The sequence below is a fragment of the Neomonachus schauinslandi genome, chromosome 2 (genome assembly GCF_002201575.2).
Source record: "Neomonachus schauinslandi chromosome 2, ASM220157v2, whole genome shotgun sequence".
Lineage (NCBI taxonomy): Eukaryota > Metazoa > Chordata > Mammalia > Carnivora > Phocidae > Neomonachus > Neomonachus schauinslandi.
In genome coordinates, this window is record NC_058404.1 from 34,669,107 (window position 1) to 34,791,002 (window position 121,896).

Here is a 121,896-nt window from a genome sequence, read left to right on the forward strand (position 1 = left end):
GCGTCTGCCTTCGGTTCAAGTCATGATCCCAGAGTCCTGGGATCCAGCCCCACATCGGGCTCCCCGCTCAGTGGGAAGCCTGCTTCTCCCTCTCCCACTCCCCCTGCTTGTGTTTCCTCTCTCACTGTGTCTCTTTCTGTCAAATAAATAAAATCTTAAAAAAAAGTTTTGCATCAGCTTGACAGAAAGCTCGTCTCAGCGGATTAAGGAAGTTGTGCAGAGTGGAAGTTGAAATAGGTCTTCATCCAAACAGCTGTTAGTCTGAACCAGGGCATGTAGTTGCCTTAGGTAGAGTTATGTCGGTTTCCCCACTGTTAAAGAGTACCTTTTTAAAATGATTGAGGGAAATAAAAAGGGAAATGAAGTTGGAGAGGGACCGAGCTGTTTTATGTTCGTGGCATTGGGTTTTCGGCAGAGCCACCTCCGGCTGTATTCAGAGCCCTCCCTGGGCTCCTGGCGCCGTGGCTGTGCAGCACAGGAGGGATGGGGTGGGGACCTCTGAAGCTGGACGTGGGGACAGGGCCCACGCGGCTTCCCAGCCGTGGATCAGCAAGAGGGGTAAGCGCGGGGAGCCAGGAAGTGTCTCCTGGACAGCGCTCTTCTCGAGCCTCCTGTCAGAGATGTAGCTGGGCACAGCCGCAGACGTGCTCCTTGTTAGTCCCCACCACAGGGAGATGCCGCCCGAGCACCTCTTTGTCATGGTTCATTTTCACCATGATTTGTGAAATAGGGGAAATGCCTCCTTCCACATTTTGCAGAAGAGGAAACCAAAGCACAGCGGAGAAAGAGCAGTCTCCCCGAGGTCGCAGAGGCGGTGGGGGAAGGGGTCCAGGGCCCGGTGTTCTGGTGGCTTTGGCACCGCGTTCACTGCCTTCTTGCCCCCAGATGCTGCGTTTCTGGCCCGGGAGAAGGCAAAGGCTGATGCAGAGTGCTACACCGCTATGAAGCTCGCCGAAGCCAACAAGGTAAAGCCCAGGGCCGCCTGGGGAAGAGAAGGTATATCTGGCTTTGGGCTAATGTTTCAGAGTTCCCGGTGTCGGATGGCCACCACCACCTAAGTCCCTCCTGGCCAGAAGGGGTGGCCGCTGTGCCATGGGGGACAGGTGCTGCCCTTCCCCTTAGCCGAGCCTCGGCAGAAGTTTAATCGTTGTGTGAAACACGGAAACTCCTAAAACTTGCAGCTCTGACCTCGCACATCCATTAGTACCCTGTCACTAATAGAACAGTGAGGCCAGGAAGAGTCGAGAGGGCACACTGCTTTGACAGAGACCGTCTCCTTGTGAAAAGTGAAGGATGCCACCCAGAGTCTTCCCGACCCTGGCTCCACCTAGTCTGCTCTCGTTTGTTTCTTACAGCTGAAGCTGACGCCTGAGTATCTGCAGCTGATGAAGTACAAAGCCATTGCTTCCAACAGCAAGATTTACTTTGGCAAAGACATCCCGAACATGTTCGTGGACTCTGTAGGCAATCTGGGCAAGCAGTTCGAGGGGCTAGCTGACAAGCTGAGTTTCGATGATGAGCCCTTGGACGTAGACCCTGAGGAGAATTGAAAGTTTTTTGTATACAACCTCGGATGACACTTAAAAGAGATCTTTATTTTTGAATGATGAACTGGGATGCTCCTCCCTCCCACACTACCTGCTTTGACTCTCTTCCACATTATGTGGTGAAAAAAGAAGAAATGGATTTAAATCTATTCCCCTTCCTGGGAAGGGAGGGCAGGGATTGCTGATTTGGGGTCTTATTCAGGTAAGCAGTTTAGATGACTTCTGTTAAGATGGGCAAACCATGGGTTTGACCTTTGACCTCCAGACACTAATTTTAGCCCTTTGAAGCTGGCTTAAGTAGGGATTCAATCATTACAGAGTGGGAGAAATAGAGGGTGTTGCCTCCAGGTGATTTGCTTTCCCCGATTTGGGAAATTCAATTTTCTCCCCTCTGCCTCCAAGGCGGGAGATGCCTGTGGGTGAGGCTCAGCAACTGAGCGACTGTGTGCTTGTGAGTCTGCCCGCAGAGCTGCGGGGGAACAGCTGCAGAGAACGTTTGGCTTTGCTGGTATTTTTGTCGGCATATGTGAGTCATTTTAGAGGCACGCTTTCTCGAGCCCTCACAAGGAAGGACTGGTGCTAGGTTTTGCAAGCTCTTCTCTCCTACCCTCTTTGCCCCAGGGCTTAAAGAGAATTGGTTTCTGACTAAATTCCAGAGTCAGGGTTTGGGCACCACCCCACAATTCTTTTTAAAATTTTTCACCTGTTCTGTGATTTGTTTTTGTTTTTTTTTCCTCTCTCAAATCTGTTCGTTGATAATCACACTCAGCATTAGGAAGATAGGAACAAACAACCCTAGTGTCTTACTAGCTGCTGAAGGGGGATCATTCCGTCTCTCAGCCACCATGGTACCTGCTTGGCAAACAACGTATGTTCTCACTGTGGAGGTTCTGTGTTGAAGAGCTCTTCCAGGGGCTGAGGTCACCTGAAGTATCTCCTAGTCTTAAGCTTATAGCTTGTGCTGGCAGTCTGACAGTGATAAAAAGGGAGCCCACTAAGTAGCACATGTTTTGAAATCTAGGGCGCCGACAGCCACACGGGGGTCAGACTGAATGCTCTATCTCCGGAGACAGCTGTGGGGTCCATGTCAAGAGTTCGTGCCCAGGTCCCTGGATTGGAAGGGCTGCATCAAAATGTTCAGATGTTTTGGGTTTTTTGGGTGGGTTTTTTTTTTCCATTTCTAATTAGGAAAATTTTGTGTCATTCTGGGAGATTTGGGATGGAGGAGAACAAACATGAAAGATTTTCTTATATCCTGAAATTGGAGTTGGGGGGGGTGGTATCCAGCTTATGTAGGCCATGAGTTGTGTACCAAATTGTTAGCTTATCTCCATCTAACTTGCAGGCATGTCGGTATTCTCCATGACAAACTCTGGCTTAGGATCTGCTTTGTTCTTAGCTGCCCTCCCCCCCACCACCACCAAAGAAACTACCACTGTACCCCTTTTCCCTCAGTGATACTATGAATGATACTTTCTGGCACAGATCCCCACCTCATTTTTGGTCCCATGCCCAGACTTCTGCTTTATTGAATGGCCCAGAATTCGGGCCAGCTTGCTCCCAAGTAGCACCAGGCTTGTCTTGAGAGTTTGGGGAGCATTCAGCGCACTTAGGTAGAAACAACATGTTAACTCCTCTTAATTCAAATGTTGCCCTTCCCTGTTCTAATTTCTGGGGCTTAGAATTCTCAAACCACTGGTCCTGGTCACACTTTGTGCAAGCAGCCAACCGTTCGTGGGAATGATGGATTTTAATGTGCTCAGAAGTGCTTGCAAAAGACAGTCTCCCAAGGCCAACATAGGGTATCCATTATTAAGATATACTTACCCTCCTCCCATTTCAGTGCCATTAATCACTTGTTAGGAGCAACATGACACATGACCTCCAGCTTCCCCAATTTACATATTTGTCTGCTCCCTCTACTCTGAGATTTGCTGACTAGGCCTCAGAAAACACTACTTCAATAGAATAAAAAGCAAGAATATCTCCACCTCTGTATAGCACGTTTGCTCAGGTTCCTCACTTGAAAGCCCAATACTAACATCCTGTGACAGCTTGTCCCTTGCACTAGATACACTTTAACCACAAAAGAGCCTCAATAAAGTAAAATCCTGCTGCCCCTGCCTCCCTCAATGCTAATGTTGCTTCCTCTTTGAACTAAAAATATCAATGTCATAGTGCCCCTCAGTTTAAATTCAGTGGTTGTCTGCACCTGCCTGAAGAGTAAAATCATGGACGTCAGCAGTTTCCTCAGCATGGGACCACTAACCAATCTGTGTGACTCTGTGTCTTCAACACTCACTAGAAAATCTGATCTTAAAACATTTGAATTCTAAATGTGTAAAATGTGACAGCCTACACTTTTGTAGGCAGTAAAGTCATGGCTGCTATTTGTAAATGGAACTTCTATCAAAATAAGTAACCGTTTATAAAATTCAGTTTTTTGTAGGATTTTTCCAAGGAAAAGTCACCTTGGTTGAATGTTTCTCATTAAACTTTACAGAAGTGGTTCATATTCAGTACTGTTTTTAATCACTTTTTTAAATATAAGGACAGAATATTTGCAAGGAAGCCAAAGTTTGTTAATAATTTTTATAAGACTAATATAAATTTGAAGGGATCTGTGGTCATATTAACTTGAAGGAGGAAAAAAAGATAATTGAAAGAATTTTGGCAATATATTGATCAAAAAAAGTTGTTTTCTAAATGATCTGTTGTGATTTCTATGGGTCTATGTATCTTTCTGCACTGATGACTTTGCCATTTACAGAGTAAGTAGTGAAAGTAAGATCGTCGTCTTTACTGACATCAATTTAAGTTTGAAGATAAACCTCAGTCCTCAGTTGAGAATAAACCTGTGTATTGGCTAGTGACTGCTGTGTGTCTCAACTTAACGGGCTACTTCATTAGTTCTACTCAGTAGGGTTCGAGCCACTGTTTCTATTGCTTCCTTAGAAAAGAAATAATAGCCAATCAGTTTGTGTTTGGATTTCCATTTCTTTTTATTTCTGCTTTTGTGTAAGCTGGTGATTGAATAGTCAAAACTAATTCTACTTTCAAAGAGCCCCAACAGTTTAATGACCCCCTTTGTAAACAAGAAATGATTCTTGTTATATTAATCACTCTATAAATAATATGCTGGAGTAATCACCTTGGGTTGATAGCTGGAGAAATTGTTTTAGACCACACTAAAGATGTGAATTTATATCTCAGTTTTATTTTCAGTCTTGCTAAATAAAATCATCATTCTTTGTATTTTTTTTAAAGTGAAATTTAGCAATAGCTAATATTAGGATAGGTGATATAAAGAAATAAAACGTCCCTCCCTAGTGAGTGGAGTGCAAGATCACCCTAAAAATACATTCAGATGACTATCCCCATTATCAGTGTAGAAACAAATAATTTGTAAACATGGCATGATTCTTGGTAGGTGCTATGGAAATTGATCATTTTAAAGAATCCATTCACTGCTGCAATTCTGGCCCAAAAGGTAGAGATACTTTCAGTTGACTCAAAACTCATTTTGATATCAATTCAGTGAGAAAGTCCCAGTCTCTACTCTGGAAAGCTGCCCAGCCTAAAGCTGCGAAATAAAATACACAATGCTTGTTTCAATTTGAATTTCGTTTAAACAACTAATAACTTTTAGTATAAGTATGTCTAAAATACTGCAGGAGACATACTAAAAAATTATTTGTTATTTATATGACACGCACATTTAACAGAATATCCTGTATTTTTATTTGCCAAACGTGGCAACCCAGGCTTCCTCGGGTTTTTTTAATGGTGCTCTCAAACTTTCTCTATTGGTCTGAGATCCCCTACACAAATAACATGAACTTACAATTGAATAGGTAAGTTAAGAACATAGTCCCTGCGGTTAGACTGCCATGATTCAGATCCCTGCTCCACCACTTTCTATATATACGGTCTTAAATAAATTCTTTAACCTCTCTGAACTTCAGTTTCTTCATCTATAAAATGGGTTGAGTGGTTTAAATGAAATCCTGCATGTGAAGGGGTTAGCACTGGGCCTGCCGTGTATAACGTTTTCAGTCATCTCGGAAAACAGGCTAGAAAGCACACACCTATTAAGTGGGTACCACTAAGTGGAAAATCAAAGAAATGTGATAGAATAAGATCATAGCACAGAGAGGAAAAAGGGAACAATATTGGAATGCAGCAAACGGTATTGAGAATACGTACATCTACAGAAATGTCATATGAACAAAATAAGCGGGTTTGGCCCTCTTGAGAGGAATTCCCAGTTCAGGGCTCCAGTTTGGAAAAAATGACTTTTTTTTTTTTTTTAAAGATTTTTATTTATTTATTTATTTGAGACAGAACGAGAGAGAGAGAGCACATGAGAGGGGGGAGGGTCAGAGGCAGAAGCAGGCTCCCCACTGAGCAGGGAGCCCGATGCGGGACTCGATCCCGGGACTCCAGGATCATGACCTGAGCCGAAGGCAGTCGCTTAACCAACTGAGCCACCCAGGCGCCCGGAAAAAATGACTTTTAAGAGGAGGCTAGCAAAACAAAATGTTAAAACCAAAATTTAAAAAGTAAAAAAATAAAGCCAGGGGTGCCTGGGTGGCTCAGTTGGTTAAGTGTCTGCCTTCGGCTCAGGTCATGATCCCGGAGTCCTGGGATCGGGATTGGGATCAAGTCCTGGGATCGAGCCCCTATTGGGCCCAGCTCCCTGCTCAGCAGAGATTCTGCTTCTCCCTCTCCCTCTGCTCCCCAGCCCCCTGCTCGTGTGCGCTCTTGCTCTCGCTCTCACTCTCTCTCAAATAAACTCTTATAAAAAAATTAAAAATAAAGCCCATGGGTTGACCCCATAAAAGGCAGAAGGGGAATTTAACGATTTCACTTTATAAAAGTTGCATAAGGGTTGGCTAGGTATTCTCTAGCTCCTCTGAGACCAATGAAGAGGAAGTTAGCTTGCAAAATATTTTAGAAGATTTCACTTAAGATTGGCTAAAATTTGAAATCAGAAGAAGTAGTTGCATGCAAATAGAAAATAAATCCAGGGATTAATATAAATAACATTTTCTTCTCCGATGGTCTTCAGAAATTGGGGAGAGTCTATGCTGTTTGGGATGGTTTAAATGTCATTCTATATAAAAGAGCAAATGATCTCTAAAGGTCCTCCCCAGGTCTGTGGTTCTAGAATCTATATTCACATTTCAAAAGCCAAATGTGACCATATGGGTGCTGAGGGATTGTTGCAGTGGCTTCTCCACCTCAATTCATTTAAACTGGGACATGGGCATTATTTCTCCATTTCTCTTTAGAGCCAAGTAACCGGGCAACTGTAATTTTCTATTATCTTTTTTTATCCCCCAAAAGAATCACAGTAAGCCCAGAAGGAAACCGTTTTAAAATCCATGAATGTTTTTCTCATAATTAAGGGCCTCAGACGAGAGAGGTGAATGTTTTAAATGCTTGATGGCATTTATGGTGAATAAGTATACTACATTTTTATAAAATTATTTATAAAATCTGTTCCTCTGGGTATTTGGCTTTTTAGTCTTTCTCACTTCCTCTTTGTCCTTGTAAACTGTTGGAGCAATTTGAAGACAGTTACGGGTGATGACGTGATTGTGGACCTCCATTTTTCAAGGATTAGGGAAGAATGAAGTGTTAAATTAGATGGTTGATGTCTGAGGAAGTGGAAGAGAAGAAACTAAAAAAGAAAATAAGGAAAAAAGTGGACTAAAATTCATTCAAAAGCATAGCTGAGAAGTAAAGACATTGGAAAATGTGAAATGATGAGACTGGGGTCACCTTGATCTTTACTTCGATTTTCATAAGGTTATAGAATGTTAGAGGTGAAAAGCATCTTAGAAATGAATTCACAGGGCGCCTGGGTGGCTCAGTTGGTTAAGCGACTGCCTTCGGCTCAGGCATGATCCTGGAGTCCCGGGATCGAGTCCCGCATCGGGCTCCCTGTTCGGCAGGGAGTCTGCTTCTCCCTCTGACCCTCCCGACCCTCCCCCCTCTCATGTGCTCTCTCTCTCAGTCTCTCTCTCTCAAATAAATAAATAAAATCTTTTAAAAAAAAAATGAAATGAATCCACAGTAAAGCCTGTCTTACTCATCCTGGTCTACCCCCAAGTTATCATTACAGAGAAATGCCCCTATATATGTTGACTGAATAGATAAGCAGGGTGGAGAAACTAACATTTATTGAACATTTGCACTTGCTATGGGGGAGCACTCTGCTAAGTGTCTTACACATGTTATCTTGATCCCCACTGCACCTCTGAAGGAGATACTGACTCCATTTTATAAATAAAAAATTGAGAACTTCAGTAACTTATCCAAGATCACAGTTTAGTGAGGAAACCAAGATTCAATGTGTGGCAGTCCTATGCCACCACTACCCAATCTTGGCACCACTGTCCTTATTAACTTGAAATCTTAAGTCACTCTTCTGATGCCTTTTTGGCATCAATATGGGGAATGGGAGTGGGGGAGGTTGGCCTTAAAATTCAAAGAGGGGCGCCTGGGTGGCTCAGATGGTTAGGCATCTGCCTTCGGCTCAGGTCATGATCCCAGGGTCCTGGGATCGAGCCCCGCATCGGGCTCCCTGCTCAGCGGGGAGCCTGCTTCTCCCCCTCCCTCTGCTTCTCCCCCTGCTCATGTTCTCTCTCTCTCTATCTCTGTGTCTCGAATGAATAAATAAAAAAATATTTTAAAAAAAAATTCAAAGAAGACATCTGACCTATTAAATGAAATCTATTAAATGAAGACTCTTGCTAGTTGTCGTAATAACCTATCCCCTGGATTCTGTGTACATCCTTTAGATCTGATGAGGTATTTATGGTTTTTAAAATGTTTTCCAGGGGCACCTGTGCAGCTCAGTTAAGCATCCGACTCTTGATTTTGGCTCAGGTCATGATCTAAGGGTTGTGGGACGGAGCCCTGAGTCAGGCTGTGTGCTGGGCATGGAGCCTGCTTAAGATTCTCTCTCTCCCTTTGCCCCTCTCTGCTTGTGTGCGCTCTTCCTCTAAAAAAGAAAATAAATGTGGTCGAAGTAGCCTGTCACTTTCTTATGTTCACCCAGTCCTTCTCTATTACATCTCTTTACCGCGGTCCTGGTCGCTGTGATCCCCTTTGTTCCTCCCACCACTGACTGCTCCCGTTCAACTCGCTATCTCTACAGCAAATTATTCACACCATGAAAGCCTGTTCTAATCATTTGTTGTTATCATTTTGTCAGGGGTAAAAATTATCAAGTCCAGAGCCATTTTATTTCAACACAATTACTACTAATGTGTTTGGCAACCCTAATTTACAGATAACCCAGTTACCTGTACCTGGTAAAGAGAAACTGCCCAAAAAGTAGTCCTTGATGGCAAGCACCCTAGGTTCTGTTCAAAAGTGATTTTCCCAGAGCACAACATAGGAAATTTCATCATTCTTGGGGTCTGGGAAGATGGTGAGAGAAGAAAGAATATTGCCCTTTATTTCCTAAAGATTCAAAGTAAGCCAAGTGGCCCCAAGACAACCTGAGGAACAAACTTTAGCCTTTTCTCCAACATAATAGCATCCCACTTCATTAAGTTGAAATGCTTGAGAATCTTTAAACGGTACAAAAGCGCTTTCCTTAACACAATTGATCTCTTTCTACCTACCCACAGCACCTACTATTTCACCATCTGACTATCAAACTTTGTATTTTACTGTATTAGTAAAATTTATTGTTTGGCTCCTCCTTATGTTTATGACCCTCATGTGGCCCAGAGCTGGACACATAGGACACTCAAGAATTGGACTGAATGTGTGCCGAGGTCATGCTAGACGTCTAAAGCTGCCTGTGCTCTCCTCCGATAAGGTAGCGCCAGCCGCAGGTGGCTACTGACCTCGTGAAATATGGATAGCCCGAATTGAGGCATGCTGTAAATCAAAACTACACAGCGAGTTTTGTAAGTTAAGTACAATAAAACAGAAAATCTCATGGCGCCTGGCTGACTCAATGGGTAGAGCATGCGATATTTGATCCGAATTCGGGTTGTTAAATTCAAGCCGCACTTGGGTGTAGAGATTACTTAAATAAAATCTTTTTTTTTTTTAAGATTTTATTTATTTATTTGAGAGAGAGAGAATGAGAGACAGCACAAGAGGGAAGAGGGCAGAGGGAGAAGCAGACCCCCCGCCAAGCAGGGAGCCTGACGCGGGACTCAATCCTGGGACTCCAGGATCATGACCTGAGCCGAAGGCAGTCGCCCAACCAACTGAGCCACCCAGGCGCCCTTAAATAAAATCTTAAAAAAAAAAAAAATCTCAGAGGCGCCTGGGTGGCTCGGTCGGTTAAGCGTCTGCCTTTGGCTCAGGTCATGATCCCAGGGTGCTGGGATCGAGCCCCGCATCAGGCTCCCTGCTCAGCTGGGAGTCTGCTTCTCCTCTGCCTGCCTCTCTGCCTACTTGTGCTCTTTCTCTGCCAAATTAAGAAAAAAAAAAAAATCTCATTACGTTTTCCTATTGGATGCATAGTGAAACTTTACTTTGGAGATACTGGGTTAAATGTATTCATTAAAATGTTTTACTTTTTATGCGCCAATTGGAAATTAATTACTTGTGTGGATCGCATATTTCAACTGGACAGCACTGGTTTCAAGGATGACAAGAATAACCGTACATTTGAATCAGGACGTGTTCTTTAGAAACAGTTTTCTTTTATATCTCTTAACGGTTCCTCACAAGACTCATCTGAGACACTAAAAGCCATGTCTCCCGCTCCAGCAGCTTCAAATCCTGGTCCCCACGCAGCTCTTTGAACGCCAGGGACGGGCAGATCTGTGGGGCATTTGGAAAAGGACAAGGACCCAGGAACAGGCCCTCTTTTTTTTTTTTCGTCAGAAAGCTCCCACAAGGTCGGGGGCGGCGGCTCAGGCAGCTGGACGTGGAAGGCTCGCCAGGGCGGGGGGGGAGGGCACCGGAACCACTCCAGAGGCGGCCTCCACACCCCAGCGCCCCGTCCAGAGGCCCGCCAGCATTGTCCCCAGCAAGGCCCCGGGCGCCCTCCCCAAGATGGCCGCCGCTGCGAGGCGGGGCCGCCCGCCATCCCGCCCCCGCCCCGCCCCCGCCCCAGTGTCGATTGGATGAGACTATTCGGTGGTGAGCGGCGATTGGACCACACGAGACGCGAGCTGGGCGGGACCGGAAAGTGGTCTCAGCCTGGGGGTGCGAGGGGCCTGGGCTCGGCGTTGGTCCCTGGGGATGTGGAGAGCAGGCAGCATGTCGGCGGAGCTGGGAGTCGGGTTCGCACTGCGGGCAGTGAACGAGCGCGTGCAGCAGGCGGTGGCACGGCGGCCGCGGGTGAGGAAGGAGACAGCGTGGGGACGGTGGGCCGCTGCTTTGAGGAGGGGACACCTGCGTGGGAATGGGTCGTCACGGTGACGCAGAGGGGGTCTCCCGGCGGCGAGCCGTCCTGCCGCCTTGGCGTCGGCGCGGGTTGCAGAGCCCCCACAAGGCTAGCGAAGGGTTTCCTCCGTGACCTCGCGACGAGTCTGCCAGGTTTTCTGGAGGTTGGTTCAGTTGGAGCAGAAGGTGTCCACCACCCGAGAAAATGACCATTTCCCCGACATCGCGGCCATTGCCCACCCCGCCTTGTGTAGGGGTCGAAAGCCTTAGCGGACGGGAGAGCGCCAGTCCTGTGCCCAGACGCTGCAAAACGTCTACTACAAGAGCACCCAAAAGAGGCCAGGTCTCCTGAGATCACCACTCGTAGGTGAAAGAGAAGATGGATTGGCCCGACTCTACTGGGACGTTTGGGGCAGGAGGGAGCTGACATCCAATCCCAAGCAGTTTAAAGGGAGACTTTTTCCCCCCTTTTATTGTCTCTTCTTGGAATTTAATTAGATCCAGGGTCGATATTTGCTTCCCTCCTTGTAAGTTTAAGCTGAATGGTGTGGAATGAGACACAACTGAACAGAAAGGTCAAAGTTTCTCTGATCAAGCATTTATGGTGTCAGAATTCAGAATGCTGTCCTGGAGACAGAAGACCTAGATTAGTATAGTCTTTTCTTGGCTACTAAATAGATGTTACCTTAAACTAAGTCACTTAACTACTCTGGCCCTGAGTTTCCTCGTCTGCCATAGGCAATGGAATAAGCTCTGATTGCTTTAAGCTCACTGCTGGCATTGATGTTCTATGATTCTCAGTGATTCTCCCTAATAAATGTCACTCTGGGAGGTTCTCCCAGCATAACTTCTCAGGCAGATGGGCTGCCTGTTCACTTTTCTCTCTGGAAATTATCAATTCATCATAATAACCATAGGAGCTATGACATAGTCTCATAAAAGGCTGGTAATGCATCCCTCAGAAGGAAGAGGAAACTTCTTGCTAATAGATCTGAGTCTTTAGGGCCTTTGAAAATACAGTGAGTCTCATAAAATTAGCCATCACAATCATATTAGAAAAAAGCATTCAAGGTTTCTTCCATGTCATGTTCAGAGACATGAGGTTATGCCTGTTTTAAGCCTGTTCAGTTATGGGTCTTTCTAAGCAGCAAAGTAATCCACATGAATGGAGGATCCACTGTGCCTGACATGACATGTCCCTCATTCATTTCTACTGAATCACTGAGTGTATCATTGCTGCCCTCAGAAAAATGAGTCTCTGCTTGGTTTTACACACAGACAATAAAAGAGATCTTTGAAAAAAAAGAAAATACAGTGATTCTGTAAAAATTGCAGAGGGTGATGGAGTATATGAAAACTGAGATATATGAGGATAGATGGATCTCTTGTTGCCTCTGTATAGATTTGGTTGCAGTAGAATGCAGGGAAGCTCTGCTTTTTATGTGATGGCCGTAACAGGGGGGTCATATGGGCCTAATCCTGAGTCCAGAGTTTTTGGTGTCCCTACCTGTGTTCTGCTACTGGTTCTTGATAGATTGCACAGTAAATTACAAAGCTACCCCACACAGGCCACTTTGGAAAGTGGGGGGCAATGTTAATGAATATACCAGGCCCAGGATGAGTTTCCAAAACTTAACTTGGAGTTTCAGAAGCCAGCAGTGGCATCCCCTCTAGTCAGAGGGTAATGCCGTCCCTTAATGAAGTAATTCTTAAACCTCCAACCTTGGTAGACAAGAGCATCATCTGGAGAGTTTGTTTAAATAGCAGATTCTCAGACTCCAGCTCCAGAGATTCAGATTCAGTAGGTCTGGAGTGGTACCCAGATGATGCTGATGCACTTGGTCAAAGACCACATTTTAAGGAAATACTGCTTTTACTTACCTTCCCAGTTCTTCTGAGAGAGACTAGATGTTAAAGTAGCTAACAATCTAGATTTGGATGCACTACATTTGAAAGACCTTGGATCAACATTATTTGATGCTAGTCTCCCTCCAGTATTAGAATAATGGAGCTTACCCGATGTCAAGTTAAGACCTATGCCGATTGATTCTATGGGATCCATCTTACAGAACTTATTAGGATAATATTCCTAAACATTCACTCATTTGGCTCTTTCCCTCTTGGCAGGATCTCCCAGCCATCCAGCCCCGGCTAGTAGCAGTCAGCAAAACCAAACCTGCAGACATGGTGATTGAAGCCTACAGTCATGGCCAGCGTACTTTCGGGGAGAACTACGTAAGAGTCCTTTTCCAGTCTGCCTTTGGAAGAGTTGTGATTGCCAGGCTTCTGACTCGTTCTGTTTTTATCCTTTAGGTTCAAGAACTGCTAGAAAAAGCTTCAAATCCTAAAGTAAGTGGATACCTCAATCCTTCAGTTTGTATCTAATCTTGGCCCTTCAGTTGAAAGTTAGACCCATTTTGGTGGTTGAGTTTTACAGGAGGGTCAACTGGTGGTAGAAATGTCTACATTCACCTTGAGCTCCAAATACTTCTCAGCTAGATTTTCTTTCTTTATTAACACTAGGACTATAGTTTTCTCCTTTGCAGCTTTTTGGATGTGGTGATTTAGGAGCTTGCTATAATCCTGGGTCCTTTTGAGATTTGAAAGCTTTAATCAGTTCATCCTTTTTTTTTTTTTTTTTTTTTAAGTAGGCTCCACACCCAGTGTGTGGCTTGAACTCACCACCCTGATCAAGAGTCATGTGCTCTACGTACTGAACCAGCCAGGTGCTCCATAATCAGTTCATTTTTCATGGATGATATGTAAAAGATAGAGGGAGCTGATGGGAACAAGGAAGAGAAACAGAGTAGAAGCCTTAGGTTTTTCTATAAGTATCCTTAGGAGCCTGCCTGGCTGAAGATGGTGATAGTGGTTTGTTGCATAGACATGAAAAGACAGAAGGGAGTGTGTAAGGTATTTGAGCCAGCAAGGCCTTCATAAATTCTAAGTCAAACATGGTTACCTTTTTCTCTTCAGATTCTGTCTTCATGTCCTGAGATCAAATGGCACTTCATTGGCCACCTACAGAAACAAAATGTCAACAAATTGATGGGTAAGATAAAATTCTAAATATGAAGACAAAATTTCTATCATTATGTTACTTACACTACTTTCTGTGGAAAAGGGAACAGCTTTTAGAATAGTCCTAATTCACCATTTGTGTTTTGGAGTTCTGTGGGAAAAAAAATCTTAATTCTTAGTATAAGGAAAAAGCCTCATACCAAGAACAGAATGAATTCACCATTGACTGGGTTGTTTATACTTGGAAACCTACCCTACTTGGAAGTGTTAGGTATCATTTGGTGGTCTTTCAAATAAAATATAAGGAATTGTAGCCCATAAAATTTCTCACTTGACAAGGGAGATATTTTTGTCCTTTTCCCTTTAAATGTAAGGCTATAGGGGTGCTTAGGTGGCTCAGTCGGTTAAGCGTCTGCCTTGAGCTCAGGTCGTGATCCCCAGGGTCCTGGATCGAGCCCCACATCAGGCTCCTTGCTCAGTGGGGAACCTGCTTCTCCCTCTCCCTCTGCCTGCCACTCCCCCTGCTTGTGCTCTCTGTCAAAAAAATGAATGAAATCTTAAAAAAAAAAAAGCTATAGTAAATAAAATATAATAATATACAATAAAACACAGTACATAATAATAAAATATAATATACAGTGAAATACAGTAAAGGACAGTAAAGTAAATTAAGAATTAACTACAGAAGGATTTAACCATATGCTAATGACATGTGGAGATCTGTTTGAGGAACTGAATACTTATTTCTCTCAATGTATCAAAATTAAAATAACCTTTATTTTTTTAGGCAGCTTTATTGAAGTATAACTGACCTACAGTAAATTGTATATATTTAAAGTGCACAATTTGATTAGTTTCAACATATGATTGTACCTGTGAAACTATTACAGCAGTCAAGATAGTAAACACATCCATCACCCCAAAAAGTTTCCTCATGCCCCTTGTAACCCCTTCTTCCCGCTTCTTCCCCCAATCCCTCCTTCAGCACTACTTTTTTTTTTTTTTAAGATTTTGTTATTTATTTATTTATTTAGAGAGAGCGAGCATGAGCCGAGGGGAGGGGCAGAGGGAGAAGCAGAGTCCCCGCTGAGCAGGGAGCCCGATGCGGGGCTCGATGCCAGGACCCTGGGATCATGACTTGAGCCAAAGGCAGACGCTTAACCAACTGAGCCACCCAGGTGCCCCCCTCCTTCAGCACTACTTACCTGCTTTCAGTCACTGTAGATTAATTTACCTTGTTAAGAGTTTTATGTAAATGGGAATCATAAATAGAATGTACTTTTTTTGGTCTGACTTTTTCCACTCAGCATAATTATTTTAAGGTTAATCATGTTGATTTGTGTATCAGTAGTTCACTCCTTTTAGTTTAACCATTCACCTATTGATGGCCATTTGGGTTTCTTCTAATTTGGGTCTATGACAAATAAAATTATTATAGAGGTAAGGGGGAAAAATTGTTGTGAACATCTTCGTAAGAATGTTTTCTTTAAGATCTTTATTTGAGAGAGAAAGAGCATGTGAGCGGTGGGGGTTGGGGGGAGGGACAAGCAGACTCCACGCTGAGCCTGATGTGGGGCTCGATCTCACGACCCTGAGATCATGACCTGAGCCGAAATCAAGAGGCAGACGCTTAACAGACTGAACCACCCAGGCACCCCTGGACTTTTTCTTCTTGGAATAAATACCTAGGAGTAGAATGGCTGAATCACATGATAAATATATGTTTAACTTTTTTTTTAATTCTGGTAAAATACACATAACATAAAATTTATCATCTTAACTATTTTTAAGTATACAGTTCAATGGCATCAAGTACATTCACATTGTTTGCAACCGTCACTACTATCTATCCTCTAGAATTCTTTTCCTCTCTCAGAACTGAAACCCTCTACCCATCATGTATGTTTAACTTTTGAAGAAACTGCCAAGCTGTCTTCCAAAGTGGTTGTGCCGTTGTACATTCCCACCAGCAGTGGTTCAAGTTCCTCCACATCCTTGCCCACACTTAACATAGTCAGTCTTTTAATTTTAGCCATTTTAGTAGGTATGTGGTGGTGTCCTTGCATTTCCCTAATGGCTAATGATATGGAACACCTTTTCACATGTTTGCATCCATTTATCTTCTTTGGTGAAGTGTCTATCAAAATCTTTTACCTGTTTTCTAATTGGATTTTTCTACTTTTCAGACAGGAGAATTCTTTATATATTCTAGATAATAGTCCTTTATCAGATACATGCTTTGCAAATTTTTTCTCCCACTCTATTGCTTGTCTTTTCATTCTCTTAACAGCGTCTTTTAAAGAACAGAAGTTTTTAATTTGATGAAGTCCATTTTATCAATTTATATTTTCATAGACTGTGCTTTAGGTGTTGTGTCTAAAAAATATTTCCCTATGGTTCGAATCATACAGATTTTCTCCTAGCAGTTTTATACTGTTCAGTCTTATATTAAGCGTCATTATTCACTTTGAGTTAATTATTGTAAATGGTGCAAGGTGTGATTCCAAGATAGGGGTTTTTTTGCATATAAATATCTAATCGTTCCAACACTACTTGTTGGAAAGTCTGTCCTTTCTCCATTTCATTCCTTTGCACCTTTATCAAAAATCAGCTATCCATGGGTTTATTTCTAGACCATTTACTCTGTTCCACTGATCTACTTACCTACTTTTACACTGACAGCATGCTACTTTGATTTACTGGAGCTTTATAATAATTCTTTTTTTAAAGATTTTATTTATTGGGGCTCCTGAGTGGCTCAGTCATTAAGCGTCTGCCTTCGGCTCAGGTCGTGATCCCACGGTCTTGGGATCGAGCCCTACATCGGGCTCCCTGCTCAGCGGGAAGCCTGCTTCTCCCTCTCCCGCTCCCCCTGCTTCTGTTCCCTCTCTCTGGGGGATGTGGGGCTCGATCCCAGGACCCTGTGATCATGACCTGAGCCGAAGGCAGACGCTTAACAACTGAGCCACCCAGGTGCCCTACTTTATAATAATTCTTGAAATTGAGTATTGTTAGTCCCCAGCTTTGTTCTTTTTCAAAGTCATTTTGGCTATTCTAGATCCTTTGCATTTCCATATAAACCAATTTGTCAGTTTCTACCAAAATAAAACAAAACAAACATCCCGCCAGGTATTTGATTAGGATTATATTGAATCTCTAGATCAGTTTGGAGAACATTGACATAGTAAAAATACTGAGTCTCCCAACACATTAATGGGGGTATAGCTCAGTATTTATTTAGGTCTTCTTTAACTTCTCTCAGTAATATTTTGTAGTTTTCATTGTGCAGGATTTCCTCATCTTTTGTCTGATTTATATCTAAGTTTTTCTTATATTTTGATGCTGTCTATTGATACTGTTATTGATGCTGTTACTTCAATTTCTGATTTTTTGCTAATATATAATACAATTGATTTTGTATATTCATTTTCTATCCTGCAACTTTATTAGTGCTTTTTTTTTTTTTTTTTTAAAGATTTTATTTATTTGAGAGAGAGAGAATGAGAGAGAAAGAACACATGAGAGGGGATAGGGTCAGAGGGTGAAGCAGACTCCCTGCCGAGCAGGGAGCCCGATGCGGGACTCGATCCAGGGACTCCAGGATCATGACCTGAGCCGAAGTCAGTCGCTTAACCAACTGAGCCACCCAGGCGCCCCTATCCTGCAACTTTATTAAACTCATGCTAGTAGTTCTACTTATTCTAGTAGTTTCTTAGTAGTTTTTTAAGTTCTACTTACTCTAGTGGGGGTTGGGGGGTTTTTTTGTTTTGTTTTTGCAGATTCCATATAATTTTCTAGGTAGACAATTATGTTACTTATAAACAAAGACAATTGCCAATCTGGATGCCTTTTATTTCTTTTTCTTGCCTTATTATACTAGCTAATACCTCCAATACAGTATTGAATAGAAATGCTACAAGTGTACATGCATGTTTTTCTTGATGTTTTTTATCAGAAGGAGGAATTACTCTTCTAATCCTAGTTTGCTGAGAGGCTTTATCAAGAATCAGTGTTAGATTTTGTCAAATGCCTTATTGCATCCATTGAAATGATCCTACGGGTTTTTCTTTTTCAGTTTATTAACATGTTGAATTATATTTACTGATTTTCAAATGTTAAACCACCCCTATATTCTTAGGAATAAGCTCACTTGGTCAGGCAGTATTATCCTTTTACTGTAATGTTGCATTTGATTTGTTAAGTTTTGCTTAGAATGTTTGCACCTACATTCATAAGAGACATGCGCTGTTGTTTTCTTGTAATATCTTCTTTTAGGTTTGATAACAGAATAATGCTGGCCTCATAGAATGAACTGAAAAGTATTTCCACCTCTTCAGTCTTGAATGAAAGAGTTTGTGTGGAATTGGTATGGTCCCTTCCTTAACTGCTTGGTAGAATTCACCAGTGAGGCCTGGAGTTTCTTTGTAGGAAGGTTTTTAAGTTTAGTTTCAATTTTTTTAATAGACTATTCACATAATCTGTTTTTTCTTAGGTGAGCTTTGTTACTTTATGTTTTTTGAGGAGTTTGCCCATTTCATCTAAAGTAATAAATTTATGAGCATCAAGTTGTTTGTAATATCTCTTTATTATCCTTTTTTTAATATCTGTAGAATCTGTAGTGATGTCAACTCATTCCTGATGTTGGTAATTTGTGTCTTCTCTTTTTTTTCCTAATCCATCTGGCTGGAGGTTTATCAAGTTTATCAATCTCCTCAGAGAACTACTTTTAGTTTCATTAATTTTTCTCTGCTGTTCTATTAGTATAACATGTTATATAAACAAAAATAATGATGTATTGTGGGATTTATAACATGGAAAAGTAAAGTGCATTGAAACAGTAACATACAAAAAGGAAAGTAAGAAACAGAAGTACACTATTATTAGGTTCTTAAACTTTATATGAAGTGGTATGACACCATTTTAAGGTAGACTGTGTATAAGTTCAACTTTAAAAGCAACCAGTAAGGGTGCCTGACTGGCTCAGTTGGTAGAGCATTGCAACTTGATCTCAGGGTCATGAGTTCAAGCCCCACATTGGGCATAAAGCTTACTTTAAAGAATAAAATAAAGCAACCAATAAAATAACACAATAGAGAGTTATAGCTAATAAGTCAGCAAAGGAGATAAAGTGGTGTAATAAAAAATATGTGAAATGGTATCTCATTGTGGTTTGATTTGCATTTCCCTAATGACAAATGAAGTTGAGCATTTTTTCATGTGTTTATTGGCCATTGTACATCTTCTTTGGAGAAATGTCTGTTCAAATCCTTTGTGTGTTTTTTAATTGGGTCTTTTTATTATTGAGTTGTAAAAGTTCTTTATATATCCTATGTACCAGTCCTTTATGCTATATATGATTTGCAAATATTTCTCCCATTCGATGGGTTGTCTTTTCATTTTCTTTATGGTATCATTTGTAGCCCAGAAATCTTTCTTTTTAATGTACAATAGTTTATCTCTTTTTTCTTTTGTGGCATGTGCTTTTGGTACTGTAACTAAGAAATCCAAGGTCACAAAGATTTTTTTTTTTTTTTTAAGTAGTCTCTGTGCCCAGTGTGGGGCTTGAACTCACAACCCTCAGATCGAGAGTAGCCAGCCAGATGCCCCCAAGGTCACAAAGATTTACTCCTGTTTTCTTCTAAGAGTTTTATAGTGTTAACTCTCACCTTTGGGTCTTTTTGAGTTAATTTTTATGTACAGCCTAAGGAAGAGGGAGATGTAACTTCATTCTTTTCCATTGAACTTTTTTGCACCTTCACCTTTATTTTTGAGAGGTAATTTTGCGGACTATAGAACTGTAGCTTGACAGTTTTTTCGTTCAGTACTTTAAAGATGTTGCTCCACTGTCTTTACTTACATTGTTTCCAATGAGAAATATAATGTCATCCTTATCTTTGTTCCTCTGTGTGTAACATGTTTTTTTTTTCCTTTAACTACTTTTAAGATTTTCTCATTATCACTGGCTTTGAGCAATTTGATTATGATATGCCTTGGTGTAATTTTTTTTTTTTTTTCCACATTTCTTGTGCTTGGGATTCATTGAGCTTCTTGGATCTGGGGTTCTAATCAAGTTTAGAAATTTTTCAACTATTGTTTCTTCACATATATTTTCTGCCTCCCCCTTTCTCTTCTTCTTTGGGGACTCCAGTTACCTATCAGTCTGCTTGAGGTGATTCCACAGCCCACTGATGCTCTTTTAATTTTTATGATTTTTTTTTTTCCCCTCTGTGTTTCATTTTAGATCATTTCTTCAAGGTAACTAAGCCTTTCTTTAGCATTGTCTAACTTGCCATTAATCCCGTCAGTGGATTTTTCATCTCCTACATGGTAGTTTTCACGCTAGAAGTTCAATTTGAGTCGTTTTTTGCATCTTCCATGGCTCTCTATATTTTTTATATATGGCACATGGTTATAGAAACTGTTTTAATGTGCTATCTACTGATTCTATCATCTTTGACAGTCTGGAGCAGTTTCAACAGATTGATTTAACCCCTCATTATGTATCATATTTCCTGCTTCTTTGAGTGTCTGATTTTTTTTTTTTTTTTTTTTTTTGGACAGCCAAACATTGTGAATTTTCTTGTTGGGAGCTGGTCATTTTTGTATTCTTATAAATATTTTTGAGCTTTGTTTGGAACACAGTTAAGTTACTTGAGAACAGTTTGATCTTTTTAGGTCTTGCTTTTAAGATTAGTTGGTGTGACTGGAGCAGAGCTCAGTCTAGGACTAATTATTCCCCATTACTCCATGTACTCTATACCCAGTGCCCCATGAATCCTGAGCCTGTCTGGTAGGAATAGGCACTGTTCCATGCCTATTTCTAATTTCTTCTAATCCTTTCAAACAGTTCTGTCCTCAGCCAGGGCTGATTTCCTCACATGCACATGCTGATCTGTACCCAGCTGAGTTCTGGAAGGGAGCCCTTCACAACTCACCAGTGATCTCTCTGTGTGCAGCTCTGTCCTCTCCCGAACTCTGCCCTGTGCACTCTAGCTACTTAGTCTTTCCAGATTCTCAGTTCATGTCCTCAACTTGGGTCCACACTCTGCCCGTGTTCCCCCTTCCTGTGCCACATTCTAGAAACTCTCCAGGCAACAAGCTGGGGCAGTTGTAGGGCTCACTTCATTCGTTTCTCATCCCTCAGAGATCACTGTCTTTCATTGCATGATACCCAGTTCTTGTAAACCATTGTGTTATATACTTTGTCCATTTGGACGTTCAGGTGGGAGGGTGAATCTGACCCCTGTATTTCATCTTGTTGGAAAGCAGAAGTCTATTATATTATTTTTAAAAGCTATTTCATATTAGGTGTGGGGGAAGTAGGGAGCCTATTTATACTTAACAAGTGGCAGCAAGACAATCAGCTTTTTATTGGAGAAATAATTAAATTAGATTCCCTTCCTCACAGTGTAAATAAATTCCAGCGAGACTAAAGAATCTTAACTTGAAAATCAAAACTATGAAGTATTAGAAGAAAAATAGGAAAATATTTTTATTTTTTCAGGCTGGTGAAAGGCCTTTCTAAATAAAACAAAGTTTGGAAGCCATAAAAGAAACAATTAGCACATTTGCTCACATAAAAATTAAAGCTTTCTATATGTCAAAGCAAAAGGGAAACACAGATTGGTAGTAAAATAATATTTTTTAAAAGGGGAAGAGATTAATGTCCATAATGTATAAAGAACCATATGTATATTTGTTAATGCATAAGAAAAAACATAGGGAAAAACTAAGAACAGGCCATTTATAAGGATAAAATACACAAAAGACCAGTAATCAAATGAAAAATGCTTACCCTCAATAAGAGAAATGCAAAATATCATAATAAATTCTACTTTTCACTGATCAGGTTTGCAAAAAATAAAAAGTCTGCTAATATCCAGTGTTTTGAGAGCATGAATAAATGAGCATTCCGCATTTTGCCAGGAAGATTCTAAAATGGTAGGGCTTTTTTGGATTTCTAGTATCTAACACAGTTTTAATTGTACTTCCTCCTTAACTAGTAATTTCAATTCTTAGAACTCATGTATCCTATAGCAACTTGTATATGTGCCCAAAGATCTGTTTCAAAGCTTTGGTTTTGTAGTAAAAAAGAAACAATGTCTATTAATAAGAACAATGTTAAGTAAATTGTGATCATCTGTTCTGTGGAATATTGCAGTTGTTAAAAATACCAGTAGATTTATGGTACTAATGTAAAAAAAATCATGTAACTGGAAAAAAAAATCATGCTAACTGGAAGCAAGCAACCCATAAAACATTTACTATGATCCAGGGCGCCTGTCTGGCTCAGTCAGTGGAGTGTGTGACTCTTGATCTCAGGGTTATAAGTTATAAGTTCAAGTCCCACAATGGGTGTAGAGATTACTTAAAAATAAAATCTTTAGGGAAAAAAAAAACCAGTATGATCCAATCTGTATGTTATTTCAAAAAATAATAGGAAATTATACATCTGGGGGGGGTGTGATTGGATGGAAATACACTAAAATAGATGTGGAAGAATCCTCAGCCCAGTGGTAATAGTGGTAGTTTCTAGGATGAGAGGCTTTGAGTTTTTACTGCATATACTTCTATATTGCATTTTTTTTTTTTTTTTACTTCAAGCATGTCTACTTTTGGTCTCTTTTTTAAATACATTTTTTTTTTAAGATTTTATTTCTTTATTTGACAGAGAGAGACACAGCGAGAGAGGGAACACAAGCAGGGGGAGAGGGAGAGGGAGAAGCAGGCTTCCCACCAAGCAGGGAGCTCGATGTGGGGCTCGATCCCAGGACCCTGGGATCATGACCTGAGCCAAAGGCAGACACTTAACGACTGAGCCACCCAGGCGCCCCTTTTAAATACATATTTTTTCAAGTGAAGTAGCCTGAGCTCAAATTCAGCATTAAGAATATGGAGTCATGGGGGGCGCCTGCGTGGCTCAGTTGGTTAAGCGACTGCCTTCGGCTCAGGTCATGATTCTGGAGTCCTGGGATCAAGTCCCACATCGGGCTCCCTGCTCAGCAGGGAGTCTGCTTCTCCCTCTGACTCTCCCCCTCTCATGCTGTCTATCACTATCTCTCTCAATAAATAAATAAAAATCTTAAAAAAAAAAAAAAAAAGAATATGGAGTCATGGGACACCTGGATGGCTCAGTCGGTTGAGCGTCTGCCTTCGGCTCAGGTCATGATCCCAGGGTCCCGCATCAGGCTCCTTGCTCAGCAGGGAACCTGCTTCTCCCTCTGCCTGCTGCTCCCCCTGCTTGTGCTTTCTTGCTCTCTCTCTTTCCCTCTCACACACACATAAATAAATAAATGAAAAATCTTTAAAAAAAAAAAAAAAGAATATGGAGTCATGGGGCTCCTGGGTGGCTCAGATGGTTAAGCATCTGCCTTTGGCTCAGGTCATGATCTTAGGGTCCTGGGGTGAAGCCCCATGTTGGGCTCCCTGCTCAGCAGGGAGTCTGCTTGCCCCTCTCCTCTTGCCCCTCCCCCCCAACTCTCACTCTCTCTCTCTCAAACAAAATCTTTTTAAAAATAGGAGTTTGCCATCGTTTAAATCACAGCTCTAATATTTGTTAGTTTTGTAAACTTGAATAAACTTTATCCCTTCTGAGCCTCAGTTTCCCTATCTGTAAGGTGGAGGTAATAATAGTGCTTCATGAACCATGGTAAAGATTAAAAAGCAATAATGCATGTACACTGGTTAGCAAATTGCCTGTTTGACAAGAGCAAGCTGCTCATGTTGCTGATGTGTTTGTTGTTATGTATCTGAGGCAAGAGTGATGATACTTCATGTCACATGCTTCTTTGGAAAAGGAGATGGTTTCGATGACGTCAGCATCTCCCTTAGCTGTCATTCTGATATCCTTGCTGAATCAGAGCACCCCCGTCCCACAGTTTAAGAACATGGCATTTTCATGCCAGGGAAGCACTTTGGCCTCCATAGTTATCCTTTCTTTATGGTCATCTTGACCCGGTTCTCGCAGTGTGAACTGAGATGTAGTCCCATCGAGCCTGCTCTTGGGAATCTGCACAATTTCCAGCCCTCTTGAATGCATGTGCCACCTGGTTGCGGTAGACACTGTTTCCCTGATTGGTCCTTTCTGATGAGATAGCAGTGGGCCGACATTCAAACTGACATCTAGTAAAACCGTCACATAAGTCTGAGGAGAACTGATACTTCACTGTCTTGTCTTTTTCTGGGAAATAGTTCTTCCATCCACCAAGTCAAAAAGATTGGTTGTATGTTGCTTGCTGCAGTAGGGTGAGTGAAGAATTACCTTGCCTCTTTCTTGTTACAGCTGTCCCCAATCTCTTTATGCTGGAAACCGTGGATTCTGTGAAGTTGGCAGACAAAGTGAACAGTTCGTGGCAGAAAAAAGGTTCTCCTGAAAGGTTAAAGGTTATGGTCCAGGTTAACACCAGTGGAGAGGAGAGTAAGTGACGCGACCTGAATTGTAGATTTTTCTTCCTTTAGGATGGTTGAAGGTCAGGAAGAATGGCAGGCCTAAGTATCTGATAGCTAAGGTTCTAGAAGGAAATCACAGACCTTTAAGTAAGCTGTTTTCTGTAGGATCTAGATGGCACAATGACATCTAAGCCAGTCCATGTATAATTCTTTCATACATTGTGGTTTGGTAATTCTTAACTTTTTGGTGGCCCAGAATAGGAAAGTCAGGAAGGGGGACTGTAACTGATCTCCTGAAAATTCCTAGAAGTCCATCACTCCTGAAAGAGATGGCATAGTTACATGTGTAACACTCAGGTGTTAAAAAAATTACTTAGTGTTACATTGGGAGACAATAGAAGAAAGTCACCAGTTAATGAATATCTTTAAGGGGCTTGGGTTGACAGGGTAACCTAGTGAACAGAGCAGGAGCTTTGAAATCAGAGCTCAGGTTTGAGCCCCCACACTTTCCAGCATTGTAACCTTGGGCAAGTTACCTGAGCTCTCTGTACCTCAGTTTCCTTGGCAGACAGTGATAATCATAATGGTGCCTACGTCAGAGGGTGTTGTGAGGATTGAAAGTGGTAATATGTGCAGAGCTGTTGGCAGGGAACCCTGTACATCTTACTTGTTAGCACTTGTTAAGAGTAAGTGTTCACAGACCAGTCATTTGCTTACGACCAGCAGAACCCCAGTATTCACCAAACCGTAACATGAAGGAACACAGTGCAGGCTGTTTTCCAGATAGACCCTCAGGCCAGGTGTCCTGACTTTAAATCTCAGTTGCGTAGTTTCTAGTTGTGTGACCTTGGACAAAGTACTGAGCCTCCCTATGCCTCAGTTTCCTCATTTTTAGAGTGGAGATAGAAGGAGTACTTACTGCATCGTTATTATATTAAGTGAAAAGCTCTTAGGACTTGGCACATGTGCCTGACACATAAGTGTTCTGTAAATTGTAACAATTATTATTTCTACATGCACCTAGATTATATAATACGTTATCAATACAGGTACATCTGAAATTAACTCCAGGTTGAGTCTGTGACATCATTTCTTGATAATTAGCTATAATTTGCTGTAACTAAAGATTAAAGGGAACATTCATAGCATCTCCATTTGATAAATGAGGGAAAGAGAATATCCATATTGCTTATAACTGCATAGCAAATAATCATTTGCAGCAGATTCCTCCTCCAGTTAATTAGCAAGTTCCATTAAATTTTACAGATACATAGTGAACACTGTGATGTATACTTTATTTTAAAATGTTTACAGTCCTAATAAATTAATGAAACTATAGACGTACCAGAGCTAGGAAAAGAATTCTCTGCTGAGTCTGGCATTTTGACAGTATGAGTCTTCTTGGTGTCCCAAGAAAAGCAGTGTTTTTTTCTCTTCCCTCTGCTCTAGCTGTTCTCAGCCCAGATCACTGAGATTCAGATGATTATTGCTCATTTCATGACCAGAAGGGAAGCAACATAGACAAAGACCTCAAAAATAAAGTTACTCCTTAGGACTTGAGGATACATTTCTTTCAAGAAGTCCTCTAGCCCGAAAGTCACCTCCTTTGTTATAAGGAAGGGATGAAAATGAAGCCTTTCTCTGGCTACTTCTAACATGTTGGTACAAGTGTCTTCTGTTCCTTTTTGTGAAGGTAAACACGGCCTTCTGCCTTCAGAGACAGTAGCCGTGGTGGAACACATAAATGCCAAGTGCCCCAGCCTGGAATTTGTGGGGCTGATGACCATAGGAAGCTTTGGCCATGATTTCAGTCAAGGACCAAATCCGGACTTCCAGGTACTGGGGGCCAAGGATGGGGTCGGGGGCGCGGATTGCTCGCATGCTAAGGAAGCATCTTAGCGAAATGCTGTCACAGGACTGGCTGTCATAATAAACTTCAGAGACATCCCAGATATTGCCTCGGGGGTTATAGCCGTCTTCTGAACTCTTCTCATAAGGAAAGGAGAAAATAGGTTTCCAAAACCCCACAGACCTTTCTCAACCCCACTTGAACCTGGCTAAAACACGAGTTCTTTTCTTCCTTTTCCAATGGCTGATCGTTTTTTTTTGAAAGTAGGAGCATTTGCTAAAAAAAAAAAAACTCTTTCACTAACTTCTGGAAATTTTGACAGGCCTTGAAACCACGAGGAATCAATAATCTTTGGCAGAGGTCTTCAGATCCAGCCACTTTCAGGCATCCTTAGAGAAGGCAGGAGTTAAATAAATGTCACACTTGTCTTTCTGTCAGGTGTTACTGTCCCTCCGAGAGGAGCTGTGTAAAAAGCTGAACATCCCCACTGAGCAGGTTGAGCTGAGCATGGGCATGTCCATGGACTTCCAACATGCAGTGAGTGTCCTCCTGGGGGCCCTTATCTGCCTCAAGGGGAGGGTCCAAAAGGCCACAGCAGGAAGCGGTTTTTGCCAGAGAAATCTTTGAAAATGCCTCATTGTAGCAATAGGGCCCGAAATCGCAGTGGCTCTCAACTGTTCCAGCATCCCCCACCCCCTTCTCTTTTGAAATGAAATGTATAGAAATTATAGCCTGACATAACTTTTTTAAACTCAATATAATTCCCTAAGTGGATTCTAAAGAACTAAGAAGGGGTACCTGGTTGGCCCAGTCGGTAGAGCACGCGACTCTTGATCTCGGGGTCGTGAGGTCAAGCCCCACGGTGGATATAGAGATTACTTAAAAATAAAAAAATTAAACTAGTTTTTTTAAATGTTTTATTTATTTATTCATGAGAGTCAGAGAGAGAGAGGCAGAGGCAGAGGGAGAAGCAGGCTCCCCGCCTAGCAGGGAGCCTGATGCGGGACTCGATCCCAGGACCCTGAGATCATGACCTGAGCCGAAGGCAGACTTTCTGTCTTTCTGTCAGGTGTTACTGTCCTGTGCACAGTACAGTACAGTACAGTACAGTACTGTCAGGTGCACCACCCAGGTGCCCCTAAACTATCATTTTTTTAAGGTTATTTATCATATATGCTTTTCTGGAAATAACTTGACAAAGTGCTAAAAATCAAAATATAAACTTCACCGTGCATCCAGTAGTTGCATTCTTAGAAAGTCACATAAATCAGAACAGTGCAAAAATACTTTGTTTATAAGTACGATGGAATTTGATCCTGTGCTCAAACAATCAGGAGGAGGTTTTTTCACCTGCCTAATCATGGAGCATTAGGAAGGGCCGTGGGCTGTGAGACCTCTCCATTGTGCCACCACGTCTCAGTCACACAGCGTGACCTTTCATATCCCCGGCCCCAGATAAGCGGCAGTCGTCTTCCCTAACCATGGTGACAGCCAGGGACGTGCATACCGATTTCTCAGACACACCCAAGGTTAACCACTGCCCCGTGGCCCTCTTCAGCTGCCTTATCGTCGTTCTTCGTAGAAGGCCCTCGAGAGCCGCAGTGACTAGCACAGCTTCCGCGGTCGCTGCCTTATTTCAACTCAGGCCCCGGTACTTTCTCTTCTTTCCCACAGATTGAAGCGGGATCTACGAATGTCCGAGTAGGAAGCACCATTTTTGGAGAGCGAGATTACTCCAAGAAACCTGCCCTGGACAAGTCGGCAGCCGACCCGAAGGCGCCGGTGGAGGTGGCACAGGGACACTGAGGCCAGGGCCTGTCCAGGAGGACGAACTCTGCACTCAGCCGGACTTCCCTCTCGATAGTCCCTGTGTCACAGCCACAGCCACAGCCGTGCTCTCCTTGGGACCTGCAGAGAGCGTGCTGATGACGACGTGTGTTGATGGGAAGCATCTGTACTTAGGGTCTGACCCAAGAAGTTCGCTTCAGGTAGTGGCTATGGATTGGAGCTGAGAGATCCAGTCATTGCCGCAGAATGGATGTAAGTCAGCGGCCAGGGATTGAGTTCCGTTTCCAGTCCTGCCCGGGAATACCAAGCAGCCCATGAATGCCTGCCCCAGGTTAAAATGTGGCCACTGATGCCTATAATCACCAAACTGAGAGGGATTCACGTTTGTCGTCCCCTTTCATGGAAAATTATCGTAGGACAGACCCCTCCTGAGTAACTGTCTTTGCTGCTCTGGAGCGAGGCGATTGCCGCCCCCATTTCCCACCCCCGCCCAGTAGATATTCCTCTCTGCTCTGGACCGGCAGTACGCGTACCTTCAGGAACGGGCTCAAGGCAGTGCTCCAGACCCAAATCGGGGCTCCTGAGAGTTTATGGCACTCGCCACCGTGTGGTATTGACCCTGAAAATGACAGAGGTAACGTAAATGGGTTTGGACCTTTCTAACATCCTCCTGGAGAGACAGGGCTTTGAGCTTTTTCCCCTTGGGCTCTCCAGTGAGGAGAATTGAATGCTGTGATGTCTTCACCACCATAATCCTCTTAATGGTAATTTCTTATCAAAGACCTGTGAATCTCATCGCTTCCCAGAAATTCCTTCAAAGCCAGTTCAGGCTCACACGTTCGATGAGGCCTGGCTTTGAGGTTCCCGCCCATGCAGAGCATTTTCCAGGCACATCTGTAGCCTCCCCTCCCCTGCTGTCCTGATAAGGCAGAATTTTACAACTTCTTGGTTGTTAATAAAGTAGCAAGGTCTTCAAAAACCAGAAAGCACAATTCTCAAATATTCGTAACAGGTGACTTCGGTCCGCGTTGTTTATTTTCTGGTAATTTTTTTCCTTATTTTTTCAAGCCCTGGTCTTTAATTTCATGAAATAACTTTCAGAACCTGTTGTTGCTGCTGAATGTAATTTTGTAAAACTTAAAACCATTATGATTCCTGTATTCTTTCAGTCAGAGCTATAAAATGATGTTTCAGAGTGTGTTAAATAAAAATGTGAGTTTGAATTATACCACCTGTGCCAATTACAAAGCAATTAAAAGATTTATTTTTTAAGACCTGGTGTAATGAGTGAGTCTAACAGGAGCGGGGCATCGGGGCCGACGGGAAGCAGCTGTGCCCATCACTTGACACCGTGCCAGCCCGGCTTTAGCGGAGGACTTTCCCTGGGTCAGAGATGCAGCCAGAGCCACACCGTAGATGAGAGAGGAATTCTGAACTTCTAAAGGCAAGAAAATGAAATCCAGCCTTTCAGGAATTACGAAGGAAAGAGGTTACCTCTTGCCGCAAGAACCTCTATTTTAAGTGGCCTCTAGGTGGCGACATTGGCTAACCTTGGGGCAAGCACTGGGGCTCCACCGGCCGCAAATTTCCTGGGAGGGGCCCCTCACCCTGAGTCTCACCCCTTCAGGGGGCAGGAAAGGAGGCTAAAGAGAACATGATTTTTCCAAGTGATAGGGCTGACTCTTGCAAAGCCACTAGGTTCTTCCAGATATCTCATTTTGCTAACTGGACTAGGGGTCCAAGGGTGGCTGTGGAACACTTTGGGAAAGGTGACCTGGTCTAAGCTTTTTAATAAAGAACTCTCTGGATTGTACCTTGAGATTGAGAACAATGAAGGAGGCAAGCCAGGGGAGGCTGAGTCAAAACCAGATAAGAAAAGGAAACTAAAGTAGGTCTGTCCAGTGTACCCACAGCAGGCCAGGACCTTTGGCAGAGAGAAAAGCGAGCAAAACGGTGACTTTGATTTGGGTACACGTGATAGGCAGCAGGTCCGAATCCTCCCACATTTTCATCAGATCGGTGATAGCATCCACAGCAAGTTTCCTGAGTCACAACAGCATGCTGTTCTGGGACAGACCCACCATGCGGCCTAGCATTCTCTCCCTGCCCCCAGCCCGGGCCCTTGTCTGCCTGGTGTCAGCCTCAGAAGGTTCTGATGCTCAAAGGCTCCCGATAATCCAGCAAGGCTTTGTCCTTGCAAACTTCCTCAGAGATTCCAACCATTACATCTCTTAAGTACTCAAATTAACTCTCCCCCCTCCCTTTTTTAAATTCCGGGCCCCTAAAGCACTCTCCCCTATATTCTCTCATTTTGCCCTCACAAGAGCTGACGGGATAATTTCGGTGACATGGTGTCCCAGAGAAGATCCTGTTCTCCTTTTCTGAGGTCCCAGTGGGTGGGTGGCAGAACGAGAAATAAGCTCAAGGCTCTTCATTCCTGGTCCAGAAGTTCACTACACCACACCGGTATCTTCTGTTGTCTCGGGCTTATAACAATCAGTAAGTGGCATATTCTTAGATTTATGGGTTTAAAGTTAAGAGAAGCATATTACCATAAAAGAAGTGTATGTTTTTAGTCTATTGTAATTGTTGAGAACTGACACATCTTTAATGCAGAACAAACTTTGAAACCACAGGCCGTGGGGATGAGCAGGGAGGAGAGAATTAAGCCCAGCCTGAGTGGAATTAGCCTCCCCCTTCTGTCATCCTGTTTCCCTAACACACACATTCCTGCCCCGGATTCAAACTATCCCACAGGCTGCGAGGCCCCGATCATGCAGAGCTGTGCCCTTTTCCCCCCAGAGCCAGACTGACAGACGATTCTGTTCCCCACGGCTACAGGGGAGAAATGAGGTCAAATGGGACGTTCGTAAAACCCAAGACACCCCTGTCTTTCTGAAAGGAAGCGGCCCTGTGCTTTCCCCCAAAGCTCTGGACAGGAAGGACTCGCCCACCAATTTGAAGGGCTGCCCTAAGAGGGGGTGTCGCCAGCCGTGCAATTGGAACCGATTTGCTCTGGGAACTGTGACCGTCTTTACCATGAAATCAGTTGAATGCTATTACATCAGCCTCATGACTAAGGGCAAAAGAATCCAAACTGTCCACCGAGAAGCTTTACTAATCTGCCCTCTCCCCTCAAGAAGCACATAGGTGAAGAAAACGGCTTCCAGGACCCCTGGGTGGCTCAGTCGTGAAGCGTCTGCCTTAGGCTCAAGTCATGATCCCAGGGTCCTGGAATCGAGCCCCACATCGGGCTCCCCGCTCAGCGGGAGGCCTGCTTCTCCCTCTCCCGCTCCCCCGGCTTGTGTTCCCTCTCTGGCTGTCTCTCTGTCAGATAAATAAATAAAATCTTAAAAAAAAAAGAAAGAAAGAAAACGGCTTCCTTTCCCACAGAGTCTGCATCACCGGGCATCCGCCGTAGCTGTGTGGGGTTGGGTGGCTAGTCACAGCGTAGGGGACCCCTAACCTTCAGCTCCTCTCCTAAAACCCCTTCAAGGGCCCAAGGGACCTCAGAGCTAACACTCCTTTCCCCGTGAAGTCCAGCACAGATGAGCTGAAATGGAATATGCTAGGGACAAAGGGGAGGGGGCTTTGGGCACCTTTCTTGTATTTAAAAGACGTCTTCCGAGCTCACAAAGGAGCAGAAGCCACCCCTTGGGGGCCTGCGTGTCTTCAGTCTGGGGCTCCGGGGGCTCCCCACGCACTCCCTGCCACACCCGTGCCCCAGCCCAGCTCCCCGGCTCTCGGGCTCCAGAGCAAAGCCTGACCCAGCTGCCAATCTCCCAAATAAGATCAATGTGTGACCTTACTCACCAGCTGTACCGAAGAAACTAGCATAAACTAGGCCCAACTTTGAAGCCAAGAAGGGAAGATGAGAAGTTGGGAGAGAGAGAGAAAGAGGGGGGATAACTTGGCTGGACTTGAAAGGTGTCTTGTCTGTCTGTTCCCCATTAGGCGCAACTCTCTTGCAATCTGCAGCCTCGACATAATTCTCTTGACCAGAAACTCTCCAGAGAGATAGTGTCAGAAGGAAAAACAAACAGAATAGCATCTCTGACAGCAAAGTCACTTAAAACCCTATTTGGGGGAGGGAGGGGAGAAAAGAGATGTCAGCACGGCGGGGGGGAAGGCACTCCACAGTGGGCCACGTGTGGAGACGCACTTACCCTGGGATGCGACAAGGACAGGACAGGGAGCCCAGGCGAGGGCAGCCCAGGAAACGAAGCTCCCAAGTCCTCTGCCCCACGAGCCCCCCTCGCAGCTGAGGTACACTCTGTCTGGCTTTCTCACTGTGCACTCAACACCAAAACCCACAGTGCTGGGCTCTCTACTGAATCCCCCAAGAGGGATTCAGAAGGACTGTCTTAGGGAAAAAAAAAAGGGTCCCCTGTCCTCACTTTCCCATTGCTGACCAGCCCCCAGCAGCAGCAGAAGGCCGAGGACCTAGCTCTCCCCGTAAGCTGGCAGCCAGGTCCCCAGGCAGCAAAGACCCTTCTCCCCAAGACCCTTTGAACTGCCTTTGAGCCAAGTCTCCTAGGGTTGGGGAAGGCAGCCCCTCATTCCCCGGGTCTGCAGGAGCCCAGAGGGTAAGGACCAGGGAGCGGGGGATACCGGGGATACAGGCCAGGAGAGGGCACAGTTCTGGGCTCAAGTTTCTGGGGCCGGCGTCCTGTTAGAGGAGAAAACTTTTTTTTAAGGGAAGAAAAACTAATCAGAAGAAAGAAGCAAGAGCTTTCCCCCGCCTTTCGGACTTGTTTATGACTAGGATATCTGATTGCAGCAGAGGAAGCAGGCACCAAGAGCTAGGTTTTTATTGGCCATGAGCAAGAGGAATTCAGGGTTTGCCTCTGATTTGGCTTTCCCAGAACATGCAGCCCCGAAAGAAGAGTGCTCGCTGCTTTCAGGGAGTAGCTCGGTGCTCCGGGGCCCCCAGAACTCCCACTTTCTGCAGCTTTGACTAGAATTCCCTTTGGGGGATGAGGGCGGAGCAAGGGGCCCCCGCGTGGAAGGTGGCCTCAGAAACATTTTGGAGAGCAAAATAGGGGACAAAAGTTAAGAAGTTCGGAGACTGGCTCCAGGGGGGCACCAGTGAGGCTGTGCTCACCGCCCCCCGCCCTTTCCGCGTGGGGACCCGGAGGAGGGCAGGCCTGGTTTGGATGAAAGAGCACTGTCTCTAGCTGACAGAGTCAGGCGGGCTGCAGTCGCAGGGCCCGGCCTGATGGTTTCAATGTGTGGGCAAGATAAAGCCAGGATGTGCAGAGGCGGCCTCTGCCAACAGCTTTCCTCAGCTGGGGAGGGGATTACCAGCTGGGCCTCAGGCTCAAGGAGCTGCTGCTGATCCCCCAGGGCTCCCCACGGACACCTCCCCGCACAGTCAGCCCAGCCTCCCTGCCCCCCGCTGGCTTCCAGAGAGGGACATGGAGAAAGGGCGAGGGTGTCCCTCCAACTGGGGGCCCCTGGGGGAGCCCAGCCATCTCCCTCTCTTCCTTTTCCCCCCTCTCTATCCTCTTTCTATCCACCTTTCCCTCTGAGCCCTCTCATAAGCCTTCCCCCACAAACCACGGGGGACAGGAAGAACCTCGAAGCTGAGATCTCGAGGAGTCCCCCGCAGACTCTAGCCGCAAACGCGGATAAGGACTGTCCTGCTTGACCCACCAGGAGCAGGACCCTGCCGCTGAGGGTATGGGGACTTGGGGGTCTGCACGGGCCGGGGAGGGCAGCCCCTCTGCCCGGCTATGGCTCTCTTCCAGGTTTGAGAGCCACTTTCTTCCCCTGCCTGGGTGTGCGTCTCTGGGACGGGTCACCGGCCCTCTCCAGGGCTGAGTGTGCGCCCAGGCCATGCTGTCGTCTGTCCCCAGTTGGCTCTGCTCACCTGTGGGGCCCAGGTCCACCTTGGCAGCCACCGTGCCACTGGGAGCTCTGAACTGGGGCCCAGAGCATGGGGGTGGGGGGCTGCGGGATGGATGAACAGGGCTCTCACTGTGTCAGCTTCAAGGGGCCCAGGCATCAAAAGGACTTTATGCAGTCAGTTTGGCAACATGCTCACAGGGAGAGGAGCGGCAGGAGTAAAAGCAGATGGCCCACACTAGGGGTGAGGAGCTGCTGCTGCGGGCAGGCACGCACGCGCGCACACGCACACGCACACGCACAGCCAAAATGCTTGCTCCGAGACCCTGGCACCAGTCTGTCTGGGTCTGACTCCCCACATCTGTTCCTCACCAGTCAAATCACCCTGGGCCGAAGACTTAAGCTCCTTGGTGCCTCAGTTTCCTCATCGGTAAATAGGGGGTTATCAAGAGTGACTGCCTCCTGGTGGTGGTGCAAAATTTAAATGTGACAAAGCGTGGGGCCCCCAGGCTGGCTCAGTCAGTAAGAGTCCGCAACTCTTGATCTTGGGGTCTCGAGTTCGAGCCCCACGTGATGTGTAGAGATGACTTAAACATTCAAAGTCAAGGACACATTTTCCTTTAATGGGATAAAGCAGGTAAAGCGCTGTGCACAGAAGCGGGCACATAATAGCAGCTCAGTAAACGTTGGTGCCTCTGCGCCGGACCCAGCCTGGTTGGGCTTTGCAGTCCGCTCGAGTCTCCATGGAGAAACCGGGTGGAGCTCTGATGGACCGAGCAGATAAGGTCTGTCGGGAAAGCTGGGGCCTCCTTCACGGATGAAACATGATCCTCTGAGGCCGAGGAGGAAGGGTGATGGTCCGAGAGGCAGCTAAAGCTCTGAGTGCCCACGACAAGCTCTCCTCGCGGGCACCTCACTGGGCACATAACGAGGCTGGACGCAGAGAGGTGGGAAGGCCCCGCGTCCCCTTAACGTGCTGCCCAAATGTGGACGCCCAGGCCTTCCCTTCCTGTCCCCACAGCTTTTAACTAAAGACCTAGCTGGGGACCGGGGCATAAAAACAGCGAAATCAGCCCAGAGTGAAACCAAAACTAGACACTCTGGCTCACATACCCTGGACACCAAGACTCTGGTGACACACCCAAACTCCCCGGGTGCAGTCCCCAGGAGGGAGGCCCAGGGAGGGGGCTCCTGTTTCTGCATTTCTCCCAACCTCCCCATCCACGACCACAGGCCTGCCAGGGCCCCAAGGCAGCCAGCCAGGTCTTAGGTAATAGAACCCAACCTCCTGCCCAGAAGTCTGACCTTGACCTTCCAGTGAGGTTGTCAGGGGAGGGGGTGGTTAGGGTACACAAAGTGGACAGGAGAGGAAAGGAGAAAGAAAAGACAGAGAGAGGGAAAGAAGCCGAGGGAGATAAGGGAGACAAAGGCCAAAGGGCCAGCCCAGAAACGCCCCATGGCTAGCTAGGCGTTCAGAGGACTGTGGCTTCAGGGAATTGGGGTTCCACGCAAATTACAAATCCAACTTGCCAGGCTGCTGATCAGCCTCAGCTGTGTGTTAATGAGGCTCCCCATGACCTGAGGGGCTTCTCAAATGCTCCAAGTGGGCCAGAGTGCCCTGTGGGGACAGGGAGAAGGTAACAGTGACCCAGAGAATCAGGCTTGAAAATCTATGGAGAGCCACCGCCCTGAAGGCCGCGCCGGACCGGTGGGGAGCTGGAGGGGGCGCTTCTCGAATTTGGACCTGCAGAGCCGCCTCAGACAGGGACGTCCTCTCGGTACTAAGGCTCCTTCAGCGGCTGCGTCCACAAATCCACAAAGTACAGAACTAAAAGCAGACCAGGTGAGAGCCCCCTCTGGAGAGCTGGTTCTGGAGGAGAATGTTGCTTCCATGCTATTTCATTTCTAACCATGTATGTGTACTACTTTGATAAAAATAATTTTTCTAAATAGTGGTGAGGGCTGGAAGCAGGCTTAACTCTAGACAAAGTTTGAGGTCGGCCTCAACCTGGGCCCCTTGCCATGTGCCTTGCAAAGGGAGAGCCCAGTCTTCAATCTCACCAGCTCCCAGCTGACCCCGTCTCCCTGCATCGGGGGGGCCCCCCCCAACACTCCAGGCTTGTCTGGACCTCTCCTCCTGCCCAGAATAACACGAAAAGCCACTAAGTAGCTTTTTGCTCCTCTTCTGTTTTCTTTAGTGCTGCCTCAGGCCTCCCCTGGGGTGAGAGGGGCCCAGATGTGTGAGGCTCAGCGCTGGGTCGTCAGGGAGACCAGAGATTCACCCTACCCACACTCGCCCCTCATGTGCCAGGTAGCAGGTGGAATGGGAGGGGTGTTGAGAAAGCCGGGGCCCTACCCAGCTGCTCCACCGAGTCACCCTGTCAGAGCACAGAGAGGAGTGAGGCCAAATGAGCGCTCTCCGGCCTCAACACACATCTGCATGCACACACACACACGCACACACACGCACACATGCACGTCACTTAACCTGTCTGAGGTCCAATGTCCTCATCTGTGAGAGAGGATAGCAACCCAATATGGGGCACTGGTAAGGATTAAATGAAATACAGTTGACCCTTGAACAACATGGGGGGTTAGGGGCACCGAACCCTCTGCATAGTCAGAAATCTGAGTACAACTTTGGATCCCCCAAACCCTTAACCACTACTAGCCTGCTGCTGACCTTCTGGTCACTGATAACGTCAACAGTCACTGAGCACATACTGTGTGTTATGTGTAGTATGTACTGTATTCTTACAATAAAGTATGCTAGAAGAAAGAAAAAGTTATTAAGAAAGTCATAAAAAAAAAAGGGGGGGGGCGCCTGGGTGGCTCAGTCGTTAAGCGTCTGCCTTCGGCTCAGGTCATGGTCCCAGGGTCCTGGGATCGAGCCTGCTTCTCCCTCTCCCTCTGCTGTTGCTTGTGCTCTTTCTCTTTCTCAAATAAACAAATTCTTAAAAAAAAAAAAGTCATAAAAAAGAGAAAAGACATTTATCGTACTATAAAAAACCCAGAGAGAAGCGGGCCTGCATAGTTCCAACCCGGGTGGTTCAAGGGTCGGCTGTAGGCACATGGCACCCTCGGGGCCTCAACACCTCAGTTAATGTCACTCTTGTTTTCCTCCTCCCACTTCTTTCTCTACACGCTTGACGCCACATGTCCACACACCTTCGTAAAAACGTGGTCCCCTGCCACATGCTCTCCCCTCCACGGCCACCTCGGCCCATCCCACCCCCATCCACACACACTCGCACGCGCTCTTCCAGCCAGTGTTGCTTGTCCTCCTTCTGGGATAGTCCGACCCCAGCAGGGCTCAGGGAGAGAGGGTTGTCACCCTGTCACCGGCCTCATCCTCTCGACGGCCTCTGGGGAGAGAAGGCAATGGATGGAGCAGTTCCTCGGAGTGGGGGGCCTAGAAGAAACAGGTCACAGATCCCCAAGGAGCCACGAAGCCAGATGGGAAGCCAGGCCCTGATGGGCTGGGCTACCTCAGCTCACCAGAAAAGGCCTTCCTTCTGTGACCTGATAAGGCTGTGAATCGAGGGGCGCCTGGGTGGCTCAGTCGTTCAGTGTCTGCCTTCGGCTCAGGTCATGATCCCAGGGTCCTGGAATCGAGCCCCGCATCGGGCTCCCCGCTCCGCGGGAAGCCTGCTTCTCCCTCTCCCACTCCCCCTGCTTGTGTTCCCTCTCTCGCTGTGTCTCTCTCTCTCAAATAAATAAAATCTTTAAAAAAAAGGCTGTGAATCGAGAGGCTTCCTGAGTCCTGATGCATCTGTAGGATCCTGAGCAGGAGAGACACACTCTATCCCCTGAGCTCTGAGGGGCCTAGGAGCCTGCAGAGGTGCCTGGGGCCCACCGGGGAGAGGAAGGGGGGAGGAGGGGAGCCCTCACCCCTCCGCCACCAGCCCTCTTCACTCCCTCACACAACACGGATTCCCTCCTAAGGCACCAAGCTTTTCCCTGCCCAGGGTTAGGGAAGCTCCTGGCCTCCTCCTCGCCTGGCTGATGCCTGTTTATCCTCCAGGTTAGCCTAGGCAATCTCCCTCCGAGAGGACTTTCTGGTCCCCAGTGGACATTTACAGGCCCTCTGTCCCCCCCATTATTCTAACGGCCCCCTTCCCTTCACACACATCACCCATATCACAGTTGGTAATTATGGAATCATTTGTGCCCTTCTCTGTTCAATCACAGCCTCTCCTACTAGACTCTCAACTCCCTGAGGGCGGCAACCATAGCTTTTTTTTGTTTTTTTTTTTAACCATTGGATACCCAGCACCGAGGCCCCCAGTGATGGGCCAAACTCTTGATTTTCTCCCCAGTTTTATCCTTCTCCAGAGTCTTCTCCAGAATGGCGACTCCATTCTTCTCACAGCTGAAGCCAAACACCTAGGGGGCCAATCCTTTTGGGTTTCGGGTGTACAACACAGAGATTTGACAGTTTTATACATTACGTAGTACTAGGGGTCATTCTTGACAAGTGTTTCTCACACCCCACTTTCAGTGTGTCAGGGAATCCTGCTGGACTCGCTTTCTGCCCACACCCAGGATCCAACCTCTTTCCGCCTCCTTCACCACCCCCTCTGTCCAAGGTGCCGTGGCACTTCCACTGGACGGGCCTCCTAACTGGCCTCCTGCGCCCCACACCCGTCATCCTCCACGCGCCAGGTAGACAGGAGATTTAAAAGTCTAATTCAGGTAACACCTTTTTTCAAACCCTCTAGGCTTCTCCTCACATTCAGAATAAAATTCAACGTCCTGCCCAGGGTCTTCAGTACCGTGGGTGATGGGGACATGAGGTCAAAGGGCACTGTGACCACACCTCTCGCTCTGCTCCAACCGACTGGTCCCCAACTCTTCCTTGAGTGAGCACCGTGAGTGCTCACCCACCTTGCTGCCACTGCTGTCTGCATGGAATGCCCTGTCCCCCCAGATCCATGTGACCTGCTTCCTTCCTAACTCCGCTCGAAGATCACCTTGTCAGAGGGGTCTTCCTCCTTACACTTTATTTCCTTAAGCAGCTTAATTTGGCTTCATTGATCTTATCCCCACCTACTAGATTATATGTATTTGTTTATTTACATATTATCTGTCTCCCTCTGCTATAAGGTTAGTGTCATGAAACCACAGACTTTCTTTTGGTTTATCGCTGTATCTTCAGTGCCAGAAACAGTATCTGGCATATAGTAGATGCTCCATAAATGTTGCTTAAATGAATGACTAAGACTTCCGTAACACTTTGTTGAACAAATTAAATAAATGTGTCTTCTATTTGTTGGGCACTAGAACAGGCTGGAAATCATAGAAATAAAGAAGAGAATTCCCTCCTCGGGGGACGTTATAGGCTAATGGAAGAATCAGACACGTAAATAGTGAACTCTAAGAGAGGACAGAACTGAAAAAAAAAAAATGAAATTCAACTGACTCCATTTGAGGATCTAATTGGCTTTACTCACTGATTCATGAGTCAGGCCGCATCCCATCTAGCAAGTAGAACGGGGCTCCTCGAAGCTGTACTAAACTGAAGCCTTTTATAGGCAGAAGGGGGTGGGAAAAGGAAGTTTCTAGCAAAGAGTGGATTGGTTCAGGCAAGATCTCCTTCCTTTGGGAAAAGGCTTGGGTCTATCGGGCAGATTACCTCACTAGTGCTGACAAGGTAATTCCAGACTGACTGGTTAAAGGTCAGATTTCTGGGAGGGCTGAGACTAAAATTAGGCTAGGTATTAAGTCTTGGTTTGCTGATGTGGGGCTTAGCACAAGTGACTCCATTTTGCATCTGTTGTTTCTTTTTCAACAGTACCAATAAGAAAAAACAGCAACAAGCCTAGGGGAGGAGCCTAGCTAACATTTACTGAGTACTTGTGTGTGCCAGGCTGGGGTGTTCTCTGACACCAATCAATTCTCCACTGAGTATCCTACAGTGCAGTTCCACTCAGAGATAGTGCAAACCCCACAGGTTAAGGGCTCAGTCCCCCCACTTCAGATGCGAGTTGGGAGTCTTGGGCCACCCATACTTCTGACTGACTGGCTGTCAATCCGAGCCTCCCATGATCCCTTCTTCGGTTTTGGTAACTTGACAGTATGGCTCACAGGACCCAGGAAAACACTTACTTACACTAGCGGGTTTATTTTTAAGGATTCAACTCAGGAACAGCCAAATGGAAGAGATGCCTAGGACAAGGTATGGGGAGAGGAGATGGAGCTCCCATGCCCTCTGCAGGTGTGGGGCCCTCCGAGCACCTTGATGTGCTCACCAACCAGGAAGCGCTCTGAATCTCACTGTTGGAGTTTTTATAGACCTCAATCTCCTGTGCCCCCATCCGTTTCCCAGAGGCAGAGGCCAGTGGCAACGAAAGTTCCAACCCCCACTAATCACTAGGTCTTTCTGGTGACCAGCCCCATCCTGAGGCTACCTAAGAGTCCCATCCTCAATCATTAGCATAAACTCAGGTGTGATCAAAGAAGCTCCTTATGATTAACAAAAGACACTCCAATCACTCAGGAAATGCCAAGGGTTTGAGGAGCTCCGGGTCAGGAACCAGGACGAACCACACAGGCATCATTTATATACAACTCACACATCAGTACAATTCTCGGAAGTAAATGTTATTTTTTATCCCCCATTTCACAGGTGAGAAAACTGAGACTTTGGTAAATTAAGTGATTTGCCCAAAGTCACACGATCCGTAAGCTAGAGAGCCAGGATTTGAATCCAGCTGCAGAGTCCATGCCCTTAGTCACTAAACTTAAAGTGCAGGAGGTAGTCCAACATCTGAGGGAATGTGAGTAGATTTCACTTTAAGGGTGAATCCAATTTATTTATTTATTTATTTAAAGATTTTATTTATTTATTTGAGAGAGAGAATGAGAGAGAGAGAGAGAGAGAGCATGAGAGGGGGGAGGGTGAGAGGGAGAAGCAGACTCCCTGCTGAGCAGGGAGCCCACGCGGGACTCAATCCTGGGACTGCAGGATCATGACCTGAGCTGAAGGCAGTCGCTTAACCAACTGAGCCAGCCAGGTGCCCAAGGGTGAGTCCAATTTAACAGACACAGAGATCATGACAACTTCCTGTGGGAGTGCCTAAATTATACCCAGGTACCTAACATGTGGTAAAATCTGATCACCAAAGGGAAGCCCTTGCAGGCCCAAATATTTATCTGGGTAGCTTCTCACAATTTTTTTTTTTTAGGATTTCATTTATCTGAGATATAGAGCAAGAGAGAGTGTGTACAAGCAGGGGGAGCGGCAGAGGGAGAGGGAGAGGGAGAAGCAGGATCCCTGCTGAGCAGGGAGCCCCATATGGGGCTCGATCCCAGGACCCTGGGATCATGACCTGAGCCGAAGGCAGATGCTTAACCGACTGAGCCACCCAGGCGCCCCAGCTTCTCACAATTCTTCTTCATTCCTTCTGGTTGAGGCACGAGCATTTCTCCCTCATGAATACCCAGTGTGAATGTTCCAACAGGACAGGCAGCTCAGCATTGACAGGACAGAGAAGCTCCCAGGACTGCCCAGCACAGCCATTCTGGGAGGCAGGTAGGGGAATGGGGCTGGGGGGTGGGGGTGGGTGTCACAGGCTCTGTGCCTCCACAGTGTCTGTCTAAGCTAATGGAGCCCTAGAGAAATGTCATATTTGCTTTACCAACCCAATTATGGGCCATTATCTCCTCTATTGTAGTCCTGGGTCTGTATTAGGATCCTACTTCTGAAAGGCCACAAGGGAGTTAGAAAACCTAAGAATTCATGGGGCGCCTGGGTGGCTCAGTCGATTAAGCATCTGCCTTCAGCTCAGGTCATGATCCCGGGGTCCTGGGATCGAGCCCCACATAGAGCCCCACATCGGGCTCCCTGCCCAGCAGGGAGTCTGCGTCTCCTTCCGCTGCCTCTCCCCTTGCTCATGCTCTCTCTTGCTCACTCTCTATCTCAAATAAATAAATAAAATCTTAAAATAAAAGAAAACCTAAGATTTCAAAGGTGAACATCCAGGATGGGGCCCCCTGACAGCTGAGGGGAGAGAGTAGCACGTGGGGCTGGGACTCCTGCCGGCTCAGAGTCTTTAGTCACCCCTTCCTTTCTTCTAGCTGAGCAGCAAGGCTACTTTGGAAAGTTCCTTCCGTCCTCGATTCTATGAGACTAGGGGAGGGGGGCCTGGCTCTGCTAGCAGCTATGGTCTGGGAGTGGACATCTCTAGAGGTTCTGCTCAGAAAGGGCCAGGGAATCAAAATGAGAAAACCTCAAGGAGAAGTAAACTTTGGGGGGAATTGTTGCGAGCCCCTTCTCCTCCCTACAAATTACAGAGCACGGTGGTTAAAAATTTGGACTCTGGAGCCCAGAGTGACTGGGTTCAAATCCTGGTTCTATTACTTACCAGCTTGTGTCCTTGGACTACTAAGGTGCCTCTTCAAGCCTCAGTTCCCAGTCTGTTAAAACAGTCATCCTCATCCTGTTGGGAGGACTCAATGAGCGAATTCTTATAAAATGTAGTCAACAAATGTCTGGCACATAATAAGCACTCAGTAGATGTTAGCTCTCCTGGTCTGCTCTGAGCTCGGAGGGAGGGGACACTGACCATTACCCCCACCTTCCACCCTCAGCCGCTCCTAGTGGAGGGGCTAGTCTACCAGGTGGTAAGAGGCCCCAGTTCCTCCTTGACAAGGAGGACTGGATCAGCATTGAAGCTGGGGACAGAGAGAGGTTGGCTAGCAGCTAGAACCCAGCAAAGGCAAATTTCTTTTGAGAGAGGCAGAGCGGACGTGAGCCCCAGATACTTAAGGGAATAATGATGGTTTAGTAGAGTCAGGTGGCTTACACTTCTGCCCTAAACTGGACTAAAACTTTTGGTAAGCTCCCTCTCTCTTGCTTCAATAGGATCAATTCAGCCTCCTCTCTATTATCATGGTACCTTATCCCTAGTCCGTTAAAAAGCTTTTCACACTATCAGGGTGTATGTATTTAATTGGCCAAACTCCCTAGCCAGATTTCTTGAGATTGGGACTAAATTTGAGTTCTCCTTCCGACTCAAACAAACCTCAAAACAAAAAAAATGTTCATGTGGGCCACTCATCCATCCCACCCTGCTCCTCTGAGGACAGAGAAGCCAGCTTCCTGTAGGAAAAGCTTTGAGGGGCCCAGAGGAGAGAGCACTTGAAAAGCAACCCGAGGGTAAATCCCCACCCCTGGCTCTTTACTGCTCATGATTCAGTTTCCTCATCAACACTTGTAAGATGGGAAAGTAACTTCTGCCCCATTCACCTCTCTGGGAGGGAGGGTAGAGAAGCCAAACATAATGACATACAGGACAGGACAGCGTTTCATTCTTTTTTTTTTTTTCTTTTTTAAGATTTTTACTTATTTGGCAAAAAGAATTGACAAATAAAAAACCTGTGTGACCTGGACCAGAGGCCTCTCCTCCTCCTCTCGAAGTTTCCCCTGACCGGGAGCAGGAGAGTTGACTGGCAGACCCTGCCTGTGGCCAAGGCTCCATCTCGACCCTGCCAAAGGAATGCAGTCTCAGCCTGCCCGCCGCGTGCGGAGGGCTCCTGCTGGGGAGTCCACTCCCCTTCTCTCTTACTCCATTTGCAATCACTATTTATTTATCTTTGGAAGTTGAAGGCACCAGAGCCTGCAGCCCAGAGAGACTGGTGGAGACAGAGAGGGAAAGTGAAGAAGCCAGTGTCTGGGCCCAGGGTCTGTCTCTGAAGGGCCAGGGAGGGAAGGCGCTTCCCTGCAGAGGGGGGTGGGAGACTGGACGGAAAGGCCACGGGGCTGGAAAAGGTGCCACACACACCAGCAGGGCCAAGACCACAGAAAGGAGGTGGCGGCGACCTTCTTTGCCAATACAGTGAAAAATGAGGAATAGGAGTTCTGACCAGGGATCCCCCAACCCAGGCAGCCTGCCCCTCAGCAGCGAAGGGTCTATTAAGTGTCAGAAAAGGCAGCGTTTGTGGGGAAACTGAGGGAGCAGACACACTAGGCCACACTTCCTTTTCCGTCTGTCCCCAGCCCCATTCCCAGCTTGCATCACAGTCCATCTAGGATCCCCAGGCAACTTTCACTCCCATCCCCCTTTGTCAAGGTCAGACACGACCCAAAGCCACCAGCCCTGTGCCTCTGGAAACTGAGTGCCCCCTCTCTTGCACTCGCTCATTCAAATGCCACAACTGACCTTCATCAACTAGGAAGCGCGAAGAGCCCCATGCTGACCCCAGAGATTAGATACTCCAGGACGTTAGAGGCCGTATCCAAAGTCAAATAGAGCCATCTAGAATGAAGCTCTCCTGACTGGCTCACAGTGCTGTGCTCTTTCCACACCCCGGCCCAGATCCCTGCTTTTCTTCCCATTTCTCTCATTCCTACTGCCACCGGAACACACACACACACACACACACACACACACACACACACACACACTGGGATATGGAAAAGGTAGGAGGCCAGATCTAGCCTGTTGCCTTGGCCTTTGACCCCTCCGTGGCCGAGTGACATGCACCCCCCGCTGGGTGAGGTCACTGGCAGCAGAGGAGGGTCTGAGCCTTCCTAAGTCTCTGGTTTGTATCCTGCAGTGGCTGGAGCAGGGCTGCGGGAGGGAGAGCCGGCTTCCAGACTGGCCCATCAGGTCAGGGGCCAAGGGAAGCCGAGTGTCAGCAACGCCAGGGCGGTGAACAAAGTTCAATCTCAACCCCAAACAAGGAGCACCAACCATCTTTGGCCGAACCCGCAGGTCAATGAAAGACCCAGAACAAGGGGGTGCGGGCTGGATGAGCAGGAGCGAGGGAGGGTTTTGTGGAAAGTGATGGTGGTTGGCTTTGAGGGCTGGGATGGGTTGTGGAGAGGAAGAGTCCTGGCCCCGGGGGGAGGGGGGCGGGAGGGAGAAGGAGTCTCGGCCCAGGGCGGGTTCGGCGACACGCGCGGCCTCCAGCAGCCTGGCCCGCTCTCGCTCCGAGGAGGGCAGCGGCCGGGCTGCGTAGCGGGAGGCGCTAGGGCCTCGCGGACGGGCGAGCTGGCGAGGGGAGGGCGCCCTCTCGGGAGGGCGGGCGGGGGCTGGCGGCGGCGGGAGCGGCGCCGCGCCGAGCTGCCTCCATCCATGGCACGGAGCGGCGGCGGCGGCGGCGGCAGCAGGAGGAGCCCGGCGCGATCCGCTAGGTCCCAGCCCAGCGCGGAGCGAGCAGGCGACGCGGAGGGGCCCGGCCTCAGGCGGCCCGGGAGCACGGCGCAGAGAGTCGGGCCGCGCCGCCGGGGGCCGCCCGCGCCGCGCTGACAGCCGCGCCCGCGTCCTCCCCGCCGGGGCGCTCGCCGGACATGCCCCCGGGGCGCGGCGGCGGGGACCCCGGGGCTTGCCTCCGCCCAGGGCCCCCCGCCCCGCCCTCGGACGCCCCGGGCCCCCGCTGAGCACGCCTCCCGCAAGCCCAGGTCCCTCTGGCCGGCGCGCAGACGGGCCCCAGCGCTGTGGGTCCCCGCGGGGCGATGGGCTGATGGGCGCCGCGGGACGCAGGATGCGGGGGGCGCCAGCGCGCCTGCTGCTGCCGCTGCTGCCGTGGCTACTGCTCCTGGCGCCCGAGACCCGGGGCGCGCCCGGCTGCCCCGTCCCCATTCGCAGCTGCAAATGCTCGGGGGAGCGGCCCAAGGGGCTGAGCGGCGGCGCCCCCAACCCGGCGCGCAGGAGAGTGGTGTGCGGCGGCGGGGACCTCCCGGAGCCTCCCGAGCCCGGCCTTCTGCCTAACGGCACCGTGACCCTGTGAGTACCCTAGTCGGCCCGGCCCGGCGCGAGCCCCGACGAGGGGACGAACGGAGACAGGGCGGGAGGGGCGGGAGGAGGGGGACGGGGACGTTGCCGCCACTTCAGAGACTCTGGGACACGCCTGAGTCCGGGCGCCGAGCAGGGAGGCTTGGAGAAGTACGGGGAGGATTAGGGCTCCAGGGGTGTGGAGGGAGGAAGGGACTTGGGGGGGCGGCTGCGCCCGAGGGAGGGGCACCGCGGGCGCCCACTCACCTGCACAGGTGAAGGGAATGCGCGCTGGCGGGGCGCCCACGCCCCTTGACTTTCCAGCCTGGGCTGGTGTTGCAGACTTCGGGGACGTGAGGTGGGTGGGCTGGGGGAAGACTCGGGAAAGATCGACGCGCGCGGCCTCAAAGGTGGCTGAGGTCGTTACCCCCGCGGACGCGTCCTTGGCCGGACTGGAGGAGTCTCCCAGGTTCACCCCGCGGGCCTGGCTCCTCCAGTGGGGGGCGCCCCATCCGCGCCCCCCCCCCCCCCACCAGCCTGCCAGCCCAGCTTCCAGCGCGTCTCCATAGGGCCGGCGGAGGGGGGAGGGTGTCGGAAAATCTGTCCTTGGGATTGCGGCGCTTCTGGCCTGAAGGAGACCCCGGCGTCCGGGTTCGTCTCGGGCCCCTCTCCCTCCGCGCGCGTCTGCGAAGTGAGCCGTGCGCCGGGTCCTGCACCCCGCCCTCTTCTTTGCCTCCCCTGGGTATAACACGAGCTTTGGCTGTTAATCGATTGACTCCTTCGCTCCAAGACTGCGAAGAAAGAAACCCGGCTGAGGGGGAGGCGGCTGCCTCCCAGCCTCCTTCCGTCCTCCCGTTTCCTTTCTCAGCCAGGGCCCTACCGAGCCCTCAACTCTGCCGCCTGCGAGCGCGGCCCGTCGCGGCCGCGCCCCGTCCCCAAGCCTCCTCAATGGAGGTCCGAAGCCCCCCCACCGCCGCAGGAGAATTCGCGACCCCAGCCCGCCGCGGCGGTTTCCTGCTCGGACCACGTGCTCCCAGCTCCACGCACGCCGTGGAGTGGAGGGTTCGGCCCGAGCGGCGACCCGTGCCTTTCCTGTCCCGGACCCAACCTGCGAGCGCTCGCCCTTTCCTGTCTTCCTGACCCCGGTGGCAACCGTTTCCCCACCGCCCCTTGCCCAGACTTGGGGCTGGCGCACAGTCTATCCTGATTGTGTCCAGAACAATACAGTAGTGCCTTTGGTCGGGTGAGTTCAGAGGCTGCCGGCTTCCTGACAGGACACGACTGGTCAGCCTCTGACGTTGGCCGCCCGGCCTGCATTTTCCCCAGCTGGGGTGTGTGTGTGTGTGCTCGAGTGTATGTGTGTGCATGGCGGGGGGAGGGTGGAAGCAGTGTGTCTGCTCTCTCCCACGTCTCAGCGGCAGCTCCGGGATCTGGCCGTGGCCTGGGAAGGCGGCTGGGGTTGCTCATTCCTGGCCTCTTTGACTGTCCACTGGTGTTGAAGGGTCCAGACAGGCCCGGGCATTCCCCAGCCCACTCAGATCTGGAGGAGAAGTATGCTTGCTGTGTGGAATGGTTGGGCCCGTGTCTGGGGGAGCCCCGGCTGGGCAATGGTAACTCAGTTCAGGAGAGCGTGTGTGTGTGTGTGTGTGTTGTGTGTGTCTATTCGATCTTGTGACTGTACTCACACACATATGTGGGACACCGTCTCTCTGTGTGTCTGCTTGTTGGGATTAAGGAATCCACACATACTGAAGGCAGAAAAGAGGGGGAAAACATTAAAAGGTGGTTTTGCAGTACATCTTAGAATGATTTGGTAACTAACGCTTTCCAGCCATAGCTAATTCCCATCGATGCCACTCCAAGGAGCGAGCGCAGCTGACTCTTGGTGAGAATATATGGTGACAGGGTGGCAGCAAACGTGACTGCTAGCTCACCTTCCCATCCCAAACCATTCCCAGAGGAAGGGCCCCTTCTTTGTCCAGGCCACTGACCTAGCTGGCTTAAGATACCTTCCAGAGGAACAGCCCCGAGCCTGGGTGGGTGTCCCCACAGCGATGACAGGGCAGGCCCTAGAAGCTCCGGAGAGCCCACTGGCCCCTCAGCCTGGAGTGTGGCTGAATCCCAGCCACAGACCTATTTCTTAGGCTCTCCCTCCAGGCTCCACCTAATCCTGACCCTGATTGCTGGGCAGGGGCTCTGTTCCCAGGGCTCAGGCCCTCCAACGTACCCATCCCTGCCCAGCATGCCTCTTGAGGGAAGAAGGAAGAGAAGTGCCGGGAAGCGGCTTCAGCCTGGCAGCAAAACAGGAGGCCAGGAGCTCAAGAACCTTCTCCACACCCTCCCAGACTCCTCCTCCTTACTCTTTTTGTTTCCACACAGATTTCCCCTGCCATCTTTTTGCCTGTCACCTGGTGCAAACAACAGGACTTTCGCAGATCGATTTTTGCATCTGTGGCTTTATCTCCCTCCTCCTCCCCTTTTTCCTCCAGAACGGGCCACCTTATCTCCCTCCCCCCCTCCCCTCTTTTCCTCCAGAATGGGCCACCCGGCCCCAGTCCCCTTCACACCCCACCCTGCTCACTTGGGTCCTCGGGGGACCCAGGACTCCACCTTGGGAAGCCTGGTAGCCACCAGTGCTGGGACTCTTCAGGCGAAGAAAGTGCTAGAAAAGATGCCTGTCTGCAAGGAGCCTCCAGTCTCTGCTCAAAGAAAGCCTCCAGGGAGTTCTGAGGCAATTCTGTGACTAGTCCTGTTTACCTCACTGAAAACCCTTCCACCCTATTATCCTAGCTTCTGCGTTCTGTTTTTGTAGACTCTGTGCCCCCTCTCCCCCACCCTGTACTGTTTCCCCTTCTAATGGATTTTCATTTGCAGTTTTCCAGGAAAGCAGAACTCTTGGCTTCCTTCCTGATCCATCTGTCCCACCCCTCAGCTCAGTCCGCAGGGCAGCTGCGGACACCCGCCGCCGCCCCGCCGATGCTCCTATCTAGAGCAGGAGGCTTTATGGCTCTCCCCCAAGGCGAAAGGTCTCATGGGGGGTGGTGAGTTTCAGGGAGAGCCCGGGTATGGAAGGGAGATGGAGACCCCTGTGAATCCCCCACCCATCCCTGGGCAGCAGCTGATGGGCCTGTCCTTCTGCTTCTCTGCTCTGGGAGTGAGGGGGGGGGGGGGGGGGATAATAAAGAATTCTAGGAAAGGACTGATAATAGATAACTCCAGAAGGAAATCGCCTACAAGGACCTTCTGGGATATCCGAGCAGCCCCTCAGAGGATTCTAGCCAGTGTCATAAATTCCTAGACCGCCTGCACTGAAAAGGCCCTTCCAGATCAGCAAATCCAGCCCCTGCATCTTCATCTTAGAGCTGAGCAAACTGAGGCCAGGAAGGGCGGGGGGACCAGTGTCCCTACAGTCACACACTAGCAGACACGAGGATCAGCTGGTTGGGTTCTCTTAAACTTCTCTCGGGTGACAGACTCGCTCTTCACCTGGCTGGACTTGGGACCCAATGGACACAAAGCCACTTTTAAAAACCCAGTTCCTTCCCAGGAGAACCTAGGCCCTTTTGACCTGGGAACATTCCAAGGCTGGGTGAGGAGGGGGCAGGCAAGGTACAGGTCACTCTGGATTCTCCCAGAACCCACAAACCCTTTCTGGGGCAGGGCGTTGTCTACCGCATCAGCAGCCCACATAGGGGAAAAGGGGCATTTGCCATTCGGATGCCCCTACCGGTGGCCACATCCTTTTGCTGGGGGTTTGGTGGTCTTTAGAGGTAGCATGGGGGAAGGCGAGGCCCCTTCACAGCCTTGTGTTTGCTCCAGCCTCAGGAAAGTGGTTCTGGAACACAGATCTCCCTCTGAACCTCCAGCTCTGGACTGGTTCCTCCCCTCAGTGCCCCTCACCCCAGCTGCCAGGATCCAGTCAGGGGAGTTTGGGGCAAAGTGTGCCAACTGCCTTGCACATAGCCTGAGGGGAGTGGAAAGATGCTGGCTGGAGGGGCGGGTCCTTGCCATCTTCCCCACCCCCTTCTCTTCCACCCTCTTTCCCCCATATGGTTCTCATAAGGTCTGGGCTCAGAGACAGCAGTCAGAGGAAGTGGCTGTGTACAGAGAGCTTTTGTGAGGGGAGGAGGGGGAGGGGCAGAGAGCAGGGAGAGAGAAGGAAAGAAAAGAGGGAGGAGGCTGGGGACAGAAGGTGGGAGCAAGCTGGGAGACTCCAGCACACTACCTTACCGTCCCAATGCAGGGTCTCAGCTGCAGCATGCCCAGTGTGGGCTCTTGACCCCGCCTGCCTGAAACAAGGGGCCCCCCAAAAATCCAGGTTCCCCTCTAACTTCGCAACTACCTGCAGGAGAAGCTGGAGGAGCCCCTTCCTGGAGTTCTTGGGGACTCTTTGGGCTCCCTCATGTGCAGGATGTCAGGGTCCATGGTCCCATCTCAGGGCAAGCACTGGACAGGGAACAGAGCCCTCTGGGTGTTACTGGTTGAGTCCTCACTGCGCCAAAGAGACTAGAGAGGCCACCACACTGAACTCCAAAGACAACCTCTATAATTCATCATCCCAGTGGTTCCAGGACCCAGAATGGGTAATTTGGCCTGAATTATTCAGAACATGTGCATGAACCCAGCCACTCCTGATCCCCAAGATGGTCCCTTCCCACCAACTACCATGGATCACCCTTCCGTGATGGGGGCGGGGGTGGTGGGCAATCCCTTGCCCTGGGGGTATGAGTCTGAGAATCTCCCCCAAAGGCACAGGCAAACCAGCATAATTTGAACCTGACCATAAATTGACCCTTAAATTGGGGGTCATGTTTTTAAAGGGAGAGAGTTTCCAAGTTTATGCCACATGAGAATCATTGGGGTAAGAACACTTTCCTGAAGGAGAAAAAGTTCCAACCACCTCTGAGTTGATCCATATCCATGCATTCAGTGGGCTCTCCTCACCAAAGCCCAGAGAGGGGAGGGTAGGTCCCCAGCGCCTCACAGCCTGGACCAGCACTCCTCACTCCCTCATGATCCTGAGAGAGAGAACTCCCCCACTCCCTGGGACCTGACGGGGAGCAGGGGAGAAGAGAGGAGGGAAATGGTCCTGGGCTGAGGAACTAGAAGGAAAGTCCGGTAACTGCTCGGAAGGGGCTGCTTGGAGGGGCTGTTTATTTTCATTCCCCCAGCCCAGGCTCTCTGTTCTATTTAGAGCTCAGACACTGACAGGACAAAGCTGCCTCCTCCCCTTCCTCCCTCCTCTGGAGGGCCCCCATCCTTCCCAAACTCCAGAACATTCCTTTGCTTTTAGGACTGGGTAATGGGGGTGGGGGAGCAGAGAAACTGTGGAGTGTAGCTAACTCCAGCAACCTCCCAGGACCCAGCTTCCCTAGCCCTGGGAGAGGGGAGAGGCCGGATGGGGGAGCAAAGGGGTGTGCAAGATGGATGGAGCCAGGTAAGGGCAGGGAACGGGGCGGAGAGAGGCCTGAGGAGGGAGTTCCAGCCCGAACTTGAGGGGCCAGACATCTCCCAGCTGGAAAGGGAAGGGAAAGTCTGAGAGACGCTCCCCCACTCCCACCCACCCACCTAGGGCTCTTTGCCTGCTGGGAACTGTGTGGTGAGGCAGACACTTTAGACTTCAGGCTCCAGGAGACCCAGTATCCAGGATGAGAAAAGCCATCAAATATAAGAAGTGGGAGTCTTCAGTCCAGACCCTTCTTTTACTGAGAAGAAACCTCCAGAGAGGGGCTGACCTGCCCAAGATCACACAGCAACTAGCCAGACCCCAGGGCTCCTGGTCCTGGGTCAGCCTCTTTCCATGGGGGCTTCATCCCTGGGGACAGAGCAGGGGAGATAGACATGAGCCAGGGAAAAGGGGCAGATAACCTAATAAACACTCGTGTACTTAGGGGACCTCTGTACAAAATCTCTGCACAGAGTACTGGAAATCAGATGGACCCAGGGCAAGTGGTCTCTAAAGCATCCTTCCTGGTGTTTCTCTCCCTCTCTCGCACCATGCACAGCTTCGGGACTACACACCCAGGTGGCAGGCGAAGTCTCAGGAGGGCTGTACTGTGGAGCCGAGGGATGGTGCTGTCTCCAAGCTGTCAGGACTGAGCTCTGCTAAGACTGACTGGGTGGGGGGCAGAGGAGGGGGAGCGAAGGGAGGTAGGAGGAAACTGCTCCATGACTTGAGAAAACGAGGGTTCAGCATGAACCCTGTCCGTCGACCACCCCCACCTTGCCTAGAGCTCTGTGCCTCCAGGTCCCGGTCCCTTCGTTCAGCCAGTGCCTGCTGTGTCCAGCCCCACACCAGTGCCAGGAGGTGAGAGATCTGGCGTCTGACCTCAGGGGGCCATCCGGTCTCATCGTGGAGACTGGATACAGGCTCACAAAGCAGAACAGGATCAGGGCCTCTGGGCTCCCGAGGAAAACTTCTGGGGTAGAAAGATTAAAGGACTAATTTATACTTGAGTGTAAAAGACTGATAACAGGGTGCCTGGGTGGCTCAGTCGGTTAAGCCTCTGCTTTTCCCTCTGCCCTTCTCCCCTGCTTGTGATCTCTCTCTCTCTCAAAAACAACAACAACAACAACAACAAAACAAACAAAAAACCCAAGACTGATAACAAACTGATCCTTTCAGGTTTATTTGTATTTGAAAAGAAATCCACTTTCTTCACCCAAAATCGTGGCTTCCCCGGGCTGAGATTTTAGGCCATGTTTGGAGAAGCACTTAAGGCCGATTGGGAGTAATTTCCCAGCTTCCTTGAATCGAGTGGACACATATACACACAAGCATTCCACCCGGTCTGACACATGTCCCTCTGCCTTCCATGAATGGAAGATTGAAGACCCCACGTCTCATTGATGTTTGTAGTACTATTGTGTTACACGGGGCCGGGCACACAAAAGGTGTCAGTGTAGACTTGAAGATTGAATGAGTACCTAGGCATGAATGATCACAGCAAACTTGATTCCATGCACTCAAGCTAGGGTGCTGGGGCCCCAAACCCCCAGCAAGGCACACCGACCACCTACCATAAACACCCCAAGCCCCTTTGCTCAGGCTGCGGACTCCCTCAGATTAGTCCTCCCCATCTCAGCCCCAATTTCTTGGTCCTGCCTGCTCACCACCAAGCTGGGGTGCCCTTGTAGAGAGGGTAGGTTAGAGAAAAGGAGACAAGAAGGCCCCATGCATGGAGCCATTCCAAGACTCTTTTCTTTCCTGACCTTGACCTCAGGCGCTGCCTGGACAGTTCAGCTTCAAGGCTGAGGTCAGAGGCCATATCCAGACACAACCCCCTACAGCCTGGGGAAAGAAGGTCCTACCTGGGTCTCCTTCTAATCAGGTATTCCGGGCTGTGCAGACAGGCTTCCAGCCGGGGGAAGGCATGGCGAGGAAGTTCGGGAGTGCTGTGTGTCCTCTCCCCCAGTTAAGTCCCCTGCAGTGAGGCTAAATGGACGTGAAGGGCAGACTGGAAGGGAAGGGAGGCCACAGGAGGGCAGTCTTTAGCCTGAGGCTGTTTGCCAGGGCAGGGTCTGTGGACCAGAGGCAGTTTCGATTTTGGAGACCTTGTCATCACATCAAGCCTACTGTAATGCACCCCCCTCCTTCGTGAAACATAGTAACTCTTGCCAATCAATGTGGTATGACATTTGGTTGTTATTTAGGTAAGTGTTAATTGCAATTTTATAGCATTTATATTTCAGAGGCGGTGATTATTTTTGTAGGTTTAAGACATCTTTGTGGGCCCTGGAACTGCTCAGAGGCCTTGCGCACTACGCCTGCAGGAAGGGCTGGGAGTCCATTTTCACTTGCTGGTTCAGAGTGGCTATGGGCCTGAGACCCCCTCACTGATGGTCTCCCTAAGACACTCACTGCTAAGGTGCAGATGTTGGAGACAGGTCCTTCTGAGCCCAGAGGGCCCTGGTGATGCCCTGAACTCCAGGCTCAGACTCCCTGGAGAAGCTAGATTCACCAAGTGTCCAGGCCTGTGGTCCTTGCATCTGTTACAAGTGGAGGGGGAGGGGCGCTGACATGTATGGGTCTTCCAGCACATGAGAGAACAATTTGGTTCGGACATGCGTTGGTCCCATGTCTCACGGAGTGGTGCCCACATGACCCCTACAGGGTCATCTCTGATGTGGGGCTGGGATCTGGTGAGTTCCTGTGGCTGCCCAAAGGCCACATGGCCTCTCTGTAGACGCCAGCCACTCCTTTGGCCTCCAGCCTCATTAGTGGTAACTCCGCTTGCTTGCTTCTCTTCCCTAAAATAGGACCCTAGCTGGGAGATAGTTCTGGAATGGACTCAGTGTGCCCCCTCTCCTTGACCAGATTTCAGACTCTAGGCTAAGAGAACAGGGGACTCCAGGGACCGGCCCCCCTGCCTGTGAAATCTGATGATGTTGGAGTGGTAGACAGGGAGGGAGGGAAGAAAGCTGCAGATGCTGGGTTGGGTGAGCCAGAGGTCTGAGAGGCGGGTTGGCGTGGTTGGGAAGGAAATCCACCTGGCAGGCTCCTTGTGCTGTTGCAGGGCGAGGGGTTGATGCAGGCTGAGGAAGTAGCTGTCCGGTAGGGGTGGCAGGGCAGTGAAGAGGGGGCCAAGCTGACACTGTGTCTACGAAGCTGGACAGAACCATAGGGCCAAGGCTTCCTCCTTCCCGGCCCGATGGTTGGGGCCGCCCTGCCTGCTTCCATCCCATGTGACAATCTAGTGTGGTGGGAACATTTTCCTTCCCATTGGACGAGGCTGGCTGTGTGTTTTCCTCTACTCGCAGTAACTGCCAGCTTCCTACCTGCCCCGAACAACGCCAGACCCAAGCACTTTCTGCCCCAATCACTGCCCTCCCCACCCCCCAGACCCACAAGGGGCAGCTCCCAGAGCTGAACCACTGAACCCATAGGCACAACTGAAGCCCTTCTCTGGACAATCTGGGTCTCAAGCAAAATTTCCTCAGCCCCATCTAGGTTGTAAAGGCCAAAAGATCCAATTCTGGGTATTTGGGGACTGGGATCACAGAGATATCTGCCTGAAATTTGTCCAAGAGCTGGAAATGCGGCAAGAAGGGGGGCCATTGGAGGAGAAGGACAAACCACCGTTTGCCTGGCATCCCTGCTTTTGCGAATGGCTTATGGAGAGTTGGGGATCAGGGACATGTTCTCTGCCCCAGAGAAATATCTCCTTTCCAGACTTTCTGGGCTGGGGTTTGCACCAGGCTAGTCAAGCTGGAAACGTGGGCTGCAGCTGACCTCCTACTCCTTCCCAGCACAACAGTGGCTACCTCAGATTGGGGGAGGGGGCTGCCAGAGGGGGTTAGGACACCAAGGGATGAGTTGTGCCTTGTTCTGGGCCACCGTCTCATCTTCACCTGCATCAGGGGCTGCTCCCCAATTCTGTGCTCTGCTCCCACACCACTCACACACACACACACACACACACACACACCCCACCCCACCCCAATTTGCCTCCTATCTCACAAGCAACCCAGACTTCCTCCTGGGGAGGCGCAGGCCACGAGGAAACCAGATAAGGGTTAAGCCACCAGCCACACGTGGCCCCTGAGCTCCTGTAACGTGGCTGGTCTGACCTGAGATGTGCGAGAACAGTAGAACACACACAGCTTCCAAAGTCTCCGTACAAAAAAAGAAAAAGAAAAAAAGGAAAATATCTTGTTAATAATTTTGCATATTGATTACATATTGAAATGATAACTTTAATACATTGGGTTAACTAAAATACATGATTAGAATTAACTTTTTAACTTTAAAAAATATGGCTCCTAGAACATTTGAAATTACATACTCAGTTCACATCGTCATACTTCCACTGACCAGCTCTAGGTAAAAGAATTTGGGGTATGCAAAAGGTGTTCAAGGGTTAAAGGCTGAAGAGTCTGAAGAATGTGGGGTGTACCCCAATACCACTTCTAGGCCTGTCTGGACAGGATTCTCAAATTAGGATCCCAGATTTTAATCTCAGGGAGTTGGAGGATTTTTTTAAATTTCCTGTTTTCAATTCAATGATCTTTATTTTTTTTATTAAAGATTTTATTTATTTGAGAGAGGGAGACAGAGTGAGAGAAAAAAAGCACCCACGCATGCATGAGCATGAGTGGGGGGTGGGGCAGAGGGAGAGGGAGAAGCAGAGCCCCCCCCCCCCCGCACTGATCAGGGAGCCCGATGTGGGGTTCCATCCCAGGACCCCAGGATCGTGACCTGAGCCAAAGGCAGACGCTTAACTGACTAAGCCACCCAGGCGCCCCTCAATTCAATGATCTTTAAACAAAAATCGTCTGCAGATAATTTTGAGATAATTATTTATTAGAAGGTATTTTCCTAGTGTAAGATTTTCATTTCGAAAGTCAATGTTTCTCACACTAGAATCCTCAGACGTATTCTCAGGAAATAAGATACTTTTCCCCTCCCTTTAACAGGTCTCTACTCAAGTTTGAGAACTAATATTCTCGGGCTTCCTCCTTCATGAATGGGGCTGGGCTATTCTGGCAGCCCTGTCCCTGTCTCCTTCCATACCTCCTCCCTCCCCTGCCTGCACCAGCCTCATCAGCATCCTCATCCCCACAAACCCAGGAGGGGGCAGTCCCTGGGAGAGACCCTTGGGACTGCGGGACGGGGGAGGTTGAAACACATGCCTTTTGTCCACCCTTCTTCCTGACACTTCAGGACCCCTCTCTGATATTACTAAAAGTACTGTGGGGTCCTCTCACCCTCTTTGACATTTAATGCAACCTCTGAGCCTCAAACTCTGGGGGCATATGAAGGGGATGAAGCAGAGATGAGGTGAGGCGAGCTTTGGTTTATAAGTCACACTGTCAAGAGTCTGTCACCACTGAGGGGGCCACCACCAGGGCCTGAATGAGACCATTAGAGGCCCTAAGAACTGACACGATTATTTATGATTTACCACCACCATGGATAATGCCAATTAAAATGAGAATAAAGGGGGCCATGTGAGTTCTAATTATTCATATGACAACTATGATGAACTTTTTGAAATGTCAAGATTGTGTGTGTGTGTGTGTGTGTGTGTGAGAGAGAGAGCGCGCCATTTGGAAACCCAACACCCACCCCCGCACCCATGACCCCTTCACACAACCACTCCTCAGGAGCTCCTAGGAAGTGTCAGCGTTGGAGGACAGTTAGGTGGGGACTAGAAGGGTAGGAGGGGGTCTATCTGGAAAGCAGAGAAGGGAGGAAGCCCCCTTCCACTCTTGCCTCCATCCTGGCCATTGTCTGTTCTCCATGAGCCTCCTGAAGATGGACTGGCTGGAATGTCTGGAACGTCAGAGGTCTGGGGTCCTCTCCCCGCCTGTCTTGATATATTCACCTAGTATTCACCAGTAAGCTTGGGGGCAGAACTCTAGACAGCTGCCCGCATGCCTTGTCCCCACCCCCCACCTGAGAGCTGAAGTCCATCCCAAGGCTGCCCACTCAAGAGAAGTTTCCAGACTTGTACCTCTGGCCTTCCCATGTCCACCAATAAGAGCAAAGAAGTGAAACCCTTTGTCTCGGCCCAGAGCAGGCAAGAGTTTGGGCTGCGAGGCTCATTAAAGCGTTTTAATAACCAATTAACTCAAAGGATGAGCCCTTTGGCTGGTCTGGAACTTCCTCCTCCCAGGGAGGGAGTCTGGCAGAGAAAGGCTAAGTGGGTGGGCAGAGTGGGTTTAGTCAGTAGCTTGGGGCCTCTTTCCTCCCCCTCTAAATACAAATAAATAAACAGAACCTCTGAGTGGGCAGAGGCAAAGGCTGAGGCCTGGGCCTCCACGCCCGCTCAGCCCACTTGCCTACAGAGTCCTAAGTCAGATCCAGGCCATGGGGGAACCAAGGGCAGGTGAAACATCTGATTTGGAGCTCAGTGGGCTAACCGGTCTGCCTGAACCATTCACTGGCTCTTTCCTATAATCTGGAGCAGAGGGTGGGGCTCCTGCCCTGCACAACTTCAGGGGGCGCCACTGATACAGAAAGCAACATGGTTATACCAGGGAAACCGTATCCCCTCTCCATCCACACTTTCTGGCTTGTAACAGCACGTTCTCCTGCCTGTGTTCTCCCTGTTCCTTCAGGCTCTTGAGCAACAACAAGATTACTGGGCTCCGGAATGGATCCTTCTTGGGACTGTCCCTACTGGAGAAGCTGTAAGTGCTGGGGCAAAGTGGGGCAGACTTGGGGGCCGGTGGTCATGGGCAAGAAGTCAATCCAGGCAGGATGAGGACCCCTGGGTGCCGAGGGACCCCTCAACCCCAGAACCTGCTGGCTAAGCGGGGCCCAGAGTCAGACCCACGGGAACCCTGCCCAGGACTTGACCACCAGGTGGAGGGTATGGAGAGAGGAACCAGCTCCTTCCCCAGTGACAGCAGTGAGTAGGGAAACCTCGCTGGTCTAGGGAAGGATGGGGCTCAGGGAAGTTCATTAACGCTCTTAAATGAGCAATTAGCTGTGAGGGCTGAGCCCCTTAGCTGGCCAGATGCCACTTCCCCACTCCAGCTGGGGGCCCAGCATAAAGGGCTGAGGAGGATTTAGTGGGACTGAGGCCTCTTTCCTCCCCCCCACCAAACAAATCAACAAACAAAGCCCCATGAGGCTAGTGCCCTAGGCTGAGGGTGGGGAAAGTGGATCCCATCCAAAGGGCCCCCACCCCACCTGCCCTGGTTTGGAGCTACATCCTCCGGGCTGCCCTACGGGCCCAGGCAGCCTGGCACTGGGCTCAGGACTACAGGGGCCCTGCTGGCCAGAAGGGACTTTTTCCCCAGAGTTGGGGGCCTGACTCAGTTGAGGGCAAGTCACTTAACCTGCCACATTGGGGACTGAACCAGCCCCTCAATTCCCTGCTCAGCTGGCCTGCTGCAGGAACCACAGCCTGTACGACAGCTTTGGGTCCTGTCTCCTCCACAGGAGACCTGGGCCTCTGTCCCTTCTGGAGCCTGATCCTTGCATTCTCCCCTGCCTCTGGCACCCGGTCTCCTACCTCCGCTCCCACCCTGCGGGGCGTTCCCAAATCCTTCAACAGAGCCCCTGCCCCTTGACTTCCACTTTTCCCGCCAGGCGTGGATCAGTGTGATGGAGGATACAGAGAAATAAGGTGGAAGCCTGCCCTCAAAGAGCCCGAGATTACGGTCTAGTGGAGACCGCCAGTGCCATGTGTTAGAATTCAGTAGGTTGGGGTTTCCATAAAACGCAAAGGAGGGACGTCACTGACCGGTGAAGGCTGGAAAATTCGAGGGTAACTGGGATGCAGTCTCTCCATGACATGGAGTGTAGATTTTCAACCATGACAACAATTACGAGGTCATCTCTACGACAGCCCACTTCACAGGGGAAGGGAAAAGCTGTCTCGCAAACTCCCCAGCCTGTGAGGAAGGCGCAGTGGCCTGGCTGGCTTCGTGGCGGTGGGAAGGGGCAACCCCATGTTTGGGGTGGAAGGCCGAGCATGTTCTGTCTGGTCTGGGGCGTGCCGGGGTGGGAGGGGGTGTCGGGTTGTTGACGGTGGCGCATGCACACAGCGCCGTGACCAGAGCCCTCCACCATCTGCTCTGTCGCTCACAGGCCGGGTGTCCAGACGAGGAGAAAGGGCTGCCACTGAGCGGCTAGTAAAAAGTGTCCTGGGTACCGACAGATCGGGAATGTTTTGCTCTCCCACAGGCAGTCAGGCGTGCGGGAGCTCTGATTCCTGCGCTCAGCCCAAGCTTGGTCTCCGAAGGCTGAGTGGCAGGAAAGTGCTCGCTCCTTCCAGGGATCTTTGGGAGGATGACAAACTGCAGCTGCCTCCAGCCCGTCGCCACCCAGAGGCGCTGTCACTTCTCCTTGCCGTGAGCCAGACGGCTCTGAGCCTCTCGTGGCCCCACTGGCATCTTCCCATCTTTACCCCTCTCACTTTATCAAAGACCCACCGGGTCTCCCCGCTTCTCCTTTAGTCTCACGAGGGTCAACTTCCTGATGAAGAAGAGAAGAGGGTCCTTTCCTTCCCACCCCTGCCCACGTACTGAATCTCCCCAGCACCGGGGACCCGGGTGACTGTGCAGCAGGTGCTTTCAAAGCATGGGAAGCAGAGAGGAATGAGAGCGTGGTCAAGGAACAATGACGAAAAGCTGAATCTCATGGCGGGGCAGGAGCGCGGGGCGGGAGACAGATGAGAGTTCAGAATCCCAAGTGTGAGCCCTGCTCTGTTAGGAATCACCCAAGGCCTTCATTCTAGAGATATGTACTGAGCCCCCTTTGTGTGCCGAGCTCTGTTCTAGGCATTGGGAGTGAACGCAATAGACCCAGTGCCTGCCCTCAGGGAACTTACCCTCTACGGGACACAGAAAATAGCAAATAAATGTATAATGTATCAGGTGATAGGTCTACAAAGAAAAACAAAGCAGGGTAAGGGGGAAAGAAAGCAGTGACAGTAGGGGGAGGCTGCTGTTTGGTGTAGCGAGGTCAAGGAAGGCCTCGCTGACAAGGTGACTGAGCCCGAGGTCTAAGGGAGGGAGGAATCTGGAGGGGAAGGCCCTTGGGTCCACCCTATGCCTGGTGGGTCTGAGGAGCAGAAGGATCTGTTGATGGGAAGTGGTAAGAGATGAGGTCAGAGTGATGCTGCAGTGGGTGCCAGGTCTGGGATCTCGGTTTCCTCATCTGTACAAAAGAGGGGGACAGGGTGATTTGTAAGCTACATTATGGATTTTAAATTCTATGATCCTTGGATGTGTATGCGTGTGATACCCACAAGTGCTGCTTGAGAAGGAAAAAAATCAGAGCACCCAAGGTTGCAGCCAGGCTTTCCAGAAGAGGGGAAGCCTCTGGGCAGAGGCGTATGCTGTGCTCAGCAGGTATGCATGCTTCCCAGGGATAGAAAGGCCGGGCAGGGCCGGTAGGAGCCCAGGATCTCCAGCCTGGCTGATCACCACTGTTTCAGTCGGGTTCTCCAGAGAAAGAAAACCAATAGGAGATGTGTGTGTGTGTATCTTTATATAAATATATAAAGAAATTATATTAGTTCTTTATAAAGAAATGTATTTTAAGGAAATGGGTCATGTTGATTGTGGGGGCTGGCAAATCCAAAATCTGTAGGGCAGGCCAGCAGGCTGGGAAGTCAGGCAGGAGTTGATGCTTTAGTCTCCAGACAGAATTTCTTCTCCAGGAAACCTCAGTTTTTTGCTCTTACGCCCATCAGCTGATTAGATGAGGCCCACCCATGCTATCCAAGGTAATCTTTATTTAAAGTCAACTGCTCGTAGATGTCCACCGCATCTACAAATTACCTTCACAGTAACGCCTCCATTAGTGTTTGATTAAGTCACAAGGTGCTATCGCCTGGCCAAGTGGACACATAAAACTAGTCCTCAAAACCACTGTCCCACCATCCCAGGGATGGGGAGAGATCCTCTGCCCTACTCCCAGAGATGCTAATTCATCAGGTCGGAAGGGGCCTGGGAATTTTTTACAAGGTATGCAGACGATTCTCATGCTCATCCGGGGTTGGGAAACAGTGGACCAGATGACCCCGAGACTGTGGGCCTATTCATCACAAATGAGATGCTGTGGCCTGGCGTGCAGTTGGTGCCAGGAAACACTGATCTCTCTGTCCTGTCAAGCTCAGACATCCAGGCTTGGGCAGCTGAGTCCATGGCAGCTTAACATCCCACAGTCTGTGAGCTGCAAGTCCCGTGGGAGGGTTGGGGCCTAGCCTAATAACTGAAATGGTAGGTCTGGGCTGCAGAGAATGCCAGCATTGCCTCCTTGTGCTGAGCGCCTCTCTGGCCTTTGAAAATGGGTCAAGTATAAGCATATGGGGGGAGGAGGTCCGCCTGGTCCCTGTTAATGGCAGGGGCTTGAGGCTGGGAGGGGATACAGAAAGGGCACCGCATGTGAATGTGCCTTCGATGATCTCAGGGGAGGACAGGTGCTCCAGAGAGGCTGGGGGGAGAGTGGGGGACTTACCTTGTGGGCTCTATCAGCCAAGCAGGATGGACAAGAAAACCTGAAACAGGGTCCAGCAGAGCAGTTCACCGCCAGCCCATGGCGTGTATGGAATCGTCCAGATGGGCGCTGAGGCCCTGTCTCTGAGCCCTCCCCTCTGTATCCCCCCAGCCCTCGGCATGGACAAGCCTGTTACCCAGAGGAAAGACTTCTGGGGTGGAGGAGACCGGGCGGGCCAGGAAGGGCACGGAACTCCATTCTGGAGTCAAAGAGGCCTGGGATTGAGTCCTGCCTCTGTCATTTACTTTCTGGGTGCCTCTCCAAGCCTGGTGTTTCTCCCCCTGGAAAAGGGGGCAATACGGGACTCCTAGACTGGCTGTCGTGGGGACAGCATGGGCTTTCAGTAAATGCCTGTTCCCTTCCCTTCTCGGGAGAGTTTGAAGTTGCAAGATGTTATGTCGGCAGCCCCCCGTTGCATGGGATTTGCCCAGAGCTCCCCAGCCTTGGCGGGCAGTCCTGGAGCTGAAACGAGCGTGCGTGCGCGCGTGCCGAAAGTACTCACGGCTGGCCCACCCGTCTGGTCCCTGGCATCTCCGCCCACATCCCCCACCACGCGCCTTCAACAGGGAGCAGGCCACCAGAAGACCTTCCCGGGCTCCCAGGGTGCCCCGGCCACAGTGAGAAGCCCCCAGACTGGGGACCAAGTGGGCCGCAGGACAGCCAGCCCCCAGAAGAGGCCAAGGGAGAGAGCCTGGGCATGCACGCGAGCGAGGGGGTCTGTGTGGACACACGGCCCCAGAGGCCTGTGCATGCCTGGAGGAGAGGACGTGGTGAGGGGAGCCTGGTCAGCCCCAGGATGATTTGTCATTGCCTAATGAGATTAATGAGCCCAGGGGGCTGGTATGCAGCGGTGCTGGGGCACTCATTAGAAGCAGATGCTCATGGGAATGGGGGGGCTCTGGGGGTGGAGTGGTTCTCACCCGCCAGGTGGTTTCCATTAATCTGTGGGCGGGGCCACGAGCGAGGCCGCCTGGCCCGCGTCCTCCTCCCCTTCCCATCCCCACTCACACTGGGGAGGAATGCAGAAGAGAGGCTGCTGACTCTGGGAACAGCTGAGGGCTGGGAAGGGAGGCTTGTGGGCTTGGGGACAGCCCTCTGCTCTCGTAGCCCCAGCGCCTGGCAGAGTGTACATGCTGAATAAATACCTGTTGGATGATCTCAGAGACAAGAGGGGCCCGGCCCGGGGTGGGCCCATCTCGGTTTTCTCCCGCCAGATGCTCTCCCTGCCCTGCCCCCCACGCCCTCCATACCTGCGCGGGGGTCTGGCTGGCTTCTTGGCCAGCCCCCGCTTTCGAAAGAACCTTGGAAGTCCTGGAGGGCCCAGGGAAAGCTGCTCTGCGGCCTCCGAACCTATAATTTGGTTTCTAAACCCACAAGCAGGGAGGTCTGTGGGGGCCGGAGGGAGCCATCTTGGGGCCACCCCACCCTGTCCAAACGTGGGACACGGCTCGCCCTCACACGTGCGCGCTCTGGCGTGCAAACTCACTCGAGATAGAATTAACATCCCGGAACGTTCGCCCACTTAAAGTGTGCCATCCGATGGCTCGGAGCGTATTTACACAGTTGTGCAGCCATCACCGTCTAATTTTAGAACATTGTCATCATCTCCAAAAGCAACCGTGCATCATTAGCAGCCACTCCCCGCTCCCCTTCCTACTCCCAGCCCTCAGTAACCACTAATCTCTCTGCCTCTATAGATCTGCCTATTCTGGACATTTCATCTAAATGGAATCATATCATATGTAATCTTTCATAACTGGGCTTTTTTCACTTAGCATAATGGTCTCAAGCTTCATCCAGATTATAGCATATATCAGTTCATTCCATACAATACGGCCGAACAGTATTCTGTTGTGCGAATAGAGCACAGAAGCTTTATCTGGTGACGGGCCCTTGGGATGTTTCCACTCTGGGGCTGTGACCATTCCTGTTCAGGTTTTTGTGCGGATATACCCTTGTTTCTCCTGCAGATGTACCTGGGAGTGCAATTGCTGGGTCCCTTGGTAACTCTGCCGAACTGGTTTTCACGGTGGCTGCACCATTTTACACCAGTAATGTATAAGGGGTCCAGTCTTTCCACACCCATAGCAACTCTTGCTGTGGCCCGTTTTTTCTATTATCACCATCTTAGCGCGTATGAGGTGATATCTCTCTGTGGGTTTGCTTTGCATTTCCCTACTGACTAACAGTGTCGAATCTCTCTTTGTGTGTTATTTGGTCATTTGTATGTAAGTCCTTTGCCCATTTTTTTCAGCTGGTTTGTCTTTTTATTATAGAGTTGGAAGAGTTCTTTGTATATTCTAGATAGGAGTCCCTTATCAGATATATGATTTGCAAACATTTTCTCTCATTCTCTGGGTTGTCTTTCACTTTCTTGATGGTGTCCTTCAGAGAGCAGAAGTTTTAAGTTTTTATTAAGTCCACTTTATTAATCTGCTCTTTTGTTGCTTCTGCTCCCACACTCAGTCTTACACTCAGCTTCCTGAGCTCCAGCTTTCCCAAGAAGGGTATAGGGTATGATTTGCTCCCAGGAACAGCCCCCCTCCCCGACTTCTGCCACAGAGTCCTTCTCCATTCTGGCATAGATACAGGGAGAGGAGTATGCCTTGAGTCAGGGTAGCCTGCTCTGGGTTGGGCGAGGGGTGGTCGGGAGCGGAGGCGCCGTCCACACACCACACCTTTCCCAGCTTCCAAGACCTGGGCTCTATGGAGGCAGGGAGAAGATGAGAGATTCCACATCATAGTAACATCTGTTCACCCTCATGACCTCACCTAAGAAATGAAGGGATCTTGGGGTGCCTGGAGGGCTCAGTCGGTGGAGTGTGCAACTCTTGATCTTGGGGCTGTGAGTTCGAGCCCCACACTGGGTGTAGGAATTCCTTAAAATTTTTTTAAAATCTTAAGAAAAAAAAAGGAAAGAAAGAAATGAAGGATCAGATTAGACAATCCAGGGCAGGGGTTCATCACCTAGGTTCCACAAGCCCCCTGAAATCATGGACAGTGTTGGGTAGAGTGCATTTTTCTGAGGCAGGAGTCCATAGCAAGAAGCACCAACCTATAGGGACCTTGCTGGTCCAAAAAAAAAAAAAGTCCCAGTTCTAGGATAGCATTTCCTCTGGGGCGCCTGGGTGGCTCAGTTGGTTAAGCGACTGCCTTCGGCTCAGGTCATGATCCTGGAGTCTCTGGATCAAGTGCCGCATCGGGCTCCCTGCTCGGCAAGAAGTCTGCTTCTCCCTCTGACCCTCCCCCCTCTCATGTACTCATTCTTTCTCTCTCAAATAAATAAAATCTTTAAAAAAAAAAAAAGGATAGCATTTCCTCCTGCTGCTAGGGAGGGTAGAGCCCCAACCTGCTTCCCCTACCTTAGGGACCAGGACCCCATCGGGCTGTCAGAGCTCAGCCCAGTGAGCAGCCGTGGGCCTGCACCCCTCAGGAGGAGACCCAGGCCTGGCCCGTCTGGGCAGTCGAGGGGCTGCCTGGGTCACCCCTGAAACCACTCTGTGGGCGTGAGGCAAGGGGGCAGGAATGCCAGTGCTTGGTAGAAGCTCCCCTCTCAGAGGGCCCCGGCGTGGCTCTGGGTGGCAGGAAATCCAGGGCAGGAAGGGGCTGGGGCCCAAGTGGCCGCCTTGCTCCCATCTGCAGAGCATCAGTGGGGCAGGCGGGGTGGGGGCTCTCAAGGGGGGCCGGGGAGGAAATGAGAATAAACACAGCGAGCGGAGAGGGAAGGGGCGGGGGGCTGCAGCCTCAGCCCCTTGGCAGCCCATGAAGGGAAGTGACACAATGAGGAATGTGTTTCCCTCTGCCCGTCCCCTGCGTGGGGGTGGGAGGCAGAGCCCTGAGAATGGCCAGACCCCAACCGGGGCCAGGGGGCACATGCTGGAACAGCACCAGAGGGGGGTGCTTTGAGAGTGGGGAACCAAAAGGGGGGTGCCGGCAGGAGGGGCAACCCAGGGCAGGCGGGGCGCTCCCCCCCAACCCCGGCCATCTCCAGTCTCCATGCTGCGTGAGCATCCAGGGTCTGCGTTCTTGCACGTTCCCTGCTGGGGTACCACCAGCCGCCTGGGTATGGAAGCCATCCCTTTCTTTAGGAAGCTGGCCCCTTCTGGTGGCTTTCCCTTCTTTCTCCCTTCCCCTAAGGGGCTTAGGGTTAAGGAGGCCAAGTCCTTGGTATGAGGGTGTTTCATTTCTCTCTCTCTCTCTCTCTCTCTGGGTGTTTTTGTCCCCAGCTGGGACTGGCTATGCGAAAACAGGCCCCCTGGTGGGATGGCACCTCCCCATCCTGGACACCCATTTCCTCTCCCAGAGCTGGGAGTGGCTGGTTAACCCCCTCCTGCCCATAATCCAGACATGTCCCTGAGACTTTGGCAGGCAGGGCCAAGTGCCCCGTGTGTCAGCCTGGGCTGGAGGGTCACAGGGCCTTGGAAAACAGGTTGACCCCAGATATCTCTGTCAATCTTCTCCTTCCTGTGCAGGCTCTTTCCAACAGGTTGATTGTTCCAGGAATCCCCCACCCCAGCCCTCTGGCTCATAAGCACCCTCTATCTGGGTGGAGAGCAGATAGCTAGCAAGGAGGCCGCAGCCGCCATCCCAGGGTCCCAGGAGGGCAGGCAGTCTGGCTGAGCAGGGAGGCTTCCTGCTACATTGCTCCGTGGGGCTGCAGGCGTGCTGGTTGGGCTCAGGAAAGACTCAGGTGGTCCTTGAGTAGTTGGGTGAATGGCCAGTTGGTGGTCTAAGCACCTCTTCTGGTGGCTGTGCTCAGGAAGCACAGGATGGGAGGGTAGCCAGTGGGCCAGCACTCACCTTGGTCCTTAGTGGCCCCAGAGAGCTGCCAGTCTGGTTTTGAGCTGGGGCCAGGTGGGCACCCGTGGGTCCCCAGGGGGGGCAGGAACTGCCCCTTCAGCTCTGTCCCTGCCACCACTGGGGGAGGTCATGTAAGGGAGGAGGGTTGCTGTCTGGTCATGTGGTTGCCTTTGAGCAACCAGATCCTGGGACAGAAGCTGCTCGGATGACTGACCTGCACTTCACTCCCCTGAGTGGGTGGCCCTTGGCCCCATGGAGCCCTGCGGGGGGGGGGCACCACCTCCTACTGTCTGGACCTGTTGGAGCTCAGCCCAGAGATGGCGTTTCCCTTGCCACCTTCCCTCAGCACTGGGGGCTCCGGGGGGGCCGGGGGGGGGGGGGGGGGGGAGGCAGGTGAGCAAGCCTTTACCCCCTCAGCCTTGCCTTCCTCTTCTGAGGAATGAGGGGCTGCCATGGGGGTTTATGATTCTGCCTGGGAGTCAGAGACCTGCGTCAGCCTGCAAGATGTCATCAGCTGCCTGACCTGTTCCCTCACCTGTCAGGTAGAGAGATCAACATGGACAGAACAGCTATGGAAGTACCTCCCCCAGTGCCAGGCTCCAGAAGATCTTACCTTTGTATAGCAATTTACAAAAGACTTTACCCCCCATTTTCAAATGGTTCTCATAGCAGCTCCTGTGAGATCCTTGGCAGCTCAGATGGGAGCGACCTGGGCGAGGCCTCCCAGCTCCTAGTTCAGTGCTGGCTCCATTCCTTGTTTCCACTCAAGGGGACCCCATCCCATCTCTTGGCTTCTATATTCTTCCTGACATCTTTCTGACCAGCACCCCTTGATGGTAGCCGGGGGGGGCAGCAAGGAGACCTATCTGAGAGTTGGGGTCCTTCGTCCAACCTCCCCACCGGCGCTGAGGAGATTAGAAGAAAATCCAGTTCCCAACACTGCTGGTAAAAATGGGGCTTCCCCACCCCAGGGGAATGTGTGGCCCCCAGAGTGGGAGAGGGCTGAAGGCTCCCACTTGCCTCCCACAGGGACCTGAGGAACAATGTCATCAGCACGGTGCAGCCTGGTGCCTTCCTGGGCCTGGGGGAGCTGAAGCGTTTGTGAGTGGCATGTCCTGCTCCCCAAGCCCTCCCAGCCCTCCCCCTCCCTGGAGATGGTCCCCTGGATCCCATGACCAGCTATCCCTTCTTGTCTCCCCACTCACAGCGCCTCTCTCCCCACACAGTGCATGTGGGGGGTAGATGGGGGAGACACTTCAAGCCCATCTCCTTGTTCCTCCTGCTCCCACACAAGCCCCAGCCACACACGTGTGTCCCGCACAAGCGGATCCATGTGGACCGTGTGGCCGGCTTGCTGAGGTTGTGTATGTCCCCCTAGAGATCTCTCCAACAACCGGATTGGCTGTCTCACTTCTGAGACCTTCCAAGGCCTCCCCAGGCTTCTCCGACTGTGAGTGACGGGCAGTTGGGGTGGGCGGGGGGGAAGGCTCGCCTCGAAGGAAGGGTTGGGAGGAAGGAGCCAGCAGCAGACCCTCTCAGGCCCCCTGCATTCCCTTCACTTGCTCCTCCCTCCTCCGGCCCAGGGAGACCCTAAGATCCTGGCTCCCTGTTCCCTGCAGAAACATATCTGGAAACATCTTCTCCAATCTGCAACCTGGGGTCTTTGATGAGCTGCCAGCCCTTAAGGTTGTGTGAGTATCTGTTCCCAGCCCAAGGACTCAGAGCCCTGCTGCCTTTCTCTGCCCAGGAAGGACACACATAAGCATCATGACCACGGTGGCCGGCCTTATGAGTAGGCAGGACGGGCAATGGCTGAAACCGCCGTATTTGCCTTCCCACCATCGCCAGGCTGGGGGTACGCGTGTACCCCCGTGTGCCCCTTCCAGCTGCAGTCTCTCCCAGGGCTCCATCCCCACCCTGGAGCCCACACTCGCTGTGCTCTAGTCGGTGGCCCCTCTCCCCGTTCTGCAGGGATCTGGGCACCGAGTACCTGACATGTGACTGCCGCCTGCGCTGGCTACTGTCCTGGGCCCGCAATCGCTCCCTGCAGCTGTCCGAGCACACGCTCTGTGCCTACCCCAGCGCCCTGCACGCCCAGGCCCTGGGGGGCCTCCAGGAGGCCCAGCTGCGCTGCGGTGAGCACATCCCCCCCTGCACACCTGCCCCTTGGTGCAGACGCGCTCCAGAAGGGCCCCCCCGCTGGCTCCGCGCTCCCTCTGCCTTAAGGGTTACTGGGTGGTGGGCGCCTTCTCCAGGGCATGCGTCCTCTCCCTCAGATCCCGCTGGGGGTCCCACCCTGGTGCATGAAGGCCTCCCCGCCCGTGTCTCCTCCCACAGAAGGGGCCCTGGAGCTGCACACGCACCACCTCATCCCGTCCCTGCGCCAAGTCGTGTTCCAGGGTGACCGGCTGCCCTTCCAGTGCTCCGCCAGCTACCTGGGCAATGACACCCGCATCCGCTGGTACCACAACCGGGCCCCCCTAGAGGGCGACGAGCAGGCGGGAATCCTCCTGGCCGAGAGCCTCATCCACGACTGCACCTTCATCACCAGGTACAGGCCCTGCTGCCCTTTCCCAGCCCGAGGCATGGGGTGGGGGAAGCTACAGTGCCCATCAGCCGCCCCCCGAAGGAGCCCTGCTCAGTCAGACATGTTCTGGAGAGTACGGTCCTGTGCGTGAGAGCGCACGTGTGTGTTTATGGAAATCCAGGACTGAGTCATAAATGGTCTTGGCGAGGCGATAGAAAGTCAACGCCTGGTAGAAAAAAAAAAAAAAGATTACAACTGACGGTTCTTTAGCGCTTTTACAATGTATATAGTGACTCTCACCAAATTATGGGACTGAATCTCTCCAAGAGACTTGCAAGGGAGGTCTTATTAGCTCTATGCTAAGGGTGGGGAAATTGAAGCTCAGGAAAACCATACCAGAGGGCCAGTCGGAGTTAAAGGAGTATGTACTTGTATCCCTCGCTCCGTCAAAGAGAAGCCCCCCGAAGCTCCTGCCCCGCACGCCCTCAGTCAGGGGCTGCGTGCGGGTGGACGGGGCCAGGGCGCTTAGGGAGGGTGGCGCACCCACCGTGAGTGCCTCGCGCAGCCAGCCCTCCGCCCGCCCGCAGCGAGCTGACTCTGTCTCACATCGGCGTGTGGGCGTCAGGGGAGTGGGAGTGCTCCGTGTCCACGGCCCAGGGCAATGCCAGCAAGAAGGTGGAGATTGTGGTGCTGGAGACCTCCGCCTCCTACTGCCCCGCTGAGCGAGTCGCCAACAACCGCGGGGACTTCAGGTGCGGTGCCCTCTGCCACCCCGGCCCCGCCCCCACTCCTGTCCCAGTCCCAGCTCCTGCGTCCCCGTCGGAAAACACGCCCCGCCCGCCCGGGCTGCCCATCTTCTGTAAGTCCCCGGCCCCAAGTCCCACTGTCTTGCTGTTGTTTTTACAGAGACCTTATCTTTTTGTATAAAGTCCCCATCTGACATATGCTGTGCAGAACAAAAAGTTTGGGTGGGTTTTTTTGTTTCTTTGTCTTCTTTGCATTAATAGTTTACAAAACTTTCCCACAATGGATATCAGATTTTAATACCCCCATGAGCATCTCCGTGAGGAAGGGCAGGTATTATCCTCCCCATGGACAGCTGAGAACACTCAAGCCCAGAAAGGGTAAGGGGCTTGAAATCAGGGCTCCAAGTCTGAAGAAACACGGACTTAGAAGGTGGAGCTCGGGAGCCCCGCGGAGCCCATCGAAGGCCAGTCCGAATCCTCTCTCTGAATCCCTCCCCCAGGTCCCGAGGGGTTCAGCATCCCAGGTCTAAGGGCAGAGGAGGGACCCTTGCTCTGAGGAGCTGGGGCGTCAGCAACCTCCCGCCTCTGCCCCCAGGTGGCCTCGGACTCTGGCTGGCATCACAGCCTACCAGTCCTGCCTACAGTACCCCTTCACCTCGGTGCCCCTGAGCGGGGGGGCCCCAGGCACCCGAGCCTCCCGCCGGTGTGACCGAGCTGGCCGCTGGGAGCCAGGGGACTACTCCCACTGTCTGTACACCAACGACATCACCCGGGTGCTCTACACCTTCGTGCTGGTGAGGCCAGGAGAGGAGAGGGGCGGGGGGGGGGGGGGCGGGCATCCCATCAGCTCTGGTTCTGGGGAATGGGGAGGGGAGCCCCCTCATGGCTGTGGGCTCTGCTGCTCCTCCGGTCTGTGGGCGTGAGCAGTGAGGGGCTCTTGCTCTTCTCTTCTAGCTTTTCTCCTTCTAGGGCATTCAGATCCCTCCCCCTCCCCCTCCAGGGCCACTCCAAGCATCTTTATTCCCAAACACAGCAAGGGCAGCCTGAAGGGGGAAAACAAGGACAGTGTGAGGTCGTCCCATTATCCTTAGGCCAGTGGTGTTAGAAGTGGGCGGCCCTGAGTCCTGATGAGTTCATTCCTTCCATGTGCCTCCTGTCTTGATTAGACCCAGCTGGTGGGCTAGACCCCTCTCCCCAGGCCTTGTCGCCCTGAGCTTCGGCACAGACAAGGGGGCCCCCTAGGGGCAGTTCTTGGGGAGAAGGGGCACAACTGGACCATCTCCTTTCTTCCTTCAATTCTCCCAGATGCCCATCAACGCCTCCAATGCACTGACCCTGGCTCACCAGCTGCGCGTGTACACGGCGGAGGCAGCCAGCTTCTCAGACATGATGGATGTTGTCTATGTGGCTCAGATGATCCAGAAATTTTTGGGTTATGTCGACCAGATCAAAGAGGTGAGATTCAACCCGGCCTCTGGGGCCCTTGAAAACCGCCCCCCATTTGCTCAAGCCTCTTGTGCCCCTAGCCCCTGGGCCCCACACCCCACTCCTGCCCTCAGTGACTCCCCCCGCCCCCGCCAGCTGGTGGAGGTGATGGTGGACATGGCCAGCAACCTGATGCTGGTGGATGAGCACCTGCTGTGGCTGGCCCAGCGCGAGGACAAGGCTTGCAGTGGCATCGTGGGCGCCCTGGAGCGCATCGGGGGGGCTGCCCTCAGCCCCCACGCCCAGCACATCTCTGTGGTAATATGGGTCAGCTGGGAGGGAGCTCCTTGGGGAGCCCAGACCTGGGAGGGACCTTAGAGTCAACTGGGGCCGGCCCTTGCCTGCCAGGAGGAAAACACTCCTGTCTCCGGGCAGCAGGTCCTGCAAGTATGCACCTGCCATGTGCCCAGCTAGCAAGAACCCCCGCACATGACTCAGTTGTGCAGAATCTGCCTCCAAGTCGTCAGGGGCAGTGGAGAGGGAGGGGGCCAGTGACAGGGAGAAGTTACACAAGGCTTCATGGTGGGGAACCGAGTTGTAACGCTAGCCCAACGGAAATAAACTGGAGGAAGGGTAAAAGGAGCCGAAGGGATGAATATAAGAGGAGACTTGGAAGCAGGGCGACAGCACTGTGATGGAATGAGGAGTCACGGAGACTCCTGCTCCCTAAGAAGAGGGTGACATTGCCAATGGTGGGTTGTGAACCAATGAACAACCACCACAGAGCATCTTCTATGTGCAAGATACTGTGCTAGGCACCCTGGGTGGTGTAAGGAGGTTGGACGTGGACCCTGCTCCATGGCTTGGCTGGGGTGGCAGAACTAGTGTCTGCTAAGAGGTGAGCCAGATCAAGGTAGGGTGCAGTCAGGAATAACGTGTAGGGGGGGCACAGCCTGAGCGAACCTGCAGGGAGGGACTGGGCAGTGGCGGGCAGGAAGCCAAGAGAGAGCCGCCGTATCTCAGATGGGGGGGTGACAAGCTCCCTGTCCCTAGAACTCAAGGAACGTGGCATTGGAGGCCTACCTCATCAAGCCCCACAGCTACGTGGGGCTGACCTGCACAGCCTTCCAGAGAAGGGAGGCAGGAGTGCCAGGCGTGCGGCCCGGGGGCCCTGGCCAGAACCCCTCACCAGAGCCCGAGCCCCTGGCTGATCAGCAGCTCCGCTTCCGCTGTACCACAGGGAGACCCAGCATCTCTCTGTCCTCTTTCCACATCAAGGTGGGCACTGGGGGAGGGCCGTGGGGGGGGACGCGCCTAGACGCAGGTGCCTGGGGCGGGGGGCGGGGGGGGTGGTGTGTGTGAGTGGAAGCGGATCCAGAAAAGGGGTTCAGGGGAGGTGGGAGGAGGGGACCGGAAGGCCTCAGAGTCCTAGGGGTTCCCAGATGTCTCTGAGGAACTCCAATGTCCCCCCAGAACAGCGTGGCCCTGGCCTCCATCCAGCTGCCGCCCAGTCTGTTCTCGTCCCTTCCGGCTGCCCTGGCTCCCCCTGTCCCCCCAGACTGCACCCTGCAACTGCTGGTCTTCCGAAATGGCCGCCTCTTCCGCAGCCACGGCAACACCTCTCGCCCTGGAGCTGCTGGGCCTGGCAAGAGACGCGGTGTGGCCACCCCCGTCATCTTTGCTGGAACCAGTAAGGGACTGAGCTCCCCGTGCTGCACGGAGTGCTCCCAAGTGTCTGCCCCGTGCCCCTTCCCCCTGCCCTCCCCTCACCCACAACCCGCCTAATGCCCTGGGGGAGGGGGCCGAGGAGAGTGGCCACTCAGCATTTCCCAGGGGGATAAGGGACAGGGACGTCCTCTCAAGGAAGGGACTGCTGGAGAAAAGGCTCTGGAAGACATTGGAATTTATATCCCAGATCTGTCAAATTTCAAAAGGGTTACAAACACCCCCCCCCCCCGGACCCCGAGTCCTCTTGTCACCTTCCTGTCCCTCAGAATTATCTTCTCCCTTCCTTTCCCTGAGCCCAGCCATCACTCATTTGGCATTTAGAATGGGCCACCTCCCAGTGCTTTTTGATTCATCCTTGGGTCTCCCTGGTGAGACGGACAACCTGGAAGGCAGGGCCCGGACTGGCATCCAACTGCATCTGGAAGCCCAGCGCACGCCCTGCCCCGGGGGGCCTTGCTGTCTTGCTGCTGCTTAGCTCTAGGGCGAGCCTCCCTGCGGCCTGGTTCTACCCTGGTTCTACCCGTGTGGACCTCCCTCTCCCCTGCAGGTGGCTGTGGTGTGGGCAACCTGACCGAGCCAGTGGCCATTTCGCTTCGGCACTGGGCTGAGGGGGCTGAACCTGTGGCAGCTTGGTGGAGCCAGGACGGGCCTGGGGGCCCCGGGGGTTGGAGCTCCGAGGGCTGCCAGCTCCACTCCAGCCAGCCAAATGTCAGCTCCCTGCACTGCCGGCACTTGGGCAACGTGGCCGTGCTCGTGGTGAGTGGGATGGTGGTGGGAGCTCGGGAGGACCAGGGACCAGGGAACGGGGGTGAGGTGGGGGTGAGGGTAGGGGTATTCTGATCCCCTGGAGCCACATTGAACTAAAGAAAGGACAGCGGCCTCATCAGGCCTCGTGACTGTAGGATTCATGGGGAAATGTCCCTCTGGTCTTCCCCACACCTTTTCATCTTTCAGGAGACAGGGAGGTCCTGCCCCTACTCATCGAGACAGATGGATCTGGAACTACCCAGCCCGGTCTTCACATCCTGCACTCTCTGAGACCCAGATTGTTAAAGTGGGGGGAAAAAAATCTGGGACCATTTCTCCTTTCTGGTCACCCTCCTCACTCACTCCTGTCCGGCTCCCCCTCCCTCACATTTTGCACCCCCTTTTCCCAGATCCTGAGCAGACGTGCGCCTGGATTATAGACAGAAACCTCCCCCTCTTTCGTCATCTCTGATTTTTAGGCTGAGAAAAGTCCCCAGAGGGGCAAGAGACGAAGAGGGAGGGACTGGTAGATCATTAACACTACCTGGGACTGACTTTCTATGAGTGGCTGTCTCAGCACTTATGTCTTCGCCCACCTGGATGGACGAGGGGCCGAAGCTGAGGACCAAAGCTGACCGGGCTTGGGAAGAGGAAGAATGGTGTGGGGGACTGGCCAGGACTCCATGGGGTGGCCTCTACCCCTGGCTTCCTACTACTTCCTCCTTCCTACTCTTTCCAGGAGCTGAGTGCCTTCCCCAGGGAGGCTGGGGGCTCCGGGGCAGGGCTGCATCCTGTCGTGTACCCCTGCACGGGCCTGCTGCTGCTCTGCCTCTTCTCCACCATCATCACCTATATCCTCAACCACAGGTGGGGGCCCCTGCGGTGGGGGAGGGCGTGGAGGGAAGGCTGTGGGTCTCCCTGAGTACTGGCCAAGGGTTCCTTTCCCAAGTGGGCCCACATGCCGTTCCCAGGCTTGCCTAGCATTTTACTGGAAGGCTCTAGGGCTGGAAAACACATTTTGGGGGTTAAGCCCTCCCTGCCCTGGGGCCTCTCTCACATTCACACACATGCATGTGCACAGATATCTGCCTTCCCCCCTTGCCCTCCCAATGGCCTTAAGACCCCATGGGCCTGACCTTGGGTGGGTGGCCCATTAATTAAAGACTGTTTCTGGGGCAGCTCCATCCATGTGTCCCGGAAGGGCTGGCACATGCTGCTGAACCTGTGCTTCCACATGGCCATGACCTCCGCCGTCTTTGCAGGAGGAATCACACTCACCAACTACCACATGGTCTGCCAGGCAGTAAGCAGGAGAAGGGGCCGGGGGGGGCTCCAAGATGAGTGATGGCAGCCTAGGCACAGAGTCGGGAGGTGCAGGGGAAAAAACGGGGGCTCATGCTAATAGGCCCCAGCTGCACGGTTGTGCCCAGCCTTGCTGGGGTGGGGGCCGTGGGAGTCGGGGTGGTAAGAAGTAGAGAGACTACGAGATGGGTCTTCAAAGTGGAGACTGGGGATCTCCAATGGAGGAGAGGTCAAGGACAAGGCAGACAGCAACAGCAGGGTTGTGAAAAGTCCCCCAAGTGGGAGAGAAGCGGGGGGTGGAAGGAGAGAGGGTGACAGCAGGGACAGAACCTTGAGGAGGCTCAGGGTAGAGCTGGGGGTGGGACAGTGGGAGGAGTGGGAGAGTAATACTGCGGACTGGGGCCCCGGGGTGGCTCCAGTAGTAGCAGCCTGGTCCCCCAGCCTCTGTGGCTTGACCCCGCAGGTGGGCATCACTCTGCACTACTCTTCGTTGTCCACACTGCTCTGGATGGGTGTGAAGGCCCGAGTCCTCCACAAGGAGCTCACCTGGAGAGCGCCCCCTCCACAAGAAGGGGACTCGGCCCCGCCTGCGCCCCGCCCCATGCTCCGGTACTCGTCTCCAACTGTCAGCTTTGCAAGGGTGAAGGGCTCCCAGGCGGGTGAAGGACACCACCGTCTGTTTTCCCAGGGTGGAGGCAGGGCAGGTCCAAAGTCCTGGTTGAGCACTCTCCAAAGAGAGAAGAGGCAAAGCCCGAGGTGGCACCAGGTTGCCCAAGGCCATGGAGTGGGTGCATCCTTAGGGCTTTTGAGGGCTGACAAGGCCAGGGAAGAAAGTGACTCCAAAGGGTGTTGGATAGGGATCCTGGCAACCCGAGTGGTACCCTGACTTCTGTACTCTTTCAAGTGAGAGAACAATTCTGGCCTCTGTCCCTTAGAGCAGTCATGGCCAAGTCCCCTAGGAACCTACTGAGCCTGCAAAAAAAATCTGAGAGAATTTAAAGGGGAAAGAGAATGGGACAGAGACCCCGAGTCAAGGCTTCTGAGCATCTGTTTCCAACCCACTTGGTTCCCCACATCTCTGACCCCAAGCCCCATTCCTCTCCAGGTTCTATCTGATCGCCGGAGGGATCCCACTCATTATCTGTGGCATCACAGCTGCAGTCAGCATCCACAACTACCGGGACCACAGCCCCTAGTGAGCGCTGCTGCCTGCCTGCCCCACACCTACCCGCCCCTACACCGGATGCCTTCTTCTTCACTGGCGGGGGCACCTGCAGGCCCACCCGGCCAGTGACCCAACCCAAACCCACGCATGTTGCCTAAGCCAGTCTCTGCCTTGCCACTCACCGTGTCCTATGTCCCCAACCACCCAGCCACCTCAGACATGCTCCCCGTCCTCACCCACTGCCTGTGTCTCCCCTCAGCTGCTGGCTGGTGTGGCGTCCAAGCCTGGGAGCCTTCTACATCCCGGTGGCTTTGATTCTGCTGATCACCTGGATCTATTTCCTGTGTGCGGGGCTGCGCTTAAGGGGTCCTCTGGCACAGAGCCCAAAGGGAGGCACCAGCAGGGTCTCCCTGGAGACAGGGGAGGAGCTGAGGGGTTCCACCAGGCTCAGGAGCAGCGGCCCCCTCCTGAATGACTCAGGTTCCCTTCTGGCTACTGGGAGTGCTGGGATGGTGACACCTGGGCCCCCGGAGGATGGTGATGGCCTCTATTCCCCGGGAGTCCAACTGGGGGCGCTGGTGACCACGCATTTCCTGTACCTGGCCATGTGGGCCTGTGGGGCTCTGGCCGTGTCGCAGCACTGGCTGCCCCGGGTGGTGTGCAGCTGCCTATATGGGGCGGCGGCCTCCGCCCTGGGACTCTTCGTCTTCACCCACCACTGCGCCCGGCGCCGGGACGTTAGGGCCTCCTGGCGTGCCTGCGGCCCCCGGGCCTCGGCCTCTCGCGCCTCACCCCGGGCCGAGCCCGCCGCCCCAGAGGACGGTTCCCCCGTACTCGGAGAGGGCGCCCCCTCCCTCAAGTCCTCCCCGAGCGGCAGCAGCGGCCACGCGCCGCCCCTGGGCTCCTGCAAGCTCACCAACCTGCAGCTGGCCCAGAGTCAGGTGTGCGAGGCGGGGGCCCGTGGGGAAGGGGAGCCGGAGCCCGCGGGCTCCCGGGGCGGCCTCGCTGCCCGCCACCCCAACAACGTGCACCACGGGCGCCGCGCGCACAAGAGTCGGGCCAAGGGGCACCGCGCGGGGGAGGCCGGCGCCAAGAACCGGCTCAAGGCGCTGCGCGGGGGCGCGGCGGCCGGGGCGCCCGAGCTGCTGTCCAGCGAGAGCGGCAGCCTGCACAACAGCCCGTCCGACAGCTACCCGGGCAGCAGCCGCAACAGCCCGGGCCTGCAGCTGGAGGGCGAGCCTATGCTCACGCCGTCGGAGGGCAGCGACACGAGCGCCGCGCCGCCCCCCGAGGCCGGACGGCAGGGCCAGCGCCGCAGCGCCAGTCGCGACAACCTCAAGGGCGGCGGGGCCGGCGCGTCCGAGCGGGACAGCAAGCGGCGCTCGTACCCGCTCAACGCCGCCAGTCTAAACGGCGCGCCCAAGGGGGCCAAGTACGACGACCTCGGCGGGGCGGCCGCGGCCGCGGGCGCCTGCATGAAGACGGGCCTCTGGAAGAGCGAGACCACCGTCTAGGGCGGGGGTGGGCGACCCTGTGGGACACGCGGCTTCCCTGGGGCCCTAAAGACGTCCACCGGTGCGTCAGCAGGTTTGAGGGAGGCACACCGGCGTTAGTCCCGGAGGCTGGGGAAAAGGACAGGCGGAAGGCCTGCCACCGCCCTGAGCGCCATCCCTCCGGGGTAGCGACGATCCCAGGACCGCGAGCGGGATACATTTCCGTCCCAGCCCAGGCTAGTTTGGGCAGTCGACTCGGTGCCGTCCAGGGTAGTGGGGGAAGGTGCTGTCGGCCCCCAGGTGGGCCCCTCCCTAGGTACTCCCCACATCTCATCCACCCTGCCTCGCTGGTGGCCGGCCGCCGCATCAGGAAAACACAGATGCCAGGAGCTTGAGAACCGTGTTCTCTCCTCACTGCCCTCCTCTGCAGTCAGCCATCTGTGCCTAGATCCTAGGGCCTCTCCCCCACCCACCTTTCAGCCAACTAGGCGGCCAGCCTAGTAGATGCGCCAGGTGGCCAGGACCCATAGGTGCTGCTTTTAAGATAAACTATGCAAGAGAAGGTGGAACAGTGTGCAAGGCAGCCCTGGAGATGGCCTTCTAGGAAAAGGGTGCACAATTGGGGACGGACACGTCCCACAGGAGTGGTGCACAAACCATGCAGCAGGGCTTTAGAAGTGGTGCCCTCAGGACAAAGCCAAGGCCCTGCGCCTAAGAAGCTGCCTCTGCCAGATACCCAGGAAAGATCTGAGGCAAGTAGAGAGTAGTGCTTAGATTTGGAGTTGATCGCAGTCCTGCCCTAAACCTGACCCTATAAACAGTGCTCTGAAGAGACGCGCCACCACAAGGCCGCAGGCAGGGCTGGAGAAGCACTTACTGTTGGATGACAAGACCCACATCCCCAGTCTCCACCTGCCAACACCGAGGCACTGGGGAAGAGCACTTCCCTGCCTCCATGAGGCCATATGCAAGGACCATTCCAAGAATTTGATCTCTAGCTCCGTATTAGGGAGAAACCTCCCCAACATTGAACCGGCTTCCTGCCTCACAGAAGCCCAAGCTGAATCCCCCAGGGCAGCAGGTAGGGTCCCTGCGGCTCACGTGGAGCCTTCACTACTTTCAAACACCAGCACCCATATTTCCCCCAACCTAAAAGCAACCACCAGCCTTTTACTACAGGACCCAGTGAAAAGTGGAGGGAAAGCTGAGCCCGGGGAAGAGGAACAGGAAAACCAGACCTGGTCCAGGTCCCCTCTCAGTGTCCATATTCCCGCAGTCTGATCACCAAGACAAAAGACAAAAGGGAGGGGAGAAAATCCACACACCTTGGGATGAATCCTGTTATTTATGCTTGCTACACAGACAATATTAGACCAAAAAAAAAAAAAAAAGACTAAAAAAAAAGCTTCGTATTATTCTTCCACGTACGCTGGCTGTTTACATACCCTGCCAATGCCTTAGCACTGGAGAGCTTTTTGCAATACGCTGGGGAAAAGGGAGGGAGGGGATGGAAAGTGCCAAAGAAAACATGTTTTTAAAAGCTCGGGTTTTATACAATAGAATGTTTTCTAGCAGATGCCTCTTGTTTTAATATATTAAAATTTTGCAAAGCCCTTTGAGCTATATAACTTTAGTCCACCCACGGTCCTTTTGTTATGAGGTAGAGGATTCTGTGACCCCTGTACATGAGAAACCACCCATGCCTGTAGACGGACGCAGGATCAAGAGGTGCCCAGTTCCCATCCGCTGAGGGCTGATAGCATTCGCAACGCCAACCGCGCCACACCAGCAGGGAGGGCCCATGAGGCCTGCAGCAGCAGTGTACCCAAAGCCAAACCAGGAGAAAGCCTGACATTCTCCAGCCAGTCTAGGAGGGAAGCCATCCCTCATAATATGAATGTGTGCACCTTCCTCTCAGGGATGGGATTCTCTCCAACCCAGTTGTCCCTGCATCGCTCCTAACTTCTACTCCAGGACCCAGGGTCCAATTAACTGCAGAGTCCCTTGGTTCCTTTAAACAAGGAAAACAAAACAAAACAAAACAACAAACCTGCCTCAGGACTCATATACACTTATTTCTCCGGATAGGACAGGCCTATGATCAAGCTGCTGTCCGAATGTTGGGAGTGCTCCCTCAGATGCACATCAGGGAGGGTTAGAAACCCCCGTGGCAGCCTGTCTTGCAGCCTGAGCTTTCTGAAAGTCCCTAACTTCCTGAGGGGTACGCAAATACTGCTCTATTTCACTGTCAGAAATATCCTCATCTCCGGTGGCCGTAGAGATAGGGGGTGGGGGACAGACCCGCTTTGGGGGCTTCAGCATGCAAGGTGGGAGGAGAAGGGCAGGACTGGCTGGCCGCTTGCCCTCGGGCAGATCTAAGGACCTACTCGCCACCTCCTCTTTTCCCTGCCCTGGTCCCTGGCCCCGTCCCGGCCGCTCCTCCTCCCCGGCTTCGGACTCTGCCGGTCCATCTCGAAAGGCCTTGCGGACCAACGTGTGGCGGTGCTGCAGGAGGTCGCCGATGTGCTTCACCACAGACCGTCTGTCGAGCCTCAGCACCTGCAGCCAGGCCAGCTGCTCAGCCATCCGCAGCAGCACAGCCAGCAGCTCCTGCAGGCGGGAGGAAGCAGGGCAGGGCAGGTCCACATTTGCCAACTTACAAAACCGGGCAAGGGAGCACGTCAGACGCTCTGAAGGCTGCAGCGACTGCCAAGCCAGGAAGGTAGCAGCAGTGATGACGGGCAAGGGATGCCGCCCGGTCACCAGCCACGTCTCATCCGCCAGCTCCACCAACTGCAGTGTGCGCGACAGCATCTTCTCTTTGTCTTCCACGTATTTGGCTGGCACGGATGGGGAAGCTTGGAACAGTCTGAAGCTGAAAGAACCAAAACGAGAGTCTGGGCTCCGTGCCTATGGGGGAGGGGGCTGCTCTGCCAAAGTGAGGAAAAGCAGTCTACTCACGACGGGCAAGCTAGTCTCTCCCCTTGGAACACTCAAGCTCGCTGGGCAGCGAGTTTCTACAGGTGCTGAGAGAAGACAGGTGGAGTGTTCTACTTGTGTGGTGAAGGGCAGGAGAACCCACAAAGAAGCGCACGTTCGTCAGCACCCCTGTCAGCCATTATTCTGAGCGCTTTCCAAATGTTCTCCTTTCATCTCCTCTACACCCCATTATGTGCATTTATAGTTTAAAAAAAACAGGCCCATAGTCATCCAGCTAGGAAGTAACCGAGCAAACCAAAACCAACACCACTTGACACTGACAGCCTTTGCTTTCTACAGTATTTTTCAGAAAAAAAGGAAACACAGCTACTTAGGAGAAAAAAAAAATAAAAAAGGCCCAAGCTTCTGCCTCCAGCCCCATCACTAACATCGTCTCACCTGCATTCACAGATGATCCTGCTGAGGCAGGGCTGTAACACAGCCAAGCAGGCCATGCACAACAGGAGAGCTGCAACTCAGCAGCCCCGTGCCAAGGCTAACACCCACTCTGCCTGCAACATCAGGCTGCAGTAAGGCCAAAGGGATTTGGAAATGGCACCAGTTTAGAACTGTAAAACGGAATTAACCTTATTAATACTAGACACAAGGGAGGGAGAATAGATTTTTCTCCCAAATCCCTTTCAAGGGGCTTTGGTGAAAAAGAGCCAGCCACAGGTCAAAGGACGTAGGTCTAAGGAGCCAGCCCATCCCACGGTTTCCCAGCGGGCGAGTACCTGCTGCAGTAAGTCTTCACCAGGTCTGCCAAGCACAGAGATGGCACATCCAGCCCCAGGAGCTTCACTATCTGCATGTAGGTTCCAGAAAACACATCCAGATCTGCATACAACAGGGTGCAGATGGTTCCCATGGTGAGGGGCCAGTTATGCTGCCGGCAGGTGATTAAGACACAGCACCCAACTAACACCTCCTTCTTCTGCAGCCTGGCAGCACGGATTCCAGAGTGCCGGTAGGCCTGCTGGTAGTAGGCAACTGCTGTGTCCTCAAATGTCGATGGCAACTGCAGGACTCGGCAGAGGTCTCTCACTCGGCGGAGACCTAAGAAAGCCCACCGCAGGAGTTAAGAGGGGTCGAAGGCGCTACCGTGCAGCTCCTAGCAATTTTTGCTAAACTTGCCTCCAACACCAGATGCAAGAATAATGCACCTTTCTACGATGACAAGAGTGACATTTGGTGAGGTCATTCTAAAGACAAATCTGTGGAAAGAGTCAAGTTTAACCCACCATTCTTTGCAGGCTGGCTTGATTCAGAGCCAAGCCAAAGTATGATCTGGGATGTGTGGCTCTACCTCTAACACGGCCCGACAAACCCAAACTGTACACTGAATTAGAACTGTATGCTCTTAGAACCACCTCCATTCCTCATTTCTATTTACCATTCTCTTCTACTCTACCGTACACAATAATGCTGAAAAGCAAGAGGATAGGCTGGGCCATCAGGAGAATTTTCTTTAAGGTCACCACATCACAAAAGGTTGATTCTCACCTCGTTGCTGGCTGCGACTAACTTGTTCGTTTTCCCCTGTGCTTCGGGAATAGGTTACTTCTGAAAGATAATGGACAAGAAACAGCTTGTTTAGCCTTTATTCACCAGACCCCTGGCCTCCCACCACACAAAACCAGAGAGAAATCGTATCATTAGGCTCTGCTCCCTGTCTCACAGAAGGTACCCATTTTTGCGCGTTAAAAGTCTATCCAGTCTTCTATGTCCACAAGCAGTATCAAATACAGAGACTGAGGAAGGTTAGGAGTGCACTAAAGTGGCTCTGAGTGTTCCAAATTTTCAGCCCTCCCTCCTGCATATCCAATCCAGGCAATCTTCCTGACTTGATTTTGAGGGCTGCACTGGCCAGGGACTCAGAAAGCAAAGAAAAAAAAAGGATGTTTTTGCCAATTAGTACTAAAGACTACTTCGGGGGTAATAATTTGTCCGTATTTGTAAAGAATTGACCCACAATCCTTCCATCACACCCAGACTAGGTAAATTGAGTGGAACTTTCTCTTTGTTTCACTCGGTCAACGTTTACTATTCTCTCTCTCTCTCTCTCTACACACACACATACACACACACATGGATGCCAGATATCGCACTAGGTGCTAGAAAAACACAGATGAAGGGCAGTCCCTGAGCTCCTGCAGCTCACTCGGTCGCTTTCTCCCGTAGTTTAACGCACACGTGACGAGAGGGCGCGAGAGGAATCAGAGGACTCTGACGTCAATCCCTCACCACCCCAGGCTAAACCCACGGCCCGGGAAAGGCCGGCACAGATACCTCGGAGGTTGCCTTCGTCGCTGAAGGTGGTAGTAAGGACCCCCTCGGTGACCACGCAGCCACAGTCTGAGCACACCAGCTGGCTCTGCGAATAGTGCGAGTCTTCCACGAGCTCAGTGGACCCGCAATCGGGGCAGTGACCGCCGCCCGGCATCTCACAACCCAGAGCCGCGGAAGCTTTCAGGTATCCACTCCTACGTCCGCGACAGCAACAGCGGAGACGCAGGAACTAGGAGGGGAGCCTTCTAAGAGCTGCACCTTTCTCTTCCGGCCAGAGCAATCGCGGTATACGTAGGTAGTTCTGTCTGCCGACTACGCGTCACTTCCGGTCCGTATCTCTGCGGGCTCGGGTAGAAACGTGAGCTAGGAAAGAAGGTTCCTGGTGCGGACACCGTCTTCGCGTTCCCTGGTATCTGCGGTCAGTTTGACTGGGGGGTTGAATTTGGGTGAAATATCTACCTACGTGGACACACTTAACAGACAAGAAATTGTTGCCGTTCCCACAGCTCTCCTTTCTGAAACTCTAGGAGAGTCGTAGATTCTCCGTTTCTCTTTGGTAACAAATGTTGATTTTGGCCATAGTACTGTTTGCCTAAAAGGAAAGAATATTATAGTGAGAGAGCAGGAAATTGTGTTCCACTCTCCAGAGCGGCTTTTCCCAGGCAAGTTGTTTCCTCTCTTTGCAGTCTGTTTTTCTAGAACGAGGGAGTTGAATGAAAATCCAGAGTGGCAAACACAATGCTTTCAGAGGCTAGGCAAGGGATGTCTAAGGAGTTGGGCGTGGAAGAATATGGGGGTGGTGAGGCTTTGGGCAAACTGGAGGCTTCAAGCAGATTTAGGTGTTTTTAAAAGCTGAGCTTTAAGATACTCCAAGATTCTGACTCAAAGTTACTAACTTGGTACAGTATAGATCAAAGAATCTTGAGCAAAATTGTGCCTCTAGTTACGCTATCATAGAAACCAAGTTTACACATTTAAATTCTGTCTGTTATGTTTGAATATAAATTAAAAGTCACCAAAAGAGAGTATTTTCTAAGTAAATCCTAATTGCATTCATGAAGAATAAAGATTTTAATGCTTAAAAGTTTTAGAATCAGCTATGTCTGAAAAACAAGAACATTGAGTTAAATGACAAGTACCACCAGAAGCCTGTCCCTTATGACTCCAAGAAAGCAGATGGGAGTCAGCACAGCAAGTGCCTAAAGTGTATGTGGAGAATTTGTTTCTTGGGCTGACAGTAAAGAATTTCAGGTAGGCTCTTGGCATTAGCAGATTTTAGGAACTGTTGTGGGCTCAGTTTCAACCTTACATTGGGGGTTGAGGATGGAAACGTAAGATCAGCACTTTCCACTGAGAACAGAAAATGACTGGACAGCTCTATGCAGAATGAATTGAGGAATAAGGATGTTTTGTCAGACCTTAACAAAATGGGATACTCCCATGAGGAATAAGATACAGGTTACAGCTGCCTTCCTTAGAAGACTAATAAATTATGCATTCTAGAGAATTTTCAAAATAAAAAATGGAGCTTATTAGTCTGAAGAGACAGGTGACATAATGACCATATACCCAGAGAGTCCTCAGAGGATTTGGGCCTCAAAAAGAAGGGGATCTGATCAGACAGGGCTGTAGGTTCTTTTGAAAGAGCTATGATCAGTGGTCAGGTACACAGGATTCCTTGTATGCCTGAGGAGACAGTGAGTTCCCTGGACCACAGTGGGAAACAAGGGCATTTCTGACACAAAGATTGCATTTTATCTACAATCCAAGCATCAGCTTTCTCTGCTTCAGATGTCGCTTACCTTTAGTATAAATTGGGAAGGAGGTGCTGTGCCTTACAAGAATTGTCCATTCAACAGAAGCCCCCCTGACTCATAAGTTCCTTCCCTCTGCCCATGGCTATTCCCTAAACCTCCCCTGCTTTGCTACAGGCACAACAGAATTTCCTGCACCTTGGACCTCAGTGGGCTGGCAGGATGCCTTTCCACTGACCAGGTGTTAGTTGACCTATGAACACAAAGCAGCCAGATTTCCATTTTCTCATTTTCCACACCAGCATCATGAGACTGTTAATGTACTTTGCTGAAGGGTTGAGGAACTGAAGGTATTGTAATAGAAATGAAAAATATATTTGTAAAATGGGAAATTTCGTAAGACTCTCCTCACAGTTCAAGAGGAATGCATTAAAAAAAAGAAGGAAACCAAACCAAAATACCTTCAAAAGTTGTCAGCCCCTTCTTTTCCAGTTTCTTTCCTTGATATCCAGACCTAAAGACACCACTCCATTCCCAAGAGATTTCTTTCTCACAGCATAGAACCTCTTCTCCTTTCTAGAGAAGTCCCACCTACTACCACAGGACTTGATCATGCTGGAACATTCACCCCCTCCCCCCAACCAAGGGATGCAGTAATCCCCAACAGTCCACACCCTTACATTTGAATTACTCACGCTAGCCCCACACCACAAGGGGGATCAGCACAATAGCTTTGGGTGGGCACTGGCATTCCAAGTCCCCTTTCTTCTAGACTTGCCCACTAGAGTGAGGTATGTGATAAGGATTTACTTCTGGCTATCCAGCAGATAAATATTGTATGTATGCACGCACACACTTGTCAGAGACATCCATTAGTTTTAGACAATACCATCGACATCCTGATTGGAGTGGAGAAATATGTCTCCAAAAGCAACATAACTGCATTGGGAGTGCTTCTTCACATTATCATACAGAACAGCATCGGACTCCTCTCATCCCCAATTTTGTGCAGATCTTGACCCTAACTGCATTTAAAAAAAAAAAAAGTGGGATTTTATTAGAATCCTCTACCCATGATAGAAGCCTCAAAATTCTGCTTTCCCCAGCATTACTCATCATAAAGTGGAAGAGCGATTTTGTGATCCTCCAACCAGCACCTCTAAGGGGTAGAGAGGAGTGATTCTGTTTTCCAGTCACAAATGTGTGATACCATAAGAGAGCCTGGCCCTCAGATGCAAACAGGCTGGGAGGTAGGCAGGACCCAGGCCAGAAGGTGGCGCACTCTATTAAGATGTGTAAGTCGAGGGGACCCTGGTTGGCTCAGTCACCTGGCTGGCTCAGTCCATAGAGTATATGACTCTGGATCTTGGGGTCATGAGTTGGGGCCCCATGTTGGGGGGGTAGATTGTACTTAAAAATTTTTTTAAAAAGACTTGTAAGTTTGGGGTTCTCTACTTTCTTAGGAAGAAAGTGATTCATTTAGGAAATGGATTTGCCTTCCCCTGGAAATCAGAACAGACACAACATCCTTGGTGCCCTTCCTGCCGCTACAGACTCTTCTAAGAATTACCATCATTCAGTGATAGTGATGATCTGTTTACCAGATGCTCCTCAAGCCCCTCTCCACCACGCCACCCCCCAGCTTGTGAAACTGGAATCATGTTTCTCGTCTCTGTATCACCAGTGCCCACATGGTGCCGGGCACATAGGCTTTGGAATGCTGAGTGCCCAGAATGTGGGGGATTTGTGTAGAAAGCTCCTGGGGAGGGGAGGCTGTTGGAAGGCCTGCCCCAGCCACGTCCCGATGTGAAATACTGACCTTAAGGCCACAGTTCTTTCCAGAAAGGTAGAGGAAGAGGGTTTTCTGATGGACAAGGAAGGCACTGACAGTGTGGGATGGAAGGAAGCTCTCACCAGTCCTCCCTCCGAAGAGGGATGTGTGTATTCTAGTTAGTTGTGTGCCTGTCTGGCTCTCCCTCTGCTTGCAAGTCTTTGTGGGAATGATGCGGCTCTCTCGGCCCCGTGTCCAGGGAGCCCCTCCTACGGTGAGGGCCAGCACTCGGCAAAGAGCTTGTCAACTCCTGTGACTACCCGTCCCCATGTCCCCACGCTGGGCCTGTCAGGAGCAACAAATAGACTAAATTTCTCAGAGGCAAGACGATTCTAATTTAAAATAAGGAACCGGGGAGAGTTGGGCCGCCTCCGGTCCTTAATCTGGCCTCACCACTGGGCTCCTCCCAGCTCAGCTGACTGAAACGTTGTCACTCTAAGCCAGTTTCGCTCTGAGCCCAGGACACTCTCTCACTGTCACCCTAAGCCAGGCCGCGGCTCAGGCCGTGCAGTCTTCCTGACTGGATTTCCTTCCCATCACCTCAGCTCTTTGGTGGATACTCCTTCTTCTCTACCACTCATGGAGACACTGCCATGGCATATAGACCTAAATCCTGGCGCCAGCTAACTTCCCTTGCTCATATCCGCTTTCCTCTTTTGGGTTGTTTATTCCATCCCCACTACCCACTTTGCCTTTTCCGGGCAGAGGATTAATGTGTTCACAGTTTCTTTCACTCCTAGGAACAAAGGCACCTGAAAACTCTAAGAAGGTGGTCACAGGCCACCACTCGCTGCCCACACTGAGAGCATGAATACCAGTCAGCTTACTTACCTGGAACTTCCCTCCTCAGGGCAGCTGTGGCTTCGCTGGCCTCATCTGGAGGGGAAATTGAGTCACACCTGCCTGCTCCAATCCTCTAGGATTCCAAGAGAATCAGAACATTCTCTCTCTGACCCCCAAAGTGATCCTAGACTAGGGGTGAGCAAACTCTTTCTGTAAAGGGCCAGACAGCAAATATTTAGGTTTGGCAGATGATAAGGTCTCTGTTACAACTACTCAGGTCTGCTTTTATAATGTGGGAACAGCCATAGACCATGACGTAAACGAATGCGCATGGCTGTATTTCAATAAAACTTGGTGGGCACTGACATTGGAATTTCACGTCATTTTCATGTGTCATGAAATATTGTTAATTTTTTTGTTAAAAAATGTAAAAATTCCAGTATTCAGTGTGGTGGTGTTGACAGGTGGTCATCATTCCGTACATTAGATCCCCACACTCATTCATTTGACATTAAAAAAAAAAAAAAGTAAAAATCATTCTTGCCTCGAGGGCCATACAAAACCAGGAGGCAGGCTGTACTTGCTGACCTCTGTTCTCCATCTCCCGGTTAGACAGATGAGTTCAAATCTGTTCTGAAGTACTCACTGTGTGACCCTAGGGGAACTAAAGTTCCGACGCCCAAGACTCAGTTTCCTCATCTGCATAATGGACATACTGTCTACCTTGATGAGAATTAGAAATAGGACATGTCGGTGCTTAGGGAACAGTAATAATGCAGTAAACGAGCCTTCCTTTTGCAGTCAGGGCTCCGCCTGAAGTGCACTTGCTAGGCACAGTCAGGAGGAACTTTCTCTCACCTCTGTGAGGGCTTATCAGAGGCACCAGGGTGACTATTTCCAGGGCACCAAGACAGGTTTCTGCGTAAAAGAGTCGAGAGGCTGAGGACACTCCCTCGGGAGTGTTTGGGGCTTTGGAGTATGCTGGCCCCACAGAGCTGAAGGAAGCCTGTTTTGAATGCGAAGTAAAAGCTCCTGCCTTGCCAGGAGGGCGAGACTGCAGAGTCTCCAAGGTGACACCTGAAGAGAAGCCGAGGGAACAGGGTCCATCTGCTTAGAGACTGGGTTCCGGGGCTAAGGGAGCCTGTGATGTTTGGCCCACAGCTGAAGAGATCTACCCACGCCCTGTTAGTGGCTGTTTTCCCTGGGGCGGGGGGGGGGGGGGGCGGGGGGGGGAAACACGGGGGGCGGCCGCCGGCCCCCCCCGCCCTCCTTGGGGGGGTGTCTGGGGGGGGCAGGGGGAGGGGGTAGTTGGCTGGGGCACCTTCTCCCCCGGAATCACTCTGTCCTTGTTGCAGAACAGTATCCAAAGGCGTGCAGAAATGTTCAAAGCTATCCGTACTGTACTGCGTACTGCATGTTCCCATCTTCATTTTAAAGTGTATTTAAATACATAAGCTCCCCCCTCCCACCCAGGGGGCTTCATAAGCACTGCCTGCCTGTCTCTCTATAGTGTGACTTTTATCACGGAGCAAGAAAAAGTGTCTCCGCCCTTTCAAGAGGTTGGGGTCCTTGGAGCATGGACTATGGGTGGGAGGCAGGCAGACCTCGCATCTCATCAGGAAAGGCTCCGAGTCCCGGGAGAGCTGAGCTCAGAAGATTCTCGGTGCTTCCCTAATACCCTCTACTCAGAAATGAATAAACAGAGTTGACTGAACCAGGGATTTGGCTCCCAGGTCTGGGGCAGTCTGAAGCCAATCTGAATTTAAATCATGTCCCCACAGTGAAACTTTTACTCTCTAGGAAATCGGGGGTGGGGTGGAGGGATCAAGGAAGGGACCTCATTCATATGCTCAGCCAAAAGTGCCCGGTTTCAAGGAAGAGGTAGCAGCTCTTCGCAGTGGGGGCAGAGAATTCAAATGATGTTCTTCTGGTAAATGCCATGGTCCCTGCAGGCCAAGATGAGGGGCATGTCATAGGGATCAGATGTCCCATCCTCTGCTGGAGAAAGGACACTGGGACCTCTGGGCCCCAGGCAAGGTGGCAGCCACAGGAATCCAGATGAGGGAAGCTCATGGGGTAAGAAACACTGCTCACTCCCTAAGAGAGGTTTTCTTTTTTTTTTTTTTTTTAAGATTTTATTTATTTATTTGACAGAGAGAGACACAGCGAGAGAGGGAACACAAGCAGGGGGGAGTGGGAGAGGGAGAAGCAGGCTTCCCGCAGAGCAGGGAGCCCAATGCGGGGCTCGATCCCAGGACCCTGGGATCATGACCTGAGCCGAAGGCAGATGCTTAACGACTGAGCCACCCAAGTCTCCCGAGAGGTTTTCTTTAAGAAGACATTTTTATTGCACCCACATGAAAGTACAGACACAAATCTTTGAAAGGTAGTACCATTTTATTTAGTGTTGTAGAAATTTTAGGTTACTTCTGAAAAACAAAACCAAAGAAATTAAAAACTCCCAAACTAACAAGGCAGGAAATTATTTTATAATCCAAAAATGCTGGGTGATCTTTCAATCGGAGGGTGGAAGAAGTCAAGTTAGTAGCTCATATAATAGATAGTGAGAAACCACAGAGTCGAGGTTGGTATGATTACTAGGAGGCTAAATTCTCCACCTAAGGCAATTAATCTGTCAGCCTTGAGGGATCATTAATTCGTAGTTCTCAAAAAGAAAATAAAAAGATCGATTGGGAAAAGGGACTCAGGGAGGGAAGATCCTACCTAATTTAACAGTAAATTGCCTCTGGCCTTCAATTGGGTATGTGGCTGAGTGTCATAGGCCCTCCCCCCTCTCTGCCCTTTTGAGCTCCCACTGTTAGCAAAGCTGGAAACCACACACACACACACACACACACACACACACACACACACACACACACCCTATACACACACACACACCCTATTCATGTGCACACACCTCCCACTCAGGGTCAAGAGCTCTTCCTCATGGCAAAGGGCAGACTTTCTTGTTCCTCCACTGTGATATGCGTTAACACAGGAATAAAATGGAGGGCAGGAAACCTGTCAAAGTCCAAGGAATGAGATGAAAGGAAACAGGCAAAGGATTGACATTTTTTTCAGGAGGCTGACCTCCAACTGAAGTTCACTGCAAGGTGTTCAGTGTTTAATCTGATGCTTCCCTTAAGTACTGACTGCTCTTTCTGGAGGCAGCTGGGCAAGGCCAGGAAAAGACCTGCTCCTGCTTCTCCAGAACACAGCTTCCTCCCAGCGTCCTTCCATCAGGTTGGCATTTCTAGCAGCCAGAGGCGAGTCCCAACTCTCCTCGTGTAGGTGAGCGTGCGCCCTCCGACAGGTGCCGGGCACAGGAGCTCCAACACTCCGATTCACCAGCCCCTGCTAATGGCTCAGGGAAGACTAAAGCTTCTCCTAGATAAATCCTCCACCAAAGTAGAGCCCTCCAGGACACTCATTACCTCATGCCCTCCAGGTTAGCTACTTTGAGAGGTGCAGGAATGCTATAAATTGGATTTTTTTCCCCAGCAGTGGTAGAAGCCAGACACCCTTGAAGTAAGTTGTCCTTCATCCTCCAGAGTCCCCAAGTGGCATTTCAGAGCATAGGAATTCACTCTTCTACCCAGACGTCCCTCTCAAACACTGACCGAGTTACATACCCGAGGTCCTAGCGGCAGATAATATCTCCAGACCAAGCACCTCTCGTGAACAATGCAGGTCTCCACACCAGCTCTTCTAAGGAGAAATCATTCAGAGCACCCCTGCCCCAGTGCCCTTGGGTTATCACAGTCAAAATACGTTTTTAAGTAAAAAACCTATTGCGGAACGAATATATATACATGTACGTTTTCAGAGTTGAGGCGAATACATGGTTCTCTTTATAGGTATGTAAATAACTCTCATAGCACTACAAAAATACAAGTCATCTGGGAAGTTTACAGTGGTCCCCACTCCTGTAAGATAATCAAAAGCTGATTAATCAAGTTATAGTATCACCCTTCAGGTTAAAGTGCTCCGATATAACTAACATTGCAGCCAACGTGTGATCCTGAAAAGGGGTTCTGCTGCTAACCGTCCTGCCTCTTTACCCTCCACAGAACAAGAACATACAGAGAAGAGACCCCAGGCTAATGACTGTTGTTGCCTCAAGCCCTGCCCACCGCGCTGGCCTGTGATCTTCTTCTGCCCCGGAGAGAAGTCAAAGTTTGGTAAGAGTCTGTCACAACCAGGAGGGAAAAAAAAAACGAGCAACACAGAAACATTCTAATTCCAGTATTAGGTTCCGAACAAGGAAACTACCTGAGGAATCCGAACTGGAGCTATTAGTTCAGAAGCGTCCTAGCTTTAAAAAATAGGTGTGTTCTTCTAGATTTAAAAATACAGCCAACCAAAACTAAGTGTTAATCTTCTTGCTCTTCGTAATTTTGTAACAAGGGTTGGTGGGGGGCGGGAATCGCCAGGAAGTGTTGCTGAGGAAATCAGGGAGCCAAGCAAAGGCACTGGGGAACAGGCCACAGGAGTCCTACTGAGATAATCCCATACCTGGTGGAACCGAGTAAATGCTTGGGCCACCCGATCCCTTCTCAAGCACTGATGAGGCCACTCTAGCCAGCAGGAACCTGGCTACCGGCTACCGTGAGCCTTTGACCAACCCCCGTTAAGTGAGTGCAAAGTGAGGAATTCCCTCTTCTGCTTCTCACGTCCCCACAGACACGCCCTATGGACCAATCAGGAGCACACTGTAAGGCTAAAGAGTAGTGCAGCTGGTGCTTAGAAAAGGCAGCTTGTTCCAAATCTACAAGGCACACTCAGAGGCTTTCTTTAACCTCCCCTGCTTCGGTCAAATCAACAAGACCAAGTCCAAGAAGCCCAGAGGTTTACATGGTATCAAAACTTAGCACCTGCAGCCAAACATCACCCTGAGCTACTCAAAAGCCAAGCAAGTATGTGCCCGGTCCTTCTCATTTCACCCCACACTTCACTGACGGGGCGGGGTGGGAGGAGGAGTACGTAGTTTTAAATGTCAATATCGAAGAAAGAAAATCCCAATGTTAAATACACGAATAACCCTGCGCCATCTGAGTCTCTGGGCCAGGAGCAGATCTTATGACCACATCTCTGGTCAGAGCATAAAACATTTACAATATACTTAAAGGCACAGTGGCATTTAAAAATAAAACCCTGGGAATGTACAGTAAAAGATTCATTGTAATAATTAACCTGGCTTCAGTTGGTGGAACTGACTCTTGCCAGATAACAGGCAAGGGAGGCAGCTGGTGACTTTGAGCCTGTAAGCTGGTTATCAGGCATACGGAGTCCTTGGCCTCAGGAGCAGGTGGAAACAAACTCACAAAACAGTCTCCGTCTCCTAGGCTGACGATTCACATCTTTCCTGCCTTTTTGCCGACCTGAGCCGGAATACGGAGGATGTTGGGGGTCTCCTCCATGACCCTGACGAGCAGATTGTCAATGTAGTCTTCCAGCTCGCGAACCTGAAACTCCTTCTTGCTTATCGTCTCCTTCTGTTTGAGGACCAACTGGATCAGCTCATCGTGGGTTAGCTGTGCATAAGCAAAAGCGGGGTCCGAGGGGTTGTATTTCTTTAGAAGGGGAGACGGGGAGAAAAAATGGTAAAGTCAGCAAAGAAGGCAAATATCATAAAGAAATCTACAAGAGGAAAATGTTATTAGCGATCGGAGTCTCCTGGGAATGTATTTTCAGTTCTGGTGGAAAACCGGTTTATTGACAAAGTTTTCTGTAAAGGATCAGAGAGTAAATAGTTGAGGCTTTGCAGGCCATATATGGTCTGTTCTTCTTTGTTGGTTCGTTTGTTCTTTCTGTCTTACGACTTTTTAAAAATGTAAAAACCACACTTGGCTCACAGGCTACAAACCCCTGGATTAGACTCTGGATTTGAGGTTTTAGGAAATTTAACAATTGGAGGTCTCTGGACACTAGGAGCTGGCACAATGAAATATCAATGCGAAGCTGAGAGCCCCAAGCTAAGGTGGCCCATGAAGAAACCCTAGTGACAGAAGGTGCAGGAGACGATGCTCACCCATCACCACCCCATGCAGCTGCTCATCCTGGACTACCTGAGGAGTCCACAGGTAGGCTGATGCACTGGCCACTCAGAGACCCCACTTTAAATCATTTCATGCTTGAGACATGTGCAGAGTCAGAGCTAAGTGCCACGGTGGCGCATCACCCAGTCAGCAGCTCAGAATCATGGCACACCCTCTGGGCACACAGCGGCCAGTGCCAGGGCTGAGCGGCCCCACTCTTGCCAAGAGCAGGAGCCCTAAGGAGTTACTCCATCAGCATTTATAATCTGGGATGACTGGAGTCCAGCTGCAAAGTGACCAGGCCCAAACCGTGAGGAAACACAAGATAAGGATTGAATGAAAAGTACCACATCATACCAAGTCTCCAGCTGGAGAAGCTAATAAGTCAAGAGCAGAATCATCATTCACTCTTTTGACAACATGATAGAAGGCGCTGCTCAGTGCAGCGACGTGAGCTGCCTACACGCTAGCCAGACATCAGAGAGAAATCCCATCCGTCTTATCCTGGCTCGGAAGGAAAGCACAGGGCTCGTAGTCCCGGCTTAGAAGCACACACCGACAATTCCATGCACAGAGCAGGTTTTCACCTAACACAGGCTGCACGGAAACAGGCGAGATGTTGGACTACTTTTTCAAAAAACCACTTCTCCCTTAATCCTTTTGTTGTTTTTGTTTTTTTAACTTGTTGAAGGCACACATTCCTCTGGACCTCAGTCATCCTATTAGTAATTCTGAAACCATCTTCAACCAAAAAGTTGAGTGTCTGGAAAAGGATTCTGGAGACTGGTTGTACAAGGTGAACGTACTTAATGCTACTGGTCTGTACACTTAAAAATGCTTATGATCCCTTACGCACTGTTGCTGGGAATGCAAGCTGGTGCAGCCACTGTGGAAAACAGTACAGAGGTTCCTTAAAAAATTAAAAATAGAATTGATCCAGTAATCCCGCTACTAGGTATTTACCCAAAGAATACAAAAACACTAATTTGAAAAGATACATGCACCCCTATGTTTGTTGCAGCATTATTTACAAGAGCCAAACTATGGAAGCAGCCCAAGTGTCCCTCGTCTGATGAATGGATAAAGAAGTGGTACACACACACACACACACACACATAATGGAGTATTACTCAGCCATAAAAAATGACATCTTGCCATTTGCAACAACGTGGATGGACCTAGAGAGTATAATGCTAAGCGAAACAAGTCAGCATGAGAAAGACAAATACCATATGATTTCACTCATATGTGGAATTTAAGAAACAAACCAAACGAACAAAGAAAAAAAAGAGACAAACCAAGAAACAGACTCTTAACTGTAGAGAACAAACTGATGGCTACCACGGGGCAGGGGGATGGGTGAAATAGATGATGGGGATGAAGAACACACTTATGATGAGCAGAGTAATGTATAAAATTGTTGAATCCCACTAAACTGTACACCTGAAACTAATATAACACTATATGTTAATTGCGCTTGAATTGAGAATTTTTTTTTTAATTTTTAAATGCTTAAGAGGGTAAAAGTTTTATGTTATGTTTATTTTACCACAATTTTTAAAAAAGGAGTTGTCTTGATGTCCTCAAGGGTTTTTAGATTATAGCTCTGTCATACAAGGATTTTATTTATTGAAAAATGTGGATCATATAAGATACGGGGCAAGACGGTTTGTGAGAGAGAAAGATGAAGAAGCTGTCGCCCGGAGGCAGGAGCAGCAGGTGCTCCTGGAGAGTAGAGACCAGGTCCTTAGAGTGCCTCACACACTAGGGCTCAGAGAGCTGGACAACCAAGAGCCCTCTGCTACACAGGAAATCGGGACAAACTGCAAAGATGGGGCGTGACAGCTCAACTAGACTTTGAAGACAAATTAAAATTCATTTTCCCCAGGGGCGCCTGGGTGGCTCAGTCGGTGAGGCGTCTGCCTTTGGCTCCAGTCATGATCCCGGGATTCTGGGATCGAGCCCCGTGACAGGCTCCCTGCTCAGCGGAGAGTCTGCTTCTCCTTCTCCCTCTGTGCTCTCTTGCTCTCTCTCAAGTAAATAAATAAAATCTTTTAAAAAAATTAATTTTCCTCCAAAATAACAGAATTCTGCTTTCACTATAAAGGGGATATTTCCTCATAATGGAAAATCTCAAATGCAGAAGAGGGAAAAAATTATTACCTGGAACTCCAACACATAACATTTGGGTCTCTTATTTCTTCCTTGGTTTCTTTATGCTAAGTTTTATACTTTAAGCATCATGCAGAATATGGTTTTCAAGCATTTTAAAATTACTTTGTGAGCACTTTCCCATCACTAAATTTTAGCAAAAATAATTTTTAAAAAAGATTTTACTTATTTATTTGACAGAGAGAGAGAACACAAGCAGGGGGAGTGGGAGAGGGAGAAGCAGGCTCCCCACCAAGCAGGGAGCCTGACTCGGGGCTCAATCCCAGCACCCTGGGATCACAACCAGAGCTGAAGGTCTGCAGACACTTAATGGACTGAGCAACCCAGGCGCCCCCACCTTTTTTTTTTTTTTAGCAAAAATCATTTTTTTTTTTTAAGATTTTATTTATCTATTTGACAGAGAAAGACACAGCGAGAGAGGGAACACAAGCAGGGGGAGTGGAAGAGGGAGAAGCAGGCTTCCCGCCAAGCAGGGAGCCTGATGCGGGGCTCGATCCCAGGACCCTGGGATCATGACCTGAGCCGAAGGCAGACGCTTAACGACTGAGCCACCCAGGTGCCCCAGCAAAAATCATTTTTAATGGATACTTAAAATTTCATTATATTTTACCTATCTCCTTTGCTAGATATTTAGATTTTTTCAGTTTTCAAATTATATATAACATTTTTATTAAAATGTATGAGCATAAATCTTTGATCACGTCTCTAAAACATTTCCTTATGATAAATGCGTAGGGTTGAAAAGGCATGTGCACTTCATACCTTACAAACTATGAAACAGCTATTCAATTTGGATTTCATAACCCAAAGGGGAAAGAATGTAAGACTTTGAAATCATTAGGCAATCCTAGATATGTGATGACTTAAAAAATTATAAAACAATCCAGCATTACAGAAAGTGAGCAACAGCCATGGCAAGGAAGAGGTACAAAGAAAATAACCATTAATTCAAGAAAAAACACTGCCCATTGTCACATATTTCCTTCCAGGATTTTCACCTTGGATGTTCCCACCATAGTTGTAATAATAATGACGTATATTCAAATCTGTGTCTAACTTTTTCCATATTAACAGGACAGATGATTTTTGGATGTAGTTGGCTGTATTATTTTTAAATGGAAGTGTTAAAGCCACCTGGGTAAATAATACACTCCTAAGTTATAAATCATCTATAAGGGATGGAGGCCCTAAAACAGCAACCCCAAAAAAAACCCATTATGGTAATGACTCAGTTAGCTTTTCATAACTTCAGCTGTGCAATTTCTTTCCCTAACCTCGCTGGTACTTTGCAACATTCCAAAGAGTAGTTACTTTTGTAAATATTTATGGTTTAGTACAAAGTATCTGTTATATGGGGGGCCAAGAGGAGCTGCTAGGAAACTTTCCATATTTGCTCAGAGTATTTACTAGGTATGGTCCAGGACCAAGCGCTTTGTTGCAGGCAGCCAGAAGGGCAGCTGCCGGGCTTACAAATCATGAGCAAAATAAGCAGCAGTTGCCTTTGTTTTAAGGCAAGATATTCTCTCAGTCAGGGCCAGGAGATAAGCCCCTGATTAAATGAGCTTTGAAGAATAAATAAAATGGGAGCCAAGGGTCTTGCTCACTTCCCGAGAGCTAGGTGTTTGTTTCTCTTTGGAGCCCAGCTGCATTCCACAGTACAAGAGGGGATGGGAGGCTGCTCCATGACCCTAGTTTTCATTACTGTCCCTTTTATGCTGTTCTTTTGCCTGGTTTCCTGGTAAATATCGTTAACTCCTGGAAGGTAAGTGCTGCCTCTTCACACCCTCAGAGGCCCGCCAAGCTGAGCTGGGCGAGTTATGGGGCATTTTTAGGCTAGGGCTAAAACATAGCAGAATGATGCTCACTTACCACTGGCCCCGGCAGCACGCAGTACAAGGAAAGAGAAGGCAAGGCAGCTAGAAGATGCTAGCTCGTTCGCCATGACCATCTGTTACCACTATTCAGCCTCCTTCCCTGAACCTCAGAGCCCCAGCTTTCAGTAAACCCTTCGCCCAGCTCCTGGTGGCAGAGATGCAATGGAACCCAGGTGGTAACAACTAACTGGCACTTTAAAAACGCTTACAGGGGCGCCTGCGTGGCTCAGTCGGTTAAGCGTCTGCCTTCAGCTCGGGTCGTGATCTCAGGGTCCTGGGATTGAGTCCTGCATCGAGCTCCCTGCTGAGCTGAGAGCCTGATTCTCCCTCTCCTCCCTGCTCATGCTCTCTCTCCCTATCTCTCTCTCTCACAAATAAATAAAATCTTAAAAAATATAGAAATGCTTATAGGAGTAAGGGAGACATGAGCAAGAAATTTTTATTCTAAAATCGCAAAGACTACTTGATGTTTTACAGTGCATAGGACTGTAAAATTCTCATTAAATGAAGCGTTTAGATGCCCTGGACTAAAATAGAAATAAAGTTTATTTCTACTGACAGTGGTCCCCAGTAGTCAGGAAATTCCTCTCCACATATTTGAAACGCAACACAGCCTTGCCAATCAGTCCCTCCGTAAATCATTCTCCTCCAGCCCAAGTGATAATGAGTCAAAGACCAGAGGTTTGCAACGAGGCAGTGTTCCATAGCCTCCTGACTTTAGAACCAGAAAGGGCAGGATGGAGATGCTCCAAAGCAGAGATCATCTGGGGGGTTGGCTTGGTTTCGCTGGTGGGCAGGAGTTGTTTTTTTTTAAAGTTAGCCCAAGTTTTTGAAAGAGAAGAGAGCCTCTAATCAAGCGATATCCTTCCTGGAAATTTAGCTTAAGAAGGGGAAAAGTTCTATGCAAGAAATTGTTGACTATAACGTTATTCACACTGAAGAACAGAAAATCACCCAAATATCCAATAACAGGGGAATGAATGGTTAAGCAAATATTGGTACAACCATTTCAAAGACTAAGTAGCAACATGCAAAAATGCTTATGATCTACTGAATGAAAAAGAGAATCGAACAGTGTTTCTATGTGGGCGATGGAACTGGAAAATCACCGTTTCACCACTGCCATATTCACCAATGGATCCGAAAGCCTGAGAACAGGATGTTTACATAGTCTGAAATTAACTCCCCACGAATTTCATATTGATTGTAAAAGGGGAAAATAGCAACTTTACACTAGAGAGCCTCCTGGACACCACCTAAAGTCAGTCATCAGAGTTAACATGCCCACTACCACGACAAGCGGATGTAATGTGCCTCCTTCTACGAACCACTGAGAAGGACGCATGATTTGCACGGTTAATTCCTGCCGGGAATGCGCGACCTCAACCAAACCATGAGGAGATAGCAGACAAATCCAAACAGAGGAAAATTCTACAAAACAACTGATCTAAAGTCTTAGAGAATGTCAAGGTCTTGAGAGACTTCAAGAAGGCTGGGGAACTGTTCCAGGATAAAGGAGCCCAGGGAGACATGGCAACAAAACAGCAAGAGATCCCGGACTGGATCCTGGACTGGAAAGAAAAACAGGAAAACTAGGGAGCACACTCATGAGACAACAGGTGAAGCTCAAGTATGGGCTACAGATGAGAAAAGAGGATTACATCAACTTTACATGTCTTGACCTTGATTAAATGACCTTATTCTTAGGAATTACACACTTAAGTATTTAGTGGTAAATGGGGCATGAGGTAGGCAACTTACCCTCCAATGGTTCAGAAAAAAAAAAAAAGTATATATATACAAAGAGAGAATGGACAGGGAACAGGAGAAAGAGAGGGTGAAAGTGATAAAGACAATATGGTAAAATGTCAACAATTGATGAAAGGTTTATAGCAGTCCTTTGTACTATTCTTGCAACTTTTTTTAAGTTTGAAATGATTGCAGAATAAAGTTTCAAAAAAGTATATCTAGGCAATGATGACAACCACAAGAATTTTACATTCTTGCCAAAAGATAAGAAAGAATACACGGGGAAATGAAAATATCTGATTGGAACAGACCAGATGGGTGACATTTTCTTCTCACCAAAAAGCAGCACCGGTATCAATCACGTTGCTTGAGACCTAAGCAATTCAACAATAACTAAGTAACTCTCAGGGGAGCAGTAATAATCCCCTGGGAAGCGTGGAGGCTTCCAAAGATTATCTGAAGACCCAGACGTTTGTATGCTCAAGTCACTCCTGGCATTACCTGCTGCCAAAGAAGGTGTATATCATGGTGACTCTAGAAATGGTTTTTTTCATAGATCCCTAACTAGCACGCCTACTTCTTGGAGGAGACATACCTTCATCATGGTCTCATTGATCAAGTTCTCACTGATGATGGTGGCCGTGCCCAAGCTGGAGTTAGCAATCTTGGTGGCTGTTGTGTTCATTGGCTTCACGGGGTGGAGTCTAAAGAGAAGCGGATAGGATCCTTAGACCTTTCAGTAATGACAAAACCGAGAAACCGTCCATCTCGCAGATGGCAGCTGGCGAGACAGACAAGAGGGCAGAGTGGTGACAAGTTCTGTTCACACCTCCAGTCCGACACACACCAGCGTTCCTGTGGATATGAGGGCGGCCAGCACGAGGCAGCCACATGCAGGCCCACCATGCACACTGGACAGCCAGGTGTCCTGGTGCTCTCACAAGACCCCTGGTCTCACTGTCAATGTCAGAAGAACATTAAAGACAGCCTCTGATTTTGGAGGCAACTACAGCCTAGGACCCGCACCGTGGGAGTCGCTACTGAGCCTTCCGTTCCTCAGCTTCACCTTACAGCAAGCTTTCAGCACTGCTGGGTTCTACCACTCCGTCTCGGCTGCTTTCTGATGCTAGGAAGAGACGGGGCCACAGGACATCGTTGCGGTTCGAGCGCCCCAACTCTGACTGGGCAGAACAATCCCTAAACTACCTCTGAAGACTGGCACTATGTTCTCCCTAAAAACACAGGAGTGTCTCGAGGAGGTATTCCCACCACGGGGCGGGGGGAGACCCTTTAAAAACAGGCCCTACCAGCACAGCGCGCGGGTGTGCCATCGGGACAGCCGTGCAAGCAGAAAGCCAAAACCCCCGCAGGCAGAAGGCAAAGGGTTGGGGGGGGGGGGAGCGCATCGCTCCCATGGATGAAACGATCTTCCCCGACTCTCACCTGTGCTTGGCTGACCCCGTTGCTGCGCTCGGCTGAGCTGACACTGGATGTGTCTCTGAGGGTGAGACCCAGGCCTGAAGAAGCGGCTTCCTCTTGCTAGAATTTTCCACCTTACCAGCGGAGCCCTCTGCTGTTGCTTTTTTTTGAGATTCTGCTGTACCGGTGGGGTGAGTGTCAGCGTGTGGGCTGCTGGGGGAAGAGTGTGTAACAGGAAAGGTCTCAGAAAAGGAGGGGCTGGATATAGGAGAATCCAGGGCCCTATCAGGAGGCTGGCCTGGCCTCCCATTTCCCATCAGCTTTCCCTTCTCGCCACTGCCAGGACCTGGCAGCCGTTTATCCAAGCGTGAGCCCTTGCCAAGATCTGGTTTGTGAATTCCTGAAGCTGCAGCTGGACCTGAAGACGCTGCAGCAGATGCTTTGGGTGCCTCTGACCTGAGGTCATGCAGGCTCTCCACAGGCGCCGCCCACCCGTCTGCCTCGCCCCTCGGCCCCTTTTCCATCTCAGGACGGGCAGGGGACAGGCTCGAGGAAGAAGGCCCTCCTTCCAGGGCTGCCACCTGGGCTGCCTCTCTGTCATCTTCAACCTGATCCACTCTCTCATCATCCGATGCCACCTCAGGAATGGAAGGAAGGATTAAGCCCAGATCAGCCATGACTGGAGAGTTCACACCTGGGGTAGAGTGAAGGCCACTCAGGGGATCGGACAATAAACCTTCGTGATCACTGGCTTTGCTCTGATTTTGAGCCATAAGTATATCGTCTGGCTCGATCCTCAAGAGGGGAATGTCTTTCCCTGAGCTTGCTTCACTCACGGGGCCTTCTGAGACGCTCTCCTCGCATGAGGGGCGGGGAAGGGGGTCTGCCTCAGAAGCCGGAACACCGCACTTCGCGCGCCCGGGTGGGGACACAGCGCCCTTCTCTGCGTCCTCTGCGTGGAGGGACCCAGCAGGCTCCCGGTCTGACACGTTTCCAGCAGCGGCTCCTTCATGCATCAGCTCCTGGGGATCACTTCTGTCCTCTTCCACCGGCCCGGCGGACTTCTCTAGCTCCTCTTGCGTAAAGAGCTGCTCAGAAAATGACACGTGCTTCTTGATTTTCTTTCGGCTCTCGCCCACATTCTCTCCGTGTCTCTGCATCACGGAGCCAAGAGGGGGAGCCGATTCTCCCATCTGAAGAGGGGGCACCCCTTCCTTCATGGCAGAAGTCATGCTGTCTTCCTGAAGTCCGTTCTCCCCAAAAGACGCAGACAGACTCTCCGAGTCTGTGTCTGCCCCCATCGGAGGCCTCCCCACTGGGCTTTCAGTCTGCCCACTTCTGAGTGAAAGGGCGAATGTTACTTCTTGGGCCTCCTGAAATGAAGGGACGTAGTCTCGTTCTGAGGGGGGAAACCCCAGATCTTCCCCCTGGTGCCCCATTGCAGGCTGCTTCAGGAGAGACTTTTCTGAGTCACTACCGACGGTGCTCTCTGGGCCTACCTCACTGGTCTTCCTTGTGGGAGAATCTTCCGTCCCTTTACAAGCTGGAGTGGGTAGCTTTTTGGAAAGTGACCCCGAGCCACCAGAAATAGTCTTTGGAACTTGTGTTAAACTCTCCCTTGGCAATTCTGCCTTAAGGAGCAAAGATGGCTCTTCAGGACAGGCTTGGCCCTTGTCTGTGGAAGGCCAGTTCTCAACTGGCGTGGAGGTGGAAATGGGAGCCACTATGGGAGATGAGAAAGAGAAGACAGAGGGAGATTCAGAGGACGGTGTCTCTGCACCATGCCCCAATTTAGAAGGGACTGGTGTGTGGCCAGAACTGGAAAGAAGAGCAGAGAAGAGAGGAGAGTCAGGGGAAGAAGGAAGCCTGGCTGTGGGTTGAGCCTCTGGAGACACGTCCAGTCTGCAAAAAGGACAAAATAAAGTCTGCAGGTCAGTTGCAGATGCATCGTGAGAGGCGAGAAACACTTACAAATAAAGTTGCTCCAAAGGGGAGAACACTTTTATATTTGGGGCAATATCTTAAGAAGTGAGAGACGGAACATCAATCACCTAACATACGAAAGGGACACTTTTATCACCAACACACCTGCCACACGAAGGGCTGTTGCAACAGAAACAGAAAGCTCCAGGTAAAGCAACAGCCCACAATTTCTTTTGGTGATAAACAAAAAGTATCTACAAAGTTCGAAGCAGTAAAAGACGCACCTGAAGGCAACAGGCACCAATCCTGAAGAGGAACAGTCTGCGTGTGTGTGTGTGTGTCCATGTGTGTGTGTGTGTGTGTCTGTGTATTTGTGTGTGTGTGTGTGTGTGTGTGTATGAAATCAAAGTAAGCAGAATCTCAAAAAAAAGTCTCTCCCATCCCAGACCACAGAAATATTGTTAGTGTGAATGTGAGAAAGCAGAAAGCCCCCAACGCTCACTCAGGCTCTTGCAACGAGATGCACACTGAACACGCAGAGAACGGGCACACTCGACAGTGGGCCAAGGGTCTCCCGTGCCAGCACACCAATGCCAAATTGCAAGGAGGAAAGATATCATCTGCCTCAAAGGGAAATATGTGACAAGAACTCTAAATAAACACATGTTCTGCACATGCCACAACCAAAATCTGGTCTGCCCAACTCGCAATACTCAGAATCTGCTGCAAACCAGGGCATTCCACTGGGGGCTGATTATCTTACTGAGACGGAAAGACCATGCCTGCTGGCAGTGGCTCTGGGCTGGGACACATCACTGTAATCTGGGCCAGGGTGGGCCAGCCAGGCAGGCAGGCAGTCAGGCAGGATGGGCTGGTAAAAATAACTCAGGCCATTAAATGCTTGCCATACACTGGTACCACCCGGGAACCACATGCAAGATTTGCTCTACCGGCAGACCTTGCTGACCACCACGAACAGTGAGGTGCAGACCCTGCACCAGGGGGGCTAAGACTCACCGAGGCTTGACAGCTTTGGTCTGCGGAGCCCTTGTAGAGCCGACAGCTGGTGCAGGTTCTGACTTGGGCTTTCGGTCAGCTTCCGGTTCTGTGATCGGCACTTCCTCAAAGGGATTCAGGGATTTAACCCATCCAGAGATGACAGCCAGAGTGTCCTTCTCAGAGCTTTTCACCAGGTCTTCGTCAGGCCCTGGCTGGTCCTCCCTTGGTTGGACTTCCATCAGTGTGCCTTCCTTCTCCTTCCCTGGGATGGTAGGCAGGCTTCCACCCTCACTGCCCTTAGCCACGTCCTTCTTTCCCGTCACCAGAGAAAGCAAAGAGGACTTCTTGTTCTCCTGCTTCTTGCTCTCTTTGGTTTCTTTTGCAGCTTCCAAGCTCGCCGGAGCCGTGTTCTCCCGAATATCCCCACTGCCCTGCGGCTGGTAGGTCGGCAGAGACATGGATTTCGGAGAGTCCTTTGTGGAAGACTCAGAGAACCGCCTGTCGGAGGACACCGCCCCTCCATCTCCAGGCTCCTTCCAAGACCTAGGAGCCAGGTTCTCGGTGGAGGAGAACAGATGCTTCTTCCTGAAGCCCTGGGGGGACGGGGAAGAGGAGGGAGTACTGTCCTTGGTCTCACTCTTGGCTTCCGGCTGCTCCATGTAAACATGGTTCCCGTTGATACAGACATTAGAGCGAGAAAGGACATCATTCTTAGACCGAAGGCCGCCAAGAAAGGAGAGTCCTTCCTTCTTGGGAAGACTGAAATTGATCTGGTTCAGTTGCTTAGCATCTGCACTCTCTGTTCTCTTGTGAGACATGACTGTGGAAAGAAAAACAAAGATCAAAAGGAAACAAGAAGTTAAACGACCGGTTCACAACCGGAAGGGGGTGACCATCTCTTGTGTCTGAATGCATTTCTGGTTATCGGCATGGGGGTGTGTTACTGGCATCTAACAGGTGGAGGCCAGGGATGCTGCTAAAGATCCTATGATGCACGGGGCAGTCCCCACAATGAGGAATTATCTGGCCCCAGCTACAAACGGTGTGGAGGTTGAGAAACCCTGCATTAAACCAATGAGAAGGGCAGAATCTGGCCAACAGTAAGGATTTGGTCATTGAAACTGAAGTTCAAATCCACAGTTAATTCACAGTTAAAGGAACTAGATTCCTCAACTTTCATTAAAGATGATTCCCATGAGGGTTAAACACATTAATAGGATCTCAATAAATATCTGATGAGTTAATAAAATGTCAGAACTGCTCTAAGGTTCTATGATTTTACTCTTAACTAAAAAAAAAAAAAAAAAAAAAAAAGCCTGGATATATTCATTGTTAACTCCAAAAGCTTTTTTAACGTACATCAGTTACAGAGCCAGACATTTTATTTTTTTATTACCTTTTTTTTTTTAAAGACTTTATTTATTTATTTGAGAGAGAGCACAAGCAGGAGGAGCAGCAGAGGGAGAGGGAGGAGGAGGCTCCCCAGTGAGCAGGGAGCCCAACATGGGGCTCAATCTCGGGACCCAGGGATCATGACCTGAGCCGAAGGCAGGCGCTTAGCCAACTGAGCCACCCAGGTGCCCCGAGCCAGACATTTTAGAAAAGGAATTTATACATTCTTAGAAACCAGAGGGCTTAGGAATAGAGAAGCCTTTCTAACCAAGATTAACCACCATCATGGCCACCATCACCACCATCACCACCATCATCATCATTTCCGTAACCGAGGAACTGAATTAAAACCTTCCTCTTTAAGATTTGCTTCTTCTCTCTTAATGCAAATAGGCTGAGAGAGAGCGCCCAAGTAAGAAGGAGGAGAAAACTTACCATCCGAGGCAGAGGAGGATTCATCCTCATGGTCATCATCCTCCCACTGGGACTGAAAGTCTCCAGGACGAAGCAGCACTCGGTCTGACTTTGAAGTAGGCAGGACGGACATGGACTGGGAAAGTGGCGTTTTCTGCAAATTCGACTTCGAAAACAGGGTCTTGATCTTCGATTTCTTTTTCTTGTCTTTGGAAGGAGACTCATCATCACTGTCAGCGGAGGGTGTCACGCTGGGAATGATGGCTGAAGCAGTATCTGACGCGCTATCCTTACGCTTCCCCTTGATCTTGTCCTTGAGTTTCCCAAATGGATTCCGAGACTTGTCTTTCATGGAGAGGTCAAACATGCTAGCAGTCATGTTGTTTCTCATAAACTGGATGTCAACCTCAATTTCTCCTCGCTCTTTATCCTTCTTTCCTGGTTTGGATTTCAAGGTATACCACCTACAAGGAGAAAGGCTGAGAGGTTACCCTGGAATCAAAGAGCCTAAAACAATGTTCACTGTCCCCATTAACCAGTCTCTCTTCTCTGCTACCACCAACCTCTTACATAAGCACATTCTTGGGCTCTCTTCTTTGGAGTAGAGGGTGGGGTAGGGGAATGAGGGCAGAACTTGCAGTTTCGTTTTTGAGAAGACATCCACCAGGCAAAGATAGGATCTGATTCTGTACTTAATGTACAGTCACTTAAAATCTTGATTCAATAGCTATTTCTAACAATAAAATAAATTAAATATGGGGTGGCTGGGTGGCTCAGTCGTTAAGCGTCTGCCTTTGGCTCAGGTCATGATCCCAGGGTGCTGGGATTGAGTCCCATATTGGGCTCCCTGCTCCACGGGAAGCCTGCTTCTCCCTCTCCCACTCCCCCTGCTTGTGTTCCCTCTCTCGCTGTGTCTCTCTCTGTCAAATAAATAAAATCTTAAAAAAATCAATCAATCAAATAAAATAAATCAAATATTCCAACCAATCATTTCCTGTGACTGGTATTTTCCGTCAACAGGGTAAAAATGCAAAGCTCATACACAAACAGTTAAGAAGGCAGAATGCAAATTCACACACACATCTCAGAAAAAAAAGCAAGAGTTTGTAGAACAGTCCCTGCCAGGGAATAATAGAAAATATAAGACAGAGTAAATATGTTTTTTGTTTTTGTTTTTCAAAAAGAATGAAACATGCCAGTCACAAAATAACATTGTGGAACACCTGGGTGGCTCAGTTGGTTAAGCGTCTGCCTTTGGCTCAGGTCACGATCCCACATGGGGCTCCCTGCTCAGTGGGGAGTCTGCTTTTCCCTCTGCCTGCCGCTCCCCCTGCTTGTGCGCTCTCTCTCTCTGACAAGTAAATAAATAAAATCTTTAAAAACAAATGTCATTGTATGATTCTACTTATATGAGGTACCTACAGCAGTCGAATTCATAGAGTAGGAATGGCGGTTGCCAGGGGCCAGGGGCAGAAGTGAATGGAGAATTAGTATTTAATGGGCACGGTTTCAGTTGGAGAGAGAAAAAAGTTCTGGCCAAGGATGGTGGTAACGGTGGCACAACAATGTGAATGTACTTAATGCCACAGAACTATACACTAAAAAAATGGTGAAAATGGTAAATTTTGAGATGTATATTTTACCATCCTAAAAAAAAAAATTGGAAATTGAAAGGAGGCATTCTTTCCTAACTTAATAATCCAAAAAAGGAATATTTCAAACACTATTCAAGTATTTCAACTGGTCGTTTGCAAACTACTTCAAGATATGGCAAATATTCTATCAGTCCAACTCTCCCGAAAGACGAACGTCAGAAAAAGGAAATCTCCCGTGGGCATTTTCCATCTGGTGAACTGCAAGAATGTGAGCCGGATTAGTAGCATGACCACTATTGAGCAGAAAAGTCTGAATACATGGTCCACTGACAGCCATCCCCAGGGTTACCGTCACAGACTGAGAAACCACATTTGGATGTTCTGTGTGGTGACCTAGTTAAGAGCTGAGGGCCGGGGACGTTAAGGAAATGATAGGTTTGCTCAAACGGGCACAGTTTCCTCTTTCACCCTCAGCTGGTCTTGCTCACAGGGCAGATCGCTGCCCCACTATCTCAGCTTACTGTACACTAAAAGGAAAGGGGCAGAGGAAGCCGACATCTAACACTTAAACAGCGCCTACAGCATACCTGGCATTGTGCACACTTAGGGATGTCCTCATCTAAGTCTCACAAGGATGACACGGAATGGACATTATACCCATTTTACAAAGACACTGAGGCACACAAGGCAGGTGATTCGTCCAAGGTCTTGCAACTGGCAAAGGGCATAGGCAGGATTCTGAGTCAGTTCTGCATTTCTCCAAAGCTCCTATTCTTTCTCTTACACCAAACTTCCCGCTTAGCACTCTCTCCTAACTCACCTCCCCTTTGCAAGACACGAGAGGAGGGCTCAAATTTAAATTCTTTCTGAGGCAAGTTTAAGCTTCTCATGTGAAAGTCCTATCATAAGAAAAAAAGAGGTGTTCTCAGAAGAAAGGGGGAAAACCCGCCATACCCAGCCACCCCTCATAAATCGTAAGATTACATATAAAGTCCAGTATGCAAAGCCATCGAGAAGAACTTAGACTGGATTTCAAAAATACAGCCAACATCGGAGAAAATGATGTGAGCTATGATTCTGGACCTTTAGGGGGAAATCTTTTATGGTTTTTAAAAACCACAGGCCACAGCTGGCGGGGGCAGTGGAGATGAAAGGTGTTTACAACACCACCTTACCCCTGCCAGTCTGGTGTCTTTCCAGTATATCTTCCAAGACCTAGCCTGGAAGCTTTTGCATGTTTGTCATTTAGACGTCCAGAAGATTATTTGTATTTTTCCTCTTCGGACAGTCACGTGGCTCAACGGTAGCCTGGGTGATGAAGGGTGGTTAGCTTTTGTAAATACCCACTGCAGGCACCTGGAAAGGGGAAGTTGCTGAAAGCTGACTGCGGAGCTCAGATGACCACACCAGCCACAAGCAGTTTCACCTCTCCACCCTGGGGAGGCCCGTGGGTCAGGCCGCCTCCCCAAGCTCTTCCACGCAACTCAGTCCCGACCCGCAGCCTCCCAGGGGATGTAGAGATGACCTTCAAAGACGCAGAGATCTTCAAAGCAGGCTGTCGACAGTTCCTGGGACCAGCCCTCCTCTCCAAAAGTATCAGCGCCAGTCTGTTTGTTCTGAGTGACGCTACAACCAACTCTAGAATCCTCCCTGGGGAACCTATTATTACCCGATGCACAGGTTCGGTCCCCTGGCATTAAAGTGGGATTTGTTTGGGGAACCTCTAAAACCACTAGGAGGTGTGAACAGATGCTTCATCAACTGTTCCTATCATTTATTTTCACAGGCAAACCTAAAACCAAACACCATGTAGCCAAGAACAGGCACAGGGCTATTTAAGGATGGGAAGAGCAGCCTGAATCACAGGTAAGCGTCCCATGCAAATGTTCAGAATTTTTAAAAATCTGTGCTGGATTTATTTTTTTTTTATTTTTATTTTATTTATTTATTTATTTTTAAGATTTTATTTATTTATTTGAGACAGAGAGAATGAGAGACAGAGAACATGAGAGGGAGGAGGGTCAGAGGGAGAAGCAGACTCCCTGCCGAGCAGGGAGCCCGATGCGGGACTCGATCCAGGGACTCCAGGATCATGACCTGAGCCGAAGGCAGTCGCTTAACCAACTGAGCCACCCAGGCGCCCTGTGCTGGATTTATTAAAGCTGGAAAAGAAGACAGGAATTGTTTCTTCTCACAGTATTACCCTCATCATTAAAAATTCAAACCGTTTAAGCAAGGGTTCTTGCACACGCATAACTCAAAAATAAATGAAAGCCATGATTCATGAATGTCTCACCCTAAGAAATCCCAAACCAGACACATTTGTAGGTTTCAACATCAAGCTTCAATTCGATTTTAAGTGTTTCTATCCATTTGTTTTTGTTTTGCTTTGTTTTTTTAGCTCATTTAATTCCATCACCTCACGGAAGTAGTTCATAAATAATGAAGTCCCAGCAGGGCCACACAGCCTCTGATGCAAAATGGGCGTGTTCCAGCCTTGCCTTTCATGGAGGCCCAGAAAGCTTGAATTATCTCAGAAATCAGGGCCGGGTTCATTTTCCTAATCCAAAGGGCAGAGTACATAAAGAAAGCCATCATCCCAAGGTAGTGAGTTTGTTTTTAAGCCCATATTCTGGAAAAATCCTGCAACCGATCAAGAAAAATCAAGCAATCCCTTCCACAAATAATTATTTTAACTTATAATTAAAAACCAAGTTCTTCAAAAATCAAAAGAATCTCTGAATACATAGAAAGTGACAGAAGACTCACATAAACTATATTTTAAAGTAATAACAGGCATAAGGTAAAAATTCAAATCATACAAAACAGTATAAAATGAAAACTTTACTCTTCCTACCCCTCTATGCTGCTCAGTCAAGTGATGGTCCTGGGCATATATACACAAAAATGCCTATTATCCAAATAGGTTGCCCTGCTGTTTTGGAGTTTTTTGGGTTTGGGGTTTTGTTTTTGTTTTTTGGGTTTGTTTGGTTTTTGGGGGTTTTTTTGGTAAAACACAAGACAAGGCAATGGCTAAAAATATAGAAAAATTCATTTATGTCTTCTATTGTCTGGATCCGCATTGTCAAATCTCCTGGGGTTTAAACAGTCATTTTGAGAAGAGCTAAAATTATCCAACCATGACCAATTCTCTGGGTCAGTCTGCTTTGGAGCGCACCGTTTCTCACTATGCGGCTCAAATACATGGAAAGCTGATCACAGGGGGCCTTCCATCGGAATGTGGCAGGGTGAGGGCAGTGTGGTTCCTGCTCTTGGGAAATGAAAAGTCTCACAGCAATGCAGACTTTCGGGATTACATTTGTAAAGGACTGGTTGGTATGTCTCAAAAATAATCTTTCTGCAGCTGAAACAAACATGTTTTTCCTTTAAAACATTCCAGAGGCAGACAGGTACGGGGAAACAGTGCCTTCAAAGATTCAGTTCAAACATTTTTACGTAGCCAGCACTGGAAATACAAAACAAACGGGCCAGATTCTGCCCTAAAAAGCTTACCCTCCAGTGGGAGAAAGAGACCAGGCTCACCAAACATCACCAAGTGTTACATTAGGACCACTGCTGCCTTTTCTTTCTGACTTGGAAGCATGAGAAAATAATCAGACACGGGAAGAAGTGCCTACTAAAGGGTACAATTCTGGGCGCCTGGGTGGCTCAGTCGGTTAAGCTACTGCCTTCGGCTCAAGTCATGATCCCAGGGTCCTGGGATTGAGTCCCACATCAGGCTCCCTACTCCGAAGGGAGCCTGCTTCTCCCTCTCCGACTCCCCCTGTGTTCCCTCTCTCACTGTGTCTCTCCCTGTCAAATAAATAAATAAAATCTTTAGGAAAAAATAATAAATAAAGGGTACAATTTTATCCCAAGTAAGGGCTCTCACACACAAATAGGGTCCTCGGCAAAATTAAATCCCAAGGGGCTATGCGAACCACCTACGTAGGGGCTCCAGCAAAATGAATACTGCATACTTGTATTAGACACAGGAGGCTCCAAGAAAGGGAGGGGAAGAAAGACCACTAGCTCTCCAAGTGACTTCAACATTTTCATGTGTGTTAATTTCAAGGGCTCTGTGTCTGTGGGTCCAGTCGGGACCCCCAGGTCTGTGGTGGACTGCCTATTTCCCTCCCCCTGCAACATCTCTACCTGACTTGTAGCGTGAGTCACCCCCACGGTAACCGAGCATTGTGACACAGGGGATTATGGCCTCAGGTGAGGGAAGAAGCAGGAAGAACAGAACAGCACCTGATGTAGTGTTTGACACAGAGGACACTCTCAATCTTTCTTAGATGAAGAATTTTTTCAAAGCAATTCATTAGTTGGCTTCGCCAGAGAATAAAAATAAGGCTGAAAATCACGTGGGGTTAGCAGCTGAGAACATCTAAAAGGTGTTCTCAAAAGGGGTGAGTCCAGATGGGTGATATGTCTGGACTCTTCACTTAGTAGCCTGGAAGCAACGCAGAGCAAACAGGGACAGAAATATTTACGACCTATAAAACATTTGTGGTGTGTACCCTACAGAGGCTAAGTAGTTTAACAAGCTTTGTGATTGCCCTCGGTAGCTGGTCATCATTACCTAACTCGGAATACAGAATGCCCGATTGGCCAACCTGGCCTCCTTAGGTGGCCCTTCCTCTCTGCCCATTGTCAACAACTTGGAAGAATTTTTGGTCAATCATGAGAGAGGCAAATGGCTCATTTTTTTTACCCCAATCCCTAAAACAGCCATTCTGGCAGCACTGAAAAGCTATGTGTAGCCACCAAACTCGATCCTAAAAGCTGGTAAGTGCCATGCTCCAGGAGAGAGAACAGAAAAAGCAGGTTGAAAATGCTTTGGGTCCTTTCCATATTATTTGCTCTATGGAAATTCTCTTAGAAAGTGAGCAAACAGGTTACAGAAAATTTTTTGTTAGGGCGCCTAGGTGGTTCAGTCAGTTAAGCAACTGACTCTTGATCTCAGCTCAGGTTTTGATCTCAGGGTTGTGAGATCCAGCCCCATGTTGGGCTCCATGCTGGGCAGGGAGTCTATGAAAAGAAGAGAAAAAAAAAAAGAAAAGAAAAAGAAAAAGAGGGGCGCCTGGGTGGCTCAGTCGTTAAGCGTCTGCCTTCGGGCTCAGGTCATGATCCCAGGGTCCTGGGATCAAGCCCCACATCGGGCTCCCTGCTCAGCGGAAGCCTGCTTCTCCCTTTCCCACTCCCCCTGCTTGTGTTCCCTCTCTCACTGTGTCTTTCTCTCTCTGTCAAATAAAAAAATAAAATCTTTAAAAAGCAACAAAACAAAACAAAAACTTAAAAAAAAGAAAGAAAAAAATTTTTTGTTAATTGTTTTTAAATGAACTCACTTTCATGCGAATCTGACCATTATTACCTTTTTATGTGTCTTCTTGAAATCTTTCTCCTGTACATTTTAACAATCACTAGCTGAAAGACTTTAGGCAAGTTACTTACCCTCTCTGTGGCTGAGGCACCTCCTCTGAAACAGGGCTAAAAGCACCTACCTCATCAGGATGTTACCAAGATAAAATGACCCAATACATGTCAAGTGCTCAGAACAGTGCCTGGCACTTACTTAGTAAGCATTCGATAAGTGATAGCTATAATCCTTACTCAGCTGTAACCAGAGCAGACATGCAATTTTATTTATAGTGTGTTGTACATTATTGCCCTCCAGTCTTCATACCTGCCATTTCTAAGGGCTGCATGACCTTCTGCGAAGTGCACGTATACCATGGTTTACCCATTCAGATCATTCTCGGAAGGGAATTTAAGATATATTAACATTTCTGACTGGCTGTACTCCTAGTTATCTGACCTTATCCATCAAATCCAAACAATGGTTTGCATATGAAGGGAGGAGGAAAAGACAGTTACAAAATCAGTTTGTATTACATAATTTCTAAAATTAAGAAGTATATAAGAGTTTTAAAAATACCTTTTTAAAAAAGTTTCTGTAACTTACTGAGAGATTTACTGACCCTCAGATACAACTCTTCAGCGTTTCCACATAGAAGGGATAAGAAACAGAGGGCTTCCAAACCCTTGTGGAGGGTTTGGACAAGATGGCATGACTGACTGAAGTATCAGGATCAAGACCTGTGTTTTATTTTTTTTATAAACTTTATTTTTTAAGAATTTAAAAAAAATTTTAATTTATTTTTGTGAGAGCGCACACAAGCATGGCGGGGGGCACATTGAGGGAGAAGGAAGCTCCCCACTGAGCAAGGATCCCAATGCGGGACTCAATCCCAGAACCCTGGGATCATGACCTGAGCCAAAGGCAGACACTTAAAAAACTGAGCCACCCAGGTGCCCAAGACCTGTGTTTTTTTGGCTTTTGTTTGTTTGTTTTTTTAAGATTTTATTTATTTATTTGACAGAGAGTGACAGCGAGAGAGGGAACATAAGCAGGGGGAGTGGGAAAGGGAGAAGCAGGCTTCCCGAGGAGCAGGGAGCTCGACAGGACCCTGGGATCGACCTGAGCAGACGGCAGACGCTTAACGGCTAAGCCACCTAGGTGCCCCATCAAGACCTGTGTTTTAAATGGAAAGTAATCACTCAGTGCTAAATTCCCTGTAGATGAGTACTAAAGAGATAGCAAGCATCAGTATTTTAAGATTCTCTAAAAATTAGAAAAATCAGGGTGCCTGGGTGGCTCAGCTGCCTGGGTGTCTGCCTTCCGCTCAGGTCATGATCCCAGGGTCCTGGGATCAAGCCCCGAGTCATCAGGCTCCCTGCTCAGTGGGGAGCCTGCTTCTCTCTCTCCCTCTGTCCCTCCCCACCTTGGGCACATGCACGCGCTCTCTCTCTCCCTCAAATAAATAGAATCTCTAAAAAATAATAATAAAAATTAGAAAAATCAACATGTTTTTAAACATGGAAGTCTACCCCTCCTATAATCATTTGTCAATTTGTTTTTTTACTTGATCATATCTCAAAAAGCCACAAATGTTAATATTCTACCATCAGATCCGGTACCTCGCCTCTTGCCCAATGGATCTGTCAAAGAACAATCTCCTAGCAATCACGGGTTCCTTTATCACTCACACAAAGAGACTTGAAGAATGGGACAAAAATGCAGTGGCCTGGTTCCCCATCTCTTGACCACGACAAAAGAAAACAAACACACCCTAGCATAAGGGACCTACCAGTCCACTCCCCTCCCCACAGACAGATTCGCACTCTTTCGGTGAGAGTTCTGGGCAAGGAAACAGAGTATGGATGATTTAACCTGCCATCAAGCTAAGACTCGAGAAGGAGGGGCAAAAAAAACCCCACATTTTTAAATCCTGTTTTAACAACCAATGATTAGTAAAAATGAGAAGTGCCATTGGGGTACAGGAAAACCCCACAAGACTGGTGCTAGAGAAGGCAAGACGCCCGAAGAAGTGCCCCGGAGCCCAGCCCGCCCTGGGGCCCTTCGCACAGGACACCCATTCTTCATGATCACAAGAGGCCTTTTCAGAGCAGGCTTTCTGGAAGCCTTAACTGTTCTACCTAGCTTAGCCGAAGTACGCGGCGGCCACACCTCTAGAAACATTTTTCTGGGATTCCTTATAAATGCCTCCCATCTACTCCATTCAAAGGCCAGCATTCAGGAAAGGACACTTAATTACCACTGCCTTTTTTCTCTCCACAGCCACATTCCAAAATGTGTCCCTCGGGGACACCCTGGAGACTAAAATCCTTGATTTTTCTCTAGCAGATTATCTACAGACTTCTCCCTGCAGGAAAGGAATTTCTCGTCTCATTAGTAGCGAAAAGCAGCTCCCTTGCCAAAGGCACGGTTAGTAGAAGGTAACCTGCTCCTTCAGGGTTAGGAAAAGGTACTGGCAAACAAGCCATGGCCCGAGCTGAGAAACGGAAAGAAACAGCAAGAAACAGAGCTGTGCCTCACGCCTCACCCGCCCCTGGTCTTTAATCCACTGGGCCAAATATAAGATTAAAGCCTTCTCCACAGCCACGAAGGGCAAACGCCCGCCCGTCCTGTGCCGCCAGGGACCTCACCCAGTCTTCACTCCTTCCCTCACTCCCTCACACAGATGTTCTGAGCTCCTGCCCTGGGTCACAGGGCAAAGGACAAGACCAAAGTGGTCCCCGGCCAAGGGAAAAGCAGGCGAAGTCAGGCTTGGAATCCGGAGCCCGCTGGGGCACCAGCTCAGGACACCTCAAGAGGAGTTCTCAACTGCCGAGTCTTTTCTAAAACAAATTATCTTGGCAGGGGACTGATTTTCTTCAAAGGCCCAAAACGAGGGTCTGGGTGTTGATTTTTTTGGAATTCAAAGACCTCGAGGCTTAGAGATCTATCTGCACAAGACCCAGAATCAAAGGCCACCCAGGGGATTGCTCTGGGACGAAGATAAGGCCTGAAATGACCTCTTATCACTTTCTCCATTAGGCCAGGGCTTCTTAATCCTTCTGGAGCTAAGCCAGAGCCAGCGTCTCCAAGAGCGTAGAGCGCGGAGTTTTCTAGGATGTATGGCAACTAAAATTGTAGTATTTTAATAGATACCTGAGATTACTGTTAAGGGGGAAAAGAGTAAGGTCAGCAAATCCATGTTGGGGTGGATAGCATTTTAATAAGCACATGTATTGCTTTTAATGCAATTAGAACATTTTTTTAGTTAATCACTACAATTAAAATAACATATCAGATACTATTTCTGAAAACCTCCCTCTGATGGTAGTTACAGAAATACAATAGAGGTCTTTGTAACCAAAGGGAAGTTTAAGCAAAGTGAAAAAGGCACAGGACTCCTTTGTATACTTACCTTCCCTAATGTGAAAAACATGTAAGTGGCTGCCTTACTTGCCTCCAGAGTTTTATCTTTCACTTACAGTTTATTTTTCCTAATGTTATGTATGATTTTTTCCTTTTCTTAGTCCTGTATTCCTTGAAGCGGTGACTTCATCAGCTGTGTTAGGTAGCACACCAGTGAGGTTTCATTAGCTACTGCACTATTACAAAACAAAGACGTGGACTGTATTAAAACTGTAAACACTTGGAAACACACACACACACACCCTGGTTTCAGTGGTGTTTCCTACAGAAGACTGGACTCACAGGTATCACTGCCCAAAGCTGGCTTTGTACTGGTGACCTCACTCCAGTATCACAGTGGCTGCTAAGGAAAGAAATCGCCACCACTTCCTGGTCTGTTTTCAACGGCAAGCTCTCCCTACTTTATTAGTTCATTTTTATCACTTCCTCTCTCTCACCCCCACCCACATGCGACCCATCACAAAGCAGGCCAACTGAACCTCCAAAATGTTTCTGAAATCCACCACCTCTGTGCACCTCCATGACCATCACCCTAGGGCAAGCCCCCACCACCGGTGGCCTAGATTAGCGCAACGGCCTCCCATTTTTGTCTGTCTGATTCCAGGCGAGGCCTGCTTCAGATCCATTCTCCACCCAACAGCCACGGCAGATCACAACATCCCTGTGCTTTTAATACTCAGGGACTTCCCACTGCTCTTAAATAAAGCCCTGCCTTCTGCTTGGGCCTCAATCTACACACTCTCTCCAGCTTCCCAGGTGCTCCTGCCCCAGGGCCTTTGCAAAGGCAGCTCCCTCTCCCTCAGGTCCCCTTCCTCTACTTTTCACCAGAAAAATCTCTTCGTACTTCAGGTTTCTGCCTCAGAGAAGCTATTGGCCATCTCCTTTAAGTCATGTCTTTCCCCCTCCATCCTCTTATGATACCCTGTTCTCTTCCTCCACAGTACTTATCACAATACATGATTATTTATTTACGTGTTCATTTGTTTAATGTCTATCTTCCCCACAGGGCTCTGAGCTTCCTGAAAGTAAGGATCATGTCTGTTTCGGTCACTATTGTTTACACCCCAGTGCTTGGCACACAGTAGGTATTAAAAATATTTACTAAAAATATAAGAATGAGATCTTGCCATCTGCACCAACACGGATGGGCCTAGACGGCATAATGCTAAGTGTAATAAGACAGGGAAAGACAAATACTGTATGGTTTCACCTATCTGTGGAATCTAAAAAACCAAAACAAATAGCAGAAACAGAGTCATCAATACAGAGAACAAAGTGGGTGGTTGCCAGGGGAGGAGGAAGTGGGGGATGGGCAAAATGGGTAAAAGGCAGTGGGAGCTACAAGCTTCCAGCTATAGAATAAGTCATGGGGATGAAAGGCACAGCACAGGGAACAGTCAGGGGCAATGTAACAGCACTGTATGTGACAGACGGTAGCTACCCTGTGGTGAGCACGGCATAAAATCACTACGCTGTACAGCTGAAACTTATGTAATATTGCGTGTCAACTATACTTCAGTTAAAACAATGTACTAAAAATACAGATTTTAGGGGCGCCTGGGTGGCTCAGTTGGTTAAGCGACTGCCTTCGGCTCAGGTCATGATCCTGGAGTCCCGGGATCGAGTCCCACATCGGCCTCCCTGCTCAGCAGGGAGTCTGCTTCTCCCTCTGACCCTCCTCCCTCTCATGCTCTCTGTCTCTCATTCTCTCTCTCTCAAATAATTAAATAAAATCTTTAAAAAAAATAAAATAAAATAAAAATACAGATTTTAACGTCAAAAAAAAGCAGTTGAAACTTTCCCCAGGCTAACCGAATGTCTTACAGATGAAATCATAATCAAATAATACCACAAGGGAACTTCTTTCACATCACCAGAACAATGACTCTAAAGTAACCCTCCCTCTTCTTAGTCACTTCATTCCATGGCTATAGGCAGGTTAGGGTTACTTCACCCAGAGCGAACAGAGAACTCAGGCTCTGGCATCTCCAGCCGGAGCCATCAGCCGTTGGTTTGCGACACGAGCGGGAGGGGACTGTGGCCCTGTGAGAGGTGGGACGGTTTCCAGTAAGGCCCAATGTTATCTTTATGGGGAATCCCAAGAAAGGAAAAACTTCATCAGTATCATTGCTCCAATTTTCCAATTTGTCACAAAAAATCCTAAATGCACTTAGGAGACTTGATAGTACAGGCACGAACACTGACTGCTTATTATCTATCTCTTTGCTCATCTACATCTTTTTTCTGCAACCGACTCTTCCAGAAAACAACTATCGAGCCCTTATTTCTTTTTAATAACCCGGATTTCCTTTGGCAACTTACGACAGCATCTTACTACACTTACAGTTCCTCAAAACCTCTAACCTTTATTAATATCAAATCCTTTCGTATGCAACCAAATTCCCTCTTGCATCTTCAAGAGATGTAAGAAAATGACTCTCCATCATTCACTCTCTCTTCATGGCTGGAAGACTATTACAGTATTAAGTTTCATGATATTAGTTACACAGTGGCTTTCCGGTTGCCAGGCTGAACGGAGGTTTATTTTAATCTGCCCCAAACAGATTATTTCCCCACATCTTGTTGCTCTTAGTATCCCAAAAAGGTTTTTTTTTTTTTTTTTTTTCCCCTTAGATCAACCTAGGATCCCAAACTACGTGAGACTAGAGAGCTGAGCAGAGAATCCCACATGTTGGTCACCTGTTTCTGCCTCGCAGATTCATGTCTGTTTTATGATCATGAGACTTAACTGGTTTCCATTTAACCAAGGCCCAACTTTGACGCTGGGTCTTTAACAGGTAAGGATAAGTGCAAAATCAATGCATTTCAATTTCCTCTTAACGACAGGGGCCATGCACTCCTCCCTATTAAAAGTATCCTACCTATAGGTCAGCCTCTGTGTGGTGTTTTAAATTTGAGGTCGACAAAATCTGAGTCCCGAAAAGCATATTCTCTTGCCTCCAAATGTATGCCAGAGGAGGCCTTATCAAGAGAACAAAGGGAAATTCTAGCACAGTTAGCTCTTGACATCTTGAGTTTCTGGACCCATGACAAGAGTCATACTCTTCTTTGCTCGAGATTAACACACATGCATGCATACACACACACACACACACAAACCTAGAGACCAAAATCTGAGCTTTTGTTTTGTCGCTCATTTTTAATATCTAAGGTAGAGTCAAACCACTAATAACTAGATCAAATGACTTTCCTAACCCAACCAGTTTCTTTCTGGTAAACTTCCGCCTCTCGGTATATATCTCACTCTCCAAATCTCAGCTATCTTGAGCACCCAAGGGACATACCGGGGCAGCAGAGAGGCTTGGTTTAAGTAGGTTCCCCGGCACCTTGGAAAGTCCCAGGAAGCCAGATGGAAAGCTTGCAATTTCACCTACTGCTGAGGGGCAAAGAAGACTTCGTTTGCAATTATGGGGGAAAAAAAACCCCAACACATCAACTAAGCATCACTTTCTTACAGGTTGATACTGTGACTAAGTGGTAATCAGCTCATAAAACAGAGACAGAAGTAACCATCTAGGTTTAGGATTACACTGGAGAGGAGGACAGAAATGAAGATGCAGACCTCTGAACCCTTCCTGAAATAGGGAACTTAAGGTTTTCATTTCTCGCAAAGCAGTAACAGAACCTTTTGAGTCTATACACAGGCCCCAGTAATCCAGGAACCCAGAAACATCTTATAAATACCAATTAAGCCTGGCAACAAGCTCCATGTATAAACAGGGAAATTTGGGTGTTTAGAGACCGAGCAGCCCAAAGCCTAACAATGAGTCAGGACCACAGTGGGCACCAGATCCAGGAATCTGGAATCCTCATCTCTGGCGGGGACATGGGATCTGTCTTTCAAGGGAATAAAATGTTCACACAAGAAACAGACGGCAGAGGGGCGCCTGGGTGGCTCAGTTGGTTAAGCGACTGCCTTCGGCTCAGGTCATGATCCTGGAGTCCCGGGATCGGGTCCCGCATTGGGGCTCCCTGCTCAGCAGGGGGTCTGCTTCTCCTTCTGACCCTCCCCCCTCTCATGCTATCTCATTCTCTCTCTCAAGTAAATAAATAAAATCTTAAAAAAAAAAAAAAGAAACAGACGGCAGAGACAGATGATAATACCCACGCATCTTGGGATGGAACAAGACAAGGGATGGCCAAATGACGCCCAGTTGAAGCTGAAAAGGAAGCCAACCCAAAGCCCCAAATGTCATTTAATCAAATGGAAAATTAGCATTGCTTCAGCACCTCCTTAGCAAAGGCACTGCTCACCTTATGGCTTGTAAGTTAATGCCAAGAGATACCCTACCCATCCTCACCTCAAGGCTCTCTATTTTTATCTGATTTGAATTCAGAAATGCCTATTCATCTTTGGCCAGATAAGTGAATCAGGTATTGCATTTATTTGCAAGCATGCAAGCTGAAATTGGACCCACGATGCAGAAAAGGGAGTCTGGTAACTTCAAACCCTCTGGCTTTTCCTACCCCCTTCACAAGGGAAAGTTAAAATACCATTTATATCTAAAACACCCAATGGGAATCCATGTGCTTCACAAATAGGAGTTGTGGTAATATGACTGACTTGCATATTTAAGTTCCAGCAAAGTAACCAATTAAGCTAAGGAGGCCAGCTTTTGGTACAGTACAAGAGCATAATCAAATGTTCCATAATCAAACGCTCCATGGCAAACACCTGCGAAAGAGAACAAATAAATGGGTGACACCTTGAAGTGAAATGGGTGGTGCCCAGCTCTCCCTGTGGAAGTGAGATACCCTAGCACACAACTCTAGACTGAGAAGCTACAGGTGAGCAGCCAACCGTTCAGAGGAGGACCAGAGAGAACCTGACAAAGGCCAAAAAGAAACACAGCCTACCTCCCACTTCAGCTGGGCCAAGGGCAGACCCTGGCTCCAACCAGCACTGGGAAATCCTTACTAACTTTGGGGCTCAGGGCAAACCGGGTTAATAATTTTCAGTCTGAAAGTGAAGACCAAACTGTTCTAGCAGGCTTTGGGGGCGGGGGTGGGGGAAGAAAAGGGGAAGAGGGAGGGGCAGATTCTCTTCACCAAGCCCGTAGGCCGTAGTTGAGGTGGGGGTGAGGGACAGCCATCTCTGGGCAGCCTCCACCCCGCACTGTAATGCCCCAGCTCTGTCCCTGGGTGAGCCTCTAGGGCCAGAGAGTGTCCGTGGGGTTCACCCACCACCTTGACCCTCCCTACTCCCAGGCCCAGCCATTCCCAGCTCAGTGTCTAGGACAGTTAAATACCTGGGAGGCTTTCCACATAAGCTAATGAGTGTATCAAACATTCACACTACCCACTACTATTCAAAGATGAATAGTAAGTAAGAAGAATTTGTCAGCCCACAAGTATTTTCAATTCATCGAAAATTCATTAAGTGCTTACTAAGTTCCGGGCACTGAGCGACGTCCCGCAGATTCAAAAACACCCCAGGTACTCCCCCACCCCCACCCCTAGCGCCGGCTTCAAAGAGCCCACACGCTGGGAGAGCTGGGGCGGGACAGCCGAAGAAGTTGAAGCTAGGTGAGACTATGATTATCGGCCCGGGGGATCCCTGTCCAAAGGCCTCTCTCCGTCCGTCCCCTTGGGACACAGCGGCGCGGGGACCGCCGCGCTCGCTCTAAAAGGATCTCAGCGCCCAGCCACACGTTCCCCACCCCGCACTGCTCCGCTCCCCGGCCCGCCGCTCCCCGTCCTCTCCCCCCGGCCCGCACTCACTGGGTCTTTCTGCGGCCCTGGTCCCGGTGCAGCTCCCGCAGGTCCACCTCGGCCCGGCCCAGGAATTTGTCCAGGCCGAGCAGCGCGCGGTGCAGCACGGTGAGCTGCAGGGTGGCGGCGGCCGCGGCCCCGTCGGACAGCAGCGGCGGCAGTTCGAAGGTGGCCTCCTCCCGCCACACTGGCGCGCCCAGGCTGCGCTCCGACACCGAGGTGGCGTACTTCTCCTTGCCCACCTGGATCACCGCGTACGCGTCGCTCGTGCCCCCGGGGCCCTTGGCCCGCAGGCCCCGCGCCTGCAGCACCGTCACCTGCACGTGCGTTGGGGACCACACGGCCCCCGGGCCCCGGCCCGCCGAGGCCGCCAGGGACATGGTGACGGTGCCGCGGTCGGCTCGGAAGCGAGGAGACGACCGCCGCGATGCGCGGCCTCTGCTGCCCGCCCGGCCGCCCCGCCGCCCCAGCTTCTTTAAGGCTTCCGGCCACGCCCCCCGCCAGGCCCCGCCTCTCCTCGTCCGGGCCGCGGCTCTGGCCCCGCCCGCCCCACCTGCCGGCGCCGCGCGGGCCTCTGCGGCTCGGGCGGGCGAGCACCCGGGGCGCGGAAGGCTGGCGCGGCCGGGGCGGGGGCTGGGGCTTGGAGAATTCCAGATTCCTGGATCCGGTGCGAGACGTGTTGGTTAAGGGACGGGGTCCCCAACTGCCAAAGGTCGCACAGCCCAACCGGAACTGACCGG

General features: G+C 49.9%; 5 protein-coding genes across 7 annotated transcripts in view; 3 read left to right on the plus strand and 2 right to left on the minus strand.

Moving 5' to 3' along the window:
• ERLIN2 (ER lipid raft associated 2) overlaps positions 1–4,057 on the plus strand; it is a 17,382-nt gene extending 13,325 nt beyond the window's left edge. For both annotated transcript variants that reach the window (XM_021681508.2, XM_021681509.2), the window contains exons 11-12: positions 886–965; positions 1,356–4,057. In XM_021681508.2, the coding sequence (XP_021537183.1) occupies positions 886–965; positions 1,356–1,550 (275 nt within the window). In that variant the 3' untranslated portion in view covers positions 1,551–4,057. The remainder of the gene's footprint in view (positions 1–885; positions 966–1,355) is intronic.
• A 6,665-nt stretch (positions 4,058–10,722) lies between these two features.
• Positions 10,723–29,209, plus strand: LOC110573080 (pyridoxal phosphate binding protein). The gene is made up of 8 exons (XM_021681510.1): positions 10,723–10,871; positions 13,044–13,151; positions 13,230–13,265; positions 13,893–13,968; positions 24,220–24,354; positions 26,020–26,162; positions 26,614–26,712; positions 27,850–29,209. Exons 1-8 carry the CDS (start codon positions 10,773–10,775, stop codon positions 27,979–27,981), a joined length of 828 nt encoding a protein of 275 aa, XP_021537185.1. The 5' UTR covers positions 10,723–10,772; the 3' UTR covers positions 27,982–29,209.
• Positions 29,210–45,279: 16,070 nt separating this feature from the next.
• ADGRA2 (adhesion G protein-coupled receptor A2) lies at positions 45,280–78,809 on the plus strand. Its single transcript, XM_021681566.2, has 19 exons — positions 45,280–45,542; positions 57,594–57,665; positions 67,318–67,389; positions 67,667–67,738; positions 67,908–67,979; positions 68,260–68,423; positions 68,626–68,839; positions 69,403–69,567; positions 70,157–70,355; positions 70,867–71,016; positions 71,143–71,304; positions 72,040–72,264; positions 72,460–72,676; positions 73,262–73,470; positions 74,201–74,328; positions 74,641–74,764; positions 75,227–75,372; positions 75,869–75,958; positions 76,188–78,809. The coding sequence occupies exons 1-19, from the start codon at positions 45,280–45,282 to the stop codon at positions 77,440–77,442; spliced, it is 3,999 nt and encodes a 1,332-aa protein (XP_021537241.1). The 3' UTR covers positions 77,443–78,809.
• BRF2 (BRF2 RNA polymerase III transcription initiation factor subunit) lies at positions 78,809–82,968 on the minus strand. The gene is made up of 4 exons (XM_021681567.2): positions 82,690–82,968; positions 81,904–81,963; positions 81,135–81,456; positions 78,809–80,296 (listed from the first exon to the last, which is right to left on the minus strand). The coding sequence occupies exons 1-4, from the start codon at positions 82,841–82,843 to the stop codon at positions 79,567–79,569; spliced, it is 1,266 nt and encodes a 421-aa protein (XP_021537242.1). The 5' UTR covers positions 82,844–82,968; the 3' UTR covers positions 78,809–79,566.
• Positions 82,969–89,347: 6,379 nt separating this feature from the next.
• Positions 89,348–121,642, minus strand: RAB11FIP1 (RAB11 family interacting protein 1). 2 transcript variants are annotated; one of them, XM_021681568.2, is made up of 6 exons: positions 121,166–121,642; positions 105,062–105,504; positions 103,253–104,054; positions 100,337–102,214; positions 99,489–99,597; positions 89,348–92,633 (listed from the first exon to the last, which is right to left on the minus strand). In XM_021681568.2, the coding sequence occupies exons 1-6, from the start codon at positions 121,534–121,536 to the stop codon at positions 92,415–92,417; spliced, it is 3,822 nt and encodes a 1,273-aa protein (XP_021537243.1). In that variant the 5' UTR covers positions 121,537–121,642; the 3' UTR covers positions 89,348–92,414. The 2 variants fall into 2 exon arrangements, with proteins under 2 accessions (XP_021537243.1, XP_021537244.1); XM_021681569.2 differs by lacking the exon at positions 100,337–102,214 and having other exon boundaries at positions 89,352–92,633.
• Positions 121,643–121,896: the final 254 nt, after the last annotated feature.

Bases quoted from the DNA above. Each gene is read 5' to 3' on its own strand.
- LOC110573080 (XM_021681510.1), top strand. From the start codon at position 10,773: ATGTGGAGAGCAGGCAGCATGTCGGCGGAGCTGGGAGTCGGGTTCGCA. The intron at 13,152-13,229 runs GTAAGAGTCCTT...TTTATCCTTTAG, and splicing joins GTACTTTCGGGGAGAACTAC to GTTCAAGAACTGCTAGAAAA. The intron at 13,969-24,219 runs GTAAGATAAAAT...TTCTTGTTACAG, and splicing joins AAATGTCAACAAATTGATGG to CTGTCCCCAATCTCTTTATG.
- ADGRA2 (XM_021681566.2), top strand. From the start codon at position 45,280: ATGGGCGCCGCGGGACGCAGGATGCGGGGGGCGCCAGCGCGCCTGCTG. The intron at 67,390-67,666 runs GTGAGTGGCATG...ATGTCCCCCTAG, and splicing joins CTGGGGGAGCTGAAGCGTTT to AGATCTCTCCAACAACCGGA. The intron at 69,568-70,156 runs GTGCGGTGCCCT...CTCTGCCCCCAG, and splicing joins AACAACCGCGGGGACTTCAG to GTGGCCTCGGACTCTGGCTG.
- RAB11FIP1 (XM_021681568.2), bottom strand. From the start codon at position 121,536: ATGTCCCTGGCGGCCTCGGCGGGCCGGGGCCCGGGGGCCGTGTGGTCC. The intron at 99,598-100,336 runs GTGAGAGTCGGG...GCTTCTCTTTAG, and splicing joins ACGGGGTCAGCCAAGCACAG to ACTCCACCCCGTGAAGCCAA. The intron at 92,634-99,488 runs GTATGTCTCCTC...CCCCTTCTAAAG, and splicing joins TCAATGAGACCATGATGAAG to AAATACAACCCCTCGGACCC.
- BRF2 (XM_021681567.2), bottom strand. From the start codon at position 82,843: ATGCCGGGCGGCGGTCACTGCCCCGATTGCGGGTCCACTGAGCTCGTG. The intron at 81,964-82,689 runs GTATCTGTGCCG...ATTATCTTTCAG, and splicing joins CGACGAAGGCAACCTCCGAG to AAGTAACCTATTCCCGAAGC. The intron at 80,297-81,134 runs GTACTCGCCCGC...TGGTTCTTTCAG, and splicing joins GTGAAGACTTACTGCAGCAG to CTTCAGACTGTTCCAAGCTT.